At 29.6% G+C, this 144,179-nt stretch overlaps 1 protein-coding gene across 3 annotated transcripts; it reads right to left on the bottom strand.

The window, feature by feature from the left end:
• Window positions 1-42,461: 42,461 nt before the first annotated feature.
• On the bottom strand, window positions 42,462-134,251 carry LOC122857573 (inhibin beta chain). Of its 3 annotated transcripts, none has more exons than XM_044159818.1 (6): window positions 133,569-134,251; window positions 132,695-133,493; window positions 102,039-102,256; window positions 101,720-101,948; window positions 101,437-101,617; window positions 42,462-45,948 (listed from the first exon to the last, which is right to left on the bottom strand). In XM_044159818.1, exons 2-6 carry the CDS (start codon window positions 133,350-133,352, stop codon window positions 45,708-45,710), a joined length of 1,527 nt encoding a protein of 508 aa, XP_044015753.1. In that variant the 5' UTR covers window positions 133,353-133,493; window positions 133,569-134,251; the 3' UTR covers window positions 42,462-45,707. The 3 variants fall into 3 exon arrangements, with proteins under 3 accessions (XP_044015753.1, XP_044015754.1, XP_044015755.1); XM_044159820.1 differs by lacking the exon at window positions 42,462-45,948 and adding an exon at window positions 101,082-101,363; XM_044159819.1 differs by having other exon boundaries at window positions 44,550-45,948; window positions 132,695-134,251.
• Window positions 134,252-144,179: the final 9,928 nt, after the last annotated feature.

Genomic DNA, 144,179 nt, shown 5'->3' with positions numbered 1-144,179 from the left:
GAAAACATACGACGAAAACAAAGAATACAAGACGATCATTGACGAGAACTAGACAGTTTCTGTCTATTCCATACGCCTGATCCGAATATAACTTGTCTGGAAGCTTTTACGTTTCTTGGACAGTTAGTAATCAGGTGGATTCTGTTTTAGTTCGACTGGACGAAACAAATCCAGTCAAGTGGCTGGATTGGTGACAGTCAAAAAACAAGAATCGCGTCAATCAGCAAAAAAACTGCTGAGATTCTTTCCAAGTCACTGGTCTTAACATTTCTTGACCCGACCTGAGCAATAATTGAGAAAAAAACGAAACTGGAAAATTAACGTTTCGGAAATTCGTACGTTACATGAACATACGACGAAAACAAAAGAATACGAGACGTTCAATGACTAGAATTAGATATTTTATGTCTGATTCCATACGCCTGATCGAATACAACTTGTGAGCTTTACGTTACGTGGACAGTTAGTAATCAGGTGGTTTCTGTTTTTATTCGACTGGACGAAACTTAAAAATCCTGTCAAGTGGCTGGATTGGTGACAGTGAAAAACAGGAATCGCGTCAATCAGCAAAACTGCTGAGATTCTTTAAGTCACTGGTCTCAACATTTTTGACCCTGACCTGACCAATAATTGAGAAAAATTCAGAAACTATGGAAAATTGACGTTTTGAAATTCGTACGTTACTGGCGAAAACCAAAAGAATACAAGACGTTCATTGACTAAATTATTTATTTTATATCTGATTCCATACGCCTGATCCGAAAACAACTCGTCTAGAAGCTTTACGTTTCGGACAGTTAGTAATCAGGTGGATTCTGTTTTAGTTTGACTGGACGAAACTTAAAAATCTGTCAAGTGGCTGGATTGGTGACATTGAATAAACAGGAATCGTCAATCAGCTGAAAACTGCTGACATTCTTTCAAGTCACTGATCTTGACATTTCTTGACCTGACCTGAGCAATAATTGAAAAAAAGCGATACTATGGAAAATTAACGTTTCGGAAATTCGTACGTTACTAGGAAAACATACGACGAAAACCAAGAATACAAGACGTTCATTGACTAAAATTAGATATTTTATGTCTGATTCTATACGCCTGATCTGAATACAACTTGTCTAAAAGCTTGACGTTACGTGGACAGTTAGTAATCAGGTGGTTTCTGTTTTTTAGTTCGACTGGACGGAGCCGAAAAATGCTGTCAAGTGGCTGGATTGGTGACAGTGAAAAAACCGGAATCGCGTCAATCAGCTTAAAAACTGCTGAGATTCTTTCTAATTCACTGATTTTAACATTTCTTGACCCTTACGAGCAATAATTGAGAAAATAAACGTGAAACTATGGGAAATTAACGTTTCGGAAATCCGTACGTTACTATGGAAAACATACGACGAAAACAAAAATTACGACGTTCGTTGACTAGAACTAGATGTTTTCTATCATATTTCATTTACGACAGATCCGTATATAACTTACGCATTAAGTTTTTGAGACCGTTAGTTATTAGGAAGCTTCTTTTTACAGATTGACTTGACGAAACTTAAAAATCAGAAGTGGCTAGATTGGTGACAGTGAAAAAACAGGAACCACGTCAATCAGCTTAAAAGCTGCTTAGATTCTTTCTAAGTCACTGGTCTTCAACATCTTGACCGTGACTCGCGCAATAATTGAGAAAAAAAATCAGAAACTATGGAAAAATAACGTTTTAGAAGTTCGTACGTTACTATAAAAAACTTACGACAAAAACGAAGACTACACCACAGTTATTGACTCGAATTAGATATTCTCGGTCATATTCCATACGCTCGATTCGAATGTAACCTGTCTGGAATCTTTAAGTCCCTCGGACAGTTAGTTATGAGAAAGTTTCTATTTTCAGTTTGACGAGACGAAACTAAAATTCCTGTTAAGTGGATAGATTGGTGACAGTAGAAAAACTGAAATCACATGAATAAGCTTCAAAACTGCTTAGATTCGTTCCGAGACACTGGTTTTAACATTATCTGACCCTGACCCATGCAATAATTGAGAAAAAAAGTAAAAAACCATAGAAAATAGATGTTCGGAAACTCGTACGTTACTACGGAAAACATACGACAAATACAAGACAAAATTTGAAGAATAATACGTATTTTCGTCAAACACTAGTTTAACGTTTTTCAAATCAATACTAGTAAAATTCATTCACCTAAACTTTATTATATAAATCTGAACATAATTTCGTGGTTTGATGTTTTGTATAAAAAGTCACGAGTCTAGACAATTAATATATTTATTCGTATAAACTCATTATTATATAACATGTGGCTTCTTTCGTGACATCAGTATGTATATGTAATAGGAGAATTGGCTTGATTGGTGACATAGAAAATGTTACCAAAGTAGCCACACCACTTACTGACTAGTGTCACCAAAGTAGACACATTATGCTTTATTGCCCGTATCTCTAGAAAAAATGAGTATATTTAATTTTTTTCGAAAAGACACTATTCATTGTGATGTCCTTCAATGATTTCAGAAAAAAAAAAAAGATGTCACCAAAGTAGCCATTCAACAAATATATATATATCTATATATAGTTATATATATATATATATATAGATATATATAAATAATGTTATATATAACTATATACAGGTATATACAGAAAGTGGCAGTATATCTCTATATATAACTATATATAACTATATATAACTATATATACTTATATATAACTCGTTTTTCTCGGGTTATTTTTTTCAATATATTCTTGGTTAGGTTAGATACCATATGTCAACTGACCAAAAATAAAAATAAAATTGTACATATGTGAAATCATCATTAACTTGTTGGAAAACTTGTTTTTAAAATTGTTAAAAATGTGTAATGACGAGAATAATGAAAAAATAGAAATCTATGATTATTTAGACAAGTTAGTGGATGAAGCTGATACCATTGTTTAGACATGTTGCCTAAAAAATCCAAATCAAAATGTCAAGTTTACATATAACAAATTTATTCAATAGACATATGACGAATTTATTCAATCTATTCAATTTAATCAATCCCAGAAAATCCTTGCACAACAAATGTATGAAGATATTTCACTTGTGTACTTGAAAAGGTGCTGTTTGTTTTAAGCTACATTAATTGACTGGTAATGTTGTTGTTGATAATAATTTTAACTCTGATGCTGGCACAGTCTTATGACAAACATCCAAATTATTGTTATTATCATTATTATTATTATCATCATCATTGTTACATGGTGAAATTTTTAAAGATAATTGTTTTATAACAAGATGTGGTTTGACACTTGCTACATTTGATTCATATGTATCATCAGTAACTGTCAATGATTCTATCAGCTTTTTTGTCGATTTTTTAATTAATTTTTTCAATGTTGTCTTTTTAACTCGAACATAAACATTACTATTACTTGACATAATGTCTTCCACAATAAATAAAAATAATAGTGTGCACTGAGAAAATTTTTTGACGAAAAAAAGAAGAATATTTCTCGATAATAGAAATAAACTTCTTGGCAAGAAAATTTTTGAAAAAAGAAATAATTTTTTTTTATATAAATTATAATTGTTTTGTAAGGAGAAAGAAAAAAGTCTTGAAATAATCGAAATTTTATTATTTCATACAGATGGCGTTTTGTGTCAAACGATAGATCATTTTCGTCAAGGAAAAAACTTCTAAAAAGTATCCCCACCACGCCTTGACACTAACACTACTACGTTCCCTATAATAGACTACATTCTTGTTTCGAACGGCAGGGGGTATTTTTTAAGGAATAAACTTCTAAAGTTATGCCACAATATGTTTGACTCGAATAGTAAATGTTTGATAGAAAATTTTTATCGTTTTTTTTTAAATGAAGTACCATTTGTTTTAATTAATAAATTATTTAATTCAAATGATAATAAGCAAATGTAGGAAGTAGTACTTGGCTTTCAAATAAAAAATTTGACATTTCTTACAAACAATTTAAAGTTACAAACAATTAAATTATTGTTTAATACAAATCAATTTTAGTTTAATTTAAATAATTAAAGTTTAATAAATTTGGAGTAATTAAAAAAAATATTGAAAAATTTTATTTTTATTAATTTTTTTTTTTCTGTATTTATATTTATTCATCATTAATTTTGTTTGTCGAGAAGGGTCTAATTGTTTTATTTATAGTTTTTTTTCTTTATTTATTCCTAAAATCTACCTAAATACTTAAACTAAACCTAAATTGCCGTAACCGGATTCGAAACCTAGACCCTCGGTAGGGAAGCGGACGTCTTAACCTTTGCGCCACGTCATCGCATGTTGAATGTAAAATTTTATTTCTTGTACTTGATGAACCTGGATATTAGAAGAAAATGTTAATGGTTATGTTTTATTTTTTAAATATATTATATCAATTATTTAAATATCAAAGAAAAATTATGTTTAATTATAAAATTATATATAAAAACAATATTGTGTTGTTAAATATAGTTATTAAGACAATTAAATTAAATAAAACTGTAATTTTTATATTTTAAATTAATACTCTCAGTTATGATGAAAAATAAAATAATTTAGGTAGAAAAAAACAATTTTTATGTCTAAGGAAGTTTTTTTACATGCATTATATTTATTATAATAAAACAATAAAAAATATAGTCGTCGATAAAATTAAAAAATACATGTTTTTCTCCAAATAAACTTTTTTATATGATAATTAGTTTACGAGATAAAAAATAAAAACGAAATTTTTGAAAAAATATTTTTAATCATATAACTCAGACAACTTCTTTAAAAGTAATAAATCGACTTAAATTTTGACTGTAGCTTCATTATAAGCTACCGATTGCAAATATAACAATAAAAAAATCATTTATTCATATTGTTTAATTTTTATTATATGATTATTCAATGTCGAGGAAAAATTCAATTTGTCTAACTTTGAATGAAAAAAGAGTCGGAGAAATTTAAAAATTGAGTAACTTGTCAGTGGCAATATTGTTGAGCAGTATATCAAGAAGTTTTTTACAAATTTTCAGATATTTTTATTAATTATTTACTGAGTTATTAATTTAACAACAAATTGCGCGTATACTGTTTGTATTTATATGGATATACAAACGCGCGAACGAAAGTTCAACAGATCAGTTCAACAGTTTTATATTTTTAAAATATAGCTATATGTTATACGTTAAACGTCTAAAATGTTTTTTATTAGTTTATTATTTGACAAAAGAATATTTATTTCATTTTCAACATACATTTTACTAACTTTTAACACAATATGTCACGTGTACTTGAAAGTAATAAACTTAATTAAATTGAATTAATATTTAAAAAAAAAAATAATTCAATGATCTTGATTGATTTTATTTTTCGTCCTCAATTTTGACAACATGTTGTTGATTGAAGAAACAAAAACTGCCTCTTAAAAAGTTTTTGAAAAACGCATTCGTACTGAATCTACAAACACGAAAAAAGTATATGAATAAATTATTCCAAAAGCTCTAAATAAATATCTATGTATAGTAAGCTTCAATAATTAAGTAGCTTTATAATAATCACATTTTATTGCTCCTAGAATGTGAGAATCAAGGGCTCGAAGTTGTTTAGCATCTTTATTTATGTTATTTTTCCAACCAAGAACATTACACGGAGAAAAATATTTTGTGAATTTCGCAATTTTTTTTGCGATTGAGGAATCCGACACAATTTATTTGAAAATTTACATTTTTTTTAGTAAGATTAACATTTTTTAATACAAAACTGATTAAACATTTTTTTTTTTGTAAATTTTACATTTTTATTGGTAAAATTTAATGATAAAAATGTTAAAAATAAATTTGTTTATTTTACTTAAAATGAATTTAAATTATATTTTTTAAAAATGCGAATTTTACATATAAATGCCGTAAAAAATACAAAAAAAAATCACATCAACGATTTTCAATATTTTTTTGGTAAAATCTACAGCTTTTAATTGCGATTCAGAAAAAAAAATATGAAACTCAAAATTTGAGTAATATTTACAATTTTTTGATGTTTTTTAAAATTTTATGATTCGTAACATTCACTGAATAATCTAGTTTCTTGACATTCGCAAAAAAAAAAAGAATTATAACATCAAAAAATTGTAAATGTTACCAAATATTTGTGTGTTATTTATATTGCAATAAAAAATGTTAATTTTAGTACTTAAAATTGTAAACGATTTGAAACCAACTTTTTCATGAAATAATAACGAAAAAAAATGTAAAAAGAACATTAAAAAATTGTAAATGTCACTCGAAATTCGTCGTAAATTCCCGTTACTTAAAATGCAAGAATAAAATGTCAATTCTACCTCTAAAAATTGTAAAATTTATTGAAGAATTTAGTTTATTGGTGTCAACAGTTTTTATAGGTAAACTTTACATTTTTTTATTGTTAAACGCTGGGATTCCCCAAATTCTCGAAAGACTGGTAGGAGACGCGTTACCCGGCTTGTCAATCATCGGCAGTCAGTGCATACGTATCCGAGGCTAATAAAGTTTGTTCTTGAAAGTAATAACATTATATATAATTAATAGTGTGTATTATTGTGTGTTCTATTATCATTCTCTATTAATTAATAAATTAATTACAAAAAAACTAGTGTCATTCTTGTGTGTATTGTGATTTATTGGAAAAATATAGATCAGTAGGTAAGTGAAAATATTTTTTAATAATTCATTGTAGAAAAAACTGTGTGGGTGACACGAGTCAAGGTTGTATGTAAATTGTGGTTAAACAAATATTCAATAGGTTAATTAATTTTTATATTAATATATTATAAAAAAAATAAATAAAAGTGTGTAGAAGTACGCATACATTTGTGTGTGTAGAACTGGAGGAGCTTGGGTTTGAACGTTTTAAAAGTGATGCCGAGAGGGAGAGAGAAAGATAGAAAAACACAAAAGAACACGGCGAGTGTGTTCTCGACGTCCTGTACACCCATCGCGATATTCGGATTCAATGGTAATGAGTGAAGATTTTTTTTTTATTCTGAGCGTGGTTTTCAGTTTCCTTATTGTGAAGACATTTTTTAGAAATGACTTTTATGAGGCAATAATTGTTTATAGTATAAATATGTAAAAATAAGTTTGATCCGTTTGTTAAGAATAAAAAAATTAGTCAACGTGTCATGACGCTAAAGCTGGCCGCCACTCTGGCCGCTCAACGTAAATTGGACCTGAAAAAATATGATGTGTCGGGTGCCTCGCCCTTATTTTATTTTTTTTTTTTTTTTGTTATTTAACAAAATTAAGCCTGTTGAGTATGAACTGAATTGAAAATCGACTAATTTAAAGCTAAAAAAAAAATATCATTCCCCAACATAGCGTTTTAGGGGAGGGGGGGGCAGGGGGGACGGAAACTTTAATTATTTTTTTTACTAACTTTAAAATGAAAATTGGAGAATGAAAATATTATCTAAATTAAGAGCCAACTGATTAACAGCTGAAAAAAAAAATACGACCCTTGACATAGTGTTTTAGGGGGTGAAAAGAGGTGAAAACGCGGATATCAGACAATTTAATTTTTTTTTCTATTTTAAAATCAAAATTAAGGCCTAAAAATATTATGTAAATTAAAAATCGACTAATTTAAAGCTAAAAAAAAAATATCATTCCCCAACATAGCGTTTTAGGGGGGGCCAGGGGGGACGGAAACTTTAATTATTTTTTTTACTAACTTTAAAATGAAAATTGGAGAATGAAAATATTATCTAAATTAAGAGCCAACTGATTAACAGCTAAAAAAAAAATTACGACCCTTGACATAGTGTTTTAGGGGGTGAAAAGAGGCGAAAACGCAGATATCAGACAATTTAATTTTTTTTTCTATTTTAAAATCAAAATTAAGGCCTAAAAATATTATGTAAATTAAAAATCGACTAATTTAAAGCTAAAAAAAAAATATCATTCCCCAACATAGCGTTTTAGGGGGGGCCAGGGGGGACGGAAACTTTAATTATTTTTTTTACTAACTTTAAAATGAAAATTGGAGAATGAAAATATTATCTAAATTAAGAGCCAACTGATTAGCAGCTAAAAAAAAAATTACGACCCTTGACATAGTGTTTTAGGGGGTGAAAAGAGGTGAAAACGCGGATATCAGACAATTTAATTTTTTTTTCTATTTTAAAATCAAAACTAAGGCCTAAAAATATTATGTAAATTAAAAATCGACTAATTTAAAGCTAAAAAAAAAATATCATTCCCCAACATAGCGTTTTAGGGGGGGCCAGGGGGGACGGAAACTTTAATTATTTTTTTTACTAACTTTAAAATGAAAATTGGAGAATGAAAATATTATCTAAATTAAGAGCCAACTGATTAACAGCTAAAAAAAAAATTACGACCCTTGACATAGTGTTTTAGGGGGTGAAAAGAGGTGAAAACGCGGATATCAGACAATTTAATTTTTTTTTCTATTTTAAAATCAAAATTAAGGCCTAAAAATATTATGTAAATTAAAAATCGACTAATTTAAAGCTAAAAAAAAAATATCATTCCCCAACATAGCGTTTTAGGGGGGGCCAGGGGGGACGGAAACTTTAATTATTTTTTTTACTAACTTCGAAATGAAAATTGGGACAAAAAATTATTATATAAATTAATATTAAACTGGTAACAAGCTGAAAAAAAAATATCAACTCTCAATGTAATGGAGCTGAAACTAGCGCCCGACAGTTTCGCGCCCACTTAGAGTTAGCAAAATAGAGTATAGCATATACAAATGAGAAGCGCGTGGATTTTTTTTTTTTGTTTATGGTGTTGTCTTGGCCGAGGAAAATTTTTTAAAAAAAATTTATATATACCATTATTTAAAGGGTAAAAAAAAGCTACAAGAAAACCACCATAAACTTAAGGATCTAAGATTTATTATGGTGGAAATCAACCTCGCGCCTAGAAATTACTTTGTGTTTTTTTCAATTTTATTTTTACGTGTTTCTGAGCACGAGGTTGATTTCATCCATAATAAATCTTCGATCTCCAAGTTCATGGTGGTTTTATTGTAGCTTTTTTGACCCTCGAGATAATAGTATATATGGATTTTTTCTAAACAATTTCCCTCGTCCAAGACAACGCCATAAACAAAAAAAAAATGAAAAAAAAGTTAAAGAAACCAAGTTATTTTTTTTTATTTTTTTTTTTTTGTTTATGGTGTTGTCTTGGACGAGGGAAATTGTTTAGAAAAAATCCATATATACTATTATCTCGAGGGTCAAAAAAGCTACAATAAAACCACCATGAACTTGGGGATCTGAGATCTATTATGGTGGAAATCAACCACGCGCCCAGAAAATATTTTGTTATTTTTTTCAATTTTATTTTTCCGTTTTTCTGGGCACGAGGTTGATTTCCACTATAATAAATCTTAGATCCCTGAGTTTGTGGTGGTTTTTTTGTAGCTTTTTTTATCCTCTAAATAATAGTGCATGTAGATAGATTTTTTCTAAACAATTTCCCTCAGCCAAGACAACACCATAAACAAAAAAAAAAAAAATAACTTAGTTCCTTCAATTATTTTTTCGCTTTTTTATTAGTTTATGGTGTTGTCTTGGCCGAGGGAAATTGTTTCGAAAAAATCTATCTACACTATTATTTAGAGGATAAAAAAAGCTCAATTTTTTTTTTTCATCTTTTTATTAGTCCCATATTAATTTTATTAATAATTTTTTGCCCCAATTTTCATTTTGAAGTTAGTAAAAAAATAATTAAAGTTTCCGTCCCTCCTGGCCCCCCCTAAAACGCTATGTTTGAAGTTGATATTTTTTTTTAACTTTTAATTAGTTGGCTTTTAATTAAGATAATATTTTCATGCCCCAATTTTCATTTTAAAGTTAGAAAAAAAAAAAAATTAAAGTTTCCGTCTTTTCAGGCCCCCCTAAAACGCTATGTTGGGGGTTGATAATTTTTTTTCAGCTTTTAATTAGTCGACTTTCAATTTACATAATATTTTTAGGCCCCAATTTTGATTTCAAAATAGAAAAAAAAATTAAATTGTCTGAAATCCGCGTTTTTACCGCTTCTCACTCCCTAAAACACTATGTTAAGGGTCGTAAATTTTTTTTTCATTCATTAATTAGTTGGCTTTTAATTTAGATAATATTTCCATGTCCCAATTTTCATTTCAAAGTTAGTAAAAAAAATAATTAAGGCAGTATGTAAATCCTAAAGTAGGACGACTCTTTGGGTGCAATGGGGCACTCTGATAATTATAATTTAAAAAAATAATAAGCGCCCCTAATGTCTAAAATGTTTACTGCTGCGTCTTTAGAAGTATGAGTGTGGGCGGCTCGTATTTACACACGCTAATTTACTTCAGCAGATTTTCAATGCTTCACCCGGTACTTTTTGACCCTAAATTTTCGTCTTAAATAATTGATAACTTTCAAAATCCGTGGTAGAAATCAATGATTTTTTTTTATTATCTTCGTAATTTGAAGAAGTATAAGCTGTAGTAAAATGAAGGTTTTCTGTAAGAGCGTTTTTTCAATAAAAGAGAAAATATGCCGATGCTTCCTATACATGTGTCAAGAGTGTTTGTTGTCAACTTTGACTCTTATTATCTCACTTAAATCGTGGTAGAAAATTGCAAAAAAAATTTGATAAAATAGATCTTTATTTCACTTAAAAAAAAAAGCCTCCTTGATCCAAATCTGTGAGAGGGAATTTTTTTTCAATATTTTGACATACCGCCTAAAAAAAAACACACATAAAAAAAAAACAAAAAAAATTTTAGTTTGGGGCACCGGTTCCCGAGTGGAAATTGAGATCAAGTCTTGATCAAGACTTGATCAGGCAACATTGATTTCAAATCCATACTTGATCAAGATGCTTGATCAATACTTGATTGAAAAATTGAAAAAAAAAAATTATTTACAAATTATTATTTTTTTTATTATTGTACCTATTATGAAGTGTGATGTCATAGAGAAGAGTTAGATAATTATCGGGCGCGAAAGTTTTTTTTTTTTTTTTCTAATACATGGTAACCGGGAATCGAACCGACGACGTATAGATTGACGCAGTAACGGGTACGTTTTAGACCGCTCGTCCACGGAGGGAAACGATGTACCGTGCGATTTTTTGAAGCTTATATATTTAGATCAGTCTTGAAACATTATTAGGCCACGTTTGGCGTTTTTTTTCTCAGTAAAAAAACTTTTATCAATATTTAAAAAAAAAAAAATCGTAATAGTCCACTAATGGACATAATATATAATAGTTAAAAAGTTAATGTTTTCTTGATCCTATCTTGATCAATATATATTTAACAAAAGAACAAGTAACAAAATAAATATTTATTGATCAATTCGTGATCAAGTTTGGATCAAGACGGCCTTATCACAGACAAGTTAATGTTTTCTTGATCCTATCTTGATCAAGAAATATTTAAAAAAAGAACAAGTTACGAAATAAATATTTATTGATCAAGTTTGGATCAAGATGGCCTTATCACGGACGTGTTAAAGTTTTCTTGATCCTATCTTGATCAAGACGGCCTTAGTCAAGAAGAGTTAAAGTTTTCTTGATCAAGTTTGGATCAAGACGGCCTTATCAAGGACGTGTTAAAGTTTTCTTGATCCTATTTTGATCAAGATGGCCTTGGTCAAGAAGAGTTGAAGTTTTTTTGATCAAGTTCGGATCAAGACGGCCTCATCACAGACGAGTTAAAGTTTTCTTGATCCTATCTTGAGCCGGTTGTCCTTAATAATGCATCTTGATCAAATCTTTATCAAAACTTGATCAGGTTTCCTGAGTTAAGGCAACATTGATCAAGTATTGATCAAGATTGGGGGCAAATCAAGCTAGCCTGAACAGATTTCCACTCGGGTTCTTCTACGCCCTTGGTTCAGACGCTAGCTAAGACGCCAGCTTCAGCGTCATAGTTAATTAATTTTTGCTTGTTTACTGATGTTTTTTTAAGTATTTTAAAAAAATTATTTTAAATTTTAAAATTATTTTTTATCGAGTTTTGTCGATTTTTTATTTTATTAGATTTAAAAAAAAATTTTTTCTTAGTCACATCACCTTGACTCGTCATTCACACATAATATAATTAAAATGTGAATTTAAAACCTTTTTTTTCTATTATTATATAAAAATCAGCCGTACTCAATTTCCGAGTTGTCACACATTCGTTCGCCTGTCAGTCACATTTATTTCGATAATCGAATATTTATATAAATTATGGCTTCTTTTATTCTTGATATTCTTTAAATTCCGGTCCGTAGCTTATTTTTGGATTATATTTTTTTTTCAATAATAATTTCTTTTCTCTTCTGCTAAATTAGGTCAAGATTCAAACGTATTAGTTGCAATAACGATCACATCTTACCAGAATGTCGGAAGAACATGGTCGGGACGGTCATACTGTCGATAATCAATTGTATGACAACACAAACATAACAAATGAATACGAAGATCCACCTCGTTATTACACTGAATTATTACCACCTGTACGTATATATTCATATTAATGGAGTTGCAGTCTAATCTGTAAGGCAAAAATTACAATCTAGGGCATACTTTTTCAGCTGGATAGCTTCCTGTGCCACAAACATTTCAAATAGTGCACACGTAGTCGTATATCGGAGAAATGCTTTTTCAAATTATCATTTTTGCTTTATGGATTGGACTACTAAAACTAGTACTAAGCATAACGCTGAAGTTAGAGGTCGTTCTGGATGCCAGGTTCGGTCAACATTTCGGTGCCTGGAGATTCCATTTTTTCACCGAAAGTTAAATAGAATGTTTAATTTTATACTGCACCCTCACGCGAAAATTTACAACAATTAGCAAATTTTTTATGTTTATTTTCTAAAAAAAAAAGAATTAGGATTTGAAATTGGAACATATTTTTTTTTTTTTTTTGAACAATTTTTTTCATATTTTAATATACATGAAAACTCTTCACTTTTGTTTCCATAATTATTTACGTTTCGAAGAGAATTTAGAGTGTCAATTTCAATTGGAAATGCGACGTATAATAGATGATGAAAAATTAAATTGTATATAAATTGTTTACATTTTTTTCTATTGTCAATTCAAAAAATACCTGTTACGCGAAAATACTGATTCAAATTTACAATATAACTTTATTCACAATCACAGATAGTTATGCAATCAAAAGCGTAAAGTTTTTGTAATTATTCATTTTCATTTATTAAAAAATTGTTGAAAAAAAAAAAAAAAAATGATTGTACCTAATTATTTTCTTTCTTTTTTGATACAAAAACTTTTCGGTATTAACTCAATGATTAACAAGATGAAAAACTGAAACTGTCTTACATAAAATTAGTAAAAAATAAAAAAAAAACAGCGCACCTCCTTCGGCATACTGGCAGCAGTTTCGGTATCCAGCTTCAGCATCATGTGGCAGTCAAAATCAAAACACATTATATAAATACTTTTTTTGTTTCCGAACTACGATATTGAACGGGATAACATATTTGAAAAAAAAAAACATTAGTAACTGTTAGAAGATTAAGACCAGATTGGACTTGATATGAAAAAAATAAAAATATTCCGTTAATTCAACTAAAACATACATAACGAATCAATGAGCCGTAATTGGAAAGTTGAAATATGAGAAGATCCACCAATTTAAGTAGCACTTTTGGGCCCACTCATTTGTGTTTAAATAGTAATTTCTTTAGCTTATCGTCCCAACACACGAGTATTTGCAATTTTTGACAGATTTTTCACTTTATCATTTTAGTCAGTATATTAAGGATAATTTTACATTTTTATTGTTTTTCTTTTTTAATATCGGCAGCCGGGGCCGAGTAGAGGTCGAAGCTCCGTCGAAATTTATTTATTGAATTAATGTAGCCTATTGTAGGCTCTTTAAAATATGTCGGTTTTTTTGCGAAATAAATTATAAAACTAAGAAAAGTAATTTACGTGATTTCCGCTCTCAGGCAACCCCTTAAATGTCCGTCAAAAACTGTAAAATTTCTACCACAATTTAGCAGAGAATATGAAAAACGTATAAAAGTCTGAAATTAGTAGAACAAAAAAAAATATTCAAGAAAAAAAAAAAAAAAAATTGAAATTTTCATATTTTTGTTGAACGTCCAAATTTATTAAAAAAAAAATGACACACTCATCTAAGATCGTATTTTTTAAATTGAATTTGAATTTTTAGTAGTATAGAGAAGTCCGTTGATATCGAAATATTTTTTTTTTGAAGCCGAGTTTTTGTTTCGATAATCCTTATCATCGAGACTTCATAATGTTAGACTTGAAACTGAAATAACCCAAGTGGAAAAAATATATTTAATTCATATTTAATTTATATTTAATGAAAATATAAATTAAATTTAATGGATATACAGATTTGGGCATACTAAAATTAAATTTAGTAAAAATTTAGAACAAATATAAATTAAATTTAAAATATGTACAAGTTTGGACATACTAAAATTAAACTTTTTCTAAATTTTTTCTTAATTTTTTTTTTATTTTTTGTATGTTTATATTATAATTTAATTTTAGTATGTTCAAAACTGTATATATTTTAAATTTAATTTATATTTTTTCTAAATCTTTTCTAAATTTAATTTTAGTATGCCCAAATCTGTGTATATTTTAAATTTAATTTATATTTTTTCTAAATTTTTTCTAAGTTTTTTCTAAATATAAAGTAAATTTCCATTAAATATATTTTTTCCACTTGGGAATTTGCGAGTATCTTTCCTCATGTTCATGATTAGTTAGATATATTATAACTCAATCGCAAATATGCGGACCCATAACTGATACTCGAATTAGTGGACCTTCTCATTTGTAGAAATATACAGAAAAAATAAAAATATTGTTTACTTCACAGGATCAATCTACTCGCCCTACAGCGAACCCATCTCACTCAACTGAAGTTCATAATTTAGATTTTGGAACCGCAAACTCAAAAAGTTTTCTTATAAATTATTGGAACCCGAATAATTTAGAACAATCAACACAGATTATTTCCAACACACAACAATTTGTGCAAGAAATTAGTCCATCTACTAGTAGTGGTGAAACATTATCTCAAACGAGTAATGTAGTTTCACGTATTGAGTCACCTGTGTCAAAAGCAACACCATCTACTAGCTATAGTCAACCATTATTCCAATCGGAAAAGCCTGTTCCATTAGTTCGATCAGTACAGATTCTTCCTAACACACAACTTGTACAAAAAGTTACTCCATCTACTAGTAGTGGTAAAACATCATCTCAAACGAGTGATTTTGTTTTACGTATTGAGTCACCTGTGTCAAAAGCGACACCATCTACTAGCTATAGTCAACCATCATTTCAATCACAAAAGCCTGTTCCATTAGTTCCATCAGCACAAGTTCTTTCCAACACACAACAAATTGTACAAAAAGTTACTCTATCTACTAGTGGTGGTGAAACATCATCTCAAACGAGTGATTTTGTTTCACGTATTGCGTCACCTGTATCAAAAGCAATACCATCTACTAGCTATAGTCAACCATCATTTCCATCACAAAGTTTTGTTCCAATAGTTCGGAAAATTGTAGCAGACGCTATCCCATCTACTAGCAGTGCAGGAACATCTCAAATAAGCCCTGCTCAAAGAATTGAACAAAACATACAAGAAGTCATCCAATCTACTGGCAATGGTGAAACATATCCCCAGACAAATAGAATAGTTAATCAGGGGAATGCTGCATCAGCACAATTTACACCTATATTTGGAGCATCTATTTTTGAAATAGAAACTTTACCACTGTCACAAAGTATTGTAATACCCCTTGATAGATGGCTGGCTAGATCTAGTAAAGGGGAAAAAATTCTTCTATATTATAATACATATAAATCGCTATCAGATAAACTTCAGTTACTATTGTGTGATTCAATTTTGGAACGAGAAGTTGATAAATTGAAAAATTTGCCAAAGATTAGTAAGGAAAGATATGAAAAATTGAGAGATGAAATAATTCAATTCTTTCCTACTGAAGCACCTGCAACTTATTACGTGGCCAGTCAAAAGAAGACGACAATTTCAGCTGCTACTACTGCAAGAGGCAAACTATTACAGCAGTATGTGTACATGAAAAGAAAAGAACGAAAATTTTCTTTGACTTTCGAATTGGGTTCAAAAACACCAAATACAGAAAGTGAAACAGAAGGTTCAAGCAGTTTAGATGAAAAATTGATTTTCTTAGAAAAAGAAATTGAACCTTGGTCAACGGTGGAAAAGAATTGGAGAGAAACACATAAGAGAAGAGAAAAATATCTAGAAACTATAACATCAATTGATGAATATTTTTCTCGATTTTCGTGTTTGAAACAGCCACTCGGTGTAAATTTGGTGAGTTCTTAAAAATTTAATATTAAAATAGTTTTTATCCGATTTAGTTAGTATTCAATATTTTCAGTAAATATCGTTTAGGAACAAATTTATTAAAATTTTTTTTCAAAGTTTGCAGGTACTTCAATTGTTACTTATTGATAAAAAACAGTTTAAAAATTCGAAATTTTTCAGACCATTGTTTTGTAGATTACACAAAGTAGTTGCAATACATATTTTATATTTTTAATTATACAAAGTAATCCAAGTACCTTCATTATAAAACTATGGTCTTTGATTCAAATATATATACACTTACTATATGATAGCTAGCTTCGGTATGACCCATGATAAATTAGCCATAAGGAATTAAAAAAATAATAATGTTTGACTGAATTTTTTTTTCACAGCTAACACTCGATTTTGATTTAAAGTATCCTGAAAAAGCAAATTGCATGCAGACAAGCTGGCCGCTATTACGTGATGGATTAAAGCATTTACTGCTCGTAACGCATAGGCCAAAAAATGGAGCATTTGAATCAGAATTGATGCAGCTTGCTGATCCACTAACTCAAGAATGTTTGTATACATCATCATTATAAAAACGTCAATATTTTTCAAAATTTTAAAATTCAATAAAATGATTATTTTTTTTTACAGATATTGTTGATACTCTGCTGCTTTGGCTCTTGCCAGTTTTATTTAAAACAACAACAACCGTTGTTTGTATTGAGGAAGAAGAATCAACTAGTACTGGCACTGGCAAAAAAAAATCAAAAAAACGTAAACTACTACCAACGAACGCAGAAATACAGGAGGGCGTTTTGTTTCATGTTGAGGTATGTTGAATTGAACTATTTAATTGAAAAATATTAGTTCCTTGAGATTTAATTTCTTTGAATAATTTTCAAAATTTTGGTGTTTTCTTTTAGTAAATTTCCTTGAGCGACCTATCTTATGTATTTCTTCATTAATCAATATCCACATAGCAACTACTTCTACTTAACCTCTCTACTCATTTTTTTAGCTACATCTTTTTTTTTATTATTTACTTTTGACATGATTTATTTTTACGTCTTCTTGAAATTTTTTTTTTTTTGATTCGTGAACTGAAGCTACATTATTGTTGATTGATTCTTTTTTTTTTTATTAATTTAATTATTTTTATTTTTTGTTAATCAATAGTTTGTATGTTGTTTAACTTATTCTTTGCCCCATGCATTTTTTAATCTTATCTTCATGAGTTTTCTATTAAATACCAATTACACTTTCAGACAATCAATGACATTCAGGAATCAATTGGACGTGTCCGCCGTTTTATGAAAAAAAATAAACAACATCTACAACCTCGTCCCGTTATTGTCGGACCAATCAATAAAATTGAATCGAGCTACATATCAATCGGTGGTCAATTACTTCCAGTATTGAATCCTGTTCATGCAGTGGAAAGCATGCTTAAAATTTATTATGCATTAAACATCGAGTATCCACCAGAAGGAGTTACTGTTTGGAAATTTTTGGCATCTGTTATCTACGATTTTAAACCACAGCCACCAGTTTCAAGTGCTATACCATCTGTAATTTCAGAATTAAACGTCGTTGCACAAAAAATACGTCACGGAACTTTAAGTAGCTAAGTATTGATAAATTGATTTTATGTTGTTTTCAGCTTTTTTTCTACTGTCATTCTATTTTTTCATCAATTAATCAATAATACCTTTTTAGAAATTTTATTAGTCATTTTCTGTCTCTAGTTGAGCATGATCACTTACCGATAAAAAAAATTTTTTTTTTGATGTGTTTACATATCTATTTTCAAAGGTACAATTAATATTTATTGCACGTCAAAAAATGATGGAACATTAATAATATAAAAAAAGAATACAAATATTTAGCATATTCATAATCATAGCTGATAAGTTGTTTGCTCATAAAAAATTTAGATGTGTTCATTGCAATGATATTTCTTGCTTGTGAAGCAATTACAAGAAATTAAGAATTGAAAAGTTAATACGCGTATATGTCACAATTACATTTAAAGATAATAATTGAATACTGAATTACTATCACTAATTACTGTCGTATTGAAGACGTTTTTTTTAATTTTTTTTTTCTGAAGTGTTCGTATATATATTTTTAAATGTACAATTGATATGCATTGGACGTTATAATATCATAAGACATTAATAATATAAAAAGACAAATACATAAATATATAATATATTTATAGTCATAGTTAATGAGTTGTTAGTTGATGAAGAGTTGAAGTTTATTCATTTCGAATGATAGAGCATTAACAATTAAAAAATTAATATGCGTACATATCACAATTATATTTATAGATAATAATTGAATACTGTATTACTGTCACTATTTGCTCTCGTATTAGAGAGATTTTTGTTTATTTATTTTTTTGTTTTTTGTTGGTTTTTGCTGTTAATAAGAAAAAAATACTCAGCTTATTAATAATAAGGTCGGTCGTGGCTACATGACAATATAGTGTTATATTTGGTTACTTGACTCGCACAATTTTTGTAATTGTTTTGTTTTTTTTATGAAAAAAAGTATGTGCGATAATTATTATAAATAAAATCTTGTAAGCCTGACATAAAGGATTCAGCTAACAAATGATTATTTCATACACTTTATAATAAGTCATTAATATATATTTAAGTTTTTTTATGTTCACAAATATTTTTCATGATTATTTTATAATAAACTGTTAAAGGTTTTGTTAAAGTAGCTTTTATCTAAATAATAATATTATATAATATCATTATTACCATATTTGAGAAACAGTATTATCAGTTGTTTTACAATTTATTCTTACATCACCGTAAAAAATTTTAGTACATTATATTTGTACTTGTTTCCTGGTATTCAATCTTTCTTTCTATTAAATATAAATATTAATATCGATATGTCGTCAATAATATGTAAGTGTTTTAAAATATTCAGTAGTATAGAACATTTTTTTGAACATTGCCTCGAAAAAAATCATTTAGAAAAAGTTTCTTACTATGAATGTCGAATGTCAGAATGTAACAGACGTTTCGGGATACTCAAATCATTCAAATCACACTTGCGGAATATCCATCAAACCAAACAAATTACATCAAACCAAATTCCTGTTTCTGAGGAAACTTTTGTTAATGAATTAGAAAACAATTATAAACATCAATTTGTAACAGAAAAGCGAGAAGATAGAAATATTTCAAATAATATTATTCATGAGAATCCTGACGAGAGTGAAAAGATTGAAAAAAATCAGCCGAGCAGTTTTGAAAATTCTTATGATGAAATTATTAGTGAATTCAATTTAGATTCAAGAAATTCTGTTGCATTTGGAATTTTCGACAATTTATTCAAAGAAAGCATCTCACAATTGATAATGAAGTTACATGGGGAATATAATATACCCCGCAATAGTGTCCAACAAATTATTTCAGACCTGAAAATTATTTTCAATAGCCAGGCAATATCTTATTTTGAGAGTTCGATAATTGAGTTATTGCGTCAATCTAACAGTGATAGAGGAAATATAAAATTAGTGGAAACAATGTTTGATACATTAAAAAACCCTTTTTCAGGATCTGAAACAGAATTCAAAAGATTCCAAAATTTAAAAAAAAAAAGTAAATTTGTTTCCCCAGTAGATATTACAGTCGGTTATGAAGATAAAAAAGTTAAGAAAAATAATCAACTTGTTTTAGAGCGTATTGATGTTGTCCATCAGTATTTCCCAATAGGTTTAACTTTAAAAAACTTTTTTGAAATGGAATCAGTATTTGACACAGTGGTTGATTATACAAAACATCTTACTGAGGAAGAACAAGTTATTTCTCATTTTATTCAGGGTACAGTTTGGAAAAAAATGTCGTCCAACTTCCAAGGAAAAAGAGTCATACCTTTGTTTTTATACGTCGATGATTTTGAGACAAATAACCCTCTTTGTAGTCATGCGGGAGCTTCTGGAAAAATGTGTGGAGTGTACATGAATATGCCTTTACTACCTCCAGAATTTCTTGGAAAAGTGGACAACATTTTTTTGGTGCAGATTTTTCAGTCACTTGACCGTAAGATATATGGTAACAAAATGGTATTTCGAAAAATCGTTGACGATTTAATTGATTTAGCAAATAATGGTATAAACATTGAAACTCAATATGGGTCTGAAAAAGTATACTTCTTAATGGGCATATTAAAAGGGGATAACTTAGGCTTGAATGAAGCTTTAGGATTTGTAACAAGTTTCACTAGTAGCCATTACTGTCGTACTTGTGAGATGCCAAAAGCTCTGTGCCAAATCAGTTCATTAGAAATAGAAAAATATGTAAGGAATGAAGATTCTTATAACGTTGCTGTATCAAACTTAGATTCTAGCGAAAAGCATTCTATGGGTATTGTTGAGCAAAGCATATGGAATGAACTACCATATTTCCATGTTGCAACAAATAGAATGCATGATTTGTTACATGATTTATTCGAAAATGCAGCTAAACATGAACTTGGTTATGTTTTACACTATTATATACACAAAGTTAAAATAATTAATGAATTAACAATAAATGATCGCTTAGAAACATTTGATTTTGGTGAAAATTGCAAACGCAATCGCCCACTCGAAGTTCCACCGTTACAATTAAAAAACAATAAAGAAATTAAAATGTCATCAGCGGAAATCCTTTGTTTGATACGGCACTTAGGATTATTAATAGGAGATCTTATTCCAATAAACGACCCTGTATGGGAAGTTTATATTACACTTAGTGAGTTGACCAGCTTCCTTCTCCAAACTTCGTTTCACAAAGATTCTATCGGACTTCTTACTACAATGATTCGAGATCATTTAAACTTATTTATGAACACATTCTGCCTATCTTTGAAACCTACACAGCATTTTCTAACCCATTACCCGCGAATAATTCTTGAAACAGGGCCAGTAGTAAAAACATGGACAATAAGAGAAGAGAGTAAACATCAAGTTTCTAAAAAAATAGCCGCCAAGAGTCAATCCAGAGTCAACCTTGCAAAAACACTTAGTATCAGTCATTCAATCAAAAATTACAATTACGTCACAAAAAATATAGTCAATACTGCTTTTTTAAAACTAGGCCCAAACCACTTAATTGATATAAAATTAGTTCAAGATTATGATCATTTTCGCAGTCAATTAAATCATGCAGTTTTGTCAAACGTACATTTATGCAAGTGGGTTGAATATCATGGTGATATATACAAAAAAAAGTGCATACTAAAAATAATTGAACCTGATAATATACTGTTTTTCGAAATAATAGAAATTTTTTTTGATGACAAGAAAGAGGTTTTTTTCATTACAAAACATATTCAAGAAACATTGTATGATAGACATTTTCAAGCACATGAAATTATTTATCAAAGCCCCAACTGTTTTCATGTTTTATATTTAGAGAATACCGATGGGGTTGTCTCGAAAAGTAAATCACCAAACGGAAAATGGTATATATGTAATAAATGAAGAAAATGGTGTAATTATTATTTATTGTAGAACATCAAATTTAAATGTAATAAAGATTTAAATTATATTACAAAAAATATTGAGTAAATTTAAAATAGATTCTTTTATTGTTTTGGAAAAATATAAATTAAATTTACTACATATATAATCTATATCTTTTTTAGGACGTACAAAAAAATGAATTAATTTTATATTCAATTTATATTTTTCGAAAATATGAATGAAATTTAAAGAATATTTAAATTACTTTTTTGTGATGTCAATAAAAGAAATTTATTCAGATATTGTTCGAGTTTAATCCTGATTTTTGAAAAATACAACGTACATTTAAAATCAATGTATTTTTATAATGTCCAAAACTGAATATACGTTATGCATGTAGAGATGAAATTTAATTTATATTTTCCAAACTATTGATCAGATATATTTTAAAGTTAGTCAATATTTTTTGATTTGTATATATAATTTTTTTTCATTTAAGCCATATACTATAGTTTGGAGCAGTAGTAAATAGTGAATTATAACCAATAAATTGTTTGATAAAAATATGTAGGGTATGAATATTTCAGTCAATTTCATACATACGTACCTAGAATATCATATAAATCTCAACTTTTTCGTTTGAATCATCATATTTGAATTGCAACCATCTGCATAATATGGATTTGTACTAATGAATATATATAAAAACCAGTAAAACCGTATCATAATCATCTTCGAGTTACGATAAAAAAAAAGAGAAATCATAGATATTGTCTTTGTTATGCCTTACTTTTTTGAGTATTGAATTAAAGCAAAAAATTTGTATACTATAGAGTGTTCTGATTATAAATAAAAGAAAGTAATATTGTTGTTATGAAAGTTGAAATAATCTTTGTGAGTACTAATACTGCATTTATATTTTTATATTTTCACAGGAATGAGTAGCAGCTGATATTTAAGTTGTATCCTACGTTTGTATATTATGTCGTTGCGATAACTGCTTATTATTCATTAATATCAATTGTTATGTTTTATATATAGTTCTTTTATTATAGAATTATTTACTTTTTTGTAGATAGAACAAAATTAATAATTGTTGATTATTTTCAGAACAAAAAAGTATGCTCGTTGTAAAAACACGCAAAAGACATTTCATAAATTATTTATTACTACCTTTTTCTATGTATTTTTCTGGTAAAATTTTTAACTTTCAACTTGTAAGGTCGTAAGTATCATATATGTATACTCCGCTGAATAAGAAATAAATTCACGGTTTTGATTTTAGCTCACAAATACCCTCGGTAAAAATCACATGTCAATTTGACGTTGATTTGAGGTCGTTTTTTGACTTCAGACATCGAATTAAAGTTTAGTTTTAAGTAGGGATGTGCGATAGTCACCGATATATTTAATAGCCAATATTATATCAATACATAGGGTGATATATTGTAGCCGATATTTTTCGACCCAGAATATTTCTTTTCAAAAAATACTGTTGTTACCGGCAAAAAATTTTTTTTTTCATTGATTATTGTGTACCGTTCGAAAAAAACGATATAACATTTGTAAAATAAATTAATAAAATACCAAGGAAAAGCAGTAGCTTAGGAAAAGATGTAGCTAAGTAATTGAGGTTGCCAAAGAATTATGTTTTAAGGAAATAATTCCTTAGTCACATTAATTCCTTAGCTACATCTTTTCCTTAGCTACTGCTTTTCCTTGGATATTTTTTATTTATTTTATGAATAAAATACATGTAAATTTATTTTTTTAAAATACAAATGTCCACGAAAAAGCAGTAGCTAAGGAATTGAGGTTGCCAAAGAATTATGTTCCAAGGAAATAATTCCTTAGTCACATTAATTCCTTAGATACATCTTTTCCTTAGCTACTGCTTTTCCTTAGCTACATCTTTCCCTTAGCTACTGCTTTTCCTTAGCTACTGCTTTTCCTTGGACATTTGTTATTTATTTTATGAATAAAATACATGTAAATTTATTTTTTTAAAATACAAATGTCCGAGAAAAAGCAATATGAAATTGCAAAAAATTATGTTCCAAGGAAATAATTCCTTAGTCACATTAATTCCTTAGCTACATCTTTTCCTTAGCTACTGCTTTTCCTTAGCTACATCTTTCCCTTAGCTACTGCTTTTCCTTAGCTACTGCTTTTCCTTAGCTACTGCTTTTCCTTGGACATTTGTTATTTATTTTATGAATAAAATACATGTAAATTTATTTAAAATACAAATGTCCAAGCAGTAACTAAATTGAGGTTGCCAAAGAATTATGTTCCAAGGAAATAATTCCTTAGTCACATTAATTCCTTAGCTACATCTTTTCCTTAGCTACTGCTTTTCCTTAGCTACATCTTTCCCTTAGCTACTGCTTTTCCTTAGCTACTGCTTTTCCTTAGCTACTGCTTTTCCTTGGACATTTGTTATTTATTTTATGAATAAAATACATGTAAATTTATTTTTTTAAAATACAAATGTCCAAGAAAAAGCAGTAGCTAAGGAATTGAGGTTGCCAAAGAATTATGTTCCAAGGAAATAATTCCTTAGTCACATTAATTCCTTAGCTACATCTTTTCCTTAGCTACTGCTTTTCCTTAGCTACATCTTTCCCTTAGCTACTGCTTTCCCTTAGCTACTGCTTTTCCTTAGCTACTGCTTTTCCTTGGACATTTGTTATTCATTTTATAAATAAAATACACGTAAATTTATTTTTTTAAAATACAAATGTCCAAGAACAATAACTAAGGAATTGGTTATAAGAATTATGTTCCAAGGAAATAATTCCTTAGTCACATTAATTCCTTAGCTACATCTTTTCCTTAGCTACTGCTTTTCCTTGGACATTTTTTATTCATTTTATAAATAAAATACATGTAAATTTATTTTTTCAAAATACAAATGTCCAAGAAAAAGCAGTAGCTAAGGATTATAGGTTGCCAAAGAATTATGTTTTAAAGAAATAATTCCTTAGTCACATTAATTTCTTAGCTACATCTTTTCCTTAGCTACTGCTTTCCCTTGGACATTATTTTTTCTTACATAAATATATTACATGTAATTTACTTTAAAAAATAAAGTTGTTTAAAAAAAAAAGCAGTAGCTGGAAAAAAGTCGTAGCTTAAAAATAAATGTTGCTTACCGCATAGTTTTTTTGGCTACATTAATTTCTTAGCTACATTTTTTCCTTAGCTACTGCTTTTTCTTGGAGATTTTTTTTTTTTTACATAATTTCATTACATGTAATTTACTTTAAAAAAAAAGTGAACATAAGATGCGTAGTATAAATGGCGCATGTTTGTGGCTCCACCTTTAGCCTCGTTTTAGTCTCGAGACTAAAAACCGGTTACACCGAGACTGAATAGAAAAATACCTTAAAATTCATTAATTATGTTGTTTTATAAATAATAATTATTTATTTTTTTATAATTTACAATGAAACTCTATTAAACAAATAAACAATAACATTTTTAAGTTTTTTTCCAACTTTTTTTTTTAAGCCTCGTTTTAGTCTCGTTTCGACGTCGAATCGACACTGAAAAGCGGTTATACCGAGACTGAATAGAAAAATAGCTTAATTCATTGCGGGTGTTGCGGGGCGCTTCTGACGTCACAGACAAAACTGAAATCCGACTACACTGTAAAAAAATAAAGTGAAAAGCGCCTGCGCCCCATATACAATATATGGGATTGCGGGTATGTGTGTGTGTTTGAACATGCCATACGTTGCCACATCTAATTTTTGTAAAGTTTATAATTAATTACTCATTAATTGACCGATCAACATATGAAAATTTTTCGCGCAATTAATAAAACTCGGTTTCTAGTATATGTGTGATTTTTTTCAAGACTTTTTCATCATTTTTTCTATCCGAAAAAAATGGTTGAAATCTCCATAAGAGCCAATGTTAAATATTATTTTCAATAATTAATTACAAAAAATTTAACCGATCAACATAAGAAAATAATTATACCGTTGTATTCAGAATGAAAAGATCTACTTGTGTACAAAATTTCAGAACATTCTCATTATATTTTTAAAAAAAAGAGTAATTTGTGCATAACCTCCTTAAAATTCATTAATTATGTCGTTTTATAAATAATAATTATTTATTTTTTTATAATTCACAATGAAACTTTATAAAACAATCAAACAATAACATTTTTAAGTTTTTTTTTTGAGTCTCGTTCTAGTCTCGTTTTGACGTCGAATAGCGTAACATTTCGACATCGAATAGAGCTCGCTGCCGACGTCGATCCGAGCGTCAAGCCTCGATCCCCGAGACTAATTTCTACGTGGGTATATCGTACACCTATGAAAATAACGATTAATTCTGAAAATCAATAATCGCGATCGATAAAACTCGTCAGAGAGAAAAAAAATGTCCTAATAACAATTTCGATATCGAATGGTTCTTGAACTATCGATATTTTTTCAAAACATGTATACGATTTACTTAGCCGTTAGATGTTTTACTATAGCTGTAATTATAGCTAAATAATCAATATTCATTCGAGATGTCAAATTTTTATTGACATTTTTTTTTCTTGACGAGTTTTATCGATCACTATTATTGAATTTTAAATTCAATCGTTATTTTACTAGATGTACGATAAATAACCGATAAATAGCCGTTTTTTTGATAATTGAACTTGATTTTTAACCACTTTGCGCATGCGTAGGATTTTTTTCGTATTTTTCCCATAATCGTGAGGGAATTTCCTATAAGAATCAAAAAAAAAAACCTGTTGTTTGGGCATATGATCTTGCCTGATTTTAGTAATTTTGTCATGGGAAAAAAAATGGATCCGCTCTTAATAGTCTATCGTGATCGATTTCGGATCATGTATCCTGACCAGAACTGGGCCCAGATTCTGGATTCATTTTGGTTCATGTAACTTTACGTTATCCTGAAGACGACATCAGGAACCCGAGTAGAAATACCAATTACCTGATCAAGATAATATCAGGATATTCTTAATTTATCCTTAATAGAGATATCTTGATCCAATCTGGAGTAATTTCTATATTTTCCGGACTGAACACGTACAAAAAAAATAATTATTTTATGTTTCGATTTTACGGAGGCTTTTTTTTTTTTTTTTTTTGCACGAAAAATACTATTCGTACGATAAAAATTCATTTGAAGGAGTTATAGAATTTTGAAAAACGATTATTTTAAGCCTAATATGAAACCTCTGCGACTACTCCATTTTGAGTTATAGCTTGTGCCGTTTTCATTTTTTAGGCAAACAATAACTCGTGATGAAATGGTGTTAGAGACTTCATATTAGGCTTAAAACATGCATATTTGAAAATTCTATCGCCTCTCTGGAAAAATTAAAAAAAAACCATTTTTTTTTTTTTAAATTTAGTTTTTAGAAAAATAAAAAAAAGTGACTGAACACATAATGCTTCTTCTCATGAGGGGCGATGGAGTTTTAGAAGACGTATCGTTTGTCAGAATGGCTCAGTGGGTAGAGCGCCGCCCGCATATTTTCAATTCCGTGTTCGAGGGTTCGAGACCCGGTAACTGTAAATTAATTTGGGTCAGGTTTGAGAGCAGAATATTTAGGTTTAGGTTTTGGTTAGTTCCATAATGTATCGTTTATACATCCGTCATATAATAACCACTATATCTTATAAGAAAAAATACGGAAAAAAAATTATTTTTTTTTTTAAAAATGCAAAAGTTCCCTGGTCTATTTCGAATCATGTATCCTTACGTTATCTTGAAGACGACATCAGGTACCCTGATCCATTTCGGATCCAGAATGTAGATCCGGTCCTGATAATCTATTGTGATCCATTTCGGATCATGTATCCTGACTAGGATTGGATCTATTTTGGATCATGTAACTTTACGTTATCCTGAAGACGGCATCAGGTACCCTGATCCAATCCGGATCCGAACCTTACCAAAAAACATTACCATCCTGACCTATTTCGGATCCAGAATCTGAATCCGGTCTTGATAACCTTTCGTGATCCCTTTCGGATCATGTATCCTGACCAGGATTGCCCCGAGTAGAAACTTGTTCAGGATAGCCTGAACACTGATCCAGGCCTGATCAGGATATCGTAAGGCTATCCCTATTCAAGTAACTCTATCACATCCTGATCAAGCCTGGATCAGGCACCTACATCTTTTCCTTAATGGGGATAGCCTGATCCAGTCCGGATTAGGACTTGATCAAGATAAAAGTATTAAATTTATTTAATTTTTAAATAATTTCATCTTGATCAAGTCCTGATCCGGACTGGATCAGGCTACCCCTATTAAAGATAGAGTAGGAATGGCCTGATCAGGATAGCATCAGGCTATCTTATTTTATCCTTAATAGAGTAGCCTGATCCATTCTGGATCAAATCTTGATCAAGAAAAAATTATTGAATTTATTTTTTTTTCAAATAATTTTTTCTTGACCAAGATATGATCCAGAATGGATCAGGCTCTATTAAGTAAAACTAGCTGGATCCAAAATGGATGAAGAAACAAGTATCAAATTTGCGTCTTTGAATTTTACAAATTGCCTGATCAGGATAGCATCAGGCTATCTGTATTTTATCCTTAATAGAGTAGCCTGATCCATTCTGGATCAAATCTTGATCAAGAAAAAATTATTGAATTTATTTTTTTTTCAAATAATTTTTTCTTGATCCAGTCTTGTTCCAGAATGGATCAGGCTATCCCTATTAAGGATAAAATAGAGATGGCCTGATGTTATCCTGACCAGGCAATTTGTAGAACCTATGAGGACAAAAAGTTAGTACGAATTATCGAATGCCTCAATGGCCGAGCGTGTCAAGTACTAGCGTTGTAATCCCGTGTCGAAGGGTTCGAACCCCGGTCGTAGCAATAATTAGTTAGGTAAATTATCAATTAGGTCAGTTTGTAATAATAAAGTTTATCTGTATTCTGTTAAGCGTTAGATTTCAAATGAAAAAAAAAATAAATTTGAAATTATTAATTTTTTTTTTTTTTTTGAATAAATCATGTATCCTGATCCAGTTTTGATCCGGAATCTGGATCCATTATGGATCATGTATCTTTACCACAGCCTGATCAGGTATCCTGATCCATTCTGGATCCGAACCTTACGAAAAAGCGTTACATCCTGATCAGGTTCGGATGCAGTATCTGGATCCATTATGGATCATGTATCTTTACTACAGCCTGATCAGGTATCCTGATCCATTCTGGATCCAAACCTTACGAAAAAGCGTTACATCCTGATCAGGTTCGGATCCAGTATCTGGATCCAGATTGGATTTGATATCAGGCAAGCCTGATCAGGGCTTGATCCGAACCTGACCTGAATTTCTACTCGGGTGGATCTATTTTGGATCATGTAACTTTACGTTATCCTGAAGACGGCATCAGGTACCCTGATCCAATCCGGATCCGAACCTTACCAAAAAACATTACCATCCTGATCCATTTCGGATCCAGAATCTGGATCCGGAATGGATTTGAAATCAGGATATCCTGATCAGGACCTGACTTAAATTTCTACTCGGGAAATTTTAATTGTAATTTTTACTTTTTTATTTGTAGAATTCCCCATTCACTAAAAGAAAATGTAACTTTTGCATTTTTTTTTAATAAGTATGTTATTTAGTAAAAAAAAATGTTAATTTTACATTTTTTTTGTGCAAACTGTATCTCCACGATGAAAACAATTTTTAATTGTAATTTTTACATTTTTTTTTGCAGAATCCCTTATTTACAAAAAAAAAATGTAACTTTTGCATTTTTTTTCGATAAGTATGTTATTTAGTAAAAAAAAATGTTAATTTTACATTTTTTTTGTGCAAACTGTATCTCCACGATGAAAACAATTTTTAATTGTAATTTTTACATTTTTTTTTGTAGAATCCCTTATTTACAAAAAAAAAATGTAACTTTTGCATTTTTTTTCGATAAGCATGTTATTTAGTAAAAAAAAATGTTAATTTTACATTTTTTTTGTGCAAACTGTATCTCCACGATGAAAACAATTTTTAATTGTAATTTTTACATTTTTTTTTGCAGAATCCCTTGTTTACAAAAAAAAATGTAACTTTTGCATTTTTTACGTAGGCGAAGCCTATAGTATTAAATTCATACACGTTTTTTTTAAAATGATCATATCTTGTAAAGTAATAAAGGTAGAAGGATCGTATTAGGACCAAATTATTCGTCTATGAAAATACTAAAACCAGGGACTTACTAAAAGTAATTTTAATTGTTAGTTAATTTATTATTAACAAACTTGATCACCGTGTAATTTTCAAAGTCAAATAATAAGAAAACTAAGAACAAATCATGGATGCGATTTTTTGCCAGGATATTAAGAATGACGGAATTTATAATAATCGAGTTGAAAATTGTTTTTAATGTCGTTGGAAGATTGTTAATAAACAAAAAACAAATTGCTGTTTTTATGTTTGCATAACTCTTTAAAATTTTAACTTACAAGCTTTGTTTATAGCTCAAATTAATTGTCTTTTTCGATACCGAGAGCCACCCTCTCTTGATAAAATTTTGCTCTGATCATTCGTTAATTAGATATCAGCAATTGTTTATAACAATCACTATCTAGCCTTTATGTTACAGTCGAAAAATAGTAACGAAGGAGTGATTTTAGCGATTTTTATCAAGACAGGGTGGCTCTCAGGAATTTAATATCAAATTTTTTGAGCTTAATAAAACTTTTTTATGTTAATTTGTTCAAAAGTTATCCGAAATATAAACAATTACCGATTTTTATTTTGAACATTTTTTCTTCAAAAAAGAGTTTAAAGCGCATGCGTAAAACTTTCTTTGCTGTGGTTACAATTTGCTTGATCGATAAAATAGTTATTTATATTACCATGTTATTAAAAAGAAAAAAAAAAACTACCATGCATGGACAAATTTTCATAAATAAAAGTAATAAACAAAATGGTTCTAAAAAAGATTTGTTCAGTTTAAAAAAAAGTAAATTGAACGATTTATTTTTTTTATATTTGTATTGATTTCTTTTTTGAACGAATCTAATAAAATTATTAATACAAGTGGTATAACCTCAAATTTTTCATCTGTATTTTTGATTTATGTACATAATTTGACAGGTGAAAAACAGCGCGAAAAAAACAAAAAATATTTAATCATATAATTTAAAATTATTAATAAAAAAAAAAAAACTAAAATGAATTTGGAATAATCAAGAGGAACCACACGGGCTTTCGCCGGAGTTTTGAAAATTTTCAATTTTCAATAGAACGAATCCGTTACTAAAATTTTTTTCGATAAGTATGTTATTTAGTAAAAAAAAATGTAAATTTTACATTTTAATTATGCGAATTACGGCGTTGATATGATTACATTTTATTTTTGTAGTTTTAACACATTTTTCGTTACGGATTCCCCAATCACAAAAAAAAAATGTATTTATTACATTTTTTTTTGTTAAATTTACAAATTATTTTTCTCCGTGTACTCTGAAGTAACGTATCTTGAGGATACGATGACATCACAAGATAATTTCCCATTGACGTAAACGTAGTTCGTGTCATGGCTTCATCCCATTGATCTCCGGTAACTCGCACTAAGCTCCCAGGTCGTCCAATTTCTACCTAAAAAAAAAATATATGGTATATTCAGCAATAGCTTACAAATTTATAATTTTTAACTTTGTTGATATTTTATAATTATTCAAATTTGAAACTATTTATAAAATTTGAAACTTACTTCGTCGTGAGTCATAGGTCTAGAGTAAGCGATTTGAAATTTCTCTCATCATCGGCTGTACTGAAATATTTTCGCAATGTGGCTGAATAATTTGTGTTGGTCTTTTTTCAATCAATGATAATCTCTTTTGAATATTAATAACCTCGCGATTTAGTCCTAAGATCAATCTTTTATGTACTAGCTGTGCTTCCATCGTTTCCTCTTTGTCATCCTCTGATTTTTTTTTTTTTTTTAGCTACAGGCTCTTCTGTATCTTTTATATATATTTGTTCAATATGTTGATTTCGTTTTTTTCTGTTTTCTTTATCAATTTCTTCATCAACTATCTCGTTTGTATTCTCATTAACATTATTTACGTCATCCTTTTCATCATAAACGAGTATTCTTGGTTAAGATTTTTTGTGATTATCGATACTTGGTTTTATTCGGTCAGGGGATATCATTCCTACAAACTGTGTTTCAATAAGCTTATCCAGCTTTTTGCAACTACCTAGATGAGTTAAAAATGTATAATTTATTATTATACTTGTAATGCTACTATAATAATCGATTGAGAAAAAAGATCAGTAAAAGTGTATGTTAGATGAATGTACACACTACACTCAGAGAAGGATAAGTTAACAGTTAACATACCAATATGTTTACATTAAACATACAAAAGTTTAATGTTAAGATATATATATATTAACAATAAACATAGATATCTTAACTGTTAACATACGTATGTTTATAGTAACATACGTATCTTTACGCGGCCAAATATTTTGATGCGCCAGTTTACTTCTTGTCATCTTTTTTTTTTGACATTATATTGTGATACTATTCTAATTGTAATATAATATAATATGTACTCGTGTTGTCATAAATTTATTTAAATTTAGTTTTTTTGTAAATTCATTCTTAATTTTACATTCAATTTTTCTATTTACATACGTAAATGTCTTCAACTATCAGCCTAACCTTCAAATTGTGTCAATTTCAGATATCTTAATAGTTAACATACGCATATTAACTTTTAAGATACGTATGTTTAATGTTAATATATATATCTTTGATGTAAACTTATCAGCCACCACCCATTTTAACATGGCATATGTTAACATTAAACAGGATATGTTAACTGTTAACATATCCTTCTCTGTGTGTAGTAATAAATTATTTTTTTTTATTCTTACTTGATAGGGCTCGGATTATGCCATCATAAATAGGCCATCCTTCTTGTGTTTTTTTTTTTTTCCTTCTATCCATTCTATTAAATACGATTCTTCTGAGTCAACTGTCAAAGTTTCTTCATATTTCTTAACATCATAATCTCTAACCCATTCTATTGGGATGCCAGCAGTGTACGTCTTTGCTGGTACTAACCATTCTACAAGAGCGTATAACTGTTTCATTTTTATATATTACGAGACTGAGCGCCCGCTTGCGCGGTCGCTTTTATTTAACCTGAATGTCGATGTCTTATGTTTGGGAATACATAGTTACGTTTTGTCGTATGTTTTTTAATATAATAATTAGATATGTATTTATATACTTTAAGTCCGTTCTTGTATCAATGGCCTTTTTCATTTATCTGTACATATATATAAAAATAAATAAACAAAAAGAAATATAATGGATATTCCGATATTCAGTGCAAATATTTTATATCAATTTCATCAATATTAATTCTCAATGAGTGACAGTTTTTTATCTTTCACTTAAATCATTAATATCTATAAAGTTCTATTTCAATAGATAATTTTAATTGTTGTAATGTTGATTAACATGTGATGTTAAAGGAAAATTAGAAAATGACGTGTAGATCGCGCCCTTCAGACACTCAACCCTTGACTTTCTATTAATCGTTTTTTAAAAAAAACTATTATGTGAATGCCATGGCTTGCAAGCTTTTTTTGTTCCAAATTGTATTATCGGTGCTGATGGTATTATTCAATGCGATTATCAAATTAGTCAATGCAATTTGACCGCATTATTTTCGCTCGATTTTACTCAATGTATGTGTGTAAATATGATCCCATCTAATTAGCCTAAGTTTGATGGAATTAGAATAATCTGTTATACTTATTCTATTGGAGTTTTTTTGGAGAATATTGGAGTGAAGTTAATTTTCTTTGGGAGTTAATAGTTTAATCAATATTAATTAATTAAGATTTAGGGGTGCAGGCAGCCTGAACTTTTTCATTTTTCAACTAATTTAGGTTTTTTTTTTGCAATCGATAGATAATTCTTTGGAGAATCATAATATGCAAAAAAATCCCATTGGGAGTTTTTAAATTAATTATTAAAAAATATTATAACTTTTAAATTGTTGCTATGTGCTGATTAATTATTTTGGTCCATTGCGCATCCCTACTCCAAATTTTCCCTCCATGCACTCTAATCTCTATCATACTCCTTACAACCATACTTAAAAGTTATGATATTTTTTAATAATAAATTGAAGAACTATCAATGGAATTTTTTTGCATATGATGATTCTCCAAAAAATTATCTATCGATTGCAAAAAAAAAAACCTAAATAAAATGAAAAATAAAAAAGTTCAGGCTGCCTGCACCTCTAAATCTTATAATTAATTAATATTAATTAAACCATTTACTCCCAAAGAAAATTAACTTCACTCTAATATTCTCCAAAAAAAACTCCAATATAGAATAAGTATAACAGCTTATTCTAATTCCATCAAACTTAGGCTAATTAGATTGGATCTGTAAATATTTATTACTATCTCATTCATGTTTTTCGACAAATTATAACCTATCTTAATTTTTCATCAACTGCCCAGTTAAAAAAATCTCATAGAAACCGCGAAAAAGGGTCAAATACACATCAAATGTTCATAGATATTATTATTATTCTATGAGCATTTGATGTGTATTTGACGCTTTTTCGTGGTTTCTATGAGATTTTTTAAACTGGGTGATGGCAATGTGTTTGATTTAATAATATTTTTAATTAAGTTTTGACCATTTTAATGTTGTATATGCTGTTGTTGATGTATTAATATAGTTGGAACAACATGTTAACACCGAATACAACAACACAATGACACTTGACATTGATTTAATTGTTGCATCTGGTTAATGTTTTAATAATATGCTCCAATGGCACTTTTATTGAAAATATTTCATAAATAAATTAAATATTTTTGACATTATTGCATCTGTGACAATGAGGCAAGATATTTGTCTATTATTTTGTTTACAGTTTACTCAATAGTATTTATACATATAACCATTGAATTGCATATTAAATTAACTTAGCCACTATTTTAAATATATCGATTTATTGAATGTATCGAACGTATAACGTGTATGTGTATGTGAGCGAATGAAAATAAATGTGTCGACAGCGTCAGCCAATAGAATCACGAATTAAGCGGCGTCACATGAAGTTAGCTATTAGTACCTTGTTCTTTTTTATATAGGAATTAATAAAATATATACACGAAAATTTTATAATTCAATAAAATATTGTAAAATATTAATTATTAATCAGAGCTCAATTTTTAACACTATTTTCTGGTAAGTCGTTTTACTATCTTTAATTTTATTTGCTTTGTTATCGATAGTAACAGCACGTTGCTATGTGTCACAAACATTGGCAACTTCATACGTTCGTGACAGCTATGTCTTAAAAAAAATAAATAAATGACGGTTTCAATTTATTTACAAAGTTTTACAGACGTGATTGTTTTGTTTTATACACTGAGAAAAAAAAACCACAAAAAATGTTGTGAGAGCACAACAAACTAGAGGCGAAATCCTATCCTGTCGCTTTTTGTTGTACTGCAACAAAAATTGTTCTATCGTTAAACAAAATTTGTTGTGCTACAACAAATTTTATTGTATCGTTGAACAAATTTTATTTAGCTGCACAACAATTTTTACCATCCAATAATATTTGTTGTGTTGCTTAATAATATTTGTTCGGCTGCTCAATAAATATTGTCCAGTTTCAAGGCAAATATTACCGTGCTGCACAACAATTTGATTTTCGGGCGTTATCGGTAAGACTCGATCTTGTTCGTGTGCTTCGGTATATCTACATGACATTGTGTGGAATTTTCTAAGTCAGTCTAAGTTGAGATCAGCTTTGGTGTGACTGACGTTTTAAAAATAAATTAATTAATCCCAAGATGTCAAGTTTTAATAACATTTTAATCATTGAATTATAAACTAAAATATTTGTGAGCAACTAGATAAATAACCAAACTTGATATTTAACAAATCACATCAACAATAAAGTATGAAATTATATGAAAATGACAAACATAACCTGCATCTGTCATTATTTTAATGCAGAGGTTTTTTATTTTAATCTTTAATAATTATAAATATGAAAAATAAATCAAAGCATTCATTTGAATTAATTTGTTCCTTAATTGTTTTCCTTCTTCTTTTTAATTATCATAATAAAAATTTATTTCGTAATTTTGAAAAAAAAAAAATTTAATATGGTTTTAGAATTTTTGTTATGTGGAATAATAAAAATTATTAAACTAAATACAGAAATTGTTGTATGTTCAACAGTTTTTGTTTGGAGCATAACAAATTTTGTTGTATGTCTATTAATTTTTGTTTGGAGCATGACAAATTTTGTTAAACAGCACGGTAATTATTACTCTGCCAGATGAACAAAAACTGTACTACCGGCAGAACAAATATTATAGAGTTTCAACTTCGCCTCTACTTTGTTGTGCGGCACGACAATTTTTGTCCTGTTTTTTCAACAATATTTGTCGTTTTTTTTTCTCCGTGTACTGAACGTAGTTCATGAAATTAAAAATTACGATTTAATGAAAAAAAATTCATTAAAATGAATATGTAAAATACATAAAAAATGAAAAAATGGATATTACAGCGACTCGAAGACGCTACAAGGTTTATAGCACTTATAAAAGCACATCTCCTGTACTTAGTCGAACCAAAAGACGTTGGAAACAAATACTCAAACAACGGTAAAATAATAAACTGTTTTTTATTTTATATTTTTTATTAAACAGTCATCAAACATATTAAGTTAGTTTTTTTTTTTCTAAATTTCAAATCGTTTTTTTTTTTTTTTTAATATACTTATTATTTGACAGATCTATGAATGTTGTGACTGATGATTTTCTGGCGAATGATAACCTTTTATTTCCACCTAACTCTCTTAATGATCCCGTCATTATTAAAGATCAAATACAAGGACTACAATTTTCACAAGTTTTATTAAACTCACATAGAATCATACCATTAGACATGAAGGGTGATTCGAATAATATTAGAGCTGAGGAAATAAAGAAAAAACAAACTCAGGCTTTCAATGAAATGTACTCTTTTGACGATGAAGTAAGTTTACAAATATTAATGTATAAATTTGTTATTCCAAGCATCATACATCTTTCTTCTTATGTTATTATTATTATTATTATTATTATTATTATTATTATATAATTACTAATATACATTGAATATTGCAATGTACTCAATGTTTTACTCGTTATAAATTTTTATTAAAGAATACACACGTATAATATATGTTGTAACGAAATTTATTATTTCGTGGGTTCTCGAAATAAATAATCATCAGAATGGATACCGATTATTTATTTGTTAACGCTTGCGTGTTGATAACTAATAGGAGTTAGTTATTAACAAATAAAGAATCACTAGTGCGAGGCTCTGTGTAGGGTCAAAACTATTATATATGACATCAATGGGGCGCCTGTTTGATGTTTATAAGATGTCTTCCCAGGAAAAAATCGCGTAGATCTACGTATATCAAATGAGATTTAACTGCTTTAGATATAATTAGATCCGCAAAGTGGCGCGATCTACTCGTATATAACTAGATCTCATTAGATCTAATTAGATATACTTAGATATACTTAGATCAAATTAGATCTACTTAGATCTAATTAGATATACTCAGATATAATTAGTATACAGAGATCTAAGTAGATCTACTGAGATTCCAAAAGTTTATTGATTTAAAAAATAAAAAAATTTCAAATTATTTAAACAATTTTATTTTTTTATTTATACAATTAATGATCTATTAGACCGAAAGATTTAGACCACAAATTTTTACCATCACCTGGACTTGAACACGGTATCTTCTTGATGAAAGTCCAGAGCCTTACCTACTCAACCATAGCAGCAATAATTAATGACAACGAAAATTTGTTTTACTTGAATATTTATCATGACAATCCAAGAATCTACCGACACTCGGCTGATGATCGGCAAATTATATATGCATAAAATAATATTTATAAATATGAACAATTAAACATAAATTTCATTTGTATTAGTTTTATAGACCTTGGAATGTATTTTTATGATTGAAAAAAAAATTTTTTTTTTTTCTCGAAATTTTCGTTACATGAAAAAAAATGCAAAAGAATAACAGCAGCTTCCTATGGAATTCCGATATATATAAGTATATATCGAGATATAATTAGATCTTGCTGCATTTTCGATACGATTAAATCTGATTATATCTACTTAGATCTGATTATATCGACTTAGATCTAATTATATATGCTTATATATAATTCGATCCCGCAGCATTTTCGATATGATTAGATCTGATTATATCTACTTAGATATAATGAGATCTAGTTATATATAATCAGATCTCAATAGATCTAATCATATATAAGCATATATAAGTAGATCTTGCTACTTTCGGATCTAATTAGATCTAATTAGATCTTATTAGATCTAGTTAGATCTAATTTAATCTAAGTAGATCTAATTTGATATACGTAGATCTACGCAATTTTTTCCTGGGTTGATATGTAAAACCTTATCGCGGCGAATGCTCCACTTCTCCGTCGAAGAGACGAACTCACCGAAGGCTGCGTACAAAAACCTATCGAACTGCGGGCTAGGAAAGCGTGCTGCGCATGTCCGGGAGCAATAGGTCGGGGAGTGCTACTGAGTGGGGTGAGAGCTCACAGCAGCTAAGCATTGAACATCGTCGTTAGACGACACAACTTGTCTGGCTCTCGAACTGATCACTACCTTCTCTTGACTGGCTCTCTTGGTTCACTACTGGTTCTTCCGACATCGTTTGGATATCTCGTAAAGGCTCTCTAGATATCAGAAGTTAAGTCCTGTCGAAACTCTGTCCGAATTTCCAATGACAGACTAATACTTATGATCACGCTGTATGGCTCTCTTATTATAATAATAATAATTATTATATTCTCGCAACATAGTGTGTATGTGATGGTTAGACCATCATCACACACAAATGTGTATGTGTGAGTTCACGAATGGACCTCTGTAAATAATAACAATAATAATAATATTGAGATATATTATTATTGCAATGGCAACGTATGTGTAAGACCTGGTCGCGAATGATCGCTGTATGGTTCCCTATAAAAAATACTCATTTCATATGTAGAATATTTGCTCCTACACTTATGATACTTGTGACGTCAGTATTTTACTATAGTATAGTCGCAACGTAATATAGGCGTATGTAACACACTATACTTGGTTCACGATAGTTCCTTCGGGTTTGGTTAGGTATTTCATAGTCTGATCAGGTGGACCGCTGAGTTAGGTTCCCGTATTTTGTTCTTGTTACTCCTACGGCTGTTGGCTTCCGAGATAACCAACATGGCTCCCCCCGGTGATTTAGAGGAGGATGGTGAGAAATTCTCGTTGTTAACCTTGGCCGATAGTTTTCGCCGCGCAGGTCAGAAAATCGTTTACAATGTATATGTTAATAACCCTACTTCCATCAATCGACCCCCATTCAAGTATTCGTAAGTTTATTTCAATAATAATAATAATAATAATAATAACAATATAGAAAATAATTGTAAGTACTTATAGTTTTGATAAGAAAAAATCATAAAATTAATATTTTTAGACGGTACGTGGTCACAATGAGTCGGAAATTTCAACAACAAGTCACAAATATTCCATGAACGTACTAGTGCAAACGTTAGTTATTATGGCAAGCAAACTTCGTTACAATAAAACCTACGAAGAAAGTGAGTTCGAAATGAACATGTTGGAGGCGTTTTCGAATAACCATTTCACTCACAAATCAAAATTTCATATAAAAAAAATTCTAGATGAATACGGTGACTCAATGGAAATACACCACTTTTGTGATAAGTGTTATCATCACATAGGGCATCAATTGAAAAATTTCTACAATGTATTGCACAGTGCACAAAAAATAAATAGTTAATCAATTATACTGACTTTTCTCTGTAATCTCGATATTTCACTTATTAGTTGGACCATTTTTATATTTTTTTTTTATTCAGCTGTCACTGACAAACTGTTTCAAAAAAACTGAGGGTGTCTTTTAAATATATATTCTCGAATTAACCCTCAGTGAAAGAATATTTTTTAAAAGGAAGAATATATATTTTTCATTTCAATGAAAATAAAGTAATATTTTCAGTAATATTTGACAAAGAGGAGAAGAAAAAACCGTGAAGAGCATATATTACAATCTAACGCGTTTGTATATTCAAAAAGAGTAATCAAATTTTAATAGTCGCCTCAAAAGTGTGGAAATCACGTCATGCTTCATAGAAAAAAAAAAAATATTTAAATACAAGTCTCTCAGTCAATTTTTTTATTAGATGAAAATGAAATTCATTGGTTTTCAAAAAAAAAAAAATGTATAGACTGTGTGCATATATAATATATATGTATATTGTATATAAACAACTAAAGCTAGACAGTAATATTGTCTAAAAGTTAGACAATTTGGTTTTCAGGGAAACAAAATCTGTTATAAGGCAAGACGTAATGTTGTCTAAAATTTAGACAATTTTGTTATACTACAAACTAAATCTGTTATAAAGCAAGACGACATTGTCTAAAATTTAGACAATACTGTTTTTAACAAAACCAAGTATGTTATAAAGCAAGACGACATTGCCTAAAATTTAGACACTTTTGTTTCTTTTCAAGACAAATATATTTATTAAATAAGAAAAAAAAAAAATTAATTCAATTCCTGCAATTGTTTCAAATGAAGGATATTAGTCGTTTGAAATAAATTTATTTTTACTGTATTTGAGGTTTCTAATACTCGAATTGAATCTAAAAAATATATAGTCGAGGATTTTTTTTGTTTTTAAGAAGACATATTTTTTTCTTCAATCAAACCGCTTTTTATTTCTTTCAAACGTTTTTTTTTCCTAGACAAAAATTTCTATTTTGCAGAAATTTTTTTTTACAGTGTGGATTTCTTTATACTTTTTAGAGTCAACTCAATAGACAATATACAATACAATTAATTATATTTTTAGTGAAATAATAAAGTGAATATATTATTAGAATTTAAGCCACAGTGTTTGGATTTATTCAAAGTGTTATTCCTATTATTTCAATTTACAACCTATCCTCCACATCCTTTGATAGCACTCTATCAAACATAAGGCCTTACAACCCTTGTGAAATTATCGTGGTATATTTGGATACGTGGTGCGATACATCATCACTAATATTAAAAAATCAATTGATCAACAGAATAATTTAAGTCAAGGGAGCACAATTAATAATTTAAATGAATCCAACTTTATCGAATAAGTTCACGCAAGAATCGATCATTGATAAATACCAAAAATATAATCCAGAAATCCAAAAAAAATACTTAAAATACAACAATAATAAATGATTGACCAAATATGCATAACAAAAAACGGGTGACAATTAACGACACAATACTACACGAAGAAAAAAAAACGACAAAAATTGTTGTACCACGACGACAAACTAAAGGCGGAATCCCATCCTGTCACTTATTATGGATACATGGAATAAAAATTGTTAGCCATCGTATACTATTTATAATACAGCTCCAACAAATTTTGTTATGCGGCACAACAATATCTATGTATTATAATTTTCATTAGAACCCAAGTGAAAAAAATATATTTATTGGAAATATAAAATAAATTTAATTTATATTTAAAATATATGTGAATTAAATTTGATTAATGTTTTAAAAAATATAAATTAAATTTAATTTACATGTAATTTATATTTAATTCATATGTAATCTATATCTATACAAAAAGTAAATTTATTTCATATTTTTGAAAAATATAAATTAAATTTGAAGTACATCCAAATTTTTTTTTTGCAATGTCGAAAAAAAAAAAATTTTAAGTAAATTTATTTTATGTTTTGAAAAAATATAAAATACATTTACTTTTTGTATAGATATAAATTACATATGAATTAAATGTAAATTAAATGTAAATTAAATTTAATTTATATTTTTTAAAACATTAATTAAATTTAATTCACATATATTTTAAATATAAATTAAATTTGTTTTATATTTCTAATAAATATATTTTTTTCACTTGGGAATGTGCAATAATTTTTTTTGAAGACAACAACAAAATTTGTTGTGCTCCGAAAAATTTTATTGTGGTGTTTAATACATTTTATCGAGCTACATAGCAATTTTAACCGTCTATCAATATTCGATGTGCTGCTCAATGAATATTGCCAAGTAGCAAGACAATTTTTACCGTGCTCATTATCAACGGCGGCCTTGTCGAGGATTGTCGGTAAACTGAGAAAAAAAACTTCTAAAATACAGAACTTTTGTTCTTGCAAAAAAAGTTCTTGGATTATGGAAAAATTTTCTTATATTCAATAAAAAAACTTCTTAATTCGAGAACGAAAAATTTCTCGAATTATGGAAATATTGTCTTGAATTATAACAAATACGTCTTGAATTATGAAAAAAAATTCTTAAATAATAACAAAAATATCTTGAATCATAACAAAATGTTCTAATTTTTAGAAGTAAGCTCCTTGGTTTATGACGTATTTGTTATAATCTAAGAAAAATATTGAACAAATCAAGAAAAAAAATTCTTTTACAAAAATAAATATAAGAGAAAAAAAAAATTATGTTAACAGACATTTTTTTGATTGTTTTTTATTACTATTTGAACTTTGTTGGTTGAATTTTTTTTTTTTTTTGTATCAGAAAATTTGACCTGAGAAGTGACTTGAACTCCTGCACCCGTATTCAGAGGATGTTCTCATTAAGGCGTTTTTTTCCGATGGTGGCGTTTGTGGAGCTTTTCTATGTGAAATCTATATAAAAAAAATTTTGTCAAGCGCCATCAGCGGAAAAAAAAGCCCTAATGAGAACAATTTTGCCCCGTGAATACGGGTGCTGACACAACGCTACCTAAATCTACTCATTCTAATTCCGACGCTTTACCGACTTAACCACGACGCGATTATATATACGACTACGATTTTATTCTCCCTATGATACCAAAGTTTTTATTTAGAAATTAATGACTTGATATAATAAAATTCATGTACTGAAATATTAATAAACACGAATGTGTTCAAATTATTACAAATAAATATAATGAAAATAAAAAAATTAGTTTATTCATTTATTAAAATATTTATATCGAAGAAAATTTAGGAAAAATTTATTTTAATCTTTTATTGTATGTAATATTGTATAATTACTTGAAAAATTACCTTTAAAAAGATTGTAATTAAAACCTTTTGTGAAAGTGTCTTTTCATTCTAATAGAGTTTCTACATTCAACCTATTCTATAAGATCAAATTTAATCTTACGAAAATTGAAAAAAAAATTTCGTTGATTTTTCATTATCCATCATTATTTCAATTTTGTTTTTTTTTGTGTATTATTTGAATTATTATTTTTCATTCAGAATACGAGGGAACTTGCAATTGTGACTATCAAACGAATAATTATCATTGTAATTGAACACCTGTAAAAAATTTATGAACTCATTAGTTTATATTGAATTAAATCTGAAAAACGGATTAGAAAGGTTTTCCTTTTCAATTAATTTCTTTGGTTTCTGAGATATAACTTCATGTAAGCGTTCCTTTATTCGAAGGCTCGAATTTAAATCAAATACCAGTTGAATTATATCTTCGACTTTTGAGGTTACTGCTAAGCTCACTACCGCCTGAGCCTTAAACTCACGTTTCATTAATGAACTGAAGAAATACAAAATAGTATATTTCGTTACAAGTGCCCACTCAGAGAGTGTGCTCTCAACGAATTTTGAACCTGATTTTCGAACGATACGATTAAAACTCATTGCTCACAGTGTTTTTTTCACATAATTTTCAAATGATACGAATAAAAGAACGCTGTGAGCAATTACTTTTCACCTGATTTTCGAATAATACGATTAAAAATAATTGCTCACAGGGTTCTTTTCACATAATTTTCAAATGATACGAATAGATTAAAAAGATCGTAAAACTTAAAAATCAAATAAAAAGAACTCTGATTGGGCTCTCTGATTGGGCACATGTAACGAACTATATTTTATGTTACTAGGGACAATGGTAATAATGTGTGAATTTCCAAAAAACGCACTACCCCTCTTACGCTTTGGAAATTCACACATTACTCCCACTGCCCTTGTAACATAAATTTTTTTTTATAAACTTTAGTTTTGTACAGTGATTAACATTTCATTTTTCATACATTGTAACCGATAAAAACAAAACATAATCTTCGATTCATGGATGAAAAACTTTATAGAGTTAATAGATGATAGAATAGTAAGCGTCAAATTAGAAATATATATGACCATAAACATATGATATATGATACAAAAAAGTAAGCAATTTTGTTTTGTTCTAGCAATCACTAAACTTTAAGGGTTGGAATCGGACAATGAAAACAATGTTGGATTAACATTCTATAATAGAACGATCTAATGTTAAATAACATGAGTAATGACGTTAAGTCTGAATACTTCTTTCATGAAAATTAGCGTACGTAGAAAACTTATATACTATATTAATTCGATTAAATAAGTACACACTATTCATGATCGACTTTTGTAGGATAGACAATGGTATATAATAAATTTTGAATAAACAAAAAACTTATTCAATTTGAACGTTGTATTCTATTCCAGTTTATTGGTGAATTATAGTTATAAAATTTATTAGTTTATTTTTTATCCATGAAAGGATTTTTCAGTTATCTTTCAATTTTCAATTTATTGAGAAAAAACCCGTAAGTAGTTTATGACAAGTTTTCAAATAGATATTTTGAACTAGAAAAAGTGTTCGCTTAATTTCAAGCAAAAACCGTTAAAGATTGAGCACCTGATGATGCTTGAAACATAATGATATTATCGTCCCGTTAGGAAAGACACAATAGTGATTTACCAAACTACAAAGAAAAGAAAGGAGGCAACTATGGCTCTATTTACACTGTTTTATCAATAGTTCGAATAAACTTCTGTTACTATTTTAACAGATCCACAGACTCATTTATCAGAAATGTAGGAACTTTGTCTTATATTTTTTTTTAAGTATTATAAGTATTATATATATATATATATAAACGTACATATATGAATATATATACATCATGCTAAAGTGTTAATAAATTGTGCATTTTTGTTTTTTTCTTGTACTGACTCTGTTAAAATATATTTATGGTATACGTTTATCAGCAATTTAGTTTTATGCAAGAAATTGATCAGTCACTTAATTTACTTTTATTTGATTCACTTTAAAAAAGCCGGAATAGAGGGTTAGTTAGAATTTTTATTCGAATGAATTGTTATTAAAAGAAATAACCTAGTATATGAATTATATATATCTTTTTAAGCAAATAACTTTTCCTGTCCCATTTCTTTTCTTTTTGTTTCAGGAAAGCATTTTGTTCAAAAGCACTTGGAATCCTTATCTTTTTCCTACGTGAAAGGTAGAAAAATTTTAATTATAACCATAGTAATAAAATAATTCACTTGTTTTTGAAAAAGAAAATAGTTCAGAGACTATAAGACTTTGAGCATTGTAGTGTTTCATTCTCTAATGTTTAATTGCTTCAAAGAACTGGAAGAAATTTTCAGTGAACTTTAGTTACAGTTTAGATTAAGTACCGTTTATTCATTTCTAATATGTAAGATCTGGTCCTTCTTCAACAGTAATTATTCATTTCGTTCGTATAAACTCTAATTATTCAAAAATTGATAACTCTATATAGTTATGAACACCGGATTCTTATTATTTCCAATAGTTTTAATACAATGTTATTTTGATGGATTTTTGCTCGGTGAAGGAATTTTTTTTACAATATTCAAAGTTCAATTCCAGATATCTCATCATCTATATGGAACTGAATGTAAATTCGAGTTTCCTATCGAGAACTGACAATTACGGACACCCACATTCATCTACAACCATTTTTGGGAGATCTCGTTTGATTATATTCGAATCCGGTCCGTAGTAAATCAGAGACATCGAAGAGAACTTTACCGGAGCGCAGCAAGGCTGCATGCCAGCCAGTTTGTCAATTTTTTTATACTCATCCATCACATGCGTATAATAATTGAGAAACGTGTCTGGAGTTCGATAGCCAATCGTACATTCACCTCTGCAGTAGTTTGCATAATACCTGCAATGAAAAAAAATTCTTGTTAATTGTGTTTACCTCAAACTTGTTAAATAAAAATATTTTAATTCATTTAAATATTGCATAACTTGAATATTTAAAATAATTTTATATAACTTTTCGTAAAACTCCAGCGGTTAGTCTTAAAGAATTTTAATGACGCCATAATTTAGTTTTAAATTAATTTGCCGATGAATTTGATGATCTAAATCCAATTTAAAATATTAGAGGTTTGATATATAATTGATATACTATAATTGACAGCACTTGGAAACCACTCCCTTCCCGCAAGACCCGCACCACCGCTGTGATTCACGTTTGATTTCCCGGAATCCGCGAGATCATCCCGGGGGTCGCGAATTAATTTGATTAGGTCAAATCGACGCAGGGGGACGACATATTGATTTTTTCAATTTCAGAATTTCCGGAATATATGTCGGTATAACAGTCGTAGTTCTTATTTTTCTCACAAAAGGGCGCTGTATGCAGAAAAGGATGTTGTATGAATATTCCATAGATGTATTATAGATGTATCTTGAATATTTTTTCATCTATGGATTGCAAAAATTCTAACGTGTTTTCTCTCGAATAAATTTTCATCACGTTTGTGTTTTTAAACTGTACGGTTGTGAATTATATTCATTGCAAAAATAAAAATAGTTAATTGTACATCAAGAGTTCTCAAAAAAAAGGTCATCTATTAATTTAATAATTTATTAATTTCTTTTACATTCATTTATATTCTTTTTCTATTTATTTAAATAATTGCATGTTTTTTTCTTAGTCTACTGGAAATTGAGAAGTTGCGTGGGGAATCCGCCAGGATCGACTAGAATATCCTACTACACTACTGTAATTTTAATCAAAATAAAAAAAAAAAAACATCACAAAAAATTAAATAAAACCTTATTGTTTAAACATCAAAATAAACATGTAACGTGTTTATTAATTTCTAAAAAATAAACCATTTCATAATTTTCATGTGATTCACCGCATTTTTATTTAGATTCATGAATGAAATAAAAATAATAAACTTTTTCAGAAGAGGTTAGGAACACACCTGATTTACAATAAATATTCGTGTCATCTGGCGGGAAAACCTGCTGTACACTACAGTAATTTCTGGTCTAAAATATACCATTAACTCAAGACTACAAAAATTCCGACAGACTACAGTAAAAATTTAAAATGAAATATAATAATAATCATTATAATAAGTGGGAATTAGTCGATGAAATGACGTCAGCTATAATTTTTACGATACCACTACAGTAATATATGTTGCAGATTTCTTTCCGTGTACAAGCCTGATGACAAGCTTTGTGCCAAGGACCGATTACAAGGCTCGTGCCAAGCTTGTTTATGAGACTTGTGTCAAGATTTAGATATGAGGCTTGTAGAAGGCATGATTACCATGCTTGTGACATGGTTGGGAAAAATTATTTTATCTAAAAAGTTAATAAAGAAAAAAAATAATAAATTTTTTCACACAAATATATAATATAAGCACACTACACTTTATTCAAATGAATATTAACTTTTTTCTTTTTTAATTTTTTTGCTAACTTTTCGATCACCGAAAGACGTTTGAAAGAAATAATTTGAGCTTGATTGTTTTTCCGGTTTTTGTAACCACCTTCACCGTCTCCGGCTCCAGATTAAAATTTACTGGTCATTGAGCAAATTTGTAGTTTCAGTTGAACTTTTATATTTCTCTTCAAGAAATTCTAAAAAAAAGAATTCTAATTATTGATGAAAGTACACATTATTTATTCCATCAAGTACAAAAAATAAATGAATGAGTAAATTGAAAAAATTACCTTCTATCAGTTTATAAGTTGTTGTACTGATATTTCATTTTTGTTAGTTCTAATTATTCTTCCAGCTCCTCTGTACAGAAATTAGACGCTTTTTTCTTTAAGTGCTTGAATAATTGATCTTATACTTTGTTCGGCATGCAACACTGTTAAACAGTGATATCTGATAAAAAAAGACAATAGTAATTCCACTGATGAAAAAACAAAACTGAATTCTCCTAATCAATGATTTGTTTACCAATGCATTTTGTTTTGTTGTCACACTCTCTGGAGTTCCATCCTCACTTGAACAGATAAATAACTCATAGTCCAAGAATTTTTGATAAATCCCAATTAGTAAAAGTGTTTTAAAAATCGACCACTATGAAATCCTAGTTCGAACACAAGCTGAAGCATCTTTGATGCTTCCAAGTGATTTTTCCAAATCATATTATAAGCTACATTTTGTACTTGAAATTTTATCCAAAATATTTTTTTTGAAGATGATAAACTTGATATCTAAATAGAAGTATACGTAGGAGGATTCTGGCTCACCCCTCGCTGTCCACTTCCTCTCCACAAGACCCGCAACCCCCGCTGTGATTCACGTTTGATTTCCCGGAATCCGCGAGATATCATCCCGGGGTTCCGCGAATTAATTTAATTAGGTCGAATCGACGCAGGGGGGCCGCGAATTAATTAACTAGAGCAATGTCACCATGGGGGGTCCCAATTTTTTATAAGGCGCCATAGTTTTTTTCATAAGACGACATATTGATTTTTTCAATTTCAAAATTTCCGGGATATATGTCGATATAACAGTCGTAGTTCTTATTTTTCTCACAAAAGGGCGCTGTATGCATAGAAGGATGTTGTATGAATATTCCATAGATGTATTCTATCTTGAAAATTTTTTCATCTATGGATTGCAAAAATTCTAACGTGTTTTTTCTCGAATAAATTTTCCTCACGTTTGTGTTTTCAAACTGTACGGTTGTGAATTATATTCATTGCAAAAATAAAAATAGTTAATTGTACATCAAGAGTTCTCAAAAAAAAGGTTATCTATTAATTTAATAATTTATTAATTTCTTTTACATTCATTTATATTCTTCTTCTATTTATTTAAATAATTGCATGTTTCTTTCATTGTTTTGATCCTTTGCTGAACACGAGGGAAATTGCATCACTCGCACATATTCAGACTAATCTTTGCATTATTTTTAATTTTCTATATTTTTATTTATTCTACTTTATTTTTCTATTTCATTTTTATTCATTGTTTTTTACTTTATTAATTAATGGTGTAGGTTTTTATTCTTAAATTTATTTGTTGAACATGTGCGTATGGAGATTGCATCACTCGCACATGTTCAGACTAATCTTTGTATTATTTTATTTTTTCATATTCTATTTTTAATTTTCAATATTTTATTTTTTTCTATTTTATTTTATGATTTTATTTCAGAGAAGTTCCATGCATAGAGCAACTCTGATAAGAAACTTTCGCCAAATAATTATCAACTGTTTATGAGATGAGCTGATCAATAGTCTGATCGAGGAATCAACCGTTGATAACCGCTCCAGCCTATTCAAGGTGATTTTCATTTTTAATTTATCATTTTGGTTATGTTTTAGCGTATTTTAATTCTTTTTAAATTTTTGTTTTCAGTAAAAAAGAGGAGCCTCAGGATGAGCAGGATGAAGAAGAGGTTATCTGCTACAACCCTGGAGCCATCAATCCAAAGCTTTCTTTCAAGAAGGCACCTCCGTTGTATGGTAAATTAATTTTCGTTAAGCTTATTAGTGGTTATGTTTTTATTAAAAAAAAAGGAGCCTGAGGATGAATCTATGGATAAGCAGGAGTTCATTCTGGATCCAGATGAGCAGCTTAGGAGTGTTCCAGAAAATAGCGATTATTACAATTACTGCTACATTCCAAATGGAACATCCAAATCAGGACGCATCTGTCGTGACTCAATATGGGCACAAGATTATTTGTTTTTTTGAAAATAAATAAATAAATAAATTTGAAATTTTTTAGTATGTTGTTTTTATTGAGATTTAATATATTTCTATTATTTTTCAGCTCCATTTAAAATTTTTTTTATTAAGGTTGCTTATAAATAATTGAATTGTCACTTAATATTTTTTGATTTTTCAATGAAATAAATATTTATTATCTCAATTTTTTTTCAACTTTTTTCTGACCTCGGTTTTTTTTTTTTTTTTGAGATAATGAATGTCAAAGTTGACTTTTTTATACGCGAGGAAAGGACCTTAAGTTAAAATACCATACATTTTCAATTTATAGCAAGTTCGTTTCTCAATTAAAAATTTTTTGAATTACTATCAAATTGTAATGCTTGACAAGACGAATACGATAAAAGAAATTTGAATTTTATCCGACGTTGATTTTTAAAGATAATTAATGTTGAATTTTGAAATTTTCGTCTTTCTCGCAACGAGGGGACATGAGAGATTTGCGATCCTGCAACACTGATTGCTCTCTTCTCCTTGTTGGGTTTTTACTTGCCGAGCGAGGTGATACACAACCATGCACTGTAGTATAAAAAAAAAAAAAAAATACAGTGTCTCTTGATTTCCATTTTGCTTGTTGGAATAGTGTCTATCTGTTTATACTCTTCTCTCTGAAGAAAGATTTTTCACTAACACCAATGCGTAAAAAACAAACTCTTGAAACAAGTAAAACTCCAAAGTTGTTAGCAACTATAGATAATAAAAAGAATTATGTTGCTCATTAGAAATTTGAAACAATACTGTTCTTCAAGGATGATTATCACTAAAGTTTACCGTGTTCTAAAATTTTATAAACATAAAGTAACGACAAGAACGACTAAAATAATAGCCTCAAGTTGGAAAGATGATAAAGCCAGTTAATGAATGGTGAAACTGACAATCTGAAATGGGGATATATACCTGTTGAACGAATGTGTTTCAATAAAAGTACGTATTGAAAAAATTTGAATGATGTGAATAGTACAGGTATGAATGATGTAAATAAATAAATTTAAAAAAGATCTGGTAACGTTTGTTGGGGCGTGTGGCCCGCGTTACCGTTGAAAATTAAAAATTTTCAATACTCCGGCTAAGGCCGTGTTAAATTTTATCTCTTAAATGGTTTCTAGAAGTAACAATACAATAATAGTACATTTTTTTTTATTTTTCTGAAAATCGATTTTTTTTTTTTTTTTTTTCGTTCAAGTTAAGGCAAGCTATAACTTTTGTTAGAATCAAAGGAATGACTTCATATTAAGCTCAAAAAACGTGGTTTTTAAAACTCTATCGCCCCTTGAGGAGTTCATCCTGATTCCAATAGTCAATTTTTTTCTATTTTTGAAACAAAAGAGACAAAAATATTTCAAAAATTCTATTTTTTACTGATTAATGAAAACTATAATTTTTTTTGAAAAAAGTTTTGAGTAAAAGATGTAGGATTTTACCACACATGCTTTTTAAGTCTTATACAAAGTATCTAGGACAAATTTGTCGAAAGTTAGAGCGTTTTTCAGAAATTACTCGAAAACTAGGAATGCAATAACTTTTGATAAAATTGTAGTAGAGACATCGTATTAGGCTTAAACAACGCGTCTTCTGAAACTCCATCGCCCTTCATGAGAAAGAGCATTATCTGTTCAGTCACTTTTTTTTTTTTTTAAAAAAACTAAATTTAAAAAAAAAAAAAAAACGGTTTTTTTTTTAATTTTTATGAAAAATATGATTCATAGATCAAAATTTTTTCGAAAAGGCGATAGGATTTTCGAATACGCATGTTTTAAGCCTAATATAAAGTCTCTAACACCATTTTATCATGAGTTATCGTTTGCCTAAAAAATGAAAACGGCATAAGCTATAACTCAAAATAGAGTAGTCGCAGAGGTTTCATATTAGGCTTAAAATAATCGTTTTTCAAAATTCTATAACTTTTTCAAATGAATTTTTATCGTACGAATAGTATTTTTCGTGCAAAAAAAAAAAAATGGCCGAATAGATTGTTTTTTTTTTTCATTAGGGGCGATAGAATTTTCAGAGCCGCTTCTTTTGAGCCAAATCCGAAGTCTTTACGACAATTAGTTTAGAAGTTATGAACGTTTTTTTTTTTGGGGAATAAATCCAATACTGCGGCTGAGCCTTTCGGCTCCTAGCCTCCGTAATATAATTAAAATAAATACACATCAATTGATTTTTTTAACAATAGTTTATTGTTTATCTATCCATTGATTATGACTATTGTCAAATCCAAGATATTTTACATACTTTTTATTCCCTTGTCTTTTCAAAACTTTTTCAATTGAATAAATGTCAGAATGTCGAACTTTTTGTAGCTCTTTAGTATAAAAGCTTCCTTGTATTGGATTTTTTGATAGTCTTTAAGCTTATACGTTACAGGTGATGTTTTATTAATTTTAGTAATTGTGAATATTTCATTTATCCAATTTGGTTTATATCCTTCATCAAAGACATATAACTCACGCACAACGTCTCTCTTATAATCAGTCATAGTTCACTGACGGATGTATACAGATTGATTTTTTTTTTTTATATGAATATATTAATCCACTTTCTCTCAACTCTTCAATAATTGACATGATCTCATTATCATGATTCGGATTATCAGCTGCTCTTGATGCTACTAATAATCGTAATCGATCAACAAGTTCATTTGGATCATCCCAGTAGATATAATTGACTCTAGTTGGATTAGTTTTTCTAAGAGTCATAACCGTTGGTAATAATCCAGTACCATAATGCTCATTATTATTACGAGGTGTGATAAAATCAATGTATTTTCGAGATGCTGAATTTTTTATTGGCATAATTAATCTATGATATTGATGATGTGCGTTTGTATTATTGATAATTTCACTATAATTTTTTCCATCAATATCAGTGATAGTTCTTCTGTCTGGTGACTTCATAAATAATAATTCCATTAATCCAGGTGTTATTTTGTAAGATGTATCAAAAATATTTAATTCGTCATCGTTAAAGAATATTTTTGCATTTCCAATTTTGTAGTCAGATTTTACTTTTTTTACACCATAATCTTTATCCGACTGTATACTATTGATTTTTCCTAAGTAATCATTCATTAAATTCTTATTTGATTCTTCCACAAATGTTCCCTCACCTTCATCAGCAGTATCATATTCACCTTCTTGTTCATAAATTGACTCTTCAATATCAGAACTTCTATAATTGTCCTTATGTGTTGAATTATTTTTTTTACCCGGAAATGATTTATCATCAATTAATGATTTTTTATCGATCGTTGTTGTTGTTGTTGTTGTTGGCAGTTGTGCAGCTAATTTGTTAAGCGGTGTAACAACAGGTTCAAGATATTCGTTCGCAACTTCTGATATATTTTCTTTTCCTAATTTTATCAAATGATATTTTTTACAAATAACATCTTGTACTTTATCAATTTCACTTGAAAATTTTGTTTCATCAACTAGTTCTTGCTCACACAGGCATGTTGATCCTTTGCGATTTTACAATTAACTAAGAAAATTTAACAAATCGTTTTGTTATTTATAGTTATGAAGCAGTCAAAATTTTGTCTATATCTTCCTTCATCTAGAGCTTTTATCGATACACAGAAAGCAATATTTTTCTTTTCAACAATCCACACACATCTGTCGGAATTTACTGTACTCCATATCAATGTTAACATGATCGTGTTGTATATGCTTCAAATTCGTATCATCTTGTGGAAAGATAATCAAAAAATTAATGATATCACGTATTAAATGTTTTGGTATTTGTGCATATGATTGACATGAATAAAATGAATCAACAGCTTTGTGTCTTCCCATACAAAAAAAATGCTTTAATATGATCCTGCTTTTCAGTTGCAACATCATCAAATATGAACAACGAATTTGGTTTTGCTTCGTAACTGGTACTACTTGATCATTATCAGAAAATTTATAATAATTTATTTCTTTTAGTGCTTCTAGTAACTTTTCTAAATATTGATATTTTGGTTGGTATAGTGATTTACTATAAATATAAATATTTGCAAATCGTAAACTATTTGGATCAACAATTAAATTCATTAAAGCGTTCGTTTTACCACAATTACTTCCTTCTCCAATTATCGCACATCTCATTGTATTTGGTAGTAAATCACTATGACGTTTTTCTATTAAACCATTACCACTTTTTGATGTAATTATATCAAAGTTTATAACCGGTAATTTTAGAGCTTGTTTCTGGTATTCCATCGTGATGAGCACTGAGCTCAAATCATATAAATTCAACCGTTTTATACTGAAGCAAATCAGTCTATTATTAACTATGATTAAGCATACATCACAAAAAAAGAATAAAAAACATCGTGGAAAAGGAATACTCAATAAAATAATTAACAAATTACCATTTGAATTTAATCTACCGGGTTATTCATATTGCGGACCAGGTACCAAGTTAGAAAAAGGCTTAGCAAGAGAGGATCCGAGAATTAATCCTTTAGACGCAGCTTGTAAAAACCACGATATTGCTTATTCGAAATATCGCAACGATATCAAGGCAAGAAACGCAGCTGATGATATTTTAGCTCGTGAAGCAGCTGAACGTATTCTTTCTAAAAACACAAGTTTGAAAATAAAATCAAAATTTGGTATGGGTTGTGTTAATGAAAAAAAAAAAAATAGAAATGTTCAAAAAAAAAACTATCATCTTCGCTAAAAAATAAAAAAACAAGAAAAGAAGACAGGTGGAAAATTAATAAAAAATAAAAATCGCACTGTTAAAAAGGAGAATATCAAGAAAAAAAAGAAAATATCATTTTCAAAAATTGTACAAGCAGCAAAGAGGGCAATGAAGGGATCGAATAATTCATCTGTTGCAATCAAATCAGCATTGAACGGTGCGAGAGCAGCTATCAAAACAAGTGGCGGCAACAAAGCTATTACTGTGCCTAGAGTTTTACCAATTGCTAAACCTCTCTTAATTCCGATTTTCTCAGCAATATCAGCATTGCGTGGATTAGTTAGTGGAGCATCTGGCGTTGTCAAAGCTACCAATGCAGTAAAGACAAGTAAAAAATAATTAAATGAAAATAAGCGACATAATAAAATGATAGAATCGATTGCCCTCGGAAAAGGACTTTATCAAGAGGCACGGTAGTGCCTCGGGTCAAGTGTGAAACAAAAAATAATAATACCAAAAAAAAAAAAAATGATAGCGCAAAAATACTACCGAGCCTAATATACATCAAATAGTGGTAACCTCATCCCTCGCTAGTTTTTAAAAATTTATTTAAAATATGATAATGACGATCAAAATAAATGATTTTTATAATTTAAAATTCTATTGTATCAAGCTTTGATATAAAAAAAAAACCAAATTATTTAATCGTTTATTTTATTTTTAATAATTAAACGAAATTTCGACTGTGCTTTTTTACGTTTAAGGACAGAAATTTTTTATCTCTCTCATACTTTCTTATTACTCACTATATATATCTCTCTACTTCTTTATATTTTATTAATATCAAGAGATTCTTTTGTTTTTTTGGAAACAACTTTTTGTGAAGTACGTGTCGATCAACTCAAAACAAATGTGTAAATGTGTCAAAGTTACAAAATGATAATTTTGAGGTTGGGTCTATTCACCAAATGACGGATGCGTGAACCTGGCCTGCATAAGTCCTAGAAAAATTATCTAGGATACTCATTAGGAGCGTCTTGATTTGTACTAATTTGTACCAGCATTGATTTAATTTGTACCTCAAAATGAAAGGGTCCAGAAAGGGTTACATATCGACTTTTTTCTAGATGACTTAGAGGGGTGGAAAAAATTGCTACAGACGCAGAATAATTTGTACTAATTTGTACCACCAAGCCCGGGATTTGTACCTCAAGAATAACAACAAAAAAAAATTATTTACTCCAATATGATAATTAACAATTGCATATCTACTTTAATTATTGAGGTACAAATTCTAATTTAATCGGTACAACTTAGCTCTTGTTCTGTTCTTTAAAATAAAAAAAAAATTATTAAAAAATATTAATATTTGAAGGCGCCATGCATTTGCTAATAAAAATATTTGATAAACAATTGCATAGCGCTATTAAAAATTAATATTTTTTAATAATTTTTTTTTTATTTTTAAGAGCAGAACAAAAGCTAATTTGTACCGATAAAATTTGTAGCTCAAAAATAATAATAAAAAAACAAGTTACTCCAAAATATCAAACAACAATACTTCATTATTATTATTTTTGAGGTACAAATTGTAATTTTATCGGTACAAATTAGCCTTTATTCTGTTCTTGAAAATAAAAAAAATAAAAAAATTATTAAAAAATTGTTAGCGCAAAAAGCATCCAAGATAATATTAATGAATACTTTGATCTTGTGAATAAAGGTCAGAGAGCCATGTACGCAAAATCTTCGTTTGGCCGAAAAGGCCCGAGCAATCGAAACTCGTTTTCTCGAGGTGGAAAACGACTAGCACATAAACCGCCGTCACACACAGAAATAGATGACCGGTATAACAATAACAACAGAGGTGGGGGAACGAATGGACAGAGAAGATGGACCCCGCACAACAACAATAACAAAGGTTTTGACAGAAAGTCAAGCAATACAATACGCTGTGCAACGTGCAATGGTTACAACCACCATGCAAAAGATTGCTATTAAAAAAATATTTATAAACATGCAAATTATGCGGAAGAAGAAGAAGAAGAAGATCAATACGAAGAAAATATTGAACTCGCTGCAAGTGCTCAAACAAATGAAGAAATCGCATTAATGAATTATGTAAACAATGCTAACAAATCAAACGATAAAAATCTATGGTGCTTAGATAGTGGCAGTACATTACATATCACTGCAAACAATAAGCTATTCAAACAAATTGAAAAAGCGAATTTAAAATTAAGCCTTGCCAATAATGATTCAACAAAAATAAGTGGTGTCGGTGAAATTAAAATAAACATTATTGATGTTAATAAACAAAAGACAGTTAAATTAGATCATGTTTTATATGTGAATGATTTAAGAACTAATTTACTGTCAGTGTCAAAAATGACAGATAAAGATTATAAAATCCTCTTTGAAAAAGAAAAACCGACAATATCTGACATAAATGATAATGTACTAATAACAGCAAAGCGAATTGGCAATCTTTACTATATCCAAGAGAGCCAAAACGCTGCAAATCTGGCGAATTTAATTTCAAAAATGACTTTGAAAAATGGCATCAACGTCTAGGCCATGTCAACGAAAAAGATATAAAGCTCATGTGTGAACAAGGAGTACTAAATATACCACTTCAAGAAATTAAAAACTGTGAAGTGTGCGCTCAAGAAAAAGCTGTCAATCAACCATTTCCAAAATCCAATGACGGGAGGACAACAGATTGACTAGAAATAGTCCACAGTGACGTAAGCGGTCCATTTGGACGCCCTTCTCACAGTGGTCACAGATTCTACATCACCTTCATAGATGACTACTCAAGATGGGGTGAAGTATACTTTTTAAAACATAAACATGAAGCGTTAGAAAAATTTAAAATTTATAAATCTATGGTTGAAAATTTTAGTGGCAAGAAAATTAAAATGTTACAGACAGATAATGGTCGAGAATACTGCAATTCAAACTTTGATAAATTCCTACAAGAAAATGGAATTAAGAGGAGGTTAACTGTACCATATACACCACAACAAAATGGCGTAGCTGAAAGAAAAAATAGAACCCTGGATGAAATGGCAAAGTGCATCATGCGACATGCTGAAACACCAGGTATATTTTGGGCTGAAGCAATCAATACAGCCAATTATATTCGTAACAGATGTCCAACAAAACCTTTAAATGGCAAAACGCCTCATGAGCTGTGGACAAATAAAATTCCAAACGTTGACCATTTTCAAATTTTTGGGACAACAGTATATGCTTTAGATAACAAAATAAACAAAGGCAAATTTGATTCACGAGCACACAAATGTAATTTGTCAAAGTGCAAAATTCATGAATGATAAGTATTATAATAATGAGTATGAAGAAATTCTAGGTGAAGGTGGGGACATGGTGAACCAAAATCCACCATCGAATTCCCTCAAAATAATGAATAATGAACCATCAATTAATAATGATTATGTTTCAGACAATGAATCCATTGTTGATTTCCAACTAGCTCCAGAAACACCTATTAGAGAAAATCTACCAGATAGACCAAATAATACATCAATAAAAGGTCATGGTAGACCAACTATATTGAGAATAGGTGGTAAAGGTAGACCTAGAAAAATATATCAACAAATAAGAAACAATACAATAGAAATTGTAGATGACTCTGAAGATGAGCTACCAAATGAACTAGCAGCTGATGAAATTGAAAACCTAACTGAAGACCCAATTACAATTCAAGATGCCAAAAATTCTGATGATGCCGAAGAATGGCAACAAGCAATCGAAAATGAATTACTATCTCAAATTGAAAACAAAACATGGGATATTGTACCAGAACCAAAAGACAGAAAAGCTATTGGCAATAGATACGTCTTCAAGACGAAAGAAATTCCTGGCTCAATATCTGGCAAAAAGAAAGTCAGATTAGTAGCTAAAGGATGCTCTCAAAAATCAGGTGAAGATTATTTTGAAACATTCTCACCAGTTACAAGACTCACTTCAATAAGAGTTATAGCTGCACTAGCAGCAGAATTTGGACTCATGATACATCAAATGGATGTCGTAACAGCCTACCTCAATGGTGACTTGAATGAGAAAGTCTACATGAAAGTCTCCGAAGGGCTTGAAGATATGCTGACTAAAATGTTGTCAGGCAAACCTGTCGGATCAAGTAGGCAGGTCATGTCAGACGCACGCATTTTAGAAACAGCAGAAAATTGGAAAAATGAACTCCATAATGAGAACAACAAAGTCTGTTTATTAAGAAAAGCATTATACGGACTTAAACAGGCTGGAGTTCAATGGAACAGGAAACTGGTAACTGAATTGAAGAAACTAGGTCTACAACAGCTTACTCAGGATCCATGCATGTTTGTCGCCAGAGACGAACACGACATCATGTTAATATTAATATATGTGGATGACATGCTCATTGCATCTGCTAATATTACATGGATAAATGAAATCAAATCGTCACTCTCCAAAGTTTTCGAAATGAAAAATCTTGGTGAAGTAAAACGATGCTTATGTATAGAATTTAGCAGGCCTAAAGTGAATGATGTAGTACAATTAAATCAGAAGAAATACATAGAGGATATTCTTGAAAGATTTGATATGTCAAACTGCAAGCAAGTCTTGACTTCTATCGAAGCTAACTGCAACCTAGAGAAACCAAAGAATATAAATAATGATGAACTCCAAAGACTTCCATACAGGCAACTCATTGGAGCTCTGATGTATTTAGCCATTTCTACCAGGCCAGACATCTCATATGCAGTAAGCTATCATAGTCAATTTAACTCATGTTACTCATCTGAACATTGGAAAGCAGCAAAAAGAGTTCTCAGATATTTAAAAGGCAGTATAGATACCAAGCTTGAATACAAAAGAACTGGTAAACAATTGTATGGTGTTGCTGATGCTGATTGGGCAGGCGACAGGAATGATAGAAAATCATATACCGGATATGCTTTCATATTGGCTGGTGCCAGTATATCATGGGAATCAAGAAAGCAAAGAACTATCGCCTTATCTAGCACTGAAGCCGAATATATGGCTTTATCAGAGTCAACCAGAGAAGCGTTATACTTACAAGAGCTATTTCGTCGGATTGGTATGTTAATAGAACATACAACTATTTACAATGACAATCAAAGTGCTCAAAAACTTGTATTTAGCATATCATTCTCGCACTGAACATATTGACATTAGACATCATTTCATCCGAGACGTCTATGAACAAGGGCGAGTAACACCATCATATCTATCAACTGATAAGATGCCAGCAGACATGTTAACTAAAGGGTTAACATCCACAAAACTGACAAGTTGCAGCCGAGGACTTGGTCTACAAGTAACGTAAACAACATGTTCTACGTCATCATCTTTGAGAGGAGGTGTTGGAGATGCAAAGTCTGATGAAACGTCCCAGACCAAATATATATACAATTGCTACACTACCGGACACAAATCTTAACTTACAGGTTGACACTAAACAAACACACACAACCATACACTACACACACACTATATGCACCCCTATATAATATATTCATTCCAGTTCCGGCCGCCGTGCACTGTATACTCTTGCCTCGCATTATATATTCTCTGACTGCTAATTAAATAAACGTAACCAATAATATTAAATTGTACTTGTTATTATTTATGATCTACCCTCACATAACCAACAAAAAAATTAATTTTTAAAAGCGCCATGCAATTGTTTATCAAATATTTTTAATAACAAATGCATGGCGCTTGCAGGGGACCCCCCCCCTCCCTCCCCATGGCGACATTGCTCTCATTAATTGATGATAGGACCCCTGCGGCGATTTGACCTAATTAAATCATTGGCCTAATGAATTAATTAAAACAATTTTTTCTGTTCAAGATAGGATCAGTGTTGCCAGAGCCTAAACTGAGAATGTGCCTCCTAGGTAGGGGGAAATGTGCCTCTTTTTGAGAATTCAACACTAGATAGCGATACCATATTTTCTTTATATTCAAAAGTTTATTTAATTTACTGATACAATAATAAATAATTATTTATTATTTAAAGCGATATAATATTATTTCATTTGATAATTAAATTATCTAATAATTTAATTGCTAAGTAATTTAATTTGATATAATAATAAATAATTATTCATTATTTAATGCGATATAATATTATTTCATTTAATAATTTAATTAATTAATGATTTAATTTCTAAGTAATTTTATTTACATTGTGAATATTTGCTATAAAAATTGTACTTAGCCTTTCCCTAAGAACACATTTATCCCTGAGTTACAGCTTTACCGTTTTATTTTAAGAAAAAAATAAGAAAAAATTACATAAAAGCCTTTATTTTACTTTAACAAATTAAAATAAAAAAAAGTTGTGACGCAGGCAAAATTGTAATTTGCGGGATAAATTAAAAGTGCAAGCCACTGGCCCAGGAAATTTTATATAGAATGAAGCTAAGGAATTGATGCAGCTTACCATTTAATTTCTTTGGCTACATTAATTTTGTAGCTTCATCTTTTTCTTAGCTACTGCTTTGGTATTTAATTTAATTTATTTTATATTTCTTAAATAAATTAAAATACCAAGGAAAAGCAGCAGCTGAGGAAAAGATAAAGCTAAAAAATTAATGAATAATGTTGCTTACCACATAATTTCTTTGGCTGCATCGATTCCTATAGGCAAACACTAATAATTAATTTCAATGGCAATCAACACTAATTAAAATTGTATTATACAATGAATATTTTAGAAAGAGTTTCTTAAGTTGTACTCAATGCTTGGAACAGAGAAAAGAATACTTCCATTCCGAAACATAATATCCATAACATAGACATAATAAAAATAAAACATAAACATCATAAAATAATAAATTCGAGTTCTGAGGTTATTTAAAGCAAGAAGGCAGTTCTTATCGCATTGAAAAAAAAAAAAAATTCTAAAATGTTCTGGATCTAAAATGTTTTGAAAGCATATAAAAATAGTGATGATAAAAATGTGCCTCCAAAAAAGAAGGCGTGCTTTTGTGCCACCGTTCATAGAAATGTGCCTTGAAAGGCACATTTGTGCCTCATGAGGCAACGCTGGATCGGATCACATCCTGATCAAGTGATCCTGGTCAAACCTTGATCAAAAAATCATCAAGTCAAATATTCTAGAATAAATATTTTTTTAAAACAATTTTCGCTGTTAAAGATAAGATCAAGTATCTTGATCACATCCTGATCAAGTGATCCTGGTCAAATCTTGATCAAAAAATCATCAAGTCAAATATTCTAAAATAAATATTTTTTTAAAACAATTTTCCCTGTTCAAGATAGGATCAAATGAACCTGGTCAAATCTTGATTAAAAAACTATCAAGTAGAATATTTTAAAATACATAAGTTTTTTAAACAAGTTTTCCTTGTTCAAGACAACATCAAGTATCTTGATTACATTTTGAACAAGTAAACCTGGTCAAATTATGATAACTATTTTCTAAGTCTTATCATATTTAAAATGATGCACCGTTTTTTCAGTGTACCATTTTTTTGATAATGTTTCATGATCACTTTTTGATTAAAAACCTTGATAAAGCCTTGATCCATTCTCGCCTTACGTTTTGATCAATTCTTGAACAGGTAGCCTGATCAAGTCTTGACCAGGTACCTTGATCAAGTCTTGATCTATCTTTGCGTTACGTTTTGATCATATCCTGAACTAAATTTCTACTCGGGCGGCTTCTTAAAATAGGCGGTTTTTTTTTACGGAGGCCAAGCCTTACCCCAGGTAGGAAGTGACGACCATATATTTAATACTACTATATTGCGCATAGGGTGACGATCTTGTGCGTATCCATTACGGTGCAGACAATCTCTCTGTCGCAGTCATACTCCTCGACAAAAATTTGTTGCGCATGTCCGAATATTCTGTTCGGTTCACACGTATACACAATGAATTTGAGTGCGTCGCCGAATGTTTCCGAGCTCCGACTCGAATAATAATTGCGCAAAGATTTTTGAAAGCATATGCTGCGACAGAGATTGTCTGCGACGGATGCACAATCATCACCGCGTATAGTAGTATTAAATATATGGTGACGACGGGGACAAGCCTGGGTGAGCCCTGGAATGTTCACTAAGTTTTTGCCGGTGTCAGGCTTGACACAGGCTTGCAAAAAAAACTAAAAAATAATATAAATAAACTATTATTCTTAGTTTATGTTTATAACATTATTTTTTTTTTTATTTAAACAATTTGAATAAACGACATTAATTACACGAAAACAAATGGAGGTGACGTGGGATCGATCCGGGGTCTCTCACGTAGAAGTCGAACGCGCTATCAAGTCAACCGTCGGGGTATTGATGTAAGATATAAGATGTAGTGAAACTTTTTTATATGAATAAACTCTACTGAGACTCAATACACAGTCCTCGCAAAAGCCTGACACAATAGTCAAAGCCTATAATTTCTCTTTAAAATTTATATAACATTTATACAACTAATTACTACTTTTTTTTTTTTTTTGAAGTGAAACTTCTTTACGGAGGGTAGCAAAAAAATTCGAAGCCCTGCTAGCGTTACGCGCTCGCGTATATTCTGGCGTTTACTCTGGCGTATATTCTGGCGTTTACTCTGGCGTATATTCTGGCGTTTATTCTCGCGTTTACTCTCCATACTACTATACTCTGCTATACCGGCAAGCATTATACATGCACTATATATAGCGTATAAACTCAGATCAGCTTCTATGTGTGTATGCGTGTGCGACTTTTTGTTTGTTTATTTATTTAAATATTATTAAACAGTTCAACTGAGTTTAATACTTAAATAATTGATTTTTAAAAAAAATTCATTTGAACGTATCAAGCAATAGTTATCTCGCGGGTTTAAAGAATCATTATTATAATAACAATAAAATTATTATAAATATATATAAATGATAATTATAACAACAATAATTTTGATAATATTACCAATTATTCACAATAGTATTGATATTAATAATAATATCTATAATAATAATATTTTGAATATAAATACTAATAATTATCAATATTTATATATGAATGTTATTGTCAATGTTATTATTTATATTATCACTGATATTATTATAAATCGATAATATTATTGTTATTATTACTAATATTATATTGATATTATTATTATCGATGATATTTTTGAAATTATTATTTTATTTATACTATGGTTATATATGAATAATATTATTATAAATAATAATAATACTCCAATAATATTATGTTAACAATAATATCAATATAATATTAGTAATAATATCGATGGTATCAATTATATTGTCGCATTAAAGAATGAAGTGCCAAAAACGTCAATTTTAAAGGAAAAAGGGCGTAAGTGCAAATTTATAAATTTTCGGGTTATTCATCTAATTTTAATACTTAAGGAGGTTATGCACAAATACTCTTTTTTTTAAAAATATAATGAGAATGTTCTGAAATTTTGTACACAAGTAGATCTTTTCATTCTGAATACAACGGTATAATTATTTTCTTATGTTGATCGGTTAAATTTTTTGTAATTAATTATTGAAAATAATATTTAACATTGACTCTTATGGAGATTTCAACCATTTTTTTCGGATAGAAAAAATGATGAAAAAGTCTTGAAAAAAATCACACATATACTAGAAACCGAGTTTTATTAATTGCGCGAAAATATTTCATATGTTGATCGGTCAATTAATGAGTAATTAATTATAAACTTTACAAAAATTAGATATGGCAACGTATGGCATGTTCAAACACACACACATGCCCGCAATCGTCACGTCAGAAGCGCCCCGCAACACCCGCAATGAATTTGTGCATAACCTCCTTAAAAAAAAGGGAAAATGGGCGTAACAACCTTTGATAAAGGATAAAGGGCGTATGTCCAAGGATTTACGCCTTTTTTCCCGTTATCAAAATAATTTTTGATAAAAGATGAAAGGCATATTTTCAAGTTTATTTGAAATTTATTTAATGGCAGGATTTTTTAAATTATTGATTGTATACTGATAATTATACATAATTTATTATCAATACGAAAAACATAAAAATAATTACAAATCTTCATCTTTTATTAAAAATGATTTTGAGAATGGAAAAAAGGCGTAAGTCCCTGAACATACGCACTTTTTTTTTTTCTTTAAGCCTTAAAATTAGGTGCAAAGCCCGAAAATTTATAAATTCGCACTCACGCCCTTTTTCTTTTAGAAAAAAAAAATTCTTAAAAATGGCACTTACGCCCTTCTTCCATTAATGTGACGATATAAATAATAAAATTTATAATAATAATATTCAAAATATAAATACTAATAATTATTATTAACTAATAATATTTATATTCGAATATTATTGTCAGGATTAATATTATTATTAATATTATTATTATTAATATTCAGCGTGACATAAAACTACACTGAGAGAAATTTTAACTAAAATTTAAAACCCATGTTGAATAGAAATTACTATACTGCTTTGTAATTTTTGTTTTATTTCTGGGATTGGCCGCGAGAGATGATATTCTACAATAAAATTATGTAAAATGTCACACTATGTCAAAAAATTGTTATGTTACTTTAAGTCTCTGTACATCGTTATCTATTGCAGATAGACATAAGGTTGAGTGGAGTTAATTATTGAGAATTCAATTCTAAACAATTTATAAAGAATTACTTTTTTTGATTAATCTCTTAGATAATGAGTTATGAGTTAATTAAAATAAAGCACATACATGTTTTGAGGAAACGATAAAAAATATTATAAGTTCAAATAAAAAATACTGAACAATTTAATAAATATTCTAATACATATAATAAAATTTATCATGTACACAAATAAAAGTTAGCATAGACTTAAATATTTTTTACTATATCGCTTTGTAAAAATTCTGGTTGTGGGGCGAAATAATACAAAGATGGCCGACTGATTGAACTAATGATTGAATTGTCATGTAATTTCAAGCATTTCTACAGCCTTATCTGTTGAAGCTAGGTATGGGGTTAAGCGAGGTTTATTGTTGGTAATTTATTTCTAAACAATTTATCAAGAATGAATTTTTTCTATTTATCAATTAGTTTTCGAGTTTTGAGCGTGTAAACAGAAAAGAAAAAATGTTGCCGGGAATTGATTGCCGTTCTCCGTGAATCTAGCACAAACTGCCGAACTTAGCACAAAAAATGTCCAACTTTTAAATAAAATTTATAATAAAATATAGTAAATTCTAAAACCGGTAGTGCGTAAATTCTCAATCTGCTAGAATTTACTTGTGAGTTTCGTGAATTTAGTCATTTTTTTTAAAGAAAAACTACAATAAAATTATGTAATTTTTATGGCTTAGTGTTGTATATAGTCAATGGCCAAATTTTTTACATAACTTTATTGTAAAAATTATTTATCAATATACGAATAATTCTTACAAATAATCGGAGGAACGCAGTTTTTACTATTCGCTTTGTAATTTTTTCTTATACGTTTGTAATTTTTAGTTAAAATTTCTCTCAGTGTACTCTGAAAGAAGTTTCACTTCCCCCGCGCGTACTTGCAACACGCTAATTTTTTTTCATTAAATATATGCACAAGTCAAGTCTCGTGTGAGGCTTGGTGAAACGATGGGCACCAGCTTGACACAAGGCTGTGTTTCAAGGCTCGTGTAAGACCGGGTAAAATCAAAAAACACAAGACTGAGTTACCAAGGTCCGTGTGAGACCGGGTAAAATCAACGGGGACAAGCTTGTTTCAAGCCTGTCCAGCCAAGGCTCCTGTGAGGCCGGGTAAAAGCAAAAAATACAGGCTTGACACAAGACTAAGTTACCGAGGCCCGTGTGAGACCGGGTAAAATCGACGGGGACAAGCTTGTATCAAGCCTGTGCTACTGAGGCTCGTGTGAGACCGGGTAAAAACAAAAAATACAGGCTTGACACAGGAGTGAGTTACCAAGGCTCGTGTAAAGCCAGGTAAAATTAACGGGCCCAGCCCTGAGACAAGCCTTGGCTATCAAGGCTTGATACACAGCCCTTGCACAAGCCTGACACGGTCGTCAAGCCTGAGAATTCCTACCTGAGACGTATTGAAATCGCTCGCAAAAAATAAATAATGGTCATATTTTCTAAACTATTTAAGATAGGGAGTTTGAAATAGGCTTAAATTAAAGGTATTGAAAAGATCTACAACCAAGGATATGAAAGAAAAAATTTGGATTGTAAGTTAATTAATTGTTAATAAAAATAGATAATGAAAAAATTTTAAACTCGAAATATTAAGAAAACTAAGAACAAATCATGGATGCAATTTTTTGCCACGATGGTTTTTTTTAATACTCTACAAGATTACAATTTTTTTTTTTTTTTATTGTTGCTAGAAATTAGTTAATTAACAGAATATCAGAATTTGTGTTTTTTTAGGCACTTCATAACTTTTTCAAAAATTATCTCACAGAGTTATATTTAGTCTTAAAATTTTCCTCATCAAAATCTGTACAGACAAGGCTATATTTGAAAATATTAAAACCATCTATTTTCAATTGTAAGACGATTGTTTATAATAATAGGTATCAGTGCGAACTTTGTAATGAATGAAGGGCTTTTAAAAAGTTGGACTTGGAATTTATATCATATCCTTGTCTGTAGCAAATTTTATAAAGAATTTTTTGAATGCAACATAATTTTTTTCGTTTATTTATTCAAAGATTATCGAGTGTCCAAACAATTACCGATTTATTATTTACAACAATTTCTTCTAAATAAAAAGTTTGTACGCATGCGCCAATCAAAAAATATATTTCGATCGATAAGTCAGTATTTCTTTTTATCGGTCTTTCATTTAAATAGTAAAATTAAAATTAAAAAAAATAAAAATAGTAAAAGTTTTTGATCTAAGTAGAAAAATAAGATAACTGTTAACTTTTTTAAATTTTTTTAGATATTAAATTACCACTAGAAAAGGAACAACAAATATATATATGTATATAGTTAAAAATATATACATGTTATATTGAGGTTAGGTTCAAATGTTATCATTGTTCTTATTGTGTACAATATTTATATTCAAATAAATTATATATCAAATAAGAAAATATCAGTAAATATAAAGGAAAATATAGAAAACTATCAAAGAAAAATCACTGAATACGAAGAAAAATACGATAATTATAGGAAAATATTAGGAAAATATCATGGAAAAATCATATTTTTCAACAAAATTTTCCAACAAAAAGATTTTAAAAAAAATTATTAACATGATAAATTTTTAAATATTCAAGTTAAAAAAAATATATACGATTACTTGAAGATTAGTGAGAAAAATTGATGAACAATACCCATCGATAAATAATAAAGAAATAATGATACCAATAGAAGCTAATATAAAATTCGGAGACGATGAGAAAAATGAAAATATACCAAAAATTAATTTCGAGTTTCAAAAAATACAAGAAATCGTACGACTGAAGTGGAATTTATATATGCAATGTCAAAACGGTTATTAAAATAAAGAACAATAACATTAGCAGACGACAGTGATTATGAAGTAAAATAAAATTTAAATGAAAAAAAGTTTGATTAAACTAAATAATGATATTAAATTTACTAAAGAAAATATACTTTTGATTGAACTGTAATGAATTGGGAAATTAACGTGGAATAACGATAATAATTTTTCACAATTTACCTTCTTTTTATTTTTAAGTTTTAGTTTTGCCGTGCACAATGAAGTAACAATAAGCGGGATTAAAACCAAGAGATAATTTTGAGGTGATAGGAATAAAGAATAATGGATTAGACGTTAAATAAAAACTGAGACACAATTTTGATTTTAATTTGTAAATTATATGGAATATATTCAAAAGACATTACAAATCTTGGCGAGTACAATATGATTATATTTGAGTTACGAATTTGGCCAAGACTACCTTTTTTTAAAGAAATTCGCGATGAAATTACATTAATAAAATAGATTACTTGATAATTTTTGACAATTATAATTACGGCAATTGAATAATAAATTTGGTAATTACTTACATTTGTATGAAGAAAAAATGTATTACACTCGGATTGAATTATATTTGATCAGAACGTGGAAAGCGAACTCTGACTGTGCGACCAGGACTTCCTTCGTAATACTTAGAGCTTCAGGTAGATTGATGTCGTGATTTAAGTTGAATTTGTTAATATACTTGAAATTTTATATGTAATAAAAATGAGATTGATTTTACACTTTATACTGATGAAAAATGAAAATGCAACTTAGAAATCTCTAGAGCTTGTCCAAAGATTTTGACTAAGTCAATAAAAATAAATTATTCAGAGCGCAAATTAGTGGAGGCTAATCGATCGTAACTGTGGGTCATTAGCTCGATTAGTTCCAATTAACTTGTTTGACTGAGATGTATGAACTCCATCTGGACTCGACTGGTCGACTCCCAGACTGCTTGACTTTTCGGGCGTGTGGCATCTTTTAAGGAAGGGCCTTGTCGCTGTGTCACACTTATTTCGCGGACTAATTCTTAATTTTTCTAACTAGATTCCGGCGTGATCGACTCGTCAGATTCCGTGCTTTCCATTAATTATAAAATATTTAGTTAATTAAGTTTAGCGCATGTTTGGATTTATTTTAAAGATAAAATTTAGCTTGATTTTATTAGTTAATAAATTCAGTGAACTTGGTCTGTTAATTATTTTGAATATTGTTCGGAGTATTTAGGTAGTCGTTGATTGGTCGTATTACTTAAGATCAGTTTTCGATTATATTTTATAAAAACAATACATAGATAAAATAGTTTGTATTTTTCTTTATACAATGGAATATATTTATTTTGAAGCTTAGTGTTGTAGTAATTTTAAAATGTATTTCAAACTAGATTCATAAAATTGGTTACGTTCAGAATTTTATAATTCTTTTGTTGGTATGCATGTAATAAATGGTGTAGTTCAAACTGAGATTAATGACGGGACTTAGTTTGGTTGTTGAGGTCTGTCCATTACGGTTAGATGGCGCGTCAACCTCCACTTTAGGTTTTAATGAATTGAAAAAAAAAAATTATGTGGCGAATATTACATGTGTTGGTACCGTAGGATATAACAGAACTAACCATATGGAATGAAGAGGCAGAAAATTTCGAGGGAAAAAAAGGTGATGCGATAGCATTAAAGGAATTGAAAATAAATGAATATAAAAAAATTAAAAATATAACGACGACTTCAGCAACAACTGAAACGTTAAATCCTGATTCAACCGAGGGAAAAAAGTAAATAAAATAAATACAATCGAACTCGACAATTTTGTAATAAATATTTAACATTGACAAGCTAAAATCATGGTACAACAAAATGAATATGAACAGAGAGTTTAAAAGGTTAGAGAAAGCGATTCTTGACATGAAGATGACCCATTAGAAAAAACAAGCAAAATGAACGAAAACTTAATAAATTTTAATTGTAACAATAAACATTGTAACGATGGAGAATGAAATAAATTTGTAGTCACGAATTTCAATATATATAGAAAAAGAAATTAAAATTCCCCCCGCAGGGAAGGCACAGTTGCTTCAGCAACTGTATGATCATTTTTTTAAATAAAGTTGTAATTGTTTTAAATGAAGGATATTAGTCGTTTGAAATAAATTTATTTTTACTGTATTTGATATTTCTAATACTCGAATTGAACCTAAAAAATATATAGTCGAGGATTTTTTTTTTTTAAGAAGACATATTTTTTTCTTCAAATTTTTCTTTTTTTTTATATTGAGGCTTCATTGAGATCACATACCTAGTGATCTATTTGGCCATTTTTTCTTCAATCAAACTGTTTTTTATTTCTTTAGAACTGTACCAGTATAATAATGATTACAATACAGTACAATAATATTTACCATACAGTATGGTCATATTTACATTACAGTATAGTAATGGTCACTGTACTTTTAAACGTTTTTCCATGTACAGTAAGTATTACTATACTGGTATAGTAACCAAAATTGTATTTATAGTTCTTATTACTATACTGTATGGTAAATTCAACTATACTTTTGTCGCTGTCCGAATTTACTATAAGTATAGTAAAAAAAACTATAAATTTTTTTCCGTGTACGGCTTAGAATTTGATTTCGATACTCAAGCTGATACTTCATATTTTATCCCGGGGCGCTTGGTTGGACTAATTTAAAATTTATACGTAGTTCATACAATTTTATTTATGAATTCTTCAATACGGTATCAGTTGGATTAAAAAATATATAAATTTGTATGAGATGAAAAGTAATGTCTTTTCAAAGATGTTTGTCAAGGATTGACAAAGAACTTATTTTTTTCTTATAGAATTCTGCAATTTCTTTTCTCATTTTTTTATTTCTTCTTTTGAAGATTTTCTTGGTGAAACGATGGGCACCAGCTTGACACAAGGCTGTGTTTCAAGGCTCGTGTAAGACCAGGTAAAATCAAAAAACACAAGACTGAGTTACCAAGGCCCGTGTGAAACCTGGTAAAATCAACGGGGACAAGCTTGTTTCAAGCCTGTGCAACCGAGGCTCGTGTAAAACCGGGTAAAATAAAAAAATACAGGCTTGACACAAGGCTGAGTTACCGAGGCTCGTGTGAGGGAGGGTAAAATCAAAAAATACAGGCCTGACACAAGACTGAGTTACCAAGGCCCGTGTGAGACCGGGTGAAATCAACGGGGACAAGCTTGTATCAAGCCTGTGCTACTGAGGCTCGTGTGAGACCGGGTAGAAACAAAAAATACAGGCTTGACACAAGACTGAGTTACCAAGGCTCGTGTAAAGCCGGGTAAAATCAACGGGCCCAGGCCTGGGACAAGCCTTGGCTACCAAGGCTTGATACACAGGCTTTTCACAAGCCTGACAAGGTCGTCAAGCCCAAGAATTCCTACCGGGGCTAAATAAAGAAACTAGCTAAGGAAAAAATCCAGCTAGGGAATGGATGTAGCTGAGGGAAAAATTGAGCTGGTAAAATTATTTAGATATTGTGTGTTTGCTTATACTTGAAGAGAAGTGAAAAATGTAGATATTGTGAGTTTGCCTATACTTAAAGCTAAGGAAAACATGTAGCTAAGTAAAAAATCTAGCTAAGAAAAAAATCTAGCTAAGGAAAAGATGTAGCTGAGAGAAAAATTAAGATGGTAAAATTATGTAGATATTGTGTGTTTGCCTATAATTAAAGCTAAGAAAAAGATGTAGCTAAGTAAGAAAATCTAGTTAAGGAAAAAATCTAGCTAAAGACAAAGTTGTAGGTAAGGGAAAAATTAAGCTGGTAGAATTATGTAGATATTGTGTGTTTGTTTATAATTAAAGCTAAGTGAAAAATGTAGATATTGTGTGTTTGTCTATAATTAGAGCTAAGGAAAAGATGTATCTAAGTAGAAAATCTAGATAAGGCAAAAATCTAGCTAAGGAAAAGATGTAGCTGAGGGAAAAATTAAGCTGGTAAAATTATGGAGATTTGGGAGATTTTTTTTTCAGAATAATCTTTTAGTTTTGACAATGTGTCGTGAAACTCTTAATCAATCGAAATGAAAAAAATTATACACTTAAAGGGTCTATTTAAGAAAAACAAATTCAGCTCAACATGGTGCAGGAGATAGCAGTTTTTTGGTAAAAAAAAAAAAAAACAAAGTTTTTTTCTGCAAAAAAGAGTCAAGTCTTCAAAATTGTCACTATAATTGTAAGTATATTAATTTAGATATGACACTAAAATATCAAGAAAGAAACATATATTTTTGACGCATGTAATTAAGTCTGAACTATTGAAAAAAAAAAAATTTTAAACTTGACCCCACCTGATGTAAAATATATATGTCTTAAATACTGAAATCTCATTTGGGAAAAACCAGTTGGGGTCAAGTTTAATTTTTTTTTTTTTTTTTCAATAGTTTGGACTTAATTACATGCGTCAAAAATATATATTTTTTTCTTGAATTTTTAGTGTCATATCTAAATCGAAATACTTACAATTATAGTGACAATTTCGAACACTTGACACTTTTTTGTAGAAAAAAAACTTTGTTCTTTTTTTTTTCTTTCGTTGTGATATGTATATAATTGTGACTGTATGGCCGAATAGATTACAAGATATGTGAACTTAATAAAGCCTTAATATAATAAAAAAAAAAAAAAAATCTGAACGAAAATGAAGATAATGTGGTGCATACGAGTTTACGAGATAATTGAGGTAATTAATGATCTCAAAATTATTAGAAATTTTAAATCCTTCTAGGTGATCACAAGTATTTTTTGTCTTGATATTTCAAACGTTTTCCAAAAATTAATCTGGTTGAGTACGAAAATTTGACGATCAGAAAAATCTAATTTCCACATTAATTTCGGAAATACTTTCTCGTTTATTTTTGAAGTAGCCTATGACAAATGATCAACTTGTGTTTGAAGAGAAAATACTTCTTCTCGATTTATAAAACCAAAATTATTCCGAAAGCTGGAGATGGATTTCGTCTCCAAACCGTATTCAATTCAATAAAAAAATTTTCCCCGGGTAAAATATAAATCTTTTTTTTAAACAGTCGTCATGCTGAATCGTTGACGCGAGTATTTCAGTCTTTTTTTTTAGGATTTCTAGTATCAACACTTAGAATTTTTTTGGCTTCAACGAGGACTTGAATTATTTTCGAGTTTAGGAACTTAGAATAATTTTCAATCTATAAATACATATATTTTTTTTGTTCAATTTTTCCAGTTCAGAATATAATCAAGTATCTTCACCACACCTCCAATAATAAGGCAACCTGGTCAAACCTCTATCGAAATATTTTAAGTCTTATCAAATTCTCCAATGTTCATGATTATATTTCTTTTATTAAATCTTTTATATCAAAATGTATTTAGTTTTTTATTACCTTAACCCTAACAAATAAATATAGAAAAACTATTTCGTATTCTATTAATAAATAAGTATAGTAAGAAATATCTGATCTTGGGAATCTAATACAATATTGCAAAAGAATTTGTTTACAAGTTTATAATTTCGTTTGTGCCTTTTGTAACTTAAAGTAAATTATTAGAATAAAAGTAGTAACTTTTGCATCGATGGTCCCGTGGCCGACCGAGATAAAGCGTTCATTTAGAAATTCATAATGTGTCGTTCACACCGAGAGAAATCCGCAGCATATATTACTGTAGTGGTATCGTAAAAATCATGGCCGACGTCATTTCAGCGACTAATTCCCCTTCATTATAATGATTATTATTATATTTCATCTAAATTTTTTACTGTAGTCTGCCGGAATTTTTGAAGTCTTGAGTTAATGGTATATTTTAGACCAGAAATTACTGTAGTGTACACCAGGTTTCCCCACTCGATGACACGAATATTTATTGTAAATCAAGTGTGTTTCTAACCTCTTCTGAAAAAGTTTATTATTTTTATTTTATTCAAGAACAGAGCCGGGGAGTTTGTCTGTTATTTCAGTTTGCCGTAAATACCATGGCAACATGGTGAAATATAGTTGAAAAAAAAAACGATCTGAACCTCGTACATGGAAAAAATGTCCTCAAAAAATGGCCTTATTTTTTTTTGCCTCTTAAAAATGGCCACAAAAAATGGCCAAAAAAGGCGTCAGAAGAGGCCAAAAACATAAGGCCATTTTTAAGAAGTCAAAAAAAATAAGGCCATTTTAAAGGGCCATTTTTTCCATGTACGAGGTTGAGATCGTCTTTTTTTTTAAACTATATTTCACCACGTTGCCATTGTATTTACGGCAAACTGAAATAACAGACGAACTTCCCGGCTCTGTTCATGAATCTAAATAAAAATATAGTTGTACATAATTATATACAACTTTATATAATTTTATACAATTATATATGACTTTATATCTAGCAGTCTTTCTTGGTGGCTCTATATTATTAAAACAGTAATTTAATTTTTGGGAAATTTAAGATTCATTTAATACATTTTAATACAAAAAATAATGTTATATAATTTGTTCTTATCCAATATCAAACATAACATGTGTTAGTCCAAACATTTAAAGAGGACAATTTTTTTTTTTTTTATATGAAATTATGTTTTAATTTATACTTTTTAATACAATAATTGTACTTTTAGTTAACATCTTTGGATAACTCTTAAAGATACCTAAGTTTAAGCCTGTCTTAAGTATATGACAAGATAAAGTTATAAGAATAGTTATGAAAGTAGATTATATTTTAACTTGAGTAATTTTTATACTTTAAGATTTTTTGTCAATTTTTTTTTTTTTTTCTTACATTTAATTGACTTATTTTTTAGTATGAGTACATTACAGGTAAGCTTGCCAATGTCAGTTTCGGGGTTAAGACTAACACATATAAATATGAAGGCTCGTTCCTTTGACCACAATGATGAGTGGTGTTTTATTATGAAATGTTTTAGTACAAAAAATAATAATTTTTTTAAACATATAAAAATGAAAGTGACAGTCGATCATATTGTTTCCATTCCATAAGAAACTCTTGTTAATCCGATCAAATATAATTCGTAAAATTTTTGTTGTTATTCGTATCGGAACTTATATGTATACAAACACATGTTATGGTAAAAAATTTATAAACAGTGTCTGATGATGTATTGTTAAATGAAATTAAGCTTTTTGACTAAAAACATCTTGATACCCTTCCTGAATGTACAAAATGGTAGAAAAAACTTTTACAGCTCTCAAAAAAAACCAAATATGTTTGTATAAATTTGTTTACAATTATATATTTTTATTTATAGTTGTGTATAATTACAAAGTAAATGAAAAAAAATTTATTTATTTATTTATATATTATTTTATTAATTTATTTATACTTGTGTATATTTACAAAGTAAATGAAGAAAAATTTACAGTTTATAAATATATATAGTTATATATAAATATATATATTTATATTTAATTATATACAACTATATATAATATGATATAATTATGTATATTTATATATACTTATAGACAACTATATACAATGATATGTAATTATATACAAAATCGATGAAAAAAACTGTTTTTTGTCTACAACCACATAGAACGATATGCAATTATATATAATTATATCTGTCTAGTGGCTACTTTGGTGACTCTTGGCTAGATCGGTGACTGTCACGAATGGAGCCGTTCTATTAGCAATACTGAAAAACCTCAATAATTGTGTAGTTAATGGACTACAAACATTCAAGATGATTTTTAAAGTTTATTCGACCAATAACGATTATAATTAAATAAGTTAGAAGTAATAACAATGAATATAAAGACAAAATAATGGTAAAAAAAAACTAAACGATTTAGTAATTTGAATTAAAAGATTTAAAATCACAGTAAAACAATATAACGTTATTTAAATCAATTGGAAACATTATCAAATATGGTATATCGGAAGATACCATATAGACATAATATCTATAAATTAATTGCTGTTAACAAGGTGAGTCACGAAACTGTACGCTCCATGACCGATTCTACTGTTTGGTGACAGTTCCGAAACTAGTCAGTATATACCGTCTGGCTAGTTTGTTGACATTGGATTACTAATGTGTGTCTTGAATGGCAACAAAGATTTTCGTAATGAGAGAAACATTATGACAGTCCCGGAAATCACCAAAAAAACGAAGAATACACGCCATTCGTTACCTGGTACTCAAGATTTTCTGTCATACTTGATCCGCCTTATTGGAATACAACTTTTCTAAAAGCTTTCTGTTTTTTGAACATTATCGGTAAGTTTTTGTTTGTCAGTTTGTCTAACTGAAACTCAAAATTCCCACGAGTTACAACTATACATAGATTGGTGACAGTAAAAAAACAGAAATTACGTGAATCAGCATTGAAAATGCAAAAATTTGTTCTTGGACACTGGTTTCAAGATTTCTTGACCCTGACCCGAGCAATAATTGCAAAAAAAAGTCAAAAACTATGAAAATCGAACGTTTCAGAAATTCGTACGTTCTATGGGAAACATACGACAATAAGAAAGAATAAACGACGTTCATTGACTAGAATTAGACATTATAGCTCAAATCTCGTTCTCGAGATTATCAAAAACACAACGTAGTACCGCCTTCCCAACCCTAGGTGTCACCACATTTTTTAGCTCATTTCCAACTTTTTTCCTCGTCTATTCCCCATCGTCTCGGTCCACTTTCCCCATAACGCTTTTTGTGCGCTAATAAACCACATCAAAAAGTGATCAGAAAAAATATATGTATAAATAAGAAGTTATTTATTGAGACTTGAGTTAAAAAGAATGTCAGAAAAATATGATCAATTAGTTAAAAAAGGTTATCTAGAGAAGCCCTGGTAGAAATAATCTCTCCGGTTTTTCTTCGGATTTCTCCGGATATTTCCGGATTTCTCATGATTTCTTCGGATTTTTCCCGATCTCTCCGGACTTAATCTGGATTTCTCCGGATTTTCTACGTAATTGAGACTTCCGGAGATATTTACGGAGTAATTTCCAGACTATTTCTATAATATCTCCGGATTTTTTCCGGAATTTTGACTTAAAAAAACAAACACAAAAAAATGGAAAAATTAATAAGAAAAAGTAGAAATAAGAGTTTACATAAGAAAAATAAAAAAGAAATTTTTTTTGAAAAAATCTGGAGAAAACCCGAAAAAACTCCGGAATAATATCTCCGGAAGTCTCAATTGCGTAGAAAATCCGGAGAAATCCGGAGAAAGTCGAGAGAAAATCCGGAGTAATCCGTAGAAAACCGGAGACAATCCGGAGAGATTATTTCTACCAGGGAGGAACTCCAGAACTTTCTGATGAGTCTGATAAAGAGAATTTAGATACATCATGGAATGAAGAATTGTCAAATAATAATTCATCTGGTGATGAACAAGGTAAGTAAAATAAAATAAAATAAAAATAATGTAAAAAAAAAAAAAAAAAAAAAAAAGTTTAGCGTCACCACGTTTTGAGCGTGGGCGCATGAGTTAGTTGTCAGCCATTTTGATAAAAAAAAAAATAAAATAAAATAAAATAAAAATAATAATAATAATGATGGTGATGTCAAACGAGAGGTGACACTTAATCATACATAGCTAGACTGGGTAAAAATAATAAAAAAAAAAAAAAAAAAAAAAAGAAATAATGAATAATTAACCTAGATCTTTTTCTTTCCATTATGTATAGATGTATCATCAATACAAAATTTGGAAGAGTCACCACTTGACGATAACGATGATGAACCAGTTAAGGTTGGTAAAGTAACAGGTGGTGCTGTAAAGACTGAGTCCAAAGAAAAATAAGACTGAGCTTGAGGAAAAAACATTTCCTGAATTGGACCCAGACGTGGCTGAGGTTATGGAGGATGATGTCACAACAAAAGTTCAACAATTCGCGTTAAATCCTCATTTTACATCAGTATGGAAGAATATTCTGGCAAAGGGTTTACCCAAAGAGAAGAGGGATGAGTACATGAAAAAATATTCAAGAAAGGGTAATTTACCAATTGATGCTCCACTCTTAAACCAAGAAGTCTCATTAATGTCGTGTTAGCTCAACACGAAAGTGTTAAAAAAAGAGATAAATATTTTGTTCGAGACCAGGAGATATGTGGCTCGGCCATGGTGGCAATAGCACAAGGCCTTGAAAAATTATCTTACCCTGGCTGGCAAGAAAACAAAAAAGAACTATTTGAAGATATTAAAGTAGCAAGTAGACTTGTTTGTGATTTGTTTTATCATTTGTCTAAGGCTAGAAAAACTTTTATTTATCCAGCTGTTGGAAAAAAGTTTAAAGAAACATTGGAAAAAATAGTAACAAATGAATATTTGTTTGGCTCGGAGGTGTCAGAACAAGTCAAGACAACCACTCAAATGGTTAAGGTGGCAAAGACATTAAAAGGTGTATCTCAAATAGAGAAAAGACACAAAAACAAGTACCAAAATAATTACCAAAATTCGGGAAACTTGTCAGGCTCGTCAGCAAAGAGATTCCAAGGGCAGGCGGGCGACAAATTAAAATACCAGTCGAGATGTAATTTAACCCAATACAGCAAACAGATGGTATACTCTAAGAACAAGTCAGCGTTCAGCCGAGACAACACCAAATCATCCAGTCACCAATCATCCAGTCAACAACAACACCAACAACAAGTAATTAACCCAGTAAGTAAAACAACAGCAGGTAGATTAAGATACTTTGTAGATAGTTGGACTGGGTTGACAGCTGATAAATTTATATTATCATGTATCAGAGGTTATAAAATACAATTTGTGACAAATCCTTACCAAAAGGAAGTGCCACGTGAACCAATATTAAAAGAATTAGATAAAATAAATATGAAAGAAGCTGTTGATTACATGGTAGGATTAGGTGTTGTTAGACAATGTCAAAAAATAGACAACCAATTTTTGTCAACTTATTTTTTGGTGCCAAAGTCAGATGGGAGATGAAGGTTTGTTTTAAATTTAAAAAAGTTAAATAAATTTATAAGAAGTGACTATTTTAAAATGGAGGATGTTAGATCAGCCATAAAATTGATTGACCATGGGTCGTATATGGCAGTTTTAGACCTTCAAGATGACTATTACATGGTGCCAATGCACCCCGAGAGTAAGAAGTATTTAATTGGGATAATAAATTATTTGAATTTCAAGTATTGGTATTTAGTTTGGCAACAGGTCTATGGGTGTTTACCAAGGTAATGAAACCAGTGGTTAGTCAATTACGTGGTCAAGGGTTAACATCAGTAGTTTATTTAGACGATATATTTTGTACAGGTGTTACATTTACAGAATGTAAAGAGAATGTATTGGCTACTAAAAAATTTATTAGAACCACTAGGCTTTTTAATAAATTACAAGAAAAGTCAATTAGAACCAAGGCAATGTTGTCAATTTTTAGGTTTTTTAATGAATTCAAATCCACCTGCATCACAATTACCAAAAGACAAAGAGACAAAAATAGTTCAGTTAATTAAAGAATATAAAATTCAGGAGGAATGTAAAGTACGTGATTTTGCAAAGTTTGTAGGTGTGTTGACAGCAGCATGCCCAGCTGTCCCATATGGTTGGTTGTACGTAAAAGACTTTGAAAGACAAAAGTATTTGGCATTGTTAAGAAGCAAGGGTAATTATGATGTACAAATGAAAATATCATGTAAATTATCACCGAACTTTGAGTGGTGGAATGTTAATATTAAGGGTACAACAAACCATCGTGGACTGGGTAATTATGCAAAAGTAATATCAACTGATGCATCATTGACTGCTGTTGAGACTGCTCTGAAGATCTACGTTGTGTTCTTGATAATCTCAAGAACGAGATTTGAGCTATAATGGACCGATTGAACTTCGCCGCCGCTACGCGATATAGCGATTATCTCGTTCAAAGAGATTAGAAAAGCCCACCCAAGTCCAAGCGAGTTGAACCCTCAACCCCTAGAGTCTATCCCACTGTAAACGATATGAGGAAAGTGGACCGAGACGATGGGTAGGATGGTAGGAAGTTGGATATGGGCTAAAAAATGTAGTGACACCTAGGGCTGGGAAGGCGGTCCTACGTTGTGTTCTTGATAATCTCTTCGAACGAGATTATCGCTATAATATCGATCGAACTTTCAAAGTTCAATCGGTCCATTTTCTGTCATATTCCATACCATGATCCTAATATAACTTCTCTGGATGATTTAAGTTTCTTAGACAGTTAGTTATGAGGAAGTTTCTGTTTTACAGTTTGACTGGACGAAACTAAAAAACCTATCAAGTGGCTAGATTGATGACAGTAAAAAAAACTGGAATCACGTAAACCAGCTTTGAAACTACTAAAATTTGTTCTTGGACACTGGTTTTGAGATTTCTTGACCCTGGCCCGAGCATTAATTAAAAGAAAAAGTCAAAAACGATGGAAATCTAACGTTTCGAAAATTCGTACGTTACGATGAAAAACTTAAGACGAAAACATAGAATACACGACGTTCATTGACTATAATTAGATATTTCTGTCATATTCCATTCGCCTGATCCCAATATCACGTTTCTTGAACAGTTAGTTATCAGGTGGTTTCTGTTTTTTTGTTTGACTTGACGAAACTTAAAAATACTATCAAGTGGCTAGATTGATAACAGTAAAAAAACATAAATAACGTAAATCAGCTTTAAACCTGCTAAGATTCCTTCTAGGACACTAGTTTTAACATTACTTGACCCTGACTTATGCAATAATTGAGAAAAAAATAATTGAAAAGAAAAACACTAGTTTTAACGTTTCTCAAATTAATACTAATAAAATGTTTTCACCTAAATTTTAATTATATAAGTCTGAACATAATTTCGTGGACTTTGATGATTCGTATAAAAAAAGTCACGAGTATAGACAATTAATATATTTATTCGTATAAACTCATTATTATATAACATGTGGCTTCTTTCGTGACATCAGTATGTATATCTTATAGAAGAATTGGCTCGATCGGTGTCATAGAAAATGTTACCAAAGTAGCCACACCGCTTACTGACTTGTGTCACCAAAATGGACACACTATGCTTTATTGCCTGTATCTTCAGAAAAAATGAATATATTCAATTTTTTTCGAAAAGACACTATTCATCGTGATCTACTTCATCGTTTTCAGGAAAACAAAAAAGATGTCACCAAAGTAGCGATTCAACAAATATATATTTATAAATATATATAAGTGTATACAATGTTCAAAAAATTTGTCTTAAAATTGTACAAACTTATATATTATTATATAATATTATAGATTATTATATATAATCATACATAAATATGCATAATTATTTATAATTCGAGGAGGAAGACACTCCAAAATTTAGTGTACACCAGATTACAGATTACCGGTAATCATGTATTCTTTCCAATGAATACACAAGATTACTTTTTTTGTAATCACAAAGAATCCCAGTAATTTTTTATGATTACACTTAAAATTCAAAGATTTGAAAAAAATTACACGAGATTATTGAAGATTATTGAAGATTACACCAGATTACAGATTACCTGTAATCATGCAATATTCCTAATGATTACACAAGATTACTTTTTTTTTTGGTAATCACAGAGATTCCCTGTATCCTTTTATGATAACACTTAAAATTTAGAGAAGAAAAAAAAAATTAATGAAAAACGAATAAAGAAAAAAAAAATTAGTATACTATACATGTGCATGTATACACGGGCATGCGCGATCTGAAATCAGAGAAGGGAAGATTACTGAGATTTTCTGTAATCATATCAAGATTACAAGCAAATTTTTGCAGATTACAGATATACGACACTTGACCGCTTTCGATTCGTGATGTGATGAGTCAAAAATTTTTAGCATTTTTTTATAACTAATTATATTTTATTATTTTTTTTCTCATAATACAAAACACGTTGCTACGTGTCGTTGTGTGGTTGCTACTTTCGCTTATTTTTGGCAATTAATTCGTGTTGTGTCGTTCCTAGAAGTCAAAGTCATATTACAGCTTTTTATTGAGTTTTATTTATCCATATTTAATAAAAAAGTATTATTATATTTATGAATACAAATAATATATATAAATAGGTTAATATTTAAATAAAAAAAAGGTAGCGTCGTTACTATGATTATCAAAAATGTCACCATATTTATTAATATTACTCAAGAAAAATAATATATATGTATATATAAATATTGTATAAAATATAAATATTTATATACATAAAAAAACATAAATAGAAAAAGTTAGTGTGTGCTGTCATATGACTTTAATCCTTTGATCAAGCAACGACGCAACTAAAATGGTATAATAATTCTTTATAATTTCATCAAATGATATTTCTATTCATTACGACAATTAATATTGATTATTCATTTGAAATATATATAGTTGTTCATGAAAATTAAAAATAAGAAAGGTAAGAAAATAAAATGGTTATAACGAACATACACAATAATATATACAACTACGCGCCGGAAGCGCGGGGTCGCTCTTGTCATAGTAAAAAGTAAATGATAATTATATGTATGTTTTGATTGTAATTTATTGATTGTATCTAAACGTTCCTGGTGTATAACAAATAAACTTCTTAAATCACGTTCGGTTCCGTGGCGCATCGGTAATGCGTTGGATTCCCATTCGGTTAGGCCCTAGTTCGATTCCCGCTTGAGACAGTTCGGTTTGGTAGTCCACAATAAAAAAAAAAAAAAAGCGTCTTCATCAAATTGTCTAATCAATGTACAATAATAATATTAATTAATTTTTTTTTCAGAAGTATTCTTCTTGAAGAAAACCATTCTATGTTTTGAAACAAGACGCCATCTGCATAAAAAAACAGAATTTGGTTTGTGTCAAGAAGAAATATGGTTTACGTTTAGAAGTATTCTTCTTGAAGCAAACCGTCTATGGTTTCAAACAAGACACCATCTTCATGAAACAAACAGAATATTGTTTATAACAAGACTTTTATTTTTCTTATTAAAAACCAATTATTGTTTATAATAAACTATTTTTTTCTTTTTTCAAACAGAATATTGCCAAGAAGTTTTTTTCTAACTACAAGAATATTTTTTCTTATTTTTAACCAAAAATTTTCTCAGTGTATATTTCCCTAAGTCCAAATCAAAAATCATTATTGAAGAATGCCGGATAGTTAAAGCCTGATGAAGAATCATTATTCGATTCGAATGGTTATTTTGATATATCAATACTACTGAGCCTGCTGCTGAGATTCGCTGAAGATTATAAAAAAATAATTATAAATGCAAAACATGAACTCATCCTAATAAGAGCAAATAGTGATGTGAATGCCTGTCTACAAGAACAACCTGCGGAAGGAAAAAGTGGCGAAAAAATACAAATTAAACTTCAAAAGGTGGAATGGATTGTTCCATATATCAAAGTGTCTGATAAGCAGAAAATTCAACTTTTAAATTATATTGCCAAGGATCCATCCATAGCAATCAGTTTTCGTACATGGGAATTGTACGAATATCCACTATTACCTGCAACTACAAAACAAAATTGGAGTGTGAAAACATCAACACAATTGGAAAAACCGAGATACATAATTTTAAACTTTAGGCTTCCAAACAGGACGAAAGAACTCTGTAACAAACAATTCAAGTGTTTTTGATCATTGTAACTTGCGTGATGTTAAGCTGGTTTTGAATTCACAATCATATCCTTATGGAAATTTAAATATTGATTTTACTCATAATCAATTCTCATTATTATATGATATGTTTGCATATTTCCAAGCTTATTACTATTACACAGAAACACCACAACCATTATTTACAAGACAAAAATTTTTGGAAGAAGCTCCACTTATTGTCATGGATTGTTCAACGCAAAATGAATTTTTAAAATCTGGACCAGTAGATATTCGACTTGAATTTGAATCAACAACACAATTTCCAGCTCAAACGTCAGCTTATTGTTTAATTTCACATGATCGAATTGTTAAATATAATCCAATTAGTGGTTCACTACGCAAGCTCGTTTAATATATATTCAATATGCCTGTAAACTTACTAATCCTATATTTATAACAAGATGTAGAAGAATGAAAAAAAAAAAAAATAAATCAAATAACGTACATGAAAAAAAAAACTTTGTGAGCCATCTAGACTCGCGGGTTTATTATGTGTAAACATCTTCGGTGTGTCGTTGTAATTGAACAAAATAATAATAAGTACACATTTAAACAATTTTTTTTCATTCATTTATGAAAATATTGTTTGTTTTTATTTTATTTTTTTCAATTTTCATACAATTATTGTTGTTCAGTAATTTTCAATAATCAATGATTTTAAAATTTCGTTATATCGATTTTTTTTCTAATTTTATATTAACGATTGATAAAACTCATCAGGTAGAAAAAAAAGTTCAAAAAAAAATTTTTCAATTTATTACGATTATTTTTCGAGTTATCGATATTTTTCTGGTATTGGTGGTAATTTGTTTCGTAATTGATAATATAATAGAGCTAAGGAAAAGATGTTGCTAAGTAAAATATTTTGGCTGGTAAAAATATGTAGGTATTGTTTGTTTGGCAATAATTGAGACTAAGTAAAAAATATAGCTAAGGGAAAATTCAGCCAATGAAAAGATGTAGCTGAGGGAAAAATTATGCCGGTCAAATTATGTAGATATTGCATGTTTAGCTATACACTGTAAAAATTTTTAGTTGAAATTAAGACAAAAATTTCTGCAAAATAGAAATTTTTGTCTAGGAAAAAAAAACGTTTGAAAGAAACAAAAAGCGGTTTGATTGAAGAAAAAAATATGTCTTCTTGAAAACGAAAAAAGTCCTCGACTCTATATTTTTTAGGTTCAATTCGAGTATTAGAAACCTCAAATACAGTAAAAATAAATTTATTTCAAATGACTAATATACTTTATTTGAAATAATTGCAGGAATTGAATTAATTTTTTTTTTTCTTATTTAATAAATATGTTTGTTGTTGGATATATTGCCCGTTAAGGGATTTATATCGAGTAAGGAGTTGAAGGTAGTTAATTTAAATGATTAACACAATGATATTTTTCGTTTTTTACTGTTTGATTTTAATTATTATCATGTAAATTATTATTTAAATTTTATGTTATTATTTAATTTATTAATGAAATTGATTTAATTTTATTTTATTAAACTTGAAATTATTTAAGTTGATTTTTATAATAGCAAGTGACAAGAGAGAGTTCCGTGGGCTACGGGATTGCCAAAGCAACTAACTTGCCAAAAAGTCCAGGACGCTAACCAGCTTCTGGGCCTTAGGCTTGGAAAACTCTGGAAAATTCTAGAAGGCCAAATGACGCTTGTATAACCAAGCGTCGCTTGGGCCCGACAAAAACTTCCAAATGTTTTTACATTTATTTTATTTTATTTTCGAAAGACTGGGTGGTCTTCGAGGTCAGCGGCCTAATCCTCATTGTCCTCAAACTGCAACATTTTTCTAATGGCAAACGTTGTCAGTTTGAGGGATTAGTCGGCATCGGCTCGTGCCGTCAGAAGATTAGACCTGCTGGCTCAATGTGTTGTGTGTTTTACCTTTTATTTTACTTTACATTTTCAAACTCATTTTTTCTCAAATAAAATTTATCTTTTTCTTTCTCTCTCTCTTCTCGCTTACCTCTCTTTCCGACGGAACATACTCCCCCCGTTGAGAGAGTACACGATCAACTCAAATATTGCATTTAAAATTAAACTTATTTAACAGTTGATACATGATGATAAAAAATAATTTTATTTGATAATTTGATATAATAATTATCAGCGTAAGTGCGATGTGCTTGTGCACCCATGGCATCGTCTTTTTGAGTGTACCCGATTCCGTAAAAGGCTCAGGGAAACCATGGTAAAACCTGGCCAGTACACTATCTTATATTCCTAATATATTAATTACAAACATATTATAATAAATTGAATTATGACAATCGATAGTTTAAAAATTGAAAATATAATCAAATTAAAATTGGTCATTTTGAAAAATTGAAAATATAATTTCTAATTATTAATTGAAAATGATCAAATCGAGACTCTAATTGATTGAATTATTGATTTATGATGTTAGCTCTGAATAACATGATTCTAGATTAAATAATTACCTAGCAATATGATTAATTGAATTTAGCATATTATACATAGAAATATCCTAATTATTATTATTAATTTTTTTTTTTTTTTTTTTTTTTAATTTTAATTTTAATTTTTACTGGTTCCGATTCTTCCTGTAACAGATTACATAATAAGAGAAGACAACAAAAAATTTAGTGGTTAATAGTCTGGAATTGGTGTGACGTCATTGAATGGCAGTGGGCACAGCAACGTGACTGATCGAGTGTAGACTCCAGTAGCTGTCTTAACTACTGCCGTTCTGACCACCTGGTCATCCCCTGGGTAGACATCGACCACTCGTCCGAGTGGCCAGCTGGTACAGGGAGCATTTTTATCAACGATGATAACAATTTCACCAACTTTGATATTAGCAGTGTCGTTGGCCCATTTGTGTCTTTTCTGTAACTCATGTAGATATTCAGTATGCCAACGAGCCCAAAAATGCTGTCGCATTTTTGTGATATGCTCCCAGGCTGATAATCTATTAGTAGGAGTCTCGGTGTAGTCTTGTTCCGGCAAGTTTCGAATGGGTTCACCGATTAGAATATGTGCAGGTGTGAGGACGTTAAGATCGTTAGGATCGGAAGACATCGGAGTGAGAGGTCTTGAATTTAAAACACCCTCTACCTCAGTAGTAAAAGTCGTAAATACTTCATAAGTGAACATTGATTCACCTATGACCCGTTTGAGATGATATTTAAATAATTTCACTGTGGATTCCCACAGTCCACCTTGATGTGGCGATAATGGTGGAATAAAATTCCAGGATATTCTTGGTGTGTGTAAGGACGCAAACTTATAAACCAGATGCTGATGCTCCTCAGAATTTAATAGTGCATATAATTCTTTTAATTGATTTTTAGCTCCGACAAAATTAGTACCGTTGTCTGAGTATATTTTAGCCGGTGTACCACGTCTCGCAATAAATCGACGCAACGCTCCTAAAAAACCTTCAGTCGTTAGGTCACTAACCACCTCTAGGTGCACTGCCTTGACAGACATGCATACAAAAACACAGACATATATTTTTACTCTAGTAGTGTTACGGAATTTTTTCTCTTTAATAAAAAAAGGGCCACAATAATCGACACCCACAATTTTAAAGACATTTCTTGCATTTACTCTATCTTCGGGTAAGTCAGCCATTTTGAATTTTTCTGCTTCAGCGACAAAGCGAAAACAAGTCATGCATTTCCGTATGACTTGACGTACTTGATTTCTTCCGTCAAGTACCCAGAAACGTTGACGCATTGCATTCAGAGTGGTCTGTATTCCTGAATGAAGTTGCCGAAGATGGATGTCTTTTATAATTAAATCGGTAAAATAATTTTTTGACGGTAATAAAATAGGATGCTTTTGATTATAAGTAATATTAGCTCGTTTCAGACGACCTCCTACACGAAGTAGGCCCTTGTCATCAAGAAAGGGACACATATTATTGAAACGTGATTTTTTATTTTGTATTTGAGAATTGCAAATTTTAATTTCCGTCTCAAAATGCACGCCTTGAATGAAAATTAAAAGATCGAGCTCTGCTTGAGCAACTTCTTGACTCGAGAGGAATAATTCTTGCGGTAAGACAGGTGATTCATTGGTCGCTCTTAAACGACGCCATTTAAGGGCCTGAATAAATCTTTTAACGTATGCATAAGTTCTCAATAATTTTTGATACGATGAACAATTCTTCATTAGAGTATTGATAATTGAAAAATGCGGTTCAGAAATCAAAAGACAGACGTTCTTTTTATACTCTAACTTGGTTTTGTCGAGAATTTCAATTGGCTCAGGCCATTGAGATTCGGCTTCTGGTAGCCACGAGGGGCCGAAGCTCCATTGTTTATTTTCGACTAAAGCTTTAGGCAGCTGACCTCTCGATAGTGCATCAGCTGGATTGTCTTCAGATTTGACATGTCGCCAACAAGCTTTTCCAGAAAGCTCTTGAATATTTGCTACTCGGTTGGCAACGTATATATTTAATAAATTAGGAGGAGTCTTCAACCAGTGTAAAACAATGGTGGAGTCGCACCAGAAGATTATTTTTGAAGGCACAAATTTAAATGAGCTGGAAGCTTCATTATACAATTGAGCCAATACCTGAGCTCCACAAAGCTCGAGACGAGGTATTGTTATTAATTTTAAGGGGGCTACTCTGGATTTAGCACAAAGTAGCCGACAATGCACTGACTGGTCTGGTAACGTGGCTCTCAAAAAAAGACATGCGCCGTAACCGATGTTACTGGCGTCACAAAAACCATGGACCTGAACGTCACAACATATGTCAGTCAAAATATGACGATCAAAGGAAATATTATTTAAATAATTCAATTCCTTGACAAAAGTCTGCCATAGTGTATATAGATGAATAGGGACTGATTCATCCCACTCAACCTTAGCCTGCCTTGCATAAAGATGTCTTGCATAATCTTTTTTGCGTGCAAGACAACTGGTCCAACTAGGCCTAGTGGATCAAATATTTTGGCAATTTCTGATAAAATATTTCTTTTAGTAACCTTTTCCGGTATCTGAATGGAATTGACTGAGTATCGAATCACATCAGGTTTAGTTTCCCATGCGATTCCAAGGGTTTTTAATGTACAGTCTTTATCAAGTGAAAAATTGGAATTAATATTAACATTTGACAAATCTGACACAATTTTTGAGTCATTGGAGGCCCATTGACGAATATTAAATTGACCACATTTCAATAAACTGATTATTTCATCTCGGAGCTGACGCGTTTCTTCGAGCGTACTAGCACCAGTTAAAAGATCGTCGTTAAAAGTATTCTTTGGTACGCGCGGTCATCTTTATGCAATAAAATTTGGCGATACATTTTCTCAATGTCAGCAGTAATGACGTATCTGTGAGAACGAAATTTGAGCAGCTGATTGAAAATCGTGTCTTGAATGGTCGGGCCAGCCATCAATATGTCATTTAATGATTTATTATTGTTCGATTTTGCGGACGCATCGAAGACCACTCTAACCTTGGTGGTCGAGCTTGATGCCTTAATGACCGCATGATGTGGTAAAAAATAATTATGATCAGAGTCATCTGAGACCGAGATCAATATACTCCTGCATGACCTTATAATATTCGAATTTTAATTCTTTGTTGGATCGAAATTTATTTTCTAGGGTATGGAAGCGCCTATAGGCAGCTGACCTAGAATCGCCAAGAGTGTGATCACCCTTGATAAATGGTAACCTCACGATATATCTACCGCTAGGGTCCCGTGAAATATTATTAATAAAATGGTTCTCGCATAACATATCTTGTTCAGCCTTCGGTTTTTCAAAACTGATTTCTTCTAACCTCCAAAAGTCGGTTAATTGCTTCTCAAGCCGAGTTAGCTGACAAGATAGGGACTCAGGTTGATCTGTAGTCCTCGAGGTCCCTGCCACAATCCAACCTAATAAAGTTTTTTGTACACAAATTTGATAATTTTCAGTTGATAATTTATGTTGACCGACCGACATCAAAGATAGAGTCGGCTCGGCTCCTATCAACATATCTATTGGCTGTGGCATATAAAATTTAGGATCTGCTAATCTTATATTTTTTGGTATTTTTAAATTTGTGTCATGAAAAAGTTCGGGGGGTGACATACTTACAATTTCTGGTATGGAGAAAAATGTAAGAGTTTGATGAAAGTCACTAGAGTGCGCATAAATTGTCAACTCTAACGTACCTTGTGTCATGGTTGTCATTGAATTTAGACCGTTGATAGGGATAGAGCATTTTTTCATCGGTAAATTCAAACGAGAGGCTAGCCTATGAGTAATAAAATTAGCGGTCGAGCAGGTGTCTAGAAGAGTTCGACAAAAGATGAATTTTTGTGAACTACCCTTGGCTCTCACCACAGCACTAGTCAGCAGAGGAACAGCTGGCTTTAGTGATCGCGTCATTAGACATGTGCCCTGCTCGTTAGGAATTTCTCCGGCTAGTCACTCTTTCTTTTTCTCTGCATTTTTGGACTTAGTCTCTCTGTTTGAAGAGACTGGGATATCTTCATGCAAATGTATGTTATGTTTTTTGTTACATAACCTGCAATTTTTTAGATAGCATTCACCTCTGTGATAGCGAAGACAAACTTCACATAGATTAGCTTTTTTTACGATCTCACGTCTTTCCGGCACAGATAATTTTTTAAAATTTTCGCACGTGTATAGAGGGTGTTGCCGGTCGTTACAAATGACGCAATTATTGGACGTGCTGATTGCAAATGTCGAATGAGTATTAGTGTTATTTGGTTTATTTGTTGGTTTATTTGTTGGTTTATTATTAAAACGCCTCTTCTTAGACGGAGGCTGAACTTTTTTACTTGATTCGGTAATATCGGATTCTTTTCTCTTGAATTGCGCTAAACAAATTGCTTCGTTAGTCAAAAAATCACAGAGAGAATCCAGAGTGGGAAATGTGTCTCGTTCGAGTGTGTTGACCCACTTTTGACCAGTGGATCTATGCAACTTACACTCTAAAAGACCGATGAGCATTTCCGGACCAACATGTACGTTCAAAGCTTCGAGACATGTTACGTTAAGTCTTAATTGATCAACAAGATTGTTTAAACCTTCGGTAGATGCTTTATCTTGGGCGGGCAAATTAATCAACGATGCTATATGGCGCGAGATAATTATTCTTTTGACTTCATAAGCCCGTTCTAAAGTCGCCCAAGCCTTTTCGAAACTTGATTCGGCAATTGGGTAATTTGCAATTTTCTTTTTTGCCTCACCAATTATGGCATCATCAAGAAGACGGAATTTATCGATTTCGTCTAATTCTGTATGTGCTCTAATTATAGCTTGAAAGGCATTTTTAAATGACAACCAATTCTCAAACTCTCCATTGAACTTTGGGATCTGAGTTTGTGGTAATTTGATTTTGCTTTTCTTTTGAATGTTTTCTGGAGGAACGGAAGTTGCTTCGATTGATTGCGAAATTAATTCTACCTTAGTTGCTAACGTAAAGTATCGTTCAAGTATTATGTCATATTCGACTTGATGGTTTTCGTTATCCGGCTCCACGAACGTTGCCTCATCGTGGAGTATTTCGTATTCTTTGTATAATTCGGTAATTCGATTCATGCGTAATCGAATGTTTGTCTCTTCGATAGACTCGGTGTCCATTAAATTCCGGAGGGTCGTCATCTGAGTTTTCAAAGTTGCCCTTTTTTGGGCGATGGTCCTTATATTCACCATATTCGATTATTTTATTGACAATACGATAACGGACGTCAAAAACCAACGCACTCAACTCGATACAATTTCAAATATATTTTATCAATTGCTCGATATTAAATTTGATTAATAAAATTTAAATTGTTTTTTATTAGAATTTATTACGATACTTTATTAATTGTGTTTCTTTAATTTTTTGTACAATCGTTAGACATTTAACTTACGTGAAAGGCAACTAAGTTTAACTGTAAACGATTGATCAATTAATTTAGTTTTTAAAACGGATAGCAAAATTGTAATTCTATCGAAGAATTGAATGCGATGATGTTCCGAGCGCCAGTATCGATCGTATCAATAATCGATTGCTCGATTATCGATTAATTATTTATGATCTCTCGATTATCGATTGATCACGGTTATTCGTCGATATTTTTTTGAATTCTTTAATAATTTATTTATTTTTTAATTCTTCGATTATGTTCGATTTTCAATTACGTAATTGTTACTATTTGGTTATTTTAATTATTCGATTATTTAATTGTTCAATTGATCATTCACTTATTTTTTATTAATTTTATAATTTGATTGATAATTCAATTATTTAATTGGATTATCTGACATTTAATTTTTCTAAATATTTAATTTTTTAATCAATAATTGTTGACTTTAATTTTTTAATTTATTCGATTTTTACTAAACAAATGATCAACTGAGCACTTCGATAATTGTAATAATTTCAGGCTGTAATCATCAAATTGATTATAGCGGTTATTTAAAAAACATCTCAAACGTATTAATTCGATTATTTAATAATTAATTGATTATTTGGGGTTATCGCACATATATTCTAATCGATAAAAATTCAAAAGACTTGTCGTTTGTTGATCCTTGATTCGAGCTGGTAGAACTTGACCGTCTGCAGGTTTGCTGACTCAATGACCTCTGGCTGGATGGATCACGTTGTTGTTTATCTTTTTAATTATTTTTTTTACACAAATATAATTACTGAAAATTATATTATTCAATTATGATTTATGCACAAATGTTTATGTGTGAATTTTATAATAATGTTTCATAGTTATATTTAACACAAATATAATTATTAAGTTATATTGATCACTTTTTATTTTTATATTTATTTTATCTAAATTGTTCTTTAGATTTATTGTTCATTATTTATAATAGTTGACAACAATTATCTATCACTTGAGATTTGTGCGTAGTTGCGTCTATGCGCACGTATACATTGAGTGTATATGTGTCTATGCACACGTATATGTTGAGTGTATACGTGTCAGTGCATATATGCATGTATGTGTCTGTATATACGTATGTATAATTCAAGTTTTGATAATCGTTTGTGGCACTTGTCACTTGTCTTACTGTTTATAATGAATATATTATATATATTTTAATTGTTAGTTTAATATTATTTGCGCACAAATGAAATGCTGTCACTTTAACTTTGATTAATTTATATTGTTTGAATATAATTGTTCAAATTGTTTATAGTATAATAAATATATTTTGTATATATATTTATTATGAGTGTATAAGTTACACAAATGTACGCACTTGTCACTCGGTTAAATTAAATTACTTCACTTAATTTGTATATTTATTTTTTTTGTTTTTTGATAAATATATTAATTTATTTAATTTATTTAATCTAAATGTCCCTGGTTCGATCCCTGGTTTCGGCACCAAAAAATGTTGGATATATTGCCCGTTAAGGGATTTATATCGAGTAAGGAGTTGAAGGTAGTTAATTTAAATGATTAACACAATGATATTTTTCGTTTTTTACTGTTTGATTTTAATTATTATCATGTAAATTATTATTTAAATTTTATGTTATTATTTAATTTATTAATGAAATTGATTTAATTTTATTTTATTAAACTTGAAATTATTTAAGTTGATTTTTATAATAGCAAGTGACAAGAGAGAGTTCCGTGGGCTACGGGATTGCCAAAGCAACTAACTTGCCAAAAAGTCCAGGACGCTAACCAGCTTCTGGGCCTTAGGCTTGGAAAACTCTGGAAAATTCTAGAAGGCCAAATGACGCTTGTATAACCAAGCGTCGCTTGGGCCCGACAAAAACTTCCAAATGTTTTTACATTTATTTTATTTTATTTTCGAAAGACTGGGTGGTCTTCGAGGTCAGCGGCCTAATCCTCATTGTCCTCAAACTGCAACATTTTTCTAATGGCAAACGTTGTCAGTTTGAGGGATTAGTCGGCATCGGCTCGTGCCGTCAGAAGATTAGACCTGCTGGCTCAATGTGTTGTGTGTTTTACCTTTTATTTTACTTTACATTTTCAAACTCATTTTTTTCTCAAATAAAATTTATCTTTTTCTTTCTCTCTCCCTTCTCGCTTACCTCTCTTTCCGACGGAACAAATATGTTTGTCTTGAAAAGAAACAAAAGTGTCTAAATTTTAGGCAATGTCGTCTTGCTTTATATAACATACTTGGTTTTATTAAAAACAATATTGTCTAAATTTTAGACAATGTCGTCTTGCTTTATAACAGATTTAGTTTGTAGTATAACGAAACTGTCTAAATTTTAGACAATATTACGTCTTGCCTTATAACAGATTTTGTTTCCCTGAAAACCAAATTGTCTAAATTTTAGACAATATTACGTCTTCCTTTATAACAAATTTGATTTTTATTAAAACGAAATTATCTAATATTTAGAAACTATTGCGTCTTGCTTTGTAACATGTTTGGTTTCATTGTCAACAAAATTGTCTAAATTTTAGACAATGTCGTCTTGCTTCATAAATGATTTGGTTTAATTCAAAACAAAATTGTGTAAATTTTAGACACTTTTTGTCTTGATGTAAATACTTGTACGCCTTGATTTATGAATAAAGTCCCTCAATTTTATATACAATTTGTCTTCTTACATGCAATAATATTCTTGAATAAAAATAATAACATTCTTTTTTCATGGACACATATTGCCTCGAATCAATACTTAATTTTTTTTTTTCAAGACTTTATTTTCTAAATTAAAAGCAATAATAGAATAACTCAAGACGTAAACAATCAGGATAAAGAGTAATTAACAAGAAAAAAAATAATTTTTTTTTTTTTTTAATTATTAAACTTTTAAAATATCTTTTTACGTCTTGAGTTATTCTATTATTGCTTTTAATTTAGAAAATAAAGTTTTAAAAAAAAAAATTAAGTATTGATTCGAGGCAATATGTGTCCATGAAAAAAGAATGTTATTATTTTTATTCAAGAATATTATTGCATGTAAGAAGACAAATTGTATATAAAATTGAGGGACTTTATTCATAAATCAAGGCGTACAAGTATTTACATCAAGACAAAAAGTGTCTAAAATTTACACAATTTTGTTTTGAAGCAAACCAAGTCTATTATAAATCAATACGAAACAGTGTCTAAAAATTAGACACTTTTGTTGAAAACGAAGTCTATTATGGTATGAAGCAAGACGCAATATTGTCTAAAATTTAGACAATTTTGTTTTGAATAGAACCAAATCATTTATGGAGCAAGACGACATTGTCTAAAATTTAGACAATTTTGTTGACAATAAAACCAAACATGTTATAAAGCAAGACGCAATAGTGTCTAAATATTAGACAATTTCGTTTTAATAAAAATTAAATTTGTTATAAAGCAAGACGTAATATTGTCTAAAATTTAGAGACTTTTGTTTTGAAGCAAACCAAGTCTATTATAAATCAATACGAAACAGTGTCTAAAAATTAGACATTTTTGTTGAAAACGAAGTCTATTATCGTATGAAGCAAGACGCAATATTGTCTAAAATTTAGACAATTTTGTTATACTACAAACTAAATCTGTTATAAAGCAAGACGACATTGTCTCAAATTTAGACAATATTGTTTTTAATAAAACCAAGTATGTTATAAAGCAAGACGACATTGCCTAAAATTTAGACACTTTTGTTTCTTTTCAAGACAAATGTATTTATTAAATAAGAAAAAAATTAATTCAATTCCTGCAATTGTTTTAAATGAAGGATATTAGTCGTTTGAAATAAATTTATTTTTACTGTATTTGAGGTTTCTAATACTCGAATTGAACCTAAAAAATATATAGTCGAGGATTTTTTTTGTTTTCAAGAAGACATATTTTTTTCTTTAATCAAACCGCTTTTTATTTCTTTCCAACGTTTTTTTTCCTAGACAAAAATTTCTATTTTGCAGAAATTTTTTTTTACAGTGTAATTGAGACTGAGTAAAAGATTAAGCGGCTAAGTAAAAACTGTAGTGAAGTCAAAAATCTAGCTAATGAAAAAATTTAGCTAAGGAAAAGATGTAGCTGAAGGAAAAATTAAGCTGATAAAAATATGTTTGGCTATAACGGAGACTAAGTAAAAAGTCTAGCAGCTAAGTAAAAAATCTAGTGGCTCAGTTAAACATCTAGCGGTTTAAAATAAAAAAAAAAAAATTTGAATTTATAGAAATTTTTATTTTGACGTTCTTTTTTACTCGAACAGTTTTATCATTATAATTGCAAAAAAAATATATATATTGGAATTTATAAACTAAATCAGTAGACTGACAGAAAATGGATTCCTGTCCAGATCCGTTACCGGATCTGACGTCTGAACTCTATGTTTTTTCCTTTTACTCCATACCCAACCCGCGCCTAAAGATGTTTACACATCAGAAAAATTGTTGTATATATTATTTTCTCCTTATTTGATATATTACTGATAATCAAAAATTATTATTAAAATAAATGAACCAACAATGTATGTTAAAAATTTTTTTTCATTCATTTATTTTTTATTTTGACATAATGTACAATCTTTCATCATGGGTGATGGCCCGTCAAATTCATCTGATTTTTTGTCTTGATGATGATAATGTTCAATGCAGCGTTTATACTGAAGAAAATCTTTTTTTGTTTTAAATTTTTCTGGCAATTTGTCCCACACGGCATTTATTGAGTTTGGTGAAAGCAGAAAAATGTATCTCTCTGATAAATTTGCGATATCTTCTGTTGCCATTTTTTGTTGCCAGGTAGTTCGGAACCATGCTCTCAATTTTTGTACATTATCCAATGCACAAGTAAGAGTCCCTAAATTGAGATGATAACTCAGGTGGTGAACATAGTTTTTTTTGACATATCTTAGTTGGTAGTTTGCCATGCGCTGGACAATTCATATCAATCAAATCGATAATAGTTTGATCGTCTTTTAAAATATTGCTGAGCCATTTTTTTTTCTCATAACCTTTTACATATACGTAAATTGATGACTCAAGGCTGTCATTTATAATTTTTCCATGTTTATTATAATCACGTCTCCTGAGTTCCATAACAGTCCATGATGATTGTTTGTTAACCAATTATTTGTCAGTTTGCAAGCAGATGATCATGTACTCATGGCACATGAAGGCTTGAATACCACCGACTTGATATCATCTTCTTGATTTAAATTTGCTGTTGCAAATTCTTTAACAATAAAACTTTGATCAACATCATAAAATCCTTGAACATCAACAATATATTCAACCATTATAACTGAAATATTATTCAAGACTGAATTTTTTTCTTTGGTACTCATATACAAAAGAGTAAAGACGCGCGCATTTTGGTATCAAATTTCTAATTTTGTTTATGAAAAGTTTTTAAAAAAAAAAAACGTCAGCACTTTCTACTTCAAATTCAACGAAATATAAACAATATAATGCGCGCAACTTAGTATCAGATTTCCATTTTTGTTTATAAAATAATTCAAAAAATAAAACGTCAACACTTTAAATCAAACAAAAGATGTGCTTACTTGCTTTTTTTTTATATATATTATAACTATTATTTATAATAAATATATTTTTATTTATGATTATTCGGGGTCATAGCCCCAAGGCAAGGTATCAGTTTCACCATTTTGATCAAGAGCTCGTTTATTATTAGCCCAGCTGAGTGCAGCTTTACTCTGTACAATAGTACGTACTTGATGCTCTTTACTTCTTATCAAATAGTGATTTTTTTTCAATATTTGATGATCAAAAGACACGCCATATAATTGTTTTATCATCATCAATGTTCATGACTTTATAACTATACAATTTGGCTCTTAATCCGGTGAATTCAGTCATAATTTTACCATTATTTTCATCCTCCATCAGACCAATAACTTTTTTGTTGACTCTTGGCATATCATAAATATTGTTTGGTGGATAATCTGATTTGTCAAATCTTTCTAAATTTTCCTTCATTTTCTCATAAATATCAGGAACTTTGGAACTTAAAATGAGTGAATCAGTATCCATATAAAGTGCTTTGACATAATTGTGGTTGGATTTTTTTTTTGATATAATTGTAGTAAAAATCATAGATCCAGATTTTTGAAAGATCTAATATTGTAAATCCAGAATAAATTGGTTTATTGAAAATTATTTTCCCTCGTGACATTTTGATAATTGCTTCTTTATGAATTGAGCAGCTGTGAAAATTTGGTTTTGCTATTAGTGATTTTGCTCCATAGCGACCTTCCCATTTTGTCACTATTTTAACATCTTTTTTCTTTTCTTACATTTTGCATCGTTTTACCATACACACTGTTGTTCATCAATTTGAAAAAAATTTTTCCAAAATCTGTGATCGCTTGCTGACGCATACCAGTATTAAGATCAATATATTTTTTCAGCCATGAGCTTTGTTTAAATTTCAATATACGATGAATTTTATCTAACTTTATGCCAAGACCCAAATATAGTTTTAAAGTTCTATAACGTATGACATTATTTTTTTTCGCAAATAGAGTTCTCATTAATTTTGATTGTTTTGAGTTTGGTGCTGTGAATTGCTTTAGAAACAACGGTAAATCTTTATGCCATTCATGTAAATATTTTGAATAATCCAAGTCAACCTCTAAGATCATCATCATCATCATCATCATCATCATCCTCATCATCATCATCATCGTCATCATCATCATCATCATCATCATCATCATCATCATCATCATCCTCATCGTCGTCAGCCAAAAAACATTCATCATCAAAAATACTGTCATTATTATTGATAACATTTTTTTTTTATTATTATTTTCGTTTTTATCGATTGCCAACAGATGAATCGTTTCTTTATCGCTAATATTATCACTCTAAAATATAGGAGCAATAATACTTTTGTTTGAATTGCTGGAAACTATTGCGTAAACATTTATTTTCAAAATTTGGTATGTCTCGCAGTATGTCCACAGATTGTACTAAAATGTGGACATGATGCCACACGATTTAAATTTTCTTGTACAGAATGCGAGGCTGCAGTCACAGGATGTAAAGCTGCAGTCACACACCACAAAAAACAAAAATTATCTCTATTTTACCATGGAAATACCAAGATTGAACTCCTCAATTTTCTTTAATAATGGATCGAAAAAATGTTTATCAAACCAGTCATCGAGATTTGTACTTGGTAGTATAATTGCATTTTTCGTAATAAAAGATTTTATATCTCTTACTTCTGTATCATCTTTTAAAACCGCATATTCACAATGTAAACATAAATTGATCTTGAGATTAATTTTTTTTTTCAAAAAAGTTTTTAGTTTTCTGACGACAACAGTCTTAGAATCTTTTTAAAAATCTTCTACTCTTATATGATAAAAGTTTTTCACACTTCTAGTTATGATATTTCCTTCAAAAATATTCTCCAAGTTATTCCATTTTACTCTGTCATCAATGTCGGTTCATCATGATGAGTGCTCATACCAGCACCATAATGTAAAGTTTTTTTTCTTTTTACTTGTAACTTTTCAACTATAGTTGTAAGTCTAACTACCACTAATTGTATTCTTTTTTTCACACCCACTGAATCAGCTGAATTTATCAAAAATTTGTTCAATCATTTTTCAATCATTTGCAATACCCCATTTGATCCATCGATCAATTCTCTCAATAGTATTTGCAGATGAATAACCCGCACTCAAAGTGTTAACAAGTTTCTCACACCTTTCGATAGAATACATTTTTGAATATATAATTTTTTTAATAATCAGAAGGAAGTAGTTGTCGCGTGATCAACTGACCACTGACTAATGAAAGATGAATAATTTACCATGCAATCAACAATAAATATATTTAATAAATAAAAAGAACAATACATTTGTCTTGAAAAGAAAAATAAAAATGTGGAAAGTAAGCAAAAAATAAAAAGCGATGCATGATTAAGACAATGGATCTACAATGACCGCGCGTGCTTGCCGTACGTCATGGATCATGTTTCGATGCCCCGTTCAAATCATTGTCTTCACGTTGGACGTGATTTATATTATTTTAGAAAAATAAGAAATATAAAGTTGACTTTACTTTTTTGATTACTCTTAATTTTTTTATCTTTGAATACATTCTACGAGAATCATTTTTGTGTAAATTCATGTTGAATTGATATTTAAATTAAAAAACTTAATGATGACGTAAGCTTACAGTCTGATGTTATTATCAAAAAATAAATGGATAATGAAAATTTATTATTTTGAGTAAATTGATTGCTGACGAGAAAAATTTTCAGGAATCGATGGAAAATAGAGAATATTTTTGGAAAAATTTCAAAAATTTTTTTGAAATTTCTGAAAAAATTTTATTGCATATTTTGTTGACTCCCGAAACTTGCCCAAATCAACTTTACCATCAGTCAGTAAAGTAGAAATCTTCATTACCGACCGCGATGAAAGGTTCTTAGTTTAGGAACTTAGTTTAGCCATAGATGTAGCGAAGTAAAAAATATAGCTAAGTAAAATAATGTAAATATTGATTGTTCAGCTACAATTACAGCTAAGTAAGAAATTTTGTTGGTAAAGTAATGTAGATATTGATTGTGTGGCTATAATTGAAGTTAAGTAAAAAATCTAGCTAAGTAAAATAGGGTAGATATTGATTGTTTGGCTATAATCAAAGCTCAGTAAATAATCTAGCTAAGTAAAATGATGCAGATATTGATTGTATGGCTACAATTACAGCTAAGTAAAAAATCTAGCTCAGTGAAAAATCTAGCTAAGTAAAATAATTCAGATATCTATGTTTTTTTTTTATAAGGGACTTAGTTTTTTTTTGTAAAATTTAATTTTTTTTTCTAAGTCCATTATTTTGAACTTGGCGAAACTAGACGAAACTAGTCGAAAAATAAAAATGATAACGGACGGTCATGGAGACCAGTATGGACGATAAGTCACGTCCCTCACCGCAGGAACCACGGCACTGAATTCGGATATTCCGGAAAAATTAAGTTAGTAAAATTATGTAGATATTGTGTGTTTGGCTATAATTGAAGCTAAGTAAAAAATCTAGCTAAGTCCAAAAACTAGCTGACGAAAAGATGTAGATAATGAAAAAAATTAAGCTGATAAAATTATGCAGATATTGTGTGTTTGGCTATAATTAAAACTAAGTAAAAAATCCAGCTAAGGGAAAAATTAAGCTGGTAAAATTATGTAGATATTGATTGTTTGGCTATAATTGAAGCTAAGTAGAAAATTTAGTTAAGTAAAATAATGCAGATATTGGTGTGTGGCTACAACTGCAGGTAAGTACAAAATCTAGCTAAGTGAAAAATCTAGCTGAGTAAAATAATGTAGATATTAATTTTTTGGCTACAATTACAGCTAAGTGAAAAATTTTGCTGGTAAAATAATGTAGATATTGATTGTGTGGCTACAATTACAGCTAAGTAAAATAATGTAGATATCTAAGTTTTTTTGTTTTTTAAGGAACTTACGTTTTTTTTGTAAAATTTAATTTTTTTTTCTAAGTCTATTAATTTGAACTTGGCAAAACTAGACGAAACTAGTCAAAAAATAAAAATGACTACGGACGGTCATGGAAACCAGAATGGACGATAAGTTACGTCCCTGACCGTGGGAGTGCCACGGGACTGAATTTGGATATTGCCCGTAGAATAGCATAAATTGAGATAAGCCGTGACCCTCACCGCTGGGTGCCAAGAATCTGACTTTACCGTTTCCCCTTATCATATCTATTTTACTATACATCTGAAAAATTCGAGGCTAGGCTCATTGGATAGGGAAATATCTATATTAATAAGAAAAGTAATTTTAGTTTTAATTTATATTTGATAATAAGTAAGTTATGGATCAATCAAAAATTCGTGACGTCATACCCATGCAACCTATTTATATTATTACTCGGTAAGTCATCTATCGCTGGAAAAAAATGAGCTGTACATTTGTGGTTTTTATAGATATGAGCTGCAAGTTGAATGGAAGTTGAATGAAAATAAACATAAAGATTTTCAATAACGATAGAATAACAAGTAATTACCCTTGAGGTGCAATTATCCAATCATCCCATCCTAATTTCGCAAAACTGACATAGAATTTTTCTTTACAGCAAAGGCCTTTATCGGCAGCATTACAATCTATTGCTGTTCTTTTTACTCGTTTGATGCCACTTGAATCTAAGCGTACAACAAGGAATGGTCTGTTTTGATCTTGAATGGCACCTATGACAGCAGAACAGAATGTACAGCATTGTATATTTTATTTTCATATTTTTGATGTTGCCTAGATAGAAAAATAAACAGTTCTCCTCCATGCCAACTTACTTTTTATATTTACAGATGATTTCTTGATGTGCGACTTCTTACCGAACGTATAAACATAAATATTTGACGCACAACCTGTACAATCGATTAGTAATGTTAGTCGGCTACGTGATTCTTCTTGTAACATGTACCAACTGTTAACAAATGTAGTGACATCGAATCGTTGCCAGCCAAGTCGATTTCCGTTAACGGATAGTGAAGTAATCATCTCCAAGTGTTTGTCAAGTTCCTTTTGGAACGCATGATGGTATAATATTATAGTTATTAAGTTGGTATTCTAAAAAAAATAGATGAGAAAAAAATTAAAATTTTTACGTACTTTGCCTCTCAAATGTGTTACATTTTCACATCTAACTCTGAACACCCACAAAGTAATATTTTTTTGTATTCGTTGTCGTGGATGACGTTGATAATGATATGAATATTTACGCTCGACCTTTCCCCAAAGTATTGCTTTCTTGACTTTGATAGGTTGAAGTATCGCCCCATTATTCGAAATCGGAAATTCTAATAATGGTTGCCCATTCAGAGTTTTCCCTGAAAGCAAAAACAAGATTACTTCCAACTGAGATTCTTCGAGAAAATCGTAACACACATTATGAAAACATTGACAAATATATGAATCAAATGCGCTATCGAATTATATGTTTCTCAAATATGTTATAATATGTTTCTCAAATTGGAACGATCCTGATTAACGATATCTGTTATGATATATTTGTCTGCGATAAATTGATAATAAATCTGTTATTCATTCGCAGAATATAATGATGACGTTCAAATTTACCATTGCAATAAATAATATGAGAACGATTCTCGCAGAAATATTAAGAATCTTTTGTAGGCCAATTTTTACTCTGTACAGATAGAAAATACTATTACAAAAAAAATTTCATTTATTCACATTGATCGTGATCAAGAGTTGACAAAGACTTGCAGTGAGTGTTTTCTGTGAGTAGCTCATTCACATAAAACGTATTTGGAAAGATTCATATCATGAAATCACAGTTCTTTTGTCCGAATTATCGAAAATGTAAGAGTTCATCTAGCAACATCTACAAATAAAGAACTGTTATGCAATATTATATTACGTCATGAAAATTTTACCATACGCCAGTAGAAGGGTTACAGAAAGATAGAATTTTTTAGGTAATAATATAGCGTAAAAATTCAAAAAGAATAGCATAGGCAAAAGGGCTATTGGGTTACAGCCCGAGTGGAAATTGAGATCAAGTCTTGATCAAGACTTGATCAGGCAACATTGATTTCAAATCCATTCTTGATCAAATCTTGATCGAGAACGTAACGTAACTAAACGTGATCAATATTTGATCAGGTATTTTGATTAGGGCTTCATGCGGTACGAGACGAGACGAGATTCGACGAGTCTCGGTATCGGTCTCGCTCGTTCGCACCAGGTCTCGGTCTCGGTCTCGGTCTCGGTCTCGGTCTCGGTCTCGTCTCGCAAGTATCGCCGGGTCTCGCTTTTATACTAATATTTATTCGTCCAAGTAAAGTAAAAAAAGTGATTGAATAATACCATGTAAAAATTATAAAATATAAAATAATGCAATAAATATTGAATTCTTTTAATTAATAAATTGATTATTAACTTTAATATTAATAAAATTGATTAATCATACAAAATTATGACGAGAATTATTTTTATATACGACGTTTGTTTTTTATCGAGTATCCTATTTTTTCCATCTCATTTTCTAGTTCTTCAACAAATGTCATATTTGAAGAGGCGTTATCAGTTGTAATACCTTGAACTTTCGATTCTAAACCAAAGTTTTTTAAATTAGTCTGAGAAAAGTCTTTAGAAATGCCATAAACAAATAGTATATTTTCTTTTTTTTTTTCTTTTACTTCATCGATATGTATTTTTTTTCCAAGAAGTAAATCATTGCTTTTCAAACATCAAATACAAAAAATATCAGTTGAGGAAAATATAATTGGCGTAACTTAAGTCTTTACAATTTCCATTGACACATAAGGCTTGTAAATATCTTGTGACTCTGGCGTCAGTGCCCTACTGTGCAGTGTCTTACTGTGCAGGAATATAACAGTTCTTTTTTTTCAATATGATTCGATACGGTAAGAGGGAAAAAAAAAAAAAAAAAAAATATTATTTAAAATTTTCAGAGTCTCGCGAGACTAGCGAGACTTTCAGACGATACTCTCGGTCTCGGTCTCGGTATCGTTTTATTGATTCAAGGCGGTCTCGGTCTCGGTCTCGCGTCTCGCGAGACGACGCATGCGAGACCGAGACTAGTCTCGGTACCGCATGAAGCCCTAATTTTGATCAAAACTTGATCAAGTATCTTGATCAAATCTTGATCACGTTTAGCGTTACGTTCTTGATCAAGACTTGATCAAGATATTTCATCAAAACTTGATTGAAAAATTGAAAAAAAAAAATTATTTACAAATTATTATTTTTTTTATTATTGTATTATGAAGTGTGATGTCATAGAGAAGAGTTAGATAATTATCGGGCGCGAAAGTTTTTTTTTTTTTTTCTAATACACGGTAACCGGCAATCGAACCAACGCAGTAACGGGTACGCTTTAGACCGCTCGACCACGGAGGGAAACGATGTACCGTGCGATTTTTTGAAGCTTATATATTTAGACCAGTCTTGAGACATTATTAGGCCACGTTTGGCGTTTTTTTTCTCAGTAAAAAAACTTTTATCAATATTTAAAAAAAAAATAGTAATAATGAACATAATATATAATAAATTAAAAAGTTAATGTTTTCTTGATCCTATCTTGATCAAGATATATTTAACAAAAGAACAAGTAACAAAATAAATATTTATTGATCAATTCGGGATCAAGTTTGGATCAAGACGGCTTTATCACAGACAAGTTAAAGTTTTCTTGATTCTGTCTTGATCAAAAAGTATTTAAAAAAAGAACAAGTTACGAAATAAATGTTTATTGATCAAGTTTGGATCAAGATGGCCTTATCACGGACGTGTTAAAGTTTTCTTGATCCTATCTTGATCAAGACGGCCTTAGTCAAGAAGAGTTAAAGTTTTCTTGATCAAGTTTGGATGACGACGGCCTTATCACGGACGCGTTAAAGTTTTCTTGATCCTATCTTGATCAAGACGGCCTTGGTCAAGAAGAGTTAAAGTTTTATTGATCAAGTTTGGATCAAGAAGGCCTTATCAAGGACGTGTTAAAGTTTTCTTGATCCTATCTTGATCAAGACGGCCTTGGTCAAGAAGAGTTAAAGTTTTCTTGATCAAGTTTGGATCAAGACGGCCTTATCAAGGACGTGTTAAAGTTTTCTTGATCCTATCTTGATCAAGACGGCCTTGGTCAAGAAGAGTTAAAGTTTTCTTGATCAAGTTTGGATCAAGACGGCCTTATCACAGACGAGTTAAAGTTTTCTTGATCCTATCTTGAGCAGGTTGTCCTTAATAAAGCATCTTGATCGGGTTTCCTGAGTTCAGGCAACATTGATCAAGTATTGATCAAGATTGGGGGCAAATCAAGCTAGCCTGAACAGATTTCCACTCGGGTGAAGCTCCTCAAGGTCAAAAGATCGGAAAATGAAATGCGTGTGTTTGAGATTGATTGATTGATTGATTGATTGATTGATTAATTGATTGATTGATTGATTGATTGATTGGTAAATATTGTTTTATTGTCTAAATGTTCAAAAAATACACGATTTATATTAATTCAGAATGTTTAATAATGTGTAGGAAAGAGGTAAATGGAAGAGTAAGAGTATAGTGCGAGGATTTGTACGGTTGCAATTTCTTGGTGAGTGTATATGATTACAATTATGTGTCTATCGTTGATAATTGAGTTTTACAGATATTTGCCAATATGAAGTCGTTGTTGACAGGTGATTTTTAAGTGATGGAATGATTGTATTGTAAGTGTGAGTGAGAATGACTGAGTGAGTCAGTTTGTGATAAATGATGCATGCACTCAGAGAAGGATAAGTTAACAGTTAACATATCCTGTTTAATGTTAACATATGCCATGTTCAAATGGGTGGTGGCTGATAAGTTTACATCAAAGATATATATATTAACATTAAACATACGTATCTCAATAGTTAATATGCATATGTTAACTATTAAGATATCTGTAATTGACACAATTTGAAGGTTAGGCTGATAGTTTACGTAAATATGAAAATTTAATGTAAAATTAAAAATGAATTTACAAAAAAACTAAATTTAAATAAATTTATGACAACACGAGTACATATTATATTATATTACAATTAGAATAGTATCACAATATAATGTCAAAAAAAAAAGATTACAAGAAGTAGACTGGCGCATCAAAATATTTGGCCGCGTAAAGATACGTATGTTAACTATAAACATACGTATGTTAACAGTTAAGATATCTATGTTAATTGTTAATATATATATCTTAACATTAAACTTTTGTATGTTTAATGTAAACATATTGGTATGTTAATTGTTAACATATCCTTCTCTGAGTGTGAATTTGTCGCAGTATATTATTATATGTGAGTTAACCCGAGTTCAAATTTTTCAGTCTTGCTGATTCTTTTGTGTCTTTCTCAATCTTGCAGTAACGATAATCGTCTTAAAGCGTCTTAAATTATCCGTATTTTGAAGACAATTGTATTTTATAGTCTTTGAAAAATGCTCTTTCTTTCCGTCATTCATTTTTAGTCCTTATTTTAAAGACAATTTTCTTTAATTGTCTTTACGAAATGCCTTTTCCTTTCCGTCACTCTTTTGGTTTTTTTTTAAAGACAATTGTCCTTCGGGTCTTGTAAAAGGTTGTCTTTATTTCTTGAAAGGGAATAAAAACTTAGAGAAACATCAGAGAAACAGAGACTCAAAATAATTTACTCACGAAAGAATAAGATAACTATTGAATTATTCAAACAAATTAATTACCGATGGCAAATAGCTATGGGATGAATGTAACTGACCTGTTAATTTTTAAATAACGAATATAGCGAATGAATGATTCATAAAAAAGCTATTGGCGAATGTTTCTAAGGGAAGGATGTAATTAAATAAATTAATTTGTAGTCTTAATTAATCCCTCAGCAATATTTTCTATAATAAATAAAAATAAGTGTGTTAAAGGGCTGAGGAATTAATCTAGACAAAGAATTAATTTATTTGGTTACATCCTTTCCTTAGCAACATTCGCCAATAATTACTTAATTAATTAATTATGGAAAAAATAGCTGAGAAAAAGATGTAACCAAAGAAATTAATTCTCAGTCTAGATTCATTCCTCAGCAATATTTTCTATAATAAATTAAAATATCTGTGGCAATTAATTAAGAAATTAATTTAGACTGTGTATTGATTCATTTTGTTACATCCTTTCCTTAGATACATTTGCCAATGGCTATTGAATTAATTAATGATGGCAAATGTTGCTGAGGAAAGGCCAAATAAACTAATTCGTAGTCTAGATTAATTCCTCAGCTATTTGACGCAATGCTTTTAATTTATTATAGTAAATAAGACAAAGGAATTAATCTAGACTACGAATTAATTTAATTGACTACATCTTTTCCTTAGCTATTTTCGCCATAAATAATTAATTAAAAATCTATTGGTAAATGTTGCTAAGGAAAGGATGCAACCAAATAAATTGATGGTTAGTCTAAAATAATTCCTTAATGAATTGCCACAAGTATTTTGATTTATTATAGAAAATATTGTTGAGGGATTAATTAAGACTACGAATCAATTTATTTGGTTACATACTTTCCTTAGCTATTTTAGCCATATTTAATTAATTAAAAAGCTATTGGCAAATGTTGCTAAGGAAAGGATATAGCCAAATAAATTAATTTATAAACCAGATGATTTCCACAGCCATTTGGCACAATAATTTTAATTTACTAAAAAGAATGTTGCTGAAGAATTAATCTAGACCGAGAATTCATTTATTTGGTTACATCCTTCCCTTAGCAACACTCGCCAATAGCTTTATAATTAATTAATCATTGCAAATGTATCCAAGGAAAAGATGTAACCAAATAAACCAAATTCATAGTCTAGATTAATACCTCAGCAATATTTTCTATAATAAATTAAAATAAAAGTGGCAAAAGGGTAAGGGATTATTTTAGACTACTAATTAATTTATTTGGTTACATCCTCTCAATTCATTAATTAAATAATTATTGGCAAATGTTGCTAAGGAAAAGATGTGACTAAATAAATTAATTTGCAGTCTAAATCAATTCCTCTGCTTTCTTAGACTACGAATTAATTGATTTAGTAACATCCTTTCCTTATAGATAATGAAATAGTATATTATATAACTAGTTCGTGGAGGATCACCTTCTTCACGTACAAGTTATATACAATATTTTTTTACACAAAGTTTGTAATATACCACGATTTTCAAAAAAAAAGTAAAAGTATTTCTTTACGCACCATAATTGGTGTGTAATGGCGTGTCAAAAATTAATAATCAATTCATTTGGTTCCATCCGTCTCTTAGCAACATTTGCCATAATTATTCAATAAAAATCTATTTAAACAGATTTAGATCAAGTAACAATAGTGGATCTCTTTTTTCATTTTTTCATTCAGTTATACTTGTATGGATCAATTTGTAGCTTATGTGAACAAAATTTCAAATATATTGAACTTGTAACAATGATCTTGGGCGTTAGGGCATAGGTTTAGTAATTAGCAAATCGTTGGATCGATCCCCGTTAGAAAATAAATTTATGTGAAATAATAGGGTATCACACAAAAAAATAAAAAATATATAAAATTGTTTAAACATAATATACTTTTTTGTTGAAATTTTTTTTGCAAACACTTTTAATTAAACACTATTTTTTCAAAGACTCCGATTTAAAAACGTATCAACTCAATCGTCTTTCAGAGTCTTTTAAAAAATGAGCTCTTTTTTTTATGCAAATGGCGTCTTGTTTCAAATCATAGAATGGTTTTCTTCAAGAAGAATACTTCTAAAAATATGCCACTAGCTTCTTGTTACAAACGGTTGATGGCTTATAACAAGATAATTAACTACTTATTTCAAACAACAAAATGTTTGATACAAACGATGAATTGATTGAATATTTAAATTTAAAAAAAAAAAAAAAATTATTTTTCATTATTTTCGTATTACATTGGTTAGACAATGTTGATGAAGACGATTTTCTTTTTTTTTTTAATAATCTACCGAACCTAACTGCCTCGAGCGGGAATCAAACTGGGGTCTAACCGGATATAAATCTAACGCGTTACCGATGCGCCATGGAATCTAACGTGATTTAAAAAGTTTATTTGTTATACATCAAGAACGTTTAGATACAATTAATATAATTATCATTTACTTTTGACTATGACAAGAGCGACCCCGCGCCTCCGGAGAGTAGTTGCATATATTATTGTGTATGTTCGTTATAACCATTTTATTTTCTTATCCTCGTTATTTTTAATTTTCATGAACAACCATATATATTTCAAGTGAATAATCAATATTAATTATCGTACTGAACATTTTTTCACCAGATATAATAATACAATTGACTTAATAAAAAACTGTCATATAACTTTAATACTTTGATCAAGCAACGACGCAACTAAAAAGATTTAATAATTGTTTATAATTTAATCAAATGTTATTTCTGTGGAATTTTTTGGTAAAAATAGTCTGGCAGATTCTTACAGATTCCTACAGATTCTGGCAGATTATGACAGATTCTTACCGATTCTTGCAGATTCCTGTAGATTCTCATAGATTCTGACAGATTCTTACAGATTCTGGCAGATTATGACAGATTCTGGCAGATTACGGCAGATTATGACAGATTCTTACCAATTCTGGCAGATTCTTACAGATTCCGGCAGATTCTCACAGATTCTAGCAATTTATGATAGATTATGGCAGATTCTTACCGATTCTGGCAGATTCTCACAGATTCTGGCAGATTCTTACAGATTTAGACCGGTTTTTGGAACAACTGCCAGATTATTCTGTCAGTTTATTCTGCCAGATTCTGACAGTTTTTTTTTCACCAGGGAAGCGTCCATGTCATGAACAAGTCGCTATCAAACTGTTCTTGAGTGTTCCACTAAGGAATATTAATGAAAATATCAATAATAATAATAATAAAAACTCAAAAAACGAAGTGAATTGCAGTGTAGTTTCTGTAGTAAATGGTGTAGTGATTGTAGTATTGTAGTCATCATATTTTGTTGGTGTAGTCAAAGTGTAGTTATTGTAGTTATTATAAAGTGTAGTAGGTGTAGTATTTGTCTTTTTTGACTACATTATGTAGTCATGGTGTCACTGAATCTGGCCGTGAATAGCCCCTCGAACAGAATATTGTTCATCCTAACTAAACTAAAATTCCGGATTTTGCGGGGATCGATCTCTGGGCTATTCTGTTCAAAGTCGGCAACTCTATCCTATTGACCACGGCGGCGTACATGGAATCGGTGAAATCAAAAGTTCTTTACAAGCGTAGTAAGTTATTTAAAAATTACAATAGAAAAACTTGATATGATTGATACTATATATATGCAACAATGTATTTAATATTATCAAAAAATAAAATGACATTCTGAAATTAATTTTTTGTTTTTTTCTTTTCAAATACAAGTTGGATCCGTTTCGAATCAGGGAAAACGTGCGCCAAGCCTGAACGAATCCGGAGGTTAACTTTGAAAAAAAAACAAACTTCAATTAAAGTCCGGCATTCCGGATCCGAATTGGATCAGGATAGAGTAAAGAAAACCAGATCCAGTTAGCCTTAGCTAAACCTGACTAAACCCGGAGATAACTTTGGAAAAAAAAATAAAGTTCGAATTAATTTCGGCAACCCGGATCCGATTCGGATCAGGAAAGAGTAAGGGAAGCCGTATCCGGTTAGCCTTAGCTAAACCTGACTGTACCCGGAGATAACTTTGAAAAAAAAAATAAAGTCCAATTAAAGTCCGGAAATCCGGATCCGATTCGGATCAGGGAAGAGTAAGGAAAGCCGGATCTGGTCAGTCTTAGCCAAACCTGACTGAACCCGGAGATAACTTTGAAAAAAAAAATAAGGTCCGATTAAAGTCCGGCAATCTGGATCCGATTCGGATCAGGAAAGAGTAAGGAAAGCCGGATCCGGTTAGTCTTAGCCATAACGGATCTAAAAAGGGTCAGGAAACCGGGATCCGGATTACCTTAGCCATACTGGATCCGATTCGGATCAGGATCCGGCCAAGCCGGATTCAATTTCCACTCGGATCTTTTAGATTTTTTACTTAGTCTCAATTATAGCCAAACACACAATACCTACATACATATTTTTACCAGCCAAATTTTTGACTTAGCAATTAGGTATTTTACTCAGCTCTAATCATAGCCAAACAAACATTACCTACATACTTTCACTAGCTAAAATATTTAACTCAGGTCCATCTTTTCCTTAGCTCCATTATATTATTGATTACAAAAAAATTTACCGCCATCACCAGAAAAATATCAATAACTCGGAAACTATTCGATATATCAAAAAACTTTATATGAATTTTATTTATTACTTGATGAGTTTTATCGATTGTCGTCATTAAATTAAGGGAAAAAAATCGATATATCAAAATTTTAAAATTATTGACTATTGAAAATTACTGAACAACAATAATTGTATGAAAATAAAAAAATAAAAAAAAATCACACAAAATTTTTATAAATGAATAAAAAAAATTTGTTTGAATGTGTACTCATTATTATGTCGTTGAATTACAGCAACACGCTGAAGATGTTTACACGCAATAAACCCGCGAGTCTAGATGGCTCACAAATTTTTTTTTTCCGTTTGAAATAGAGCGCTCCGAATAGCTTCTGATACAATGATCGTATGGACTTCGTATCAGTCTCAAATGAAGCGTCATCAAAGGCATTATTCTCCGTGGATAATTTTATTCTCAACAGTAAAGCCATGAAGTTGGTTTTTTTTATGATTTTTTTAAAAAAAAGGAAATAAAAAAAAACTTTTTATTTTTTTTTATCAAAAACCATAATTTCCAGACAGGAAATTTCTTGAAGGAGTACCCGTGTAGGAATCGCCAAGACTCACAACAAGGCCATGCATCGACCCATCAATGGCACCCAATGATTGGTAGCCTGGCATGGGCCATTCATGGTTCATCATTGCCAAACGACTGGCCCATTCTTGTACTGCCGATTCATTGCTCTGATTCATGGCCGAGCCTTGGCTGACTCTTAGATGGCCAATGATTGCCAACAATGCATGGGCCAAGCCTGGCTGACTTTTTAACGGCCATTGCTTGGTTGCCAATCATTAGCCAATCCCTGGCTGATACATCAATGGCCATTGCTTGGTAGCCGATCATGGGCCAAGCCTTGGTAGACTTTCAATGGCCATTGCTTGGTTGCCGAACATCGGCCAAGCTTTTGAATCCTTAAATAGCCAACGCATGGTTGCCATCACTGGCCAAGCTTCGGCTGACTCTCGGGCGGCCAAGAGTTGGTCTTTTATTGATTTAATTCAAATCAGAAATTTATTTATAAGTTTCGTTATAGCCGCCGTGGCCGAGTGTTAATGCTTCAGAATATCGCACAGGAAGACCCGAGTTCAAGTCCAAGTAGAATCAATTTTCAACAGTGTTTAATGATAATTTTTTCAATTGATTATTAATAGTTTGTATAATAAAAGCCCGATTGTTAAATAATAAATAAATAAATTTTTTTTTTTTTTTTTAATGGAATTAATAAATGCGCCATACTTGGTTCACTCTTGGGGAACATCATTGGGCCATTCATGGCAGCCGATATTAAATTGACGTAACGCTCCAGGCTTGGCGCATTAATGGCTAATTATTGGGCGGCACGTGGGTCATTACTGTAATATTAATGGGAAAATTATTGTCCCTGTATTGAGGAAATAGAATTGGCCAATTATTGGTGCTTACATTGGTTTTCAGTTGGCGCATTATTGGGCTGTTTATCGGCCCATTCATGGCAGCCGATATTAAATTAACGTAACGCTCCAGGTCTGGTGCATTAATGCTTGCCAATGATTGGCGGATGTTTTACAAGCATCGGCCAAGGCTTGGCCATGTTGTGTTCTCCTACACGGGTAATTAGTATTTGAATGACGCTTTTTCAACTCAATACGAAGTAGCTATGACAACGATCTCAAAAGTTATTACGCACACCGTTTTCTAGCACTACGTAAAATTGCCTCCAAAACGGCATAAATGCATCCATCCTGGCATGAAATTTTTTTTTATAAACCAAACCGTATTGAGCTGAATCTCTGAAACGAAAAAGATATTACGATTGATCGTCTGACGTCTCATTTCAATAGTTTCAGCAGGATATTTTTTCAAATGAGTAAAAAAAAATTATCTAATTATAAGTTTCTCGAATTTTTCAAAAAATTAAACATTATGGAAAAACCATTTTTATTATGCGCGATCGAGATTTCAGATACGCACGTTTTAAGTCCTCAACGAACTCTCGAGGACAATTATTATAATTTTAACTTAACGTATCAATATGTCCAAAAGGTGTAATGATGATGTACTTTACCATGCAGCTAATATGGCAATTTCAAGTCATCTACTATGGTACGTCGCGATGAGCTATTGATCATTTTCTTTATTGAATGCTCACTGAATCAGCTGATTGATCTTACTCACAGTCATGAGAATACCCGGGAAAAAAATCCGACAATCGTATATACCCGATCGTGGAAGACAACGCTTTTGTCTACGTCTTGAGTGATCTTTGACGATCTTTGACGGTCTTCACAGATCTTTAGAGATCTGTCACAATCTTCAAATATCTCTAACGATCGTGACGATAAAAAAGATTCTTGATAAAAGAAAATAAAAGAAGGAAAAATAATTTAGACTATACTTCAAATAAATATTTTACAAAATTTTAGAAAGCAATATTAATTCTTTTATGTTTTATATTTATCTCAAGATAATTTAATTTTTATTTCATTACAATGTATAGTATGTATATAATCTATTTTTGAATAAATGAAAATAATCAAATTATTATTTTGCCTTTTGCTAAATCTGATATAATGATCGTTTTGATTGTAATTCGTAATGATTGTCATATTAGATATTATAAATGGTAGTAATCTATCTGATTTATTTCCATATTTTATAAAACTTGCTGAAGAAATATTTCTCTATCTTGAACCCAAGTGGAAAAAATTTGTATAAAATATATATGGAATATATATAGAATATGTATGGATTTGGACGTAGATTTTCCATACATATTTTATATATATTTTATATATATTCCATATATATTTCATATATATTCTATATATATTTTACACTTATATATTTTTTATATATTTTTGATGTGTAAACATCTTTAGGCGCGGGTTGGGTTAGAGTAAAAGGAAAAAACATAGAGTTTAGACGTCAGATCCGGTAACGGATCTGGGCAGGAATCCATTTTCTGTTTGCGTTTTTACATGGCTGCCATAATTCTAAACATGGCTGCCGTAATTTTAAACATGGCGCCTCCATGATCCAAGCTTTGAACACTAGATACACTACACACACATTACACACAACTACATTTTTCAGTGATATTTTGGCAATATATAGTAATAGTAATTTCGAGTGATTTAAACGCGCGTGTGAATTAAACATTGTCGAGCGGGTGGATTAAATCACGGAGGCGCCATGTTTAGAATTATGGCATCCATGTAAAAACGCAAACTTTTGCGTGTCGTGAGTTCGCACCCTCAGTCTACATTGCGCCTTGCAGCGCCATGGTAATCGGTCAGTAACCGTTACCATCAGGCGTTCTGTAGTATAGATGAATTTAAATGCGAATATTTATATATTTAATTTATTTATTGTTATATATATATGCACCGTTGTATATATTAATATACAAGTATTTTATTTGTATTTATTAGTTATACTTGCATTTGTTAGGCGAAGTTAAGTTAATATTGTACATATATATACATGCATATGCAAGTATTTTTCATTTACAAGATTAATATACCTATTATTATTGTTTATATGAAATAATATTTCCTAAATTCAAAACATAATATTGAATTATTATACAATAATAATTTATTTATAATATTGACTAATTTTATGTTTTAAAAAAGAGAAACATTGATGACTGATGTGTTAGTTTGAAAGAGAAAATTATTATTGTAATTGTACAGAAGAATTTCAGAAGATATTATCATAACCGAGACAACATGTTTTTTTATTCGGTTTTTATAGAAAATTTTCTCACGATTACGGGAAAAATACGGAAAAAATTCCTACGAATGCGCAGTAGTTAAAATGGAGTTGAAATATGGAAAAACGGCTATTTATCGGTTATAAATCGTGTAGTTATTGAAATAACGATTAATTCTCGAATTTAATAATGGCCATCAATGAATCTCGTCAAGTAAAAAAAAAAGTCAACATAAAAAAATTCGATATCGCGAATAGTTTTCGAGTTATAATAACTTATGTATTTCGATATATTAAGTTTTTTTGTTTAATATTAATAAAGGCGATCGATAAAACTCGCCAAGCTAAAAAAAAAGCCCAAAAAAAATTTTTATATCTCGAATAGTTATCAAATTATCGATATTTTTTTTAAAATGTATACAATTTTTTTTTCTCAAAAAAAAAAGTCGAAATTTTTGTTTTTTTTTTCAAAAAAACTGCTAATTATTGATTGTCGCGTATTGTTAAGCACGAATATATATTTTTTTTTCGAAAATAATGAATATATCCAAGTTTTTTTTACTTGGTCGCTAGGTTTTTTACTTAGCTATATTTTTTACTTAGCTATTTTTTTTACTTAGCTATATTTTTTACTTAGCTATATTTATAGCCAAACACACAATATCTACATAATTTTACTTAGCTATATTTTTCCTTAGCTATATTTTTTACTTAGCTATATATTTTTTACTTAGCTATATTTTTTACTTAGCTATATTTTTTGCTTAGCTATTTTTTTTACTTAGCTATATTTTTTACTTAGCTATATTTATAGCCAAACACACAATACCTACATAATTTTACCAGCTATATCTTTTACTTAGCTATATTTTTTACTTAGCTATATTTTTTACTTAGCTATATTTTTTACTTAGCTATATTTTTTACTTAGCTTTATTTTTTTACTTAGCTCTATTATATTATCAATTATGAAAAAAATTATCATTAACATTAGAAAGATATCGATAATTCGAAAACTATTCGCGCGATCAAAAAATTGTATTCGATTTTTTTTTCTCCTTGATGAGTTTAATCGACTTCCATTATTAAATGAATAAATAAAAAAAAATCGATATATCGAAAAAACTTGAAAACTATTCGAGATATTGAAATTTTTTTAAAAACATTTTCTTCTCCCCGACGATCTCTATTGATTGCCATTATTAAATTTGAGAATAATTCGTTATTTCAATAACTATACGACATATAACCGATAAATAGCCGTTTTTTTCATATTTCAACTTCATTTTTAACCACTTTGCGCATTCGTAGGAATTTTTCGTAGAAACACGCCGAAGATGTTTACACATAATAAACCCGCGAGTCTAGATGGCTCACAAAATTTTTTTATATATATTTTATATATTTATATATTTTGTATATTTTTGATATAATTTTTATGTATACATTTAAACTTATAAATTTTTTTTTTTAACTTAATTTTTTTTTTTTTTGATTTTTATAAATAAAAAACAAGTGAAAAAAAAAGTAAGAAAAAAAAAACATATACTAATGAATTAATTTTTATAAATAAAAAACAAGAGAAAAAACGGGGGGAAAAAAAAATTAACGCAGTAAAATGAATAATTAAAAAAGTTTGTTTATTTGGAGCCCTAGCAACGGTCACTTTCTATCCATTATAAACAAATAAAATACTTAAAGTGTCAAATATATATAAAATATATATAGAATATATATGGAAAATCTACGTCCAAATCCATACATATTCTATATATATTCCATATATATTTTATACATATTTTTTCCACTTGGGAATGTATGGATGATTCAAAAAAAATATCTGATTTACGGAAGCCAGAAAATTGGTATCTACTAGCAAAAACAAAAATATGTAAAATAATAGTTCATGCTGGACCAACAAACAGCGGTAAAACGTATCATGCACTAGAATGCTTTAGAAAAGCTGATAGTGGTTTATATTCTGATCCATTGAAATTACTAGTGACTAAATTAAACTAATAATTCAGATACACCATATGATTTAGTTACTGGTTTATGATAAGTCTATGATAATTCTCATGGAACTTTGAAAAGCGCTTCTCTTTAGCTATATACAAACCCTCTAAGTTTAGTAGTTCGGAAGTTATAGAACTTTATTTTTTCTGGTGATAAATTCAGTACTGCGACTGAGCCTATAGCTCCTAGCCTCCGTAATATTTTATCAGCTTGTAATAAAAAATTATGAAAAATATTACATCATTCTTTAATGATCTTTTCTCTGAAGAAATTCAACGAGAAGATAGAAGATTGAAAGAAAATAAATATTAAATTATTTGAAAACAACAAATAAACTAATCGGTAAACAATATTTTTAAAGTCCTCTATTTTGTTATTCCCAACCAGGTAACAGGATTAGAAATAAATGTGCGTAGTTTTCTTTTTAAAGATGTTATACGTGAATATCAAAAAAGTTGGTAAGGCGTTGTCAATCTGGATGGTCGACCTTGTAGATAAAAAATGTCTTGATAATAATCACTTGATGATAAAAATGGCGTGAATATTAATTAATTAACAACACAAATTAAAGTAAAATATATTATAGATATTTAAACGTTTATTTGTAGATTACATGATTTAAAATTATGCTGAAAAAAAAAGGTAGATGTTACCTTTATAACTATTTACTTACGAGAGCAATTGTTTCTGAAAATACATAGGCTTTTATACGACTGGTAACAAGAATGTTTCATGGTAGGAACACCTCTTGACAAGTCATACAAACAATTCCCATGATACTTAGCAATTAATTATTCGAGCTTCGCTTCAACGGATGTAGAATATTGTATTTTTATTAAAAGAAAAAAAAAAAGATCATGGTATTTTATAATTTGACAAAATGCTGAATGAATTATTATTAAAATGAATATAAAATATCGGATTACATCCGGTGAAGCTTGGATGATAAGAACAATCGTGATCATATAAGCAAATACGTCACACCATCAACTATACATTTGACCCTTGAAGTTTAAAATGTGACATTGTATTATATACAACGATAAGTAGCGCAGGTAGATAGTGATTGAGTTAGTTGAACGAAATATACAAATGTCAATATTAGGGGGTGAGCGAATCATTACGTGTAGTGTCACCTTTTTATTGATAAATCAATCAATAAATATTAGGATCAGTGGGAATTACGACAAAAAAAATTAGATAGCAAATTTTTGTAGATATTATCGTGATAGAATTTATTCGTTTCTCAAATACTTCAAAAAAACTTTACCACATCCTGAATAGGGTTGCCTGATCCAATCCCGACCAGTATCCTATGAGGATAAAATATTTTTAAAAGTTATATTTTGTTAAGATTCCCTGTTCAGGATATCATCGGGAAAACCTTAATATATCCTGAACAGAGTAGCCTTATCCAATCCTGACCAGAATACTATCAGGATAAATTGGTCAAACAAATGTCTTTTTTTTATTTAGGTTACAAATTTATTTTTATTGAATTATATTATTATCATTATCATTATTAACACTTCAAATAATTATTAACTATAATTGTTTGTAAAAAAAAGATAAATATAAACAATTCAATAATTTGGTATTAGAGATGCCGCGATAATCGATAATATCGTGACAAGACGATACGATAATGACGACAACGATACGATAATACCATTTTTTGTCGTATCGTCGTCACGACACGATACGATATTCGACTGACGATAACCGATAAAATTATCGTTTTATCGCGATAATGTCGGAAAAATATACATTCTTTTTGTTAATTTGCCTAGAAATACTGTTATCGTAAAAATTAAAAGTTTTAAGAATTCAATGTCCATTTTGACTGGTGTATTTTATGGATGTGGAAAATCTTATTATTCATCAATAGTTGGAATGGCCGAGCGTACTAAGGCTCGTTGGTAGTGATTAGAAAATCAAGGGATCGCGCTCCGCTCGCAGTAGTTATTTAGGTCAATCAGTTCATCAGTTTTTCCTCGATTACGTTTCACTGATTTAATGAATAAGCAAACCAATAAACAAACAAATCGAAAAAAAAATAATTTTTTTCTTAATTTATAATATTTTTTATTAATTATTTTTGGTTCATCCAAACGTTGTCTCCTGATCCGTTCTTGAACAGGTTGGCTAATCTGGATCGGATTGGAAATCAGGTTGCCTAATCCGGTCCGAATCCAAATCTGACTTGAATTTTCACTCGAGTATGTATCTATTCAATATATATCTATCCTTCTATAAAAAGAAGAAAAGTAACGGCGGTTCTTCCTTCTGTGATTGGTTGTTTTGTTTCCCTTGATCGATATTCTTTCTATCTCTCTCTTTATTTTAATTAATAAAATCGAGAGGCACGGTAGTGCCTCGTGTCAAGTGTGAGAAAAAAAATAATAATGACGAAAAAAAAAAAATGAAAGCGCAAAAACACTACCGAGCCTAATATACATCAAATAGAGGTAACCTCATCCATCGCTAGTTTTTAAAAATTTATTTAAAATATGATAATGACGATCAAAATAAATGATTTTTATAATTTAAAATTCTATTGTATCAAGCTTTGCTATAAAAAAAAAAACCAAATTATTTAATCGTTTATTTTATTTTTAATAATTAAATGAATTTTTCGACTGTGCGTTTTTACGTTTAAGGACAGAAATTTTTTATCTCTCTCATACTTTCTTATTACTCACTATATATCTCTCTCTACTTCTTTGTATTTTATTAATTAATCAAGATATTATTTTTTTTTTTGGAAACAACTTTTTGTGAAGTACGTGTCGATCAACTCAAAACAAATGTGTAAATGTGTCAAAGTTACAAAATGATAATTTTGAAGCTGGATCTATTCAATTTGATATGACCAAATGACCTTACAAAAAGATGTGATATCACAACAAAAAAAAAAAAAAAACAAAGTTTTTTTCTACAAAAAAGAGTCAAGTGTTCGAAATTATCACTATAATTGTAAGTATATTAATTTAGATATGACACTAATAATTCAAAAAAAGAAATACATATCTTTGACGCATGTAATTAAGTCTGAACTATTAAAAAAAAAAAATTTTAAACTTGACTCCACCTGGTTTTTTCCAAATAAGATTTCAGTATTTAAGATATATTTTACATCATGTGGGGTCAAGTTTAAAATTTTTTTTTCTTCAATAGTTCAGACTTAATTACATGCGTCAAAAATATGTATTTCTTTCTTGAATTATTAGTGTCATATCTAAATTAATATACTTACAATTATAGTGACAATTTCGAACACTTGACTCTTTTTTGTAGAAAAAAACTTTGTTTTTTTTTTTTTTTGTTGTGATATAAATTTATTATTCTGTTTCTTAGTCTGTTTTTTCTAAATTTTTTTTTTTTTTTTATTTCATAATATTGTGGTTGGCAACGGTTGCTGTGGGGTCAAACATTCTATCTCTTTTTTTTTAATAATAAAATAAACTTATTATCGTGTTTCTTCGTCTTTTTTTTAGGTACGTGAACTATGTATAATTTCTAAAAAAATTTTTTAGAGAACCTATTTGAAGCGTCTCAAATTTGTACTAATTGGTACCATAAATGTTGTAATTTGTATCTCAAAATTAAAGGGTGGAGAAAAAGTTAAAAATCAACTTTTTTTTAGATGACTTAGGAGAAAAAAAAAATTAATACAAACGCAAAATAATTCGTACTAACTTGTACCAATAAGCCCAAAATTGGTATCTGAAAAATAACAAAAAAAATTATTTACTCCAAAATGATAATTGACAATTGCATATCTGCCTTGATAATTAACATATTTTGATGTTTTTTTTTCCAAAATAAAGAGTAAGCTGTGCTTTAATTTGTACCATCAAATTTAAAATTAAAAAAAAAATATTTAAAAATATTCATTTTTGGAAGCAGTATAGAAACATTTTAGAGTAAATGCTTTTTCTTTGTTGTTATTTTTAAGGTACAAATTTCGAGTTTGGTGGTCGAAATATGTTGATTAATAGAGCAGATATACAATTGTTAATTGACATTTTGGAGTAAATAATTTTTTGAAGTGAAACTTCTTTACGCAGGGTAGTGAAAAAAAAAATAGTGTGTCGGCCATGTAACGGTCGGAGCAAGCGAACGCTTGGACCAAGCGAACGCTCAGACCGAGCAAGCGTTGACACATATAACTAATAGTGAGTGAGTAAGTGGCTACGAGCGAGAAAGAAGATATGTTTTGAATAAATGTGTGTGTGTGTGTGTGTGTGCGTTGCCAATAGTGTAGCTGATCGGTATGCAGCGTTTATAAAAATGATGAATCAAAAAATTATAAATGAATATACTCAATTGAAAATTATTATTAGTATATTAATATTATTAATATAATTATTATAATTATTATTTTATTCTTAATATCGATATAATTATTATGAATATGGTGAATACCATTGATATTATTACTAATATTAAATTGATATTATTATTCTTGATAACATTATTGAAATTATTATTATTTATAATAATATTATTAATATCTATAACTATAGTATAAATGAAAATAACAACAATAATTTCAATAATATCATCGATAATAATAATATCGATATAATATTAGTAATAATATCAATGGTATGAATAATATTAATGATAATAATAATAATATTGATAATGATGAGATCAATACTGACATTAATATTTAAGTATAAATATTAATAATTATTAGTATTCATGTTTCAAATATTATTATTATAAATGTTATTATTAATATAATTAATATCATTTATATTATGACTAATATATATTGATATTATTTCCAATTTATAATGTTATTAAAATTATTATTGTCATTATTATTCTGGATAATATTATTGAAGTGATTATTGAAATGATTATATATATAATAATACTGCGGCATTATAATACTGGCCGGATTCTCATTCCTGAAATGGGACGATTTTTACCTTTTTCTACTATTTTTCTCAGACCAGGTTTAAAATTTGAAATTTTTCCTATATCATCTCGAAAACAAGTCACCCATAAAAATTTGGGAATGGGCCGAGAATTACTAATTTTTATAACTGATTAAAAAATTTTTACCAATTTTAAAATAATCTAATTTTAGAATAATCTAATAATGGTTTCTTGTAGAGAAATCAAAAATAAAAATAAATGATATCTGGGCAAATTTTGGTTCTTTCCATATTTCGAGGGTAAAAGCTTCAAAAATTAAATTTTAAGCATCGCAGTTTTCCTATCTTTCCATCTTTAAATATAGGGAAAAACAAAATTCATCAAGATATCATTTATTTTTATTTCTGTTCTCTAAGTTATTAAATTTTTCTATTTTTAAAATTCGTAAAAAAATTTTTTTTAATCAGTTATAAAAAAATTAGTAATTATTCTCAGCCCATTCTCAAATTTTTATGGGTGACTTGTTTTTACCTAGAGATAATATGGGAAAAATTTCAGAATTTTAAACCTGGTCTAATTTGAGAAATAATCGATAGTAGGAAAAAAAAAATTATTTTATGGTGTAAAAATGGTGGAAAAAAATTGAAAAAAAATAAGGTCGTTTTTTGGTCCAAAATACACCTAGAAAAAAATTTCCAAGTGAATCGGTAGGGGTCAGGCCGATGACTCGGTGATTTGACTTGGAATGCCCCATATATATATATATATGAATGAATGAATTCATTCATAGTATCCATAATAATAACAATAATAATTTCAATAATATCATCGATAATAATAAAATCATTGATATTAATATTATTAATATCGATATAATATTAATAATAATAATAATAAGAATAATAATAGTACTGTGATTAATATTCAAATATAAATATTAGTGATTATTAGTATTTATATTTCGGATATTATTATTATAGATATTGTTATTAATATCAATAATATTGTTAATAATTTATAATATTATTTAAATTATTGTTATTATTATTATTATTTATATATATTCATTGTATAAATAATGATAATATTGATAATAATTTTAATAATATCAAAAATTTATAATAACAATGGTATTAATAATAATAACAATATCAATAACGATATAATATTGATAATATTATCAATATTTATATTTTGAATATTAACGATATGATTGATATTATTATTATAAATATCATATTGATATCATTTATACTATGAACTTTATCAATATTAATAATATCATCACTTATTAATTGATTGTTGATATTATTAAAGTCGTTACAAATATCTTGACAGACTGCGAAAGAAGTTTCACTTCCCTCGCGCGTACTGCTAACACACACATTTTTTTTTTTTTGTTGTTTTTCAGGTACAAATTTCGGGCTTGGTGGTACAAATTAGTACGAATTATTTTGCGTTTGTATTAATTTTTTTTACCCTAAGTCATCTGAAAAAAAGTAGATTTTTAACCCTTTCTCCACTATTTAATTTTGAGATAAAAATTAAAATATTTACGGTACAAAATAGTACCAATTAAGACGCTTCTTATGCACTGTAAAAATTTTTAGTTGAAATTAAGACAAAAATTTCTGCAAAATAGAAATTTTTCTCTAGGAAAAAAAAACATTTGAAAGAAATAAAAAGCGGTTTGATTGAAGAAAAAAATATGTCTTCTTGAAAACAAAAAAAATCATCGACTAAATATTTTTTAGGTTCAATTCGAGTATTAGAAACATCAAATACAGTAAAAATAAATTTATTTCAAACGACTAATATCCTTTATTTGAAACAATCGCAGGAATTGAATTAATTTTTTTTTTTCTTATTTAATAAATATGTTTGTCTTGAAAAGAAACAAAAGTGTCTAAATTTCAGGCAATGTCGTCTTGCTTTATAACATACTTGGTTTTATTAAAAACAATATTGTCTAAATTTTAGACAATGTTATCTTGCTTTGTAACAGATTTGATTTGTATTAAAACGAAATTGTCTAAATTCTAGACACTATTGCGTCTTGCTTTATAACAGGTTTGGTTTCATTGTCAACAAAATTGTCTAAATTTTAGACAATGTCGTCTTGCTCCATAAATTATTTGGTTCTATTCAAAACAAGATTGTCTAAATTTTAGACAATATTGCGTCTTGCTTCATACCATAGACTTCGTTTTCAACAAAAGTGTCTAATTTTTAGACACTGTTTCGTCATGATTTATAATAGACTCGGTTTGCTTCAAAACAAAAGTGTCTAAATTTTAGACAATATTACGTCTTGCTTTATAACAAATTTGATTTTTATTAAAACGAAATTGTCTAAATTTGAGACACTATTGCGTCTTGCTTTATAACATGTTTGGTTTCATTGTCAACAAAATTGTCTCAATTTTAGACAATGTCGTCTTGCTTCATAAATGATTTGGTTCAATTCAAAACGAAATTTCTGCAAAATAGAAATTTTTGTCTAGGAAAAAAAAACGTTTGAAAGAAACAAAAAGCGGTTTGATTGAAGAAAAAAATATGTCTTCTTGAAAACGAAAAAAGTCCTCGACTCTATATTTTTTAGGTTCAATTCGAGTATTAGAAACCTCAAATACAGTGAAAATAAATTTATTTCAAATGACTAATATACTTTATTTGAAATAATTGCAGGAATTGAATTAATTTTTTTTTTTCTTATTTAATAAATATGTTTGTCTTGAAAAGAAACAAAAGTGTCTAAATTTTAGGCAATGTCGTCTTGCTTTATATAACATACTTGGTTTTATTAAAAACAATATTGTCTAAATTTTAGACAATGTCGTCTTGCTTTATGACAGATTTAGTTTGTAGTATAACGAAACTGTCTAAATTTTAGACAATATTACGTCTTGCCTTATAACAGATTTTGTTTCCCTGAAAACCAAATTGTCTAAATTTTAGACAATATTACGTCTTCCTTTATAACAAATTTGATTTTTATTAAAACGAAATTATCTAATATTTAGAAACTACTGCGTCTTGCTTTGTAACATGTTTGGTTTCATTGTCAACAAAATTGTCTAAATTTTAGACAATGTCGTCTTGCTTCATAAATGATTTGGTTTAATTCAAAACAAAATTGTGTAAATTTTAGACACTTTTTGTCTTGATGTAAATACTTGTACGCCTTGATTTATGAATAAAGTCCCTCAATTTTATATACAATTTGTCTTCTTGCATGCAATAATATTCTTGAATAAAAATAATAACATTCTTTTTTCATGGACACATATTGCCTCGAATCAATACTTAATTTTTTTTTTTTCAAGACTTTATTTTCTAAATTAAAAGCAATAATAGAATCACTCAAGACGTAAAAAGATATTTTAAAAGTTTAATAATAAAAATGATCATACAGTTGCTGAAGCAACTGTGCCTTCCCTGCGGGGGGGAATTTTAATTTCTTCTTTAATATATATTAAAATTCGTGACTACAAATTTATTTCATTCTCTATTGTTACAATGATTATTGTTACAGCTAAAATTTATTTAAATTTCATTGATTTTGCTTGTTCCTTCTAATGGGTCATCTCCATGTCCAGAATCGCTTTCTTCTAACCTTTTAAACTCTCTGTTTTTATTCATTTTGTTGTACTATGATTTTAGCCTGTCAATGTTAAATATTTATTACAAAATTGTCGAGTTCGATTGTATTTATTCTATTTACTTTTTTCTCTCGGTTGAATTAGGATTTAACGTTTTAGTTGTTGCTGAAGTCGTCATTATATTTTTAATTTTTTTATATTCATTTATTTTCAATTCCTTTAATACTATCAAATCACCCTTTTTTCCCTAGAAATTTTCTGCCTTTTCATTCTATATAGTTAGTTCAATCTAAAATATATTTTCTTTGGTAAATTTATTATCTTTATTTAGTTTAATCAAACTTTTTTTCATTTAAATTTTATTTCACTTCATAATCACTGTCGTCTGCTAATGTTATTGTTCTTTATTTCAATAACCGTTCTGACATTGCATATATAAATTCCACTTCATTTATTGCTATTATGATTGCGATGATATCTAAATAATGTCATTATTACTATTGAATAGTTTTCTTTTTTTTTTTTTTTTGCTTGAATTATTTTGCCTGCAAATGAATTAATTGGTAGATGTACAATTTCTTGTATTTTTTTAAACTCGAAATTAATGTTTGGTATATTTTCATTTTGCTCATCGTCATCGAATTTTATATTAGCTTCTACTGGTATCATTATTTCTTTATTATTTATTGATGGGTATTGTTCATTAATTTTTCTCACTAATCCTCCAGTGATCGTATATATTTTGTTAAAATTGAATATTTAATAATTTATCATGTTAATAATTTTTTTTTAAATCTTTTTGTTGAAAAATCTTTTTGAAAAATATGATTTTTCCATGATATTTTGCTATACTTTTCTTTTTTGTTTACTGATATTTTCCTAATATTTTCCTATAATTATCGTATTTTTCTTTATATTCAGTGATTTTTCTATATTTTTGTTTATTCGTTTATATATTCTTTATTTTCCTATATTTCTCTTCATTTTCCATATTCATCGTGTTTAGATTAATTAAGGGACTTAGAAAATTTTCGGAGGGGGGGGGGCATAAGTGATATGTTCCCTTATTTATCGTTTTTTTTTTTATATTCAGTCACTTTTCTATATTTTCCTTTGTATTTACTGATATTTTCCCATATTTATCGTTTTTTTCTTTATATTCAGTAATTTTTCCTTCATATTCACTGATATTTTCCCATATTTATCGTTTTTTTTCTTTATTTTCAGTGATTTTCCTATATTTTCCTATAGTTCCCCATTTTTATCGTATTTAGATTAAGGGACTTAGAAAATTTTCGGGGGGGGGGGGGGTCCACCATGGTTGGGAGGGGGGTCAGATGAAAAGCGAAAACAATAGGAAATTAAAATTCCCTAAAAAAAAAAAAAATATTATATTTTTCATTGTTTCATTGTATATTTATGATATTACAGTAAAATTTTTTTAATTGAAAGAATTACTCATGTCTAAATATTTATAATTGATTGGGTCATGCATATATCAGCTGCCATTAAATTGAAGTAATGCTCTAGCCCTAGCTCATTGAAGTTTGCCGATTATTGGCGGATTTGTTGCTACAAATTTATGAATTTTCTGAACTCGACTAATTATGAGTTTCAACTTTTCATGTGCTCAGCTTTTCAAGTAGTTCTTTTTTTAGCTCTTTCGTTTGTTTGTATCTTAGTTTATGTTTTGATTGTATATATCGATAATAATAATACTTGGACACTGAAAAGAGACTAAAACTCATCTTCTCAGAAAGTATTGGACGTGAAAAGAGGAAAGCAGGCTAACTATCAGCTATCAATCATTTTAGATTCAAAACTTAATTTTCAAAGCTTCTTTCGCGAATAAAATTTACATATTTTTCTACAAGCTGATAATTTTATACGGATTTTAAGTTTTCAATAGAACTACAAGTGAAACGAGGATTTAAAAATCAATAAATGATAGTTATACACGGAGAGAAATCCGCAGCAAATAATACTGTAGAGTATCAAACAAATTTTACTGTAGTCTACTGGAAATTGAGAAGTTGCGTGGGGAGGCCACCAGGATCGACTAGAATTTCCTACTACACTACAGTAATTTTAATCAAAACAAAACAAATAAACAACACAAATTAAATAAAACCTTATTGTTTAAACATCAAAATAAAAATGTAACGTGTTTATTAATTTAAAAAAAATAAACCATTTTATAATTTTCATGTGTTTCACCGCATTTTTATTTAGATTCATGAATAAAATAAAAACAATAAACTTTTTTAGAAGAGGTTAGGAACACACTTGATTTCCAATAAATGTCATCTGGCGGGAAAACTTGCTGTACACTACAGTAATTTCTGGCATAAAGTATACCATTAAGGGATTACCCCCGCATATCTAGAGACCTCTTGCGTATGAAATTTAGAAACATAATATTTCTATGAGTGCGGACGAGATAAAAAAGAAAGAGAAAATCTTGTTTCTCACTTCAATTTGAGTATTTAGACAAAGACAAAAATTTATTTTTATTTATTGTAAAATAAAAAGGTCTCAAAGCCCTATTAATTTTTATATCAAAACTTTCCTTATTGTTTCCTCTATCTATCTGTAGTTTTTGAAAAAGCTATCTGCGTTTTCCATAAAATGGCTAACCAGGTTTCTAAAAACTAAACCGGACTCTCCATAAGAACCTATGTATAACCTTCAAAAAAGTAGCCTACTTTAGTAATTAATTACTAAGTAATTAGCTACAAGAAAATTATCAAAAAATTTGAGCGTATGTATTATTATTTCATTAATCTGCTCAAAAAATTTCAAGGCTTTATCTGCGTTTTTGATTGGTGATGGTAATCCCTTAACTCAAGACTTCCGAAAATTCCGGTAGGCTACAGTAAAAAATTTAGATAAAATATAATAATAATCATTATAATAAGTGGGAATTAGTCGCTTTAATGACGTCGGCTATGATTTTTACGATACCACTACAGTAATATATGCTGCGGATTTCTCTTCGTGTAGAATCTCGTATATATATACATAAAAATCTTTATAATGCATACTCTGCATACACTCTTTACCGAGTCTAGTGGAACGATTTGAAATATTTTTTTTATTTTTTCTGTCTTGCGTACTTCTATACTATGAATCCACGAAAAATCTTTTCACATTTTATTTTGAATATTTTTCAAGTGACTTTTATATATACTACGTGGTGCAACATAGGCTCAAGGTCTGAAGTTTGAAAAAACTATTTGAAAAAAGACTCGAGAATTGAGGGTGTGGAGTAATAAGGGTAGAGGAATAAAACGGCGCCTTACTGGAGCCACGTACATCGATCTGAATACAGGCGCCGGTAGTCCTATCCATTGACTCACTTCTCATCGGCTGACATATCGTCCTCTATCCTAGATGTGACGATGGTTTGTTTGCCTGATATTCGAAGAGAAAATTTGAGGATTTTTACATTCTTGATATATTATTGTTGCTATATTTTATGAAGATAATGAATTTTTCGAACTCGAATTTTAAAATTTTACTTCGCAATATTTGGGTGTCTTTATATGACGTTATCAAGTACTAAATCGAAATTTTGCAATGTTTTTATTTCTTTTCCATTAAATAAATCGATAATGAAAGCTATGATTGAGTAACTAAAGGCAGACTGTAACAAGTGACTCACTACATTTTTCAGAAATCCTCAAATGAATTGAATTATGGCAACGTCCGAATTCAGTCCCAGGCACTCCAGGGGTGCGGGACGTGACTTATCGTCCATTCTGGCTTTCATGAGCATCCGTAGTCATTTTTATTTTTAGACTAGTTTCGTCTAGTTTCGCAAAGTTCAAAATAATGGGCTCAAGTCCCTTAAAAAAAAAAAAAACTTAGATATCTACATTATTTTACTTAGCTAGATTTTTAACTTAGCGGTAATTGTAGCCACACAATCAATATCTACATTATTCTACCAGCAAAATTTTTTATCAGCCCGAATTATATCTATCTATTAAATTGCTTCGAAAACGTTTGGCTTTCGAGCACTTGAGTATGACTATTTTTATCAATTTATTTTTTTGTTATTCGAAGGGAAATAAGAATCGCTTACTAATGAATGCGACAGCGAAAAAATCTCGTGGGACTATCAGTCTACGGCTTTTAACATCATTTAATTTATTAGAATTACATAAAAACAAATCAATATGTTTATTTATGAACAAATATGAAACAGTCGATTCTTTTGTCCATTTTTATTATTTTATCATATGAAGTTAAAAGCAAGAAAATAATGAATTCTTTCATGTACTGCACTTAACCAACCAATATATCCTATATGTAAAATTACTTCATTGAATGTTGCTGACATGAAAATTATTTTCTATTTGTCATTAGTTTTATTATAGCTTGAAGTGTGACTCAATTTTAAAGATTTGTCGATATAGAGATAATAGGCAATTTCAAGCACAGGTTATTTCGTTAAGATCCGTATCTTCAAATGGTTGATTGTAAGTTTTTATAACTTTATAATTCAAAATATTAAATAATGTAGTTTAGACACGGTGGAATTATAATTCTCAATACCGGTTAATAAATTATAATTCAAGTCGTAAATTAAAGTTATTTCTATGAAATCTCTCCCGTCTGAATAAAAAAATAACAATGTTATAAATAATAAAGTAACAATAATAATTTATTTATATTTTTCTAAAATTGTTTTTGGAAGCTTGTGTCAAGCCCGAGACACAAGCTTGTGCCAAGCCCGAAATTCCAACCTGGCACAAGACTTGTCATCAAGCTTGTAACATAGGCACATTTCCAAATACTTAACAATCTTGGCACAAGCTTGAAGCACAAGCCTGACACAAGGTTGTGCCATGCCTGGCGCAATCGTTAACTCCTACCTGGAATCGAGAATTAGCGTAAATTTTTTTAAACACCAATGCATATTTAGGACAAGAAAAGATCGGTCAAACCTCAAATGAATTTTTACACAAGAGCTAATAGAAAAAAATAAAAAAAAATAATAGGTCACATAAAATTTGTGATTACTTATTTAATTTTGAGATTGCACTAAAATTGCAGTCATTTAAATATGAGCTGAAAAATAATATTTTTTAATTTCATGATATTGCACGGGATTCCTAAATGATTGCAAAAAATTTGGTCGGGCGATTTCATTCGTGAACGACCCCTCGTACTATATATTAGCAGTCAACGTATTTGTTTAATAATCGGAAAAAATTTTCGTTGAACATGACCTAAGCATGACCTAACTATGACCTAACTTACAAGACACCTTTTTTATTTCTAATCATCATGTTTTCGTAAAAATTGAAAACAATATCAATGAACAAAATATATTTGAGTGAAATCAATAATCTCGTATGTACAGTGATTACGTATTTTTGAAAAACTTAAAAATTCCCTTCAACGTATATAGAATTTACGGAAACATCAGGTTCAATAAGATGTAAAACATGATTTTCGTTGATTGCGCTATCAAGAAGTAAATAGTATTAGTTCATAGATAGTTGCATGAAAAATATTACGTTATTTTTTGTTACACTATCAAAAAAAATACAACCTGACCGCACAGATTTGGTTTACGGAGTACGTTGCATCAACTATAGTTCTATAGAATTGGTGCATCGGTCGAAAACTTACACATAACTTGAGACTCAACCTTTAGAATTATGCGTGAATGTTAGTAATTTTTTACTCACGTTCAAATAATCACTGTCATTTTACACTATTTCTTTCACATAAAGCATGACTTTGAAATATAATTGCCAGGTCTCGCGTTCATATAAGTTTTGTGCATCGCCAAAAAAAAAAAGAATAATGGGTGCATTCTGAAAGTATTTAATCAAATCATGAAACGCACATGGTAACGGGGTTGGTCAACCATAATGCAGGTAGTGCTTCGAACATTGAGAATTGTGTGATAGTTTTTTCTAGGAGATGGTATCAAAAAATATCGTATGTATATCTCTTGTCAATCATTTAGAATAAGAATCCCTAAAAATGACGAGTGACCTTGGTGGAAATGAGATCCGTGTTTTTCACATACGTGTAACGTCTCATTTTTATTTGTCACTGAAGAAGTTTGAATTTATTTCCTACCTTCTATAAAAAGATAATTTTTGACACCATTGGTGGCTAGTCTCAGGATCATCTTTGACTCGGCTTTTGATTTTAGACTCGTACAAGAACGACATAATATTTCTTGCTTAACATTTATATTTTTTACGCAAAGTTTTAATAGAATCAGGATCATCGATAGAATCATACACAGTGAAATGTATTAAACTTTTCTGTGATATATTCCGATAGAGGTCACGAAAATTCGTTATAGTCTGTCACACCATCTATTACATCTAGAATATATGACTGCAACTTGTAGAGTGACTAAGGTTTGCTAAAATTTTTAGTGAAAAATAGTGTACTGTTTACTCGATTCACCAAACATTCATTTTTTTTTTTAAATAGTTGAAAAAAAATTTTATTTACGAATTAATTTAAAAAAGTGAAGATACAATTACCTATGTAATTTTGAATATAAAAAATCATTATTTGGAAAACAATTACAAAAAATAAAGAAAGTTTTTGTTTATTCACATGAAAAAAAATTCTCTCTCCGTATTTTTTTTACAATTGAATTTACAATCATAAAGTTCTATTCGCTTTATATCTATCTTTAATAGGTTGGACTGCATTGAGGCTTACAATTGCATCGTAAAAATGATGAATAATATCGGTCATTTATTTCGTGTTCCAACTGAATTACCACGCCTTGCTTATACTATTTTTTTTCTCAAGCACTCTCGTAAAAATTCAACTCTTGTGGCTGGTCATGGAGTTACTAAATAATATGAAATCACCTTCGTACTTTTTACTGAAGCCATGGCACCAATTTCAATTCAAATTTTCAAATTAAGAAAATACTCAATATTCAGTAAGAAATAAGGAAACTTTTTACTCTAAATACATGTAAGCTACGTGCTGTATCTAACTGAGCACATATAAAGTGTATAACTATGGATCGCGAATAGAAAATTCAAGTGACACTAATGGACATGCAACCGATGCTTGCGAGTTTCCTTTTCGCGTTGGCCACGTGGCAAATCAGAGGTAATACTTTTACTCATGCCACGCTACCTTTACTCACTTCAACATATTTGAATTTTCAATAGTTGAATGTGTTACATTTTCTATATGGGGGAATCTCTTAAAAAATTCCTTTATGCTGAAATTTACTCTAGTCATTAAAATAAAATAAATTCTTACCTGCTTCTGCAAACGATATGATTTCTGATGTTCTTGCATAAAAATCATCAATTTCTATGTCTTGATTTGTTTTAGAGTTGTGACTCGTAGAAGATTGTATATTATCGAAAGTAACGTTTGGAATATCATCAACTTGTCGATATGGATATGAAAAGTAGTAATCACTATAACCAGACTCATGATGATTTTGATTGATGTTACGTATCGTTGACGGTGTTTCGGCTCGATATAATGTCTCGAGAGCGAGATATCGTGGAATCTGTGTGAGAGTTCGATTGATATCTGGTCGGTTCCGTAAACCAAGTTTTGTTAGTATTTGATGTCTTATAGCTTCTAATCTTAAATCGTCGTTACTTGATCGTGATTCTTTTCGCTGAATAGTTAGTATGTGTTGATGGGGACAACCAGAACATAAGTGATGATGATGTTCACCAGAAGTTTGCCGACCTATAGCATCATTCGGTAAGACAATAAGCCACGTAAATATTACAACAAACAGTATATGAAGACTACAGCAATACGCTGTTTTTTTTCGATACGTTGGTAAAAATGGTATTGTTCGTTCAGTTTTATGCTTATGGAGCAGAACGAAATCTCTCCGACATATATATTCACATGATTCGTCATTAATCCAATTCGGAAGATGTATTTGAGGCATGTCAATTCCAAGTCACCTATGAGAAGACTTCCAATGTGTTGCCATAGAAAGCGAGTTTTTAGAAAAGTGTTGCACAATAACACTTTCATATCGAATGACATCCATATTTCTTTGTACTTTATTATTTGTATAATGCAGTTTCTGTGTAACAAAATAAAATAATAATAATAATAATAATAATAATATTAATAATAATATGATGTGGCCCTGTTTTACCAGAAGCACGAGTACTTGAAGCTCGTTTCTGTCATTTGATCCCTAACAACAATTATCCGTCAATCAGCACTTCTCCGGGAATAATACTTTTACAAATGTGTGGTTGCTTCAATTTTTCAAAATTCTGAACTTAATGAATTATATAAGTGCAACGATAGTGTTCTTGTTGTTCCACAAAAAACTTCTTGTAGGCTAAGATTTTCCGAGCGTATTTTTCCCTGCTCATTAGTTTATTTTTATTTTAGTATATATTATATTTGTATAGAAACATTAATTCAAAATTTTCAATTTCTTTGTTACCGATTGGGATTTGACCCACCCATTACTGTCACATAATACCTCCAGTCTTTTGTCGTTTTTTTTAACCAAGATGACAATCCGGCATTTACAAACCAGGCCACATTACTCACATTATGTAAGTTGTTCGATACTAATACCCAAATAATATATAATACAAAACAACACTCCAAGTGCACGAAGTAAATCACATTAGCATCGATTTGTCTATATATCGTGGTCAAAAACAAAAATGAAACCATATTCTAAAAATTTTTATAATCGGTAATTTTCTATTTTTCCGGGTAGATTTTATCTTTCGTCACTCGTCGAAGCTAATTTTTTGGCAAAAAATTCTTGTATTGTGTATGCATAATAAGGAAGAATACCGAAGCGCACTGTACGAAAGCTCGCTGGACACTGAAAAAGATTCCACTATCTGGCATTCTGCACTCCATGAAGTAATATGTGTACAGTGAGTACGAGTAGTATCCACCATCAAAGACCCACCCTCGCTCAACTCACCACACTGTTTAGCTATATCTTTGCTTACTACAAGCTACGTTTATTTACGATAATATCATCGTGGTAATAACAGGAAAGTGGTTTTTTCAATACCAATGATCTTAGACTCTTATAGTTATTTGTATAAAATAAATATTTTATGGGCGTGACTAAGGTAGATGGAATGAAAAAAAATTCAACCTAATTATCTCATTCACAATATGTTAATTTTTATTAATAATGTAGCGCAACTTGATAATTAATTATTGTCTTAATCGATAGATATTTTTGTAGTAATGTCTCACACACACTGAGAATACTACAATCAGAGTTCTGCTAATTGAAATATTATAATCGTTTCATATGTGAAAAATGAACCATCAATTGAATACCAATCATTGAGAAATTGAGATCAAAGAAATGCTTTCGCTTTAGAAAGAGTGTTGCCCCAATACATGATGATCACAATACGATACCATCTAATAATCACGATGGACGAGACACAAATTTTTATCTTGACGACATGACGATACGAAGATTTGCTCACAATAATTACAATAATTTAATAACATCTTCAAAAAAATGAGCAAATAAATAACTTTTTAATCTAGATGCAATAATTTCAATAATAAATATAAAACGCACAGAAGATATTTTCTTCGAATTGAAGTTTAGAAACAATAATAAAAGAAATTTTAATTTTATGAATTTTTGTTTTTATAGAAAAAGTGTAATTTAAAGATTCAAAAAATGAAAAAGTAACTTAAAATTTCTCATAAAAAAATGCATTTTAACGGATCTTATTAATCTCATTGGTTTTATCAATTGGAAATTAAAAAAATTTCCAAAACTTCTCGGGTTTATAAAAAGTTTGTAGTATAGTATAGCCTTGGTTGTAGATTTTGTCATGTATAATCCATTAAAACCAAAAAAAAACATGTAAAATGATTTTTAAAAAAGTTGTGTAATTTCTAAAAAAAACAGATATTGGTTTTTGTTAAATAAATAAATGAACTTGACAAATAAAAATAAAAACGACCTTTAATAATATCAATTCCGTTTCGTACTTTATTGTGTCAAATTTTCGCATCCATGATTTTTGCTTAGTTTTCTTAATATTTCCCTTTGAATTTTTTTTTAAAATTTTCTTTTGTAATTTATAGTTTCATTATTGATATCAACAATTTTATTTTTATCAGAGGCTGTGGCTTTTGCTAAAATCTTTTATTTGAGCCTAATATGAACAGTCTCTCTTAATTATTATGGAAACTATGAGTGGTCCCCTTAAAAAGTGTACAGAAAGCAATACTATGGTGGGGCGCTTCGCGCCCATCCCACCTTCGTAAAATAGTAGTTGAATTTTATTTTTTTAATGGAAGATTAGTTCAATTTGTTTAATTTAAAAAAATTATCTCAGTTTTTTAGTTGAAAAAGAAATATCTCAAGAGATATATGAAAAAGAGTACCCTGGTGGAAATATTACTCCGGCATTACTCCGGCATGAGGTTGGTGGTGGAAAAATTACTCCGACATGAGGTTGATGGCGGAGGAATTACTCCGGCGTGAGTTCAGTAAAGGAGAAAAAACTCCGGCATGAAAGTAGTAACGGAGAAATTATTCCGGCATGGGATTAGTGCTGGAGAAATTGTTCCGGCATGAGATCAGTGGAGAAAAAATCATTCCGGCATAGGATCGATTGCGGAGAAATTATTTCGGCATTGGATTAGTGCTGGAGAAATTATTCCGGCATGAAAAGAGTGCCGGAGAAATTATTCCGACATGGGATCAATGGAGGAGAAAAAACTCTGGCATAAAACTAGTAGCGGATTAATTTTTCCGACATTAATCTCATGCCGGAGTTAATATCATCAATATCATGGTAGAGTAATTTCTCCGCCATTAGATTAATGTCGGAAAAATGAATCCGCCGCTAGTTTGATACCGAAGCATTCTCTCCAGCATTCATCTTATGCCAGAATTATTACTCCGTCATGACATTAATGCCGTAGTAATTAATTTGGCATGAGATCACTAAAAAACGATGTAGAAAAATTATATGTACATCAACTTTATCAAATATATTCATTCGAACTAATCATTACATTTAATGACGCAGAAAAACTAAAATTATATTTTTGGAATGTATTACGTTTATAATTGACTGCTTTTTTGATGATCTGTAAATTTATCATCAACCATATAACGTACACGCCATGATGAATCCGCAGCACATTGACGTAATTTTTGTATAACAAGTTGTTCAACATCTTTTCGTTGTGCAAGTATAACAATAACATTGGAATTGAATCAGATTGTAAATATTCGATTTAGACAACTTTTGCAAATTCTCCCAATTTTGATGATGCTGAACGTCGCCCCATTGGTGTATCATTTTGACATAAATTACAAAAATGATTTCTTAACTCAGCTATTGTTGCTCTACTTACACGTTCTGTACGTAAACCAATCACCAGATGCCATCAATCTCATGCCGGAGTAATTCCTCTACCATTAATTTCATGCCGAAGTAATTCCTCTACCATCAATTTCATGCCGGAGTAATTCCTCTACCATCAATTTTATGCCGGAGTAATTTCTCCGGAAATAGGCCAAAAACGGAGTAATGCCGGAGAAAGCCGGAGTAATGGCAGAGATAATTGTACCATGCCATTCGCTCACATGAAATTTCGTTGACAATCTTTTCTCCTTTTTTCCTTAATTAATTTTTTAGATCCATCAATAGTTGGTGATGGTGTTGATACTGATGTCGTTGTGTTTATTATTGACATTGTTGATGTTAATGCTGTTAATTTTGTTGTTGAATTTGATTTTTGTGATAATATCGGATGTGACCATTCATCAAATAATCATTTCCACCACCAACAACTAACGTTGATAAATCAATACAATTTGTACATTGTATATCAGAATCATTTGTATTATCTGTTTCATGACATATCACAAGCTGTAATGCAATTTGATAACTACAACATAATAGACTTCTTTCGAGTCTCAATAATTTCATTAGTATATTTCAAGAATAATCGAAAGCCATTATTTGATACATTCTTTTTAACTACACATTTATATAGTAAATTTTTTTTATTGAAATTTTTTAATTGTAATTTTGGCTTTTTCAAACATTTATAAACATTGTTATTCGTTATATTAAAACTCGTTGAAAAAACGAGATGTGTTTTTTTTTTAAATTTATTAATTCATCATTAGTAATTAATTTTCAATTTATTGTAATAATCACATAACTTGCATTTGGGGAGCTACTATTTCAGCACTATATTGATCAATTAATAATTGCCACAATCAGCAGTTCTCATCATTTCATTCCGAGTTTTTTACGATCAACTATAGAACTAAATCATTTCTTTTTTTTTATATTACAACTGTGCATTTACTACTGTTTCTTTCAAGTCGATCATTGTTTTTTCTTTAAGCTGGAAATATTATTTTGTCAATATCCGGCGATTTTTAGTCGACCCGGGAAAAACGGTTTATATATAATTATATATAATTGTCTATATAAATATAGAAAGATCCCGAGATGAAAAATATTATAAATACAAAAAAAAGGCTGTCGTATACGGCTGTTTCCGTCCCACCAAACAGACAATAAGCAGCCGTATACAAGTATAGAAGTATACGTATATTATATATACAAATATCGGTCAGTCACAAATATCGATTTCCATTAGGCAAAAACGGATGAAAACTTCAATGTGAAAATTTATAAAGAAACATAATCAAAAATAAAAAAATATTTTCTTTAATTATTTTTTTTTTGATTGGTTTATTAAATGAATATTTAACTAGTTATCACTGACTGAGAGAGAGAGAGAGAGAGAGAGTCGTAGAGAGTACATAATGGAAAATTCTAGAAATAAAATACAGGCACCTAGCTAGATTCGAACCCCCGAACAAGATTTTCTTTTATTTCAAATGAACGCCTCAGCCCGCTCGGCCATTGATACATATAGCCATTGATGCAAAATTTATTTTCTTTATCCTTATATGCCATTTAGTCACAAGAGGTACAAACGAAATTGTAGACTTAAAAAAAAAAACTAACAAACAAAATAAACTTAGAACTATTTGAAAATTGTGATTTTTATTCTATTAAAAGGAATATATTCATCAACTATTGTAATTTTATTTCAATAAATTAACAAAAATAAATCAATAAATAAATCAGTCCGCACCATAAATATTTACAAGTGTTAAAAAATTTTTTAAAATATTTTTAAACATTTTAACACTTGTAAAATATTTATGGTGAGGACTGATTCATTTATTAAATTATTTTTGTTAATTTATCGGAATAAAATTATAATAATTAATGAAGATATTTCTTTTAATGATTATGCTAAAAATTAATTGTTTTTATGAATATGCTAACAATATTTTTAAAATTTTCTAAGTCCCAAAAACTAGAAAAAATATTTTGTCTTCTATTTGTAGCCGATTTACAGACGTTTAACATACACTAATCAATAAATAAAATAATTGAAGATAGTGGCAGCCCCAGCAGACATCTTACAGCTCTTCGCAGACATCATCTTTTTTTAAAGACAACATACAGCCGAAAAATAGCCTCGTATATTCAGCACATTTCACAGTAGACATTTTGCAGACAAAAAACAGACGGAAAACAGTCAAAAGACCGAACACAGCCTCAAAGCAGACCAAATGATTTCATCTCGGGATTTTTTTTATATATATAAATATATATAGATTTTTTTTGTGGTTATATATAATTAAATATAAATGAAATTTTTTAATTTCCATATATAAATATATATAATTATACATAATTATATACAACTTTATTTAATTTTATATAATTATATATGACTCTATATCTAGCAGTCTTTCTTTGTGGCTATATATTATTAAAACAGTAATTTAATTTTTTGGAAATTCAAGATTCATTCAATACATTTTAATACAAAAAACAATGTTCTATAATTTGTTCTTATCCAATATCAAACATGACATGTGTTAGTCCAAACATTTAAAGAAGACAATTTTTTTTTTTTTTTATATGAAATTATGTTTTAATTTATACTTTTTAATCCGATAATTGTACTTTTAGACAGCATCTTTGGATAACTCTTTAAGATACCTAAGTTTAAATCTATCTATAAAGTTATAAGAATAGTTATGAAAGTAGATTATATTTTAACTTGAGTAATTTTTATACTTTAAGATTTTTTTTTTTTTTTTCTTACATTCAATTGACTTATTTTTTAATATGAGTACATTACAGTTGAGCTTACCAATGTCAATTTCGGGGTTAAGACTAACACATCTAAATATGAAGGCTCGTTCCTTTGACCACAATGATGAGTGGTGTTTTATTATGAAATGTTTCAGTACAAAAAATAATAATTTTTTTAAACATATAAAAATGAAAGTGACAGTCGATCATATTGTTTCCATTCAAGAAGAAACTGAACTCTTGTTAATCCGATTAAATATGATTCGTAAAATTTCTCTTGTTATTCGTATCGGAACTTATATGTATACAACCACATGTTATGGTAGAAAATTTATAAAGAGTGGCTGATGATGGATTGTTAAATGTAATTAAATTTTTCCTGGTGAAAATACTTTGGCGGATTATGTCATAATATGGCATAATATGACATAATCTAACATAATATGACAAAATATACCATATTCCGACAAAAATTCATTTGCCAGAAAATGGCTTATTCTGGCATCCAAAAATCATGTAAGAATATGCCAGAATATGGCAAATTCTGACATATTTCAAAAAAATTCATTTGCCAGAAAATGGCATATTCTGGCATCCAAAAATCATGTAAGAATATGTCAGAATATGGCATATTCTGACATATTCCGAAAAAGTTCGTTTGCCAGAAAATCGCATATTATGGCATCCAAAAACCATGTAAGAATATGTCAGAATATGTTAGAATATGGCATATTCTGACATCTCCGACGAAATTCATTTGCCAGAAAATGGCATATTCTGGCATCCAAAAATTATGTAAGAATTCAAATCAACACCGTTCATTTCATATCTTATATCATCAAAAAGATGAAGTATACCATGACTTACAATTTTAGTAGTCAAAGTCGCTGCCATACTTCCATCATTTTTTTCAGTCACTAATCTACCATTAATTAATAACAATATCCTGATTTTGTATGTTGATTCTAATTTTATTACTGTATTCAAATGTTGTTGAACCATAGGGCTGATGTGCATGGATCTTATAGTAAGATATTGATGAATCAAATTTAATTGGTGTGTTATTACTCAGCGTAGCCTCCGCCATTTTGGACAGCACACGCAAATGTTAAAAAAGTCGCTCGGCCAAGCGAGTAATTTTTCTGTGGTGATAATTCAATCCTTGGAAAATATGAAGCGTCTAGAACTGATGAGTTGCCAGATAAAGTAAGTGTAAATTCGTCATGCACGCTCACTGATAATATAAAGACTGATTATAATTAACGAAATTATGCCTTTTATAGGCAGTCTGCTAAGAACTGAAGACACAAATGACCCCCTGGCGGAAATGGTGAGAGAGAAGCCAGAGGAAAACGATATCGCTTTTGTCGCCAAAGCCAGAGCAAAACCAGAGCAAAGCCAGCGATAATAAATACAGAATATTAACGATATCAAACGTAAATTTGAGCTTTATATAGATATATTATTTGAATTAAATTATTATTTGACTTATTTTTATCAATAATATTGATGTACAGAGATCAATATAAGTAGAACAAGTAATGTAAAAGTTGACAGATTTTGACGTTTTAAAGTTGGCTTAAATCGGCTAAGCACAAAAATCTCTAGCGTGAAGCAACAGTAAATCGGATCCAGACCTTTTCCAGAGTAAAGCCAGACTTCTAACAAAGACATTTATTTATAACAAGAGCAATAATTATTGATGAATAAAAATAAATTAATGAATTTTAAAGACTTTTTTATTATTAAAATGAATTGAGATTTATTATACCAGTTTCTTGAGGCAAAGATTTTCTTGGTAGATTTTTTCTCATAAAAACCCCACGAAAATTTTCATTTTCAATTGCTCTCCAAATTTCACCAGATCCCAATCAGTTAACGCTCGACGTGGCAGCATCTCTACAAGTTATTTGGAGACAAAAAAAATCCTGCCCCATTTTTATATGGTCTCATTTTATATGGTCTTTACCGAGTGCTATTGATTCAATAGCTTTATTCTGTCTTTTGCTTTCTTCCAATTGTTTTTTTGCGGAATTTGTATCATTTATCATCTCTACAACACCAGAAGCGCCACCAACTATCCCACTGATAGCGCTGAGTGCTGTCAAAATTGGAATTAATAATGGTAGAGCACCACCTATCTCAGTTGGTATTGATATAATCCGTAGTACTTGAATATTTGTCTTATTGTCTTGTTTGGAAATTTTAAATTTGTCAATTATTGAAGAGTTAAGAGAATGTGGATTATTATATTAATATAAAAAAGAAAAAAAAATCAGTCAGTATACATCCGTCAGTGAACTGAGACTGATTATAAAAGAGACTTTGTGCGTGAGTTACATGCTCCAGCAAGAAAAAAATTTTTACGACTAAAGTTGACATTCGCGATAAGGATGAAACATGGCAAGCTGATCTTGTTGAAATGATTGAACATTCAAAGGTCAATTCTGGATACAATTACATTTTAACAGTCATTGATATTTTCTCGAAATTCAGCTGGGCTGTTGAACTCAAAAATAAAACTGGAAAAGAGGTATCAGCAGCAATGAAATCAATATTCAAAAAAGGTCGAATATGTCAAAATTTTCATGTGAATCAAGGAAAAGAATTTTATAATTCAATATTCAAAACAATGTTAAAGAAATATAACATTCATATGTATTCAACATTTACTCATTTGAAAGCATTAATAGTTGAACGGTTCAATAGAACACTAAAGAACAAAATGTTTTTTGAAGTTAGCATGCAAGGAAATTATAAATGGTTAAAATTGCTGCCACAACCGACGTCGTTTCGCGGAAAATTTTGAAACTATATACTTTGAATTTATGAATAATAATTTTTATAAGATTCAAATATTTCATTTTTCAGTAGTTTAAGAATAATTAATAAATATTAATAATATATAATCAAGTTGAGATTCGCCAAAGGTCCGAGTTCAAATCCTGGTTGGGAAAATATTTTTGTTTCCATTAATAATAATAACACAAGATGGCGTCTTTCGAAAAACCAAAGATGTCGAAAAAAAAAATCCAATATGGCGTCTTACGAAAAAACCAATATGGCCTTAAAAAAAATCCAATATGGCGACTTACGGAAATACAATATGGCGTCTTACAAAAAATCGGACCTCCCATGGCGACATTGCTCTAATTAATCAATGAGAGGACCCCCTGTGGCGATTTGACCTAATTAATTAATTCGCGGACCCCCTTGGACAAAAGAGTCAATTTTACGTTAATTCCAGTTTAGTCCCGTAGCTGATACGCCCACGTTAATACATACTTTGTCGGTTCGATCCCCGGTCAGAGTGTGAAAAAAAAAAAAAAAAAACAAAACGAAACAAAAGTTTCTGCGTTAATAATACAACAGAAAAAAAATTGACAAATTTTTAAAATATTTTTTTAATCAAATATATTTTTGACTGTACAACATAGTACTTTTTATTTTAAACATGGCCATTTTTACGATTGAGTATTATGATACTTATGAAATATCGTAGCCAGATTATTTATTAAACATATGTATTTTGTCCAATAAAATAATACTGGCTGATATATAATTAATTGAACCTAATTTTCCCTGCTCACTTAAAAAAACAATAGGAGGGTTTAGGCAGATAGACGCGTAATTTAGGAAGGGTAAATGACACCTGAAATGGACACGAAAAATATAACACAAAACACAGATATAATTTAATAATAAAATAATCGAGACGACACACAAAATTTAATATTCGGAAAAAAGCATTAATTTTATTTATAAAAACACCATGATTTGAATTGAAAATTACATACAAAAACACTCTTAATTTATTGTAAAAATTATAGAATATTAAACGCTCAAAACTTAATCAAAACAAAGGCCCCACGCGTCGATAATATAGAGAGAGAAAAATCGAGTGAATTACGGAGTCAGTGATTTGAAATATTAAAGAAGCAACCCGTTAATTAAATATTACGCGGCCCAGTGAATAACTAGATTGAGAAGCAATCTAGTTGTTAAGAAATAAATGAAACACTGACTCTACATTTACGTAATTGCTACACTTGATAATCGCCGAGAATCTACTTTTAATTACACTGATACAAAACACAAATGAACACTAAATATAAAATTAATAATTGTACTTACAATGACGCTTGAATTAAAATTACTGGCTATAGACGACGTGGACCTTGACCTTGGCTTCGCTTCAATTACGATAAATATTTAAAGATGTGTGGTTGATTGGTGATGAACAACGGTATTTGACGTAAAACAAAGCACTCGCGTAGCACAGAATCTAAATTTATTAAATGGTAATCGTTGATTTATAAATTCGTTACCTGGTTATTTATTTAATATTTTTGTATTCTCGAAATGAAGTAAGACAAATCTTTGAATAATTACTGATGTTACTGAATTAAAATATATTTAAAACCAATTTAATAAAATGTATTGTATAGCCGAAGGCTATACAAATTATTTAAAGTAATTAATGAATTCAAATTTGATTGAGAAATATTAAAATATCAAATAATTAAACTTGCAACTAATTTGAATGTAAAAATATTCTAAGTTTTAATTTAGCAAAAATAAAATATTCTAAGTTCTCA

This window comes from Aphidius gifuensis, linkage group LG5, assembly GCF_014905175.1.
Source record: "Aphidius gifuensis isolate YNYX2018 linkage group LG5, ASM1490517v1, whole genome shotgun sequence".
NCBI classification, from domain to species: domain Eukaryota; kingdom Metazoa; phylum Arthropoda; class Insecta; order Hymenoptera; family Braconidae; genus Aphidius; species Aphidius gifuensis.
The sequence above is the reverse complement of the archived record's forward strand: the minus strand, read 5'-3'. Positions and strand labels throughout refer to the sequence as shown.

Bases quoted from the DNA above. Each gene is read 5' to 3' on its own strand.
- LOC122857573 (XM_044159818.1), bottom strand. From the start codon at position 133,352: ATGCCTCAAATACATCTTCCGAATTGGATTAATGACGAATCATGTGAA. The intron at 102,257-132,694 runs GTAAGAATTTAT...TTTTGCTTTCAG, and splicing joins CATATCGTTTGCAGAAGCAG to GGAAAACTCTGAATGGGCAA. The intron at 101,949-102,038 runs GTACGTAAAAAT...GCGTTCCAAAAG, and splicing joins TAACACATTTGAGAGGCAAA to GAACTTGACAAACACTTGGA.